Consider the following 142786-nt stretch of genomic DNA (forward strand, 5'->3'; position numbering starts at 1 on the left):
AGTCAGGGAGGTATCTTCTATTGATAACTACTTTTCAAAGAGAACTATCTCCTTCCTATGGCCCGTGACTTATTTCCTCTTACATTGCCTGCTCAAATCACAGGCTTTACAGTCAGCTCTTCTTCCTTTCCACTGACAGAGTGGAATACAGTGACCAACGAGAGCCGAAAAGGTTTTTCATAACGAATCAATCAAATCAAAGTAATCCGTTTGGTATAGGTTCCTTAGGTTGTCGGAGTATAACATATCTTGAATTCAACAGCCCACGCTGCTTTTCATGATTCCCCTTTGGAGTAAAGACAGTTAAGAATGCACGACTAAGAACGGAAGCTAGGCAAACTTATGCCAGGACTTGAGATACTGTGTCAGTCTCTGCCATGCTGCTTGGTTTGTTTAATGCCACCATTTTTCTGTACATGTAGCAAAATGTACAGAAGTTCAAAACATGGAAACCAAGAGGCAGTTCTACAGGTGACAATCAAGAGTGAAAACCATATCTTAAAATGATTACATACTTTACACAAATTAAAGTAGTCGCTAAGAACATATAACTGTCACTTCATAATGATGTAGTCATTTCATAAGGCAAACTTCTAAGATGGGAACATAAACAGAATGCACCCTAACTAGAACAAATCCAATCACACAAAATTTGTCATGTACACATTCCTATTTTTTTCTTTTTTAAGTACATTAGGAGAGTACAGGAGAAAAGGACAAAAAAAAACCCCACAAAACCTAGGTATCCCGGGAATGTGCACAGGAAAAGGCATAATGACTTTACTTATCAGATTCATGGTTTCTGATTTAAAAAAAAAAAATGGTACAACCAGGCCTGGTGGCAGACACCTTTAATCCCAGCACTTGGGAGGCAGAGGCAGGTAAATCTCAGTGAGTATGAGGAAAGCCTCGTCTACAAAGCAAATTCCAGGACAGTCATGGCCATTACACAAACCCTGTCTTTTTTTGGGGAGAGGGGGGGTTTTGAGACAGGGTTTTTCTGTAGCTTTGGATCCTGTCCTGGAACTAGCTCTTGTAGCCCAGGTTGGTCTCAAATTCACAGAAATGTAACTCTGTAGACCACGTTTATCTCAAACTCATAGAGATCCACCTGCCTCTGCCTCCTAAGTGCTGGGATCATAGGTGTGTGCCACCATGACAAACTTAAACACTTTCTTTTTTCTTTCCCTTTTTCTTTTTTCTTTTTGTTTTGTTTTCCTTCTTTTTTTTCTCTCTCTCTTTCTTTCTTTCTTTTTTTTTTTTTTTGAGACAGGATCTCGTGTAATCTCATCTGAGCTTGAACTCTTTATGTAGGCCACCTCTGCCTCTGAGTACTGGAATTACAGGCCTGGTGTATGCGGTACTATGACAAACATTCCATTACCTGAGCTACTTCTGAAGCCTCTCAAAAACATCTTTGTATCAAAGTCTTTCTGTGGACAAATCAAAATTGCAGGGGTAAAATAGGGAAACGTGGCAATACAAGTCATAGTCCCTTACCGATTGATGAGGAAGAGGCCGACAGAGCAACAGAAAAATGCACCAAGAACACAGAGAAACATGCAAAAAGAAGCAACAGCTAGATCAACAGGGGCAAGATGTTCAGTTTGACTAATAATTTAAGAAGGAAATTTGTGCAGGCAAGATTATTGAGCAGACGAAAGCTCTGGCTGCCGCACCTGCTGACTTGTGCATTGGAGGAAAGGGAGAACTGATTTGCACCTGTTGTCTTATGACCCCCGCATGTGCACTATAGCACGCATACATGTGTATACACACACACACACACACACACACACCGAAATAAATTTCATCAGTTTTTAAAGATATATTTCTTTATTTTATGTGTATGTGTAACACAATTAATAAAAACACAGAGACAGAAACTGTGGTTTAACCTGAAGGTCAGAAAAACAAAACAGCCAGCCACTGGCTCTTATCTCTATCTCAGTCTAAAATGGTGATCCTGCCTCCAAGGAATCTCAGGGTGAGAGTGTGTGTGAGAGCTGTCTCCTCATGTCTTATATTCCTCTCTAGTGCTGAGATTAAAGGCGTGCATCACTACTGACCAATTTCTTTGTCAAACTAGTGTGGCTACTGGGATTAAAGGTGTGTGTCACCACTGCCTGGTACGTAAGGCTAACCATTGGGGTTGTTTTACTCTCTGATCTTCAGGCAAACTTTATTTATTAAAATACAAATGAAGTATCACTACATGTATGTGTGTGTGCCAGAGTGTGCGTATGTGCACCATGTGTGTACAGGTGCCCTGAAATGCCAGAAGAGGGCATCTGATTCCCTGGAGCTTTACTCTCAGTTGTTGTGAGCTACGGTGGGTGCTGGAAACTGAACCCAGGTTTTCTGCAAGAGCCATAAATCTTTATAAAAACTGAAATTCCCAGCCTGGAGTGATATCTCAACAGTAGCACACTTGTCCAAATGCAATAGCCTATGGATTTGATACCCAGCATTACAGACACTAAAATGATACCCATTTTGTCACATCAGATCAGCCTAACAGTTATTTAAGGTAATGTATATTTTTACCCAGCATGATATGGAGTGTTGATTCACATACTTCCTTCTTGCACGTAATCCATTCCCATCAGCAGCCCTTCACCAGGAAGCCACTGCCAGATTAGGACATAGGAAAGAGTGGGTGAGGTTGACTGGACAAAGGACAAATAGCTTACTGAAGGGAGACAAACACCATTGCATGGCAGTTTGAGAGACCAAGTTTCTCATAGCATGCTTCTCCTCCGCAAACCCAGAGAGAAGTCATCGGCTTAAACCGCAGCAGCACCACACCTGCAAAATGAGGCAGCTTGTTTCGAATCCTCGCCAACCAGGGTCCAGAAGGAGAAGACCCCACTTGGTACAAGCCAGTTGCGAGGTGCGAGAGAAGGAAGCTGAGCGTGGAATCTGTACTGTTGGGGAATTTATTTTCAGGTCTGTTACTTTTGTTTATACTGCATTTGATTAACTGATGCTTTGATTCTTTGCCTGTCCCAGCCTAAAACACCTGATGGTCCTAATAAAGAGATGAACGGAGGTGATGGCGCACGCCTCCAATCCCAGCTCTCTGGAGGCAGAGACAGGTGAATCTCTGTGAGTTCGAGGTCAGCCTGGTCTACAAGTGCTAGTTCTAGGACAGGCTCCAAAGCTACAGAGAAACCCTGTCTCGAACACACACACACACACACACACACACACACACACACACACACGGCCAATAGCGAAGCAGGATCAAGGATAGGCGGGGCTAGCAGGCAGAGAGTATAAATACAAGGAAAAATTTGGGGGGGGGGAGAAAACTAGGAGCAAGAGAACAAGGAGAGGAGGACATGGGGTTGGCGGGGGCAGCCACTCAGCTGCCCAGCCAGTCATGTAAGAAGGAAAGAAGGTATACAGAAATAGAGAAATATAAAACCCAGAGGCAAAAAGTAGTTGGAATAATATAAGAAAAGCTTGGCAAGAAACAAGCCAAGCTAAGGCTGAGCATTCATAAGTAATAATAAGCCTCCATGCATGTGATTTATTTGGGAGTTGGGTGGAGGGCCCCCTGAAAAACAAACAAAAGAGTAAAATATCCTACAACCTTGTTGGTGCCCAACGAGGGTCTCAAAAAAATCCATCTAGAGCCTGAGAAAACTGAAAAAAAAAAGCAACATCTTTAAGAGGGTGCCTGCTGGCAGGTCCCCTCCCAGACCAATCACTGATCAGGCCCTTCCAGATCAATCACTGATCAAAGAAATGCCCCCACAGACTTGCCTATAGACGCTGATGAAGGCATCTTCACAATTAAAGGTCACTCTTCCCAAATGGCTCTACTTTGTCTCAAGTTGTCTAGAAACAAAACAACAAATAAAAACAAAACGAAACCCACTACACAGGCTTGTACAGCGTGTGCTTCATCTGCTGACACAATTTGCTGGCCCCAATGCTAACATCTTTTGAATATTATATATTCACACTAAGCATTTAAGAATGCCAAGTTAAACTGGGCTGTGGTGGCTCACACCTTTAACTCCAGCACTCAGGAGGCAGAGGTAGGTGGATCTCTGTGAGTTCGAGCCCAGCCTGGTCTACAGAGTGAGTTCTAGGACAGCCTGGGCTACACAGAGAAGCCCTATCTCAAAAAAAAAAACAAAACAAAAAAAATGTCATGTTAAGCCTGGAATGGTGGTCCATGCCTTGAATACCTGCGCTGGGAAGGAAAAAGTAGGTGGTAGATGTTATTGAACTCAAGGCCAGCGTGTTCTACATAACTTCCAGGACAGCCAGGGCTACATAGACCCTGCCTCAAAAACAAACAAATGAAACTGTATCTCCTTATCCTTATTAGAACCTTAAACTAAAAATAAGATTTGTTTTAGCCAGGTGTTGGTGGTTCATACCTTTAATCCCAGCACTTGGGAGGCAGAGGCAGGCTAATCTCTGTAAGTTTGAGTCCAGTCTGGTCTAGAGAGCTAGTTCCAGGACAGGCTCCAAAGCTACAGAGAAACCCTGTCTCAAAAAAATGGAAAACAACAAAAAACAAACCCCCAAAAAACCCAGTTTTTTTAATGTGTGTGTGTGTGTGTGTGTGATATGATGTGTGTTTGTACGCATGTGGGCACCTGTAGGATCCAAGAGCTTGGATTATGGAATGGTATGGGTGCTGAGAAGATCGGTGAACACTAGTAACTGCTAAGCCATCTCTCCAGACCCCAAACATATTTTACAGAGGAAGAACCATCAAACTGCATTATTTTTTTTTATAAAAGTCAAGTTTATTTAGAAAAGTTTATGCAGAGTAAAATTCTCTTTTGAAGTGCTTTGTCCCTGAATCTTGCCCAGAATATGCAACTGTGTGAGTCCCACCACGATCAAGATATAGGACAAGTTCCATTCTTCCAGTCCCCTGTGTGTCTGTGTGCTCAATCCCTTATTCTTCCCTGAAGCCCCTAGCAACTACTGACCTGATTTCTGTTCTTATAATTTTGATTTTTCAAGAATCTTGTGTATACTTGGTGTTGTGGCACATTCCTGTAATCTTAGTAGTTTGGAAGGTAAAGATAGAACGAGAAAGAGTTTGAGACTAATCTGGGCTACATAGTGAGCTTAAGGGCAGCCTAGGCTACATAGGGAGACTGTCATAAAACAAAATAAAATGAGAAAATCATAGAAATAAATCATTAAGACCTGGCTTCTTTTGTTTAACACGAAAATTTAAGATTTGCGTAGGCTGGATGTGTGTGTATGGGGGGATGTCTGGGAAGCTTAGTTGTTAGAGTGCTCGTATAGTATGCACAAAGGTCGGGGTTCCATCCCCAGTAACCCATAAGCCATTTGATGGATACATCTATAATCCCAGAATTTGAGAGGTGGAGGCAGAAATACCAGAATTTCAAAGTCGTCCTCAGCAACATAGCTGTTCAAAGTCAGCTTAGGTACATGAGACTGGGGGCATGGGGGGCAGGTGAAATGGCTCAGTAGATAAAGGTACTTGGTGTCAAGCCTGAAGATCAGGGTTTGAGTCCCAGAACCCAGATGAAGGGTGGAAATAACTCTCCTGCAAGTTGTCCTCTGACCTCCACAGCCACACTGTAGTACCTGACACCATCCCTGCTCTACAAAACAACTCGTTAAATAATAAACAAAAGAGTCATTTGGGGAAGTCAGGCATAGTGGCCTATACCTATAATTCCAGCACTCGGGAGGCTGAGGCAGGAAAGGTAACATGATTTCAAGGTTGCCCAGACTCAAAAAGCCAAAGAAAACCTTAAAGTGATGACACACACCTGTACTCCAAGCACTGAGGCAGCAGCAGATGCAGGAAGATCAGGAGTTCAAAGTCATCCTTAGCTACACAGTAAGCTCAAACTCAGCCTAGATCACATGAGACTCTGTCTCAAAACTTCAAGCGGAGGAGGTTTATCCGTGACCGGATGTGGTTACTGTGTACTAGAACACACTTATAGTACACAAGGCCCCGGGCTTATCCCTAGCACCACATACACATATATAACAAGATTCCCTCAGTGTGATGTGGCAGTCATTTGCTTTTCCTCATTGGGATGTATATGGCTGGATCACATGTGTTTATCCATTTACCAACTGACAGATATTTGATATATTTACAATGTTCGGCAATTATGAGTGAAGTTAGCATTAATGATGCATCAAATTCTTTCTACAAAAGGTTTAAGCAGGAAAGAGGACAGAAAGATAGGGTGGGGTAACTAAAACTAAGGATGTATGAAAAAGCCTATGGTAAGCTAATTAAAAACTATAATTTTTTCCCTGAAATTTCTTTTTTTTCTAATAATTTCTTATTACTTTGTAAATAATACCATTCAAAATTTCCACTTCTTCCCCTCTTCCCACTTCCCTCCTGCTGCCCCCTTCTCCCTTCCCCTCCAGTCCTAAGAGAGGGCAGGGTACCCCGCCCTGTGGGAAGTTCAAGGCCCTCCCCCTCCATCCAGGCTTAGGAAGGTGTGCATCCAAATACTATAGTTTGTTTTTTTTTTTAACAGGAGTTCAAATAGATGTATCTTTTCTGGGTGGACAATGCTGCCCCAAAGAGACTTTGATTGTTAATCTATCTTTTTTTTTTCTTTTTTTTTTTTTTTGGTTTTTTTCGAGACAGGGTTTCTCTGTGTAGCTTTGGAGCCTGTCCTGGAACTAGCTCTGTAGACCAGGCTGGTCTTGAACTCACAGAGATCCACCTGCCTCTGCCTCCCGAGTGCTGGGATTAAAGGCGTGCGCCACCATCGCCCGGCTTGATTGTTAATCTAAAACCACGTAGGATACCTCTCTACAAGTTGGTCTGGGAGGCTCCAGAGTCCCCCCAAGACAACAAGAGCTATTGTCATTGCCCTGGGTTGTCTACTAGAAATAAACTATAAACCCCTATTGCTGAAGACACACTATAATTTTGGTTGCATAGAGTAGAGAAGTCAAGTTGGAATTGGCCTGAAAACCCTTTCTCTCCTGGCCAGCTTTCCTAGTGCCAGAGTGTGCTATGCAGGCTGCTGGGGGAAGACATCCTTGGCTACATAACAGGTTTGAGACCAGCCCAGGCTATCTCACATCTTGTTTCTAAAACCAGAAAAATGGTCAACAAAAGTGATTTGATAGGTAAAGGCACTTGGTACACAGCCTGAAGACCTGAACTGGATCTCCACATGAGGTTGGAAAGAAAGTGTTGTTGGAAGTTGCTTGTTTGTTCCTAGCTGCTCAGCCTTGAAATAACCACACAGAAACTGTATTAATTAAATCACTACTTGGCCTATTAGCTCCCGCTTCTTATGGGATAGCTCTTACATCTTAATTTAACCCATTTCCATTATTTTATATTTACGACAAGGCTCGTGGCCGGCCGGCAAAGTTCTAGTTGGCAGCTCGCATCTTTCCCCTCTGGCGGCTACATGGTGTCTTGCAACTCTGCCTTCTTTTTCCCAGCATTCAGTTTAGTTTTCCCTGCCTAGCTCTGTTCTGCCCTGCTATAGGCTCAAAGCAGTTTCTTTATTCATTAACCAATAAAAGCAACACATATAAAGAAGGACTTCCCACACCATGAAAGAACCAACTTTATAAAGGTTATCCTCTAATCTCTCCAAGTATGTGGTGGAACTATGTTCCCCCAGACACCACATCATTCACATTAAAAAGAAGAAATAAAACATTTGCAGATCCAAGAAAAAAAGATGTTGCCGGGCATGGTGGTGCATAACTTTAATCCCAGCACTTGGGAAGTAGAGGCAGGTGGATCTTTGTGAGTTCAAGCCCAGCCTGGTCTACAAAGCAAGTTCCAGGACAGTCAAGGCTCTTACACAGAAAAACCCTGTCTCAAAAAACACACATGCACACAAATTTATGTATATGAATGTTGCCTGAGTGTAGCCATTGGAGGCCAGAAGATGGAATCGGTTACCCTGAACTTGGAGTTACAGTTTGTGGGTCACCATGTGAGTTCTGGGAACCAGACCTCATATAGAGAACCTAGGTTCAACACATTATTGATCTTCAGTAAATACTGATCTACCTTCTCAAAGATCCAAGGATCCAAGTTATCTCTTTGCCTCCCCTTCCTCCTTCTTCTTTTCTTCTTACGAAAGGATCTCACTGTGAAACCCTGACTGTTTTGGAACTCACTCTTCGTATCAGGTTGGCCTCAAATATCACCATGACCAGCATAAGAGTAAATCTTTTTTTTATGTCAAGAAGTGGAGAAAAAACAAGTACCAATATCCATTATATATTGTTGTTTTACTGCACTTGGAAAACTGAAAAAACCAACAAACAAAAAAAACTTGGTATCCAAGAGCATGGATATTTGGACCTCCCTCAGAAGTCCCCACTTTGCTCCATGAGCAAGTCATGGTCTTACAAAATTTATTCTATAAAAATATGATGCAAAACCTTCCATTTAATATATTTCCCAACTTCAATGAGAAAAAAAATCTTATTAAATATTCCATATATGTATCCCAGGCTGGCCTTAAACTTGTGGTAATTCTTCTGTTTCAGCTTCCTGAGTATTAGGATTACAGATATATACCACCGCATCCAAACCTTTTTTCTCCCATTTATTTGGCTTATATATATGGGTGCTCTGCCTGCATGTGTGTCTGCGCTCTCTACCGTGTTTGTGCTTGGTATCCGAGGAGGCCAGAAGTGGTTGTCAGATCCTTTGGAACCTGAGCTACAGATGGTTGTCAGTCTCCACGTGGGTGCTGGGAATCAAGTGCAGTCAGTGCTCTTAACCTCTGAACCCTCTCTCCAGACCAGCTTGTTTGTTTGTTTGTTAATACAGTAAAACATAAGAAGTTGGTAAGATGGCTCAGCAGATAAAGGTTCTTGCCACCAAACTTAACAACCTGAATTCAACCCCTGGGGACCCCACATGATAGAAGGAATGTTGCTAGCGTTCACATTTCAGACTGTTTTACCTCTGAATAAAAAAATCCCTATCCGCTGCCAAGTACTTATTTTATTAATTACACATTATCCATAAAATTAGCTTTCTGACAAGTTTCTATGAACTGTTCCGAAGCTGTCCACGAGAAGGCCTGACTTGCTGACAGCAGAATCAGTGCTGTGGCTTCACGCTCCTCCCTTCCCCAGAGTCTGTTTCTCTGCCATGTTCCTGCCTCTGCCGTTAGCTGGTGTGCAGAATAAATGATCTGCAGCTCTGGGTGAGACAATGGGGCTGATTCATGGCTTGAGAAAACAGGGAATTGTCCCTAAGCAAACACTGGCCCTACTTTCTGCTGGGGACACGGCAACATTAAGCTGAAAGCGTCTTGTTTGGATTCTTCCAACCACTGGGTAAGCATCTAAATGAGAGAGGCAAGCAAGATGGGCCTCCCAGCGTTCCCTGGGGAGCTTAAAACAATCCTAAGATACCCCGACAAAGCTTATGGTCTGTGTAAGTAAGCAGGGGGAGGTCATTCAAACAGCTGTAAATTTCATTAAGAAGCCTCATTTTAAGGTCCCAGAACAGGCATTCCGTTTTATGCCAGGATTATCTCCGGCTTTTATATTTGCATCCACTCTGGCTGGCTTAGCTTGTGTGTATGGGTTAAGCTTTGGTGCTTTGGTTGGGCTTCCACAAGAATGCACCTTTAGAATAGACCGGTCTCCCCACCCCCACACTTCACCTTCTGCCTGGGGGTCTCGAATTGTTCTAGCCCTGCTAGGCGAAACCAACCTATACTTAACTTCCTTGCTGCGTTATGTTGTAGATGATGTGTATAGAAAGCCCGTGTGCCTGAACAGAAAGGAGGTATGGTTTTGCCCTGTGTGAAAGAGTGGTTTGAGGCCTGAGCGCTCACACCCTCCACAGTCCTCCAGTGGAAAGAAATGTGTCATTATTTCTTCCATATTCCTGGTGCTTGAAAGTGTTTTTAATCTACAATAGAATCCTTCCTCCCTCCTGCTCCATTTTCCCCTCGCTCTTCCTCCCCCACCACCTTTTTTGTGGTACTGTGGATTGAACCTAGGCTCTCACATACACTAGGCAAGTATTCCAACACTGAGCTATCTCCCAAGCCAGGTCTGTTCTAACTCAGGATATTTTTCTTTATTGAAGTCTATTAAAGTCTTTTTTTGTTACTGAGAAGGATAACCATATAATAGTTTCTTTGTTTCTTTGTAGTTCAGTTAGTGTGATGAAATTAGATCAATACATTTTTACTTGTTGAGCAATCCCAGCATTCCTACACGAAATCATTCTTCATTATAACATTACTAATTATTAGATTTAGTATACTAATATGTTACTTAGCACATTTGTAATAATAAAAAGCCACATAGCTTAAGGTCAAGGGTGTAGCTCCATGGTAGAGTGCTTGACTAGCATATAGAAGATCCTGTGTTCAATTCTCAGACTCACTTCTTTCTCTCTCTCTCTCTCTCTCTATCTATATATATATATATATAGATAGAGAGAGAGAGAGAGAGAGAGAGAGATAGATATATAGATAGATAGATACACACACATATTATCTTAATCATTTTAAATTGTACAGCTCACTAATGTCTTTTTTATTATGTTTTTCTATTTATTTTATTTTAAGTGTGTATATTGTGTGTGTATGTATGTGTGTGTGTGTGCACATAAGTACAGATACCTACAGAGGCCAGATGAGGCCATCAGATCCTCTGGAACTGGGATTACAGGTGGACTGTGAGCAGCCTGGTGTGGATGCTGGGAACTGAACTCTGGTCCACGAAGATAGCAAGTGTTCTTAACCTCTGAGCTATGTTTAAAATATGTGTGCATACACTTTTTATTACACTGTTGTTAATTTATGTTGTGTACCTCTGTGTGTGTTGTGTGTGTGCTCCATATGCCATGACTCCAGTGAGGAGGTCAGATGACAACTTTCCAAAGTTGGTCCCCTCTTCCACATATGGGTTTCGGGTCATCTGTAGCCATTGGTAACAAGTGTCTTCATGTCTCCAGCCTCAGTTTAGCAATTGTTTTATATTCTCATTGCTGTATACTAGTTCTCCAAAACTTTTTCATTTTTCTTGCTTCTTTTTCTTTCTTTTTTGTTTTTTCAAGACAGGGTTTCTCTGTGTAGCTTTGGAGCCTGTCCTGGCACTCACTCTGTAAACCAGGCTGGCTTCAAACTCACAGAGATCTACCTGCCTCTGCCTCCCAAGTGCTGGGATTAAAAGCATGCGCCACTGCCCAGCAGTTTTTCATCTTTCAAAATCTAAAATCTATACTCAGTAAAACAACGCCCCTACCATCCCTAGTATGACTATTTGATTTTCTGATTCTGTGAGTTAATTAAATCATTTAATTACTGTAAATATTATCTTTGATATATTATCATTACATCACTATATTATCTGGCCTGGAGCTCACTGTGTAGACCAGGTTAATCTCAGATTTACAGAGATCCTTCTGCTTCTACTTCCCAGGTGCTGGTATCAAAGGCACGCACCATCTGGTCTTAGACTACTTTGTCCCCCTCCATAAGCTCTCCTGTATCCCAGGCTAGCCTCATATCCATAGGTAACTGAGGATGACTTTGAAACTCTGATCCCTGTCACCACTTCCCAAATGTGATTACAGGTGTGCATCACCACACCTGGATTATTCAGTGCCAGAGATCAAACTCAGGGCTTCTTGCATGTTAACCAAGGACTTCTCTGATGGGGTACATTGTCAGTCTTCCCCTACCTTTTGTTTATTTATTTATCTGTTTATTTATTTATTGTTGCTTGTGTGTATATATGTACTTCCTGTAACTGGAGTTTTGGGTGGTTGTGAGTCATTCTGTGGATGCTAGGGATCAAACCTGGGTTCTCTGCAAGAGCAGCAAAGCACTTAATCACTGAGTCATCTTTCTAGTTCCCACCGTTTGTTTGTTTTGTCTCCTTGGAGGCCAGGGCCAGTGGCAAATACCTGTAATCCCAGCACTCAGGAGGCAGAGGCAGAAGATGGTTGCAAGTTCAAGAGTGTGATCAAGGCTACAAATATGACCCTTTCTCAAAACAAAATCTCTCCCCTTAAATGTTAAATATTAAGATGAGAAAGAATAAATAAATAAGACCTATTCCATGCTGGGCATGAGCTACACGCCTGAAATGCTAGCACTTAGGAGATGGAGTCAGGAAGATTGGGAGTTTATGGCCAGCTTTATCAACAAGTGGAGACTGAGGTCAGCCTGGACTGCATTAGAAACATTTGCCATGGCTGAGAGTGGTGCCATGCCTCTAATTCCAGTACTCAGGAAGCTGAGGCAGGAGGATTGAAAGTTTAAAGCCAGAAGCTCAGCAATTAAGACTGGGAAAAAAGCAAGGACACTTATTTCTCCCATCTCTTCTTTCCAGCACTGTCCTGGAATCCCAGGCCACGAGGCAGGCAAGGCAGAGAAAAGGAAGCACATCAATCGGAATGGAAAAGAAAGCACTGATATTTGTGAGTATGGCTGTGTATAGAAAACACGAGCATCTGTTCCCTTTCCCAGAGTCCTTTAGGAACTAATAACTGACTTAGGCAAGGCCACAAAATGTAAGGGCCATCTCACTGGGTAAGGATACTAGCTGCAAAGGCTGATAGCCTGAGCTTGCCCCCCAGAACCCCAGCTCTTGAAAACTGTCCTCTGACCTTCACATGTGCCCTGTCCTAGTGCACCACACACAGACACACACAAAATAAAACAGTGCAAACAATTTTCAATTTTGTGGGGGGTGGATCAAGACAGGGTTTCTCTGTGTAGCCCTGGCTGGCCTGGAACAACTCAGAGATCTGTCTGCCTCTGCCTCCCGAGTGCTGGGGCTTTATAAAGGCATGTGCCACCACACCCGACTGTAAACAATTTTTTAAATATAGGGCAATATACACAAACCAGTTATATTAACAGTAAACTATTAGAGAATCCTTATAACAGTAACAAAACCTGCCATATCAAGGCATGAGTCCAGTGAGAGTTGTATAGGGTCTTCTAACTTAAAATTGAGAGAAATGAGAAGGCTGTTTTTTTTGTTGCTGTTTATTTGTTTTGTTTTGTTTTTTCTTTCTTGAGACAGGGTCTCACAGCTTGTGGGAGTCCATTCTCTTCTTTCACTATGTGGGTCCTGGGATAGAACTCAAGTCATCAGACTTGGTAACAAGCACCTTGACCCTCTGACCCATTTAAGATTTTAATTTTAAGATCACGTGGTACAAGAAAAATCACAGTTTTATACAGGTTACAGGCTTGTATCCACATTTTGTTTGTTCTTAAATATAACCACAAAGTCTTTCCCCCAAAAAGTTAGATGGTGGTTGGAGAAGACACCTGTCAGCACAGACATGTACATACACATAAATATATACTTACATATGCACACACATTGACCTGACCTCTGGCCTCCACACACACAAACACATGAATACATGCTTACATATGCACATACACAAACACACAAAACAAAAAGAAAAAAAGAAGATCTCAATTGAAGAGAAAAAAAAGAAAAAAAAAAGAGAGAGCCAGGCACAGAGATGCCTGTAAACCCAGCACCCTGGACGTGCAAACAGGAAGATCAGGAGTTCAGATTCATTTTCCACTACAAAGTGAGTTTGGGGCCAGCTTGTGCTACGTAAGACTCTGCTTCCCACACCCCCAAAATAAAAGCCTAGGGAGATGGCTCAGTACTTACTATGCATCTAACTCAGTTCATGAGGAACCGAGTTTGATTCGGTTAGCATCATGTTGGTGGCACAGGCTTGTAATCCCTACCTCAAAAAAACCAGCAAAACAAAACCACAAAAACTAACAGTGACCGATTTAAAAAGAAGAGAAAGAAGAAGCAGTGGAAGTTTTCGGGAAAGTTTTCAAATAACTATTTCCCAAAGTGCTAGTCATAGCCAGACAGCATCTGGAAAACTATCGGCTCTAGAGCTGGGGGTGTTGGTCAGTGGTCTTGGAAATGCAAAGTAACGGATCCCATTCCTGTTAGAGAGAAAAGAAGCAGGCAGGCGGGGGATGTAGTTCAAAGACAGAGCATTTGACTAGGATGCACAAAGCCCTAGGATTCAATTCCTAGAATCTCAAAGAAAGAGGAGGTGCTGGGGACGGGAGGAGGAAAAAAGTGAACCTGGTGTGAGATGTAAGTACTGTCAAGAATGTGGTGTAGTGAGCTTCCCTCTGCTGCAGTGTGTGGCGGAGTGGATTGGATGGCAGTCTGGGCCCAAACCACTACTTCACACACCACGAGAACTCTACTCCCCTGCCCCGCCTTTCTCTTTTATACATATGAGCATTTTGTACGAATTTTGTGGAAAAAAAAGTATGAGGTTTTTTTTTTTTTTTTTTAAACAAGACAAGGTTTCTCTGAGTGGCCCTCACTGTTCTGGATCTCACTTTGTAGAGCAGAGTAGACTTGAACTCACAGAGATCTGCTTGCCTCTACCTCCCAAGTGCTGGAATTAAAGGCATGCACCACCATGACTGACTTACAATTGGAGTATATATATCTTTGATATAACAGTGTTTGTGGTTTTTTAAATTTAATTTATTTTTTATCTTGGCAGTGGTGGTACACGTCTTTAATTACAGGACTTCAATGTCAGTACTTGGGATGCAGAGGCAGGCAGATCTCTGTGAGTTTGAGGCCAGTCTGGTCTGTAGAGTGAGTTTCAGGACCGCCAGGGTTATACAGAGAAATACTGTCTTGAAAAACAAAAAATAAATAAACAAATTTATTTTGTCAGGCGGTGGTGCTGCACACCTTTAATTCCAGCACTTGGGAGGCTGATGCAGGTGAATCTCTGTGAGTTTGAGGCCAGCCTGGTCTACAGAGTTCCAGGACAACCAAGGCTACCCAGAGAAGTCCTGTCTCAAAAACTCAAAGGAAAAAAAAAATTTTTTTTTTTGCAAGTATGTATGTGGGGAACCTGTGAAGGCTTTACAACAGGCAGGGAAACAATCTGGGAAGAGACAAGAAGAAAATTCAGTTCAGCCTGGTTCTTTGGTACTGGTGCTGGGCAAGGACTTCTACAGTCTGACCTCAGCTAATTTATTTTTGCCATGTTTAAACATCACACAATCGTGGAAGAAAGTCTTCCCATAATACTTAACTCAGTCCTGTGTGTACATCAAAGCTCAAAACATATTTACACTGGAGCTCTTAACAAGTGCAGGTGGCTGCATCTGTACGATGGGTTCTCGTTGACTAGGGAACAATGCTCAAAATAACCTTCCTAATGCTGTGACCCTTACAAATAGCATTGTAAACATCTGCTAGGCAGGATAGCTGGTACTCCACCTCGAGACCCCACAGGCTGAGAAAGGCTGTTCTAGGGAGAATGGCTGAGGTAACATAATCCCCGTGGGTGTCAGGATTTGGCCTGGCCTTAAGATAACATAGAAATCATTTAAGCTGTTGTAAAGTACAAATGGCATCTCTCACAAGGATGCGTTTTATGGTCTGGAAGTACTGTTCAATTTTTAGAGGGAAAGGGTCTGGGATAGGTAAAACATAAATTCTGGAAAATACGAGCACAGAGCCTGGCTCACCGGACAACAATGGATCACCAGGTTGTAAACTATATCCATAACCAAGCATTTCAGGAGGAGGACAGGTTAAATATCTGTTTCCTCTGCAAGATGCCTGCAAGCATAACGTTCCTGGCTTCTCCAGTGCTTATCTGCACACACAAGCACTTGTTCCCCTCTACACATCTCTATCTGTGTGCCACGCGTGTGCCCGATGCGGGTGGAAGCCAGAAGAGACATCATAGCCTGGAGTTCCAGGTAGTTGTGAGCTGTCATGTGGGACCTCGGAATAGAACCTAGGTCCTCTAGAAGAGTAGCCTGTGTTCTTAACCGCTGAGCCTTCTTTCTAGCTCCCAACTTAGTGGATTTTGAGACTACCGTTTTGGAGAGCTGGAATCTAGGCTTTCCTTTTTTTGTATGGTTAATACAGGGAGGACTAACAGTAGAGACTGACATTTCCCTAGAGGGGAAAATGAACAGAGTGTTGAAGAGAGCAAGGAGAGTTCTCTCCAAAAGATGATGGTCATGAGATTTACATGCAAAGAAAAACTAACAACAGCCTTGTAGTGTATGTGGCAGACTCAACTGTCAAATTGTTCAAAATCTTACAGACTATCTTTTCAATCTTCTGGCTCATGCATTTTCTTCCTGCTTCCCTCTACCAAACTTCAACTATTTTCTTTCTTTTCCCCTCTAAGCTGCACTGGTAACATTTTTCTTCCCCTAATTTGATTCCCACAGTTATAGTTACTATATGTATATGTGTGTGTGTGCATATATATATATGTATATGTGTGTGTATGCACTATATATATATATATATATATATATATATATATAAATACATTTCTGAGCCTGTGCTCTCTATCTGGATAGATTTCTTCTCTTCCAAACCTGTATTGTTTCTATGCCATATGTGACTCTTAGAAGTTTAAAATGTGCTTAGTGCCAACTGAGATGGGCAATAAAGTAAAACATGTGTCAGCTTTCCAAAAATGATACCAAAGAAAATTAAAAATTAATCTCAAGCCAAATGCAGTGGTTGGGAGGCTGAATGAGCCAGGAGGAACTGGGATTTAAATTAGGGCCTTGCACATGGTAGGCAAGTGCTGTATCATTGAGCTATGTAGTCACTGAAACTCAAAACAAAGCAATGCAGAAGCCAACAGAGGAACTCCCGTATTTTTTGAAACAGGGACTTACTATGCAGCCTAAACTGACCTTGACTTTATGATCCTCCTATCTCAGCCACCCGAGGCTTGAGACTACAGGCATACAACAACCACTCTTTGGTTTTGCTGGGATTGCAGGCTTGTCCAATCAGACCTGGTTTGCTTTTTCAACTTGTGTGCCACAAAATATACAAGTAATATGGTTCTTATTATTTTACTATTGGAAAATAGTATGAATTTAGTAAAAGGTTTTGACTCCTGCTCATTAAAAAGGCACAGTGTTTCTAATTGTGTGTAAATGTGTGTGTGCACATGAGTGGTGGGGACTGAATCCTTGGCCTCATAATCCTAGGAAAACACTGAAGTTGAAGTACATTTCCAACTTTGCATTTAGATGTGTAAAATATTTATTATTATTGTGTGTATGTGAGTATCGGGGGCAGTTCCTGGTGTGCACATGGAGGTCAGAGGGCAACTTTATAGAGTTGTTTCTCTTGTTCCATCTTTACATGTGTTCTGGAGCTTGGACTCAGAGGCAAGTGCCTTTACTCATGCACAATCTAACGCTGCAAGTCAAAATCCAAGTGTTGCTGGGCGGTGGTGGCTCGTGCCTTTGCCACCACCAGCACTTGGGGAAAGGCATGGACAGGCTGATCCCTGAGGTTGAGGGCAGCCTGGTCTACAGAGCCCTAGACAGCTAGGGCTACACAGAGAAACCCTATCTTGAAAAAAAGAAAAAAACCTAAACAAAACAAAACAAAAACCCACCCCCTGACACCTTCAAAAAAAACCCAAAACAAAAAACAAAACCAAATGTTTTGTCAGTAAGGTACTGACTTAGGTGAATGTTTAGGGCAAAGGCAAGTGTGTGTGTGTACCTATACATATGTATGTGTGTGTGTATTCATACATATACATATATATCTGTATATATATGTGTGTGTGTATACACACTTTTTTTTGAGACAGGGTCTCACTTTGTAGCTCTGGCTGGCCTGGAACTTGCTTTGAAGACCAAGATGGTCTGGAACTCACAGTAATCCACCTGCCTCTGACACCTGAGTGCTGGGATTAAAGTTGTGAGCCACCACTGTCAGTCAGGCAAGTATATTTAGTATTCAAGTTATTCTTAGATCAATTTCTATTAGTTGAGTTACTCTTTTCAATATTTCTTTCTCTTCTTCTTCTTCTTCTTCTTCTTCTTCTTCTTCTTCTTCTTCTTCTTCTTCTTCTTCTTCTTCCTCCTCTTCCTCCTCTTCCTCCTCTTCCTCCTCCTCCTCCTCCTCCTCCTCCTCCTCCTCCTCCTTCTTCTTCTCTCTCTCTCTCTCTCTCTCTCTCTCTCTCTCTCTCTCTCTCTCTCTCTATCTCTATCTATCTCTCTCTCTCTCTCTCTCTCAAGACAGGATTTCTTTGTAGCTTTGGAACCTGTCCTGGAACTAGCTGTTGTAGACCAGGCTGGCCTTGAACTCACAGAGATCCGCCTGCCTCTGCCTTCTGAGGACTGGGATTAAAGGCTTGCATCACCACTGCCTGGCTTAATTTTTTTTCTATTTTTGCTTCAGTGGCTTCTTTTTCTCATTAGGATTTTTTGTTTTGCATGCCTTTTTTCTTCTTTTGTCTTTTTTCTTGGTTTCGAGACAAGGTCTCAAATCTCCAACTCTGGCTGAAGCTGAGGATGAACTTCTGATCCTCCTGTCTCCACCTTTTTTTTTTCTTTTTTCTTTTTGGGTTTTTGAGACAGGGTTTCTCTGATAGTTCTGGCTGTCCTGGAACTCACTCTTTAGTCTAGGCTGGCCTTGAACTCACAGAGATCTGCCTGCCTCTACCTCCCAAGTCCTGGAATTAAAGGTGTGCACCACCACTTCCTGGTTGTTTCTACCTCTTTAATAATGGATTAGAGCCCTGTGTCCCCAAGTTTGATTTATGTGGTGCTGGGAGATTGAACATCTGCACATTCTAGGCCAACACTCTTGGTTCCTCCCCCCCAAAAAAACAGGGTTTCCTTTTTTTGTGTGTAGCTTTGGCTATTCTGGAACTCGCTCTGTAGACTAGGCTGACATCAAACTCACAGAGATCCCCCTGCCTCTGCCTCTCTAGTGCTGAATTAAAGGCGTGTACCAGCACCAGCAGGCATACTTTCTTTCAATCAATCTTTCTCTAATAAAAATTTTTATTTATCTACCAGGGTAATTTGTTTTATGTCTTTTTAAAAATTTTTCCCCTGTAAATGTTCTTTTGTGGTCATTATTTTGACCATATGCAATTTTCCTGTGTCAAAATTAGCAGATCAAAAATTCATCCAAAGCTGGGGGATGGAGGAGCATGCCTTTAATGACAGCACTTGAGAGGCAGAGGCATGCGGATCTCTGTGAGTTCGAGGCCAGCCTGGTTTACAAAGTGAGTTCCAGGACAGACAGGACTGTTGTTACACAGAAAAACCCTGTCTCAACCCCGCCACCACCAATAAATTCATTTAAGACAGACTTGGGACACAGTTGGGTCTACAAGATGTGACATCTATCATGTTCAACTATACTAAATTTTGCTTTGTTTTGGTATGTTTGTTTGTTTGTTTCCTTGTTTTTTCTTTTTAAATTTTTTGAGATGGCTTTTCTGTGTAACCCTGGCTGTCCTGGAATACACTTTGTAGACCAGGCTGGTCTTGAGCACACAAAGATCCACCTGCCTCTGCCTCCTGCGTGCTGGGATTGTAGGTGTGTGCCACCATGCCCAGTTAAACTATATTAATTTTTAAATATATCCATGAAATAAGATAGTCTGCAGTTCTCAGCTATTCCAGGTAGTTCTATTATTCAGGACTGCTTAACTGTACTGCTTGTCCCATTTCTCCTTGACTTTTGCTCACTCCATGCCTTTAGTGGGGCAAAGAACAAAGGGCAATTCAAATTTTCCTTAAGGAATTATTATTAATCTTTTAGAGGATGAAGACATTGTATACACCACAAAATTAAGGACAAGAACTCATAAGAATAGTTAAAAGTATGTAGGAAAGACATTTAAAAAGGAAAAATAAATTTAGCTTAATGATAAATTCCAGTGTGGTTTGTTTTCTTCCTTCCTTCCTTTTTTTGTTTGTTTTTGTTTTTTCGAGACAGGGTTTCTTTGTAGCTTTGGAGCCTGTCCTGGAACTAGCTCTTGTAGACCAGGCTGACCTTGAACTCCCAGAGATCTGTCTGCCTCTGCCTCTGCCTCTGCCTCTGCCTCTGCTGGGATTAAAGGCACGGGCCACCACCGCCCAGCTTCCAGGGTGGTTTTAGTCTTCAACGTAAAGACAAACTGTAATATACTGACTGTGTTTAAGGAAGGAAGCTTTGAGCTTTCTTGGTTATACTCTCTTCAAACTCCAGTGGAGATCATGAAGGGGGTCACCAGGATCTCAGAACAATAGCAATTTAAAAGTTTGGATGTGGGCAGGCAGAAATGTGCCCCTCTGTCCTGCATGATAAAGCTTTGAAGTTGACTAAAAAAAAGGGGGGGCATTATTTTTAAGAGATAACAGGTATGATGGCAAATATCTTTAATCCTAGGGAGTCTGAGGTAGGAGGATCATGTGAGTTCTGGACTAGCTTTGGGCTACCTAGTGAGATCTTACCCTAGATAAATGAACAAATAGATATTTTGCTTTTGACTTAAAATGACATACTAAACGGGGTGGTAGCGCACCCCTTTAACTCCAGCACTCAGGAGGCAGAGGCAGGTGGATCTCTGTGAGTTCAAGACCAGTCTGGTCTACAAGAGTTAGTTCCAGGACAGGTTCCAAAGCAACACAGAGAAACCCTGTCTCAGAAAAAAAATGGCATACTAAATTATTAGTATGTGAACTAATAGGATATATAATATGTAAAATAATGTGGAGAGAAAATGTGTCCAAGTACAGATAACACAAAATCTGCCATGACTTTGTAATTGTCAAACCTGATACATGAAGTTTCGCTACTTAAATGTCTAGCATTATATATATTTGGAATTTGTGACAAATAGAAGGTGAAATAATACTATTATAAACATAATTTTAAAAAAACTATGGTTCTTAGAGACAGAGTTTTTCTGTGTAGTCCTGGCTGCCCTGGAACTTGCTATGTGGACCAGGCTGGCCTCGAGCTCAGGGACCCATTTGGCTATGCCTTCTGAGTGCTGGGATTAAAGGTGTGGGTGCCAACACTGTCTGGCTGGTTATTTTCTATGTATGAGTTTTCTGCCTGCATGCATGTCTATGCACTATGCATGTATCTTTGGTGTCTATGCACTGGATCCCCTGGAACTGTAATTAAAGGTTTGGGAGACACCACAAGCAGGTACTTCCAACTGCTGAGCCAACTCTACAGCCCTCAACATGTTTTTTAAAAAAATCTTAAAAGCAAAGGGCAGGATCAAAATGTGCATATCCTTTATTTTATTTGTTTCATGTTTGAAGACAGGGTCTCATGAAACCCAGGCTGCCCTTTAACTCACTGTATAGCTGAGGCTGACCTGGACCTCAGGATTCCTCTGCTTCTGCCTCTTGAGGGCTTTGGTGATGGGTAAGGGCTACCAGGTGCTGGGGATTGGCCTTAGGGCATCCAGCAATCTTGATAAGCATTTTACAACTGAAATACCCGCAGCTCCTCCTTAGCCATTTTCAAAAACCTATTTTAGTTATTTTAAAATATGGAATGCTTGCCGGTTGTGGTGGCGCACGCCGGTAGGATATGCTGAAGGAGGCAGAGGCAGAAGGATCACGAGTTCGAGGCCAGCCTGGGCTACACATTAAAAAAAAAATGGAATGCTTCATGAACTTCTGTATCATCATTGCATAGGAGCTTGTTAATTGTTAATTTTCTCTATGTTTTTGATTTTAGTATATGTGCTGCCAAAATGAGTACTAAAATTTTCAAGTCACAAAGACATTTTTAAGTTCTCCAAGTAAGAGTTAATCCTTATCCACTAGGTACACGCTAACAGGTATAAAAAAAGAAATTTTGCACTATGTTTGGCCTGTGCAGTGACATCCTAATGAACGCCATACAGCCTTTTGTATTGTTTATATTAGTACTTTAAATTTTCTTTCTGTGCATAGGTCATTGTGGGCTTAGTATGCCAAGAGTGCATGTGCAGGTCATAGGACAACTTGTAGAATTCAGCAGTTTTCTCCTTTCACCAATGGATCTGGGGATGGAACTTGGGTTGTCAGGTGGTCCCATCAAATGCTTTTACCTACTGACCCATCTCCCCTGCCCAAAATTCATTTTTCTATTTATTCTAAAGGTTTTGGATTATAAATATTCCTTCTCCATACGCCTTATGCAACTAAGCTGAGAGTCTGACTCTTAATTCCCTTCAGTTTGTTTTTCTGTCCTCCCAATGTTCATGACACATGAGGATGTCATGACGCTGAGAACGACTGGTCTAGTTGGGTCCACCCATATTGACATATCTTGTGGAACTGCAAGCACAAGGTTAATGAGGGAGAATCCCCTAGTCAGTCCCTGTCACTTGGGTTAGAGTTCTCTTCTCGATGGACTCTAACTTACACAACTTACACACCCTTCTTTTCACTTGCTGATTTCTTTCTCTAGGATTTCCACACACAAGATTGGACATTTTTTATAAATTAAAGTAAAGGGTTTGGGGCTGGAGAGATGATGGCTCAGAGGTTAAGAGCACTGACTGCTCTTCCTGAGGTCCTGAGTTCAATTCCCAGCAACCACATGGTGGCTCACAACCATCTGCAATGAGATCTGGTACCCTCTTTTCGCCAGCAAACATACAGTCAGAACACTGTATACATAATAAATAAATAAATCTTTAAGAAAAATAAAAGGTTTGTTTTGTTGTTTTACTTAAGTGACTTTTCTTTTGTGTGTTTATGTTCACATGTGGAAGTTTGCTTGCACATATGTGTGGAGGGTGACATCTCACCTGATTTTTAGCAGGGTGCTGGGCATCAAACTCAGGTCCTCATGTTTGAGCAGTAAGCACCTTACGTACTGAGCAATCTCTCCCTAGCTCCTCAGAACAAATTTTTAACATTCTTGCTCTTTGTAAACAGACTTTTGTTCTGGTCATATAGAAGACATTTTGTTCTCTCCCCAGTAGCAATATTTTTGGAATGTTTCTTTCAATAAGCTTATTTGCAGAATTGTTTAAAGTAACACTAATTTTCCTGCAGCAATTGAAACAAATGTTTCCATTTTAAAAATGTCTGCTGGAAAAAAAAAGATTTGTAATTCAGATGAATGGAGAGTTTGTTAGATTGTACCAAGGAAAACACATGTTATTTTTTTTCCCCCCAAGAAACACTATTCAAAATATCCACTAGTAAATGCTTCCTGGGTAGACACAGGTTCTGTATAAGTCCTCATGAATTATGATTGATGGCACAGATGTCCTAATTCTCCGTTTTCAGTAGACAAGTGTTTATTAAAATGGATATACAGTGTTAGCAACTAACTGAAAAAACCCACAGAACTGTAACACAATTGCTTCATGTCAAGTTAAGCACCTAACAGTTTTCTGTTCAGAAAAATTATAAAGCAGGGAGAAAAGTTTTGTATCTTCCCCAAAGAAGATTTATTGCTTTTTGAAGGATAGCTATAAAAATAAAGTCTGGTTTTAATTTAGTATATAATTATGCAGTACAAGTCTTATATCTTTCTAAATATAAAAATTTGTGGTCTCAAGGTCTATAGGAGTTGGGTTACCTATTAGTAGTAAATTGGTGGGTTTTTAAAAATAATTTAAGTTTCTTTCATGTACATTGGCATGAATGTGTCAGATCCCCTGGAACTGGAGTTACAGGCAGTTATCAGCTGCCATGTGGGTGCTGGGAATTGAACCTGGGTCCTCTGGAAGTGATGGAGGAGGGTCATCTGTCTATGTGTTACTTTCATTGGTTAATAAAGAAACTGCCTTGGCCCTTTGATGGGACAGAAAATTAGGTAGGCGGAGTAAACAGAACAGAATGCTGAGAAGAAGGCAATGAGGCAGTCGCCATGAATCTTCAACCAGAGATGGACGGACGTAGGCTAGAATCTTTCCCGGTAAGCCACCACCTCATGGTGCTACACAGATTAATAGAAAAGGGTTAAAGCAAGATGTGAGAATTAGCCAATAAGAGGCTGAAACTAATGGGCCAGGCAGTGTTTAAATGAATACAGTTTCCGTGTAATTATTTTGGGTAAAGCTAGCTGTGTGTTAGCCGGGCAGCGGGAAGTGGCCCGTAGCTCCTTCTACATGGAAGAGTAGTCTGTGCTTTTAACCACTGAGCCATCTCTCCAGCCCCTTAAGTTGGTTTTTTTATAAATGTGTGTCCAAGCTATTTTGCTGTCTTTTAGAGCATTCATTTAAAAAAAGAAAAAAAAACCTGATTCACTCAGCTGATTAAATATTAAGCACAATATCAGACAATATTAAATATTTTAAAAGATAAGAATGAAAGCTGGGTAGATTCTTAGAATAAGGGATGCTCTAATTTATTGAATTCTTATTGGCTGGTTTTGGATGTAAGTAAAAGCAGCAAGCCTCCATGCCTCCTTCTGTCCATATTTCTGATTAGAGAATCCTAAAACTGAAATCTTAGACATGATCTTTTTTTTTTGTTTGTTTGTTTTGAGACAGGGTTTCTCTGTAGTTTTGGAGCCTGTCCTGGAACTAGCTCTGTAGACCAGGTTGGCCTCGAAATCACAGAGATCCTCCTGCCTCTGCCTCCCAAGTGCTGGGATTAAAGGCATACACCACCACTTCCCGGCCTAGATCTTCTAACAATTATTTGATTTAGTTTCTTGTGTTGATGAAGGGAAAACCCCAATCTCAGACCATTGGCTCATTTTTTTTCAAGCACCTGTAGAGATAAAGCAACCCATCCCAATACAAAGAGACGGGCTTTGGTACAGGAAAACAATGGTTACTTGAGTTACCTTTAAGACCTCACCATGGAAGGATGCATTAACAGGTGCTATATCTGATTCTCATAAAAGCCTTTGTATAAGTAAGCCTATTCAAGTATTCTTTTCTTTCTCTCTCAGCAAGTACCCCACTACTGAGTGTCTTCTGTCTTTTAAAAATGATAAATTTAAAAACTTTTGAGTAGCCCATCTAGCCCTTGAACTTGTAATGTTCATTCCACATTCATTCCTGGCTGAAATTACAGGCCTGTGCCACCATCCAAGGTTCACTTGCTTGGCATTTATTTTATGAGACAGGGCTTCTTTATGTAGCTTTGTCTGACCTGGAAGTCATTGTATAGATCAGGCTGGTCTTGAACTGGAAGAGACTCTTCTGCCTCTGCCTCTAGAGTACTGAGGGCAAAAGTGGGTGTCACCAAGTGGGGCTTATGAATTCTTTTATAAGGGTGATGCTGGCCTCACATTTATGGCAGGCCTCCTGCCTCTCTCTCCTCATTGTTAGGATTACAAATGTGAGCCACCATAGGCCATTTATTACTATTATCATTATTTTAAACAACGTTTCCGAGGCTGGCTGAGAACTTCTGAGCTCTTCCGATTCTCCTGCTTCCCAAGAAGCTTGGGCAATGTGTCACTTTGTTTGGCCACTAGGCTGATTTTACACTGATACTGAGGCCAAAAAGAGAAATGGTAATTTAGTCAAGGTCACATTTCTAGCCAGCCAGGATTCCTACCGAGAGGTTACTCTGCATCTTCCCAAGCACAATGTACAGTATTTACCTTCATAAAAGGAAGTCATAAAATCAGTTAAGCCTGAGTCTGTATTTGGGGAGAAAACACAAGTGACTAATGAAATAATCTCATTTAATACTCCTTATAAAGATAATATTCTATATTGAATTATTCAGAGCCCCAAACCTACCCTTTCAAAAATCAAGTGTCTCTTTGTGGAATAAATTGACAACAAATCCCCCAGAGTTGTTATCAATATTTCAATTCATAATTTAATAAAACACAGACATGCCTTGTAGGGATAAGGTTCCAGGTCTTTCTGTGGACGTCAGTTTCCAGAATCTCTGATGTGTTCATATGACTAAGGAAAAGAACAGCTGAATCACATCTACGGGCGATTCCTTCCCAAAAAAAAAAAATCAGAAAAGAAGACAAGACAGTACATCTGTCTTTTAACCTCAATAGCTCTTCGTCCCAAGTCCACCAACCTACTCCCGTCCTTTCTGGGGGAATGGGGAATAATCCAACAGAGTCTATATGCAGAAAGGGAGCAGCCTGGCTTGGCACGCGTCAGCAAGGGCCGAGATGCTTGTGCACCAGGGACCCGCGGAACGCCAGGACAGAGCGGTGAGGGCCGAAGCAGAGCCAGAGTTCATGACGGGCCCCAACAGTCAGACAAGAGTCTAGGGCAAAAGAGGCTCTTCCCAAGGGTACAGCGGGCAGACGCGCGAGAAAACCCGCGCCCAAGGCGCACCTCGGCCACCGGCCCGGGTACCAGCGACCAGCCCACCCTGCGGAAGGGAGCGCGGCCCAGGCTCGGCCCAGCCCGCGCATGCGCCCCAAGCACCTCCGCGCCCCTCCCTCTTCCTGGCGGGTCTGGGGCGGCGGCAGCGCGGTGACGTCAGGGCGTTGGGGCAGCTCCTGTGACAGACGGAGCTGGAGCGGCGGGGCGGCGGCGGAGTCCGGCGGCCGAGATAGCGAGCGAGGGAGCCAAAGAGCAGCGACCCGAGGGTCCAGGGAGCGAGGAGGAGCCGGAGGGGAGTGCTCGGGCGCGAGCGAGAAGACGCGCGAGCGCCGGGCTAGGGCTCGAGCCCCGGAACGGCTGAGGAGCCCGCCCGCGGCCCTCCCCTCCCCCTCCCCGGGACCGGGCCCAGCGCGCCATCCTCCCCCTCCCTCCCTCCCTCCCTCCTTCCTCCCTTCCCTCTCCCTCCCCCTCCCCCGCCGGTGGATGGGAGTGAAGGACGGAAGAGGCCCTGCGGAGGCGGCGGTGCAGCGCTCCGGTAAGGCGGCGACGCTCTGCGCCCTCCCCTCTGTCTCCTCCACCGCGCTCGGGCGGCTGCGGGCCGGGCCGGCGGCCTGACGATGTGGCTGCGCCGGTCCCCTCCCTCCCATTCTCCCCTCCCCCTGCCGCCGCTGCCTCCTCCTTCTTCTTCTCCTCTCCTCGCTCTCAAAATGGCGGCCGCGACGGCCGTTGAGTGAGAGGCACCGAGGAGGGGGGCCTGGCCGCGGAGGGCGCTGCCCTGGCTCTGGTCCTCGGGCCCGGGCTGCGGGCTACCCGGGCCGCCGCGGCTTCACCCGAGACCTCTCGGGCTGCATCGCCCTCTTGCCGCCGTGACTTAGCAAGAAAAGTATTCTTGGGTGGGAAGGGCGTGGGGAGCAGGTCGCTCTCTGATCTTGGGGAAAGGGCCCAGCCCTCCCGGGCCGCGGAAGCGAGCCCCGCAGTCCCCACCCCTCCCCCGTCTGGCGGCTCGCCGTCGGGGCTCCGGTAACCACTTCCAGGCGTCCAGTTCCCCACCTGTCCTTAGCTTGGGGGTCGACCTAAGGAGGATGGCCCGCCTAGCCCCTGGGCCCCCCGGTGCGGTGGTGGTTCGGCCTCTACACTCAGTAAAGATCTGCAGCCTCCACCCTCCAAATCGAGCAGGATTTTCCTTTTTGCCACTGGCTTCTTGCACGGGAGTTGCCTTTTGAGGTTGCTAACACTGAGCAGCTCCGAGGCCTTCTGCCATTCCCTTCATCCCGTGTCTCCACTCCATTAGGAAACGCTGTGATTATTTATTTACCCTCTCTAGCCTCTCAGGTGAGAAAATGTTTCTTGAGATGGTGGGCTTCTTTTTACTCCCTCCACAAACAGCGAGGAGGAGAGATTTTCACTGCCTTGAGAGAAAGCAAGGTGCCTGGCTTTATTTGTTATTCTGCCTTTTCTTTCTTTCTTTTTTTTCCCAGTGACTTAGCAAGAAACTCCTTGGGAGGAGGGCAGGAAATTTTCCGTTGAGGTTGGATTTGAATCTAATTCCTATCAGTCTTTCGGTTAAGAAATTGGGCTTGAAGAAGACTACCGAATTTGTGGTCTCATTCTCAATGGCCGATGTCATGCCAAGGGTCCTCCCATCCCCCTTTCCTTAAGAGGCAGTTGGGAGAAAATAAAGATACTACTGTTTTTTCCGACCTTTAGTTTTAAGCACACACTCCTTAAGATTCACAACCTTTAAAAGAGACAAAACAGCAGAAAGGTCATTTTAGCAATTCTCTTTTATTGGGGAGGTGGGTTGTTTTGTGTGAATTTCTTTTCTGGGGATGGGATCGTGGAGAGACCTTGTTTGGGCCTTCTTACCAGGTAATATTGTCTTCCCACTTCGTTTTTTCATGGCACTGTTTTCTTAGTACCCCCTCTGTGTCCCCCCCCCCCCCCAGAGCTTGATTGCTGCAGGATTCAATCCCTTTAATCAAGAATATTTTTAGTTGGACACAGCAGTAATAATATGTTGAATATACATTAAAAGCTTTAACTTTAAAAATTGGTTTGGTTTTAAGGTTTTAACTAGCTTTATTTCTAATGGATATGTTTCCAGAAATAGTTTTCTGCAAAATAATTGGCAGTTACAAATTGCGGTTTTATTAAAACATAATATGTATTTAGGGTAATTTATTTTTTCATAGTCTATTTAAAAGATCATTGTTTGGTTTCAGAGGGAAGAATTCCCTACAATAAATTTTAAAGCTGGTATATATGATTTTAAAAGTCAGAGAAGGGAACCAGCTTTTCACAGAATATTTCTTCCTATGTTGGTTTTGATGGAGCACACCCTGTTTTGATACATCCTCTCACCACTTTAAAAATGGGTTAATATTTGTGGATGCTGTGAACAGCCATTGAGCCAGGAGGACTGGGTGGAGTAAGGGAGCGACAGCAGAAGCTGTGAAATGCTTGCTTGCCCTTTCATCGTATTTTCTTCATCCTTATGATTTGTAAGGTTATTTGATACTCATTGTAGCTATAACAAAGACATTTCTCTGTTGTAGATCTTAAAAAAACTCAGGTTTTTGACCCCCCCCCCCAAAAAAAAGGTCATTGAATAATTGGAATAAAAGCAGCATCCCTGCTCTACAACAAGTACTTATTGTGTGTGTGTATAAAAAACATCTACATATATGTCCTGGTTAATGTTTTTAATTTTTCTAACCAAATGAGTGTTAAATTAACTAATGCCTAGACTGTTTGGCAATAAAAGAATGGTATACTGCAAAAAAATCTAGTTAAGAATACTTGTTTTTAGTTTTTTTAATTTCTTAATAAGCATCAAAGATGAGAAAATAATGGTTGTTTTGTATCAAGAGCTCTTTATATAGACCTTTCTCTTGTGTTGCCTCTTGCATAGGACTTTATGTGATAAAAGAGCATAGCTCATTTTAGTGTCTTGTGTTTAAATTTGACAAATATAATTTTGATGAACCTTATGTTTGTAACTTTGGATATATTTTTACAATTTTGTTATTTTTAGTTAAAAAGTAGAAAGGCTGTTATTGCAGTGGATGAGTCCATGGGATGTTTCACTAGATTGTGTCTGACATATCCCTAGCCCCACTATTTCCAGTTAATGGTGAATCCCCACCCAACTCCTGCCCAGGAGCTTACAGATAATTTGTTGGAAGAGTACAATGTATGTATGCTTATGTTTCTGGTATGTGTCAGAATCTTGCTTAGTTTGAAGAAATGAGTTTTAAAAATTAATCGCAATCCTATACTTAAAAAACTTAAATGAAGTTGGGATGAATTTCTTTTTCGTTCATTCATTCATTCATTCATTCATTCATTCATTCATTCATTCATGTGTATTTGTGTGCACCAACTTACTGGGATCACGTCTTTTCTACCACTGTGTAGGTCCTGTGGATGGAATGCAAGTTAGATTAGGTGGCAAACATCTTTATCCACTGAGTCATCTTATTGTCTTTTAAGATGGGGTCTTGTCAAAGTCGAGGCCGAGGCAGGCCTTGAATTTGCTGTGAAGCTAGTCCTGTCCTTGAATTCTCATATAGTTATCTTCCACCTCTGCGAATGGTAGGGTTACAGGACACTGTTTACATAGCCTTAACTGGCTTAATACTCTGTCCCTGTTTATCCTTATTGGTCTTCTAACTGCGTCTTTCTGCCTTAGAAGCATTCTGGATGCTGTAAAACAGGTGTATGTGTCACCATACTGTTTTTAGTAGCAATTGGTTGTTTTTGTTTTTTGGTTTTTTGGTTTTTCTGGATAGGTTTCTCTATAGCCTTGAATCCTGTCCTGGAACTCGCTGTAGACCAGGCTGGCCTCAAACTTACCCTGCTTCTGCCTCCCAAGTGCTGGGATTAAAGGTGTGTGCCACCACTGCCTGGTTTTAGTATCTATTTTTAAGTTCTTTTATATATAACTTTCTGGATAAAATATCTCTAGCATGAAAAGGATTTGTTTCTGGTAATAGAAAGTCAGTATCTCATAACTATTGGTTTTCTAGTTCAGAACATCCTTGTTGTATTTAGGAAAAGGAAAGTAGCCAGGCAGTGGAGGCCTGCACCTTTAATTCCAGCACTTGGGAGGCAGAGGCAGGGTGATCTTTTGGAGTTCGAGGCCAGCCTAGATTATAAAGCAAGTTCCAGTACAGCAGAGCTACACAGAGAAACCCTCTTTCAGAAAACCAGGGGAAAAAAAGAAGGAAAGGAAAGTAGGGTTGGTGAGTTGGTTTATGGTTTATCACTTGCTGCTAAAGCTTGACAGTGTGAACATGGTAGACAGAACCCAGTATCCACATGGTAGACAGAACCATCTCCCACAATTTCTCCTCTGATTGGTGCATGTACATAATAAAAAAGGAAAATCAATGTTGTTGTCTTGGATTATATACAAAACTATTTGAGTATCTAGGTGTTGATGTTTGTAAATAACTTTATGCCTGTATTTTAAGTTTCTAGGAGAAAAGAGACCTTTCTGTTTACATCTGGTTCATATTGTCCACAATTATTATCTGAGTGAGCTATAGATATTGTAGACCATGTCATTATTAAGGTAGAACTTTTTTCAGATTTATTTTTTTATTTTTGGTTATGTGTGTGTAGGTAGTTGTGAGTATGTGCAAGTGAGTACAAGTACTTGAGATTTTGAGTCCCCTGAAGCTGGGGTTTAAGGTGGTTTTGATCTGTCCATGGGTGCTGGGACTACTTAAACTCTGGTCCTCTGTGAGAGTAGTAAGTACTCCGAACCCACTGATCGATCTCTCCAGCCTGTGTGTGTGTTTACATTTTTTTATATTTTGTGTGAGTTGTCTGTGGAGGTCTGAAAAGAGCTTTCAGGAGTTGGTTCTCTCCTTCCACTGTGAGTCCCAAATATCCAAACTCAGGTTGACAGGCTTGGTGGCAAGCACCTTCACCTTCTGAGCCATATTGCCAGTCCCTTGTGATAGAGCTACCTTAGGTCAAGGCCAGCCTGGTCTTTATAATGACTGTTAGGCCAGCCAGGGATATATACATAGTTAGACCTCCTGCCTCAACCCCCCCCCCCAAAGAACAAATAACAAAGAAATAAAAACATGCCCAAAGCAAAATATTTTACAAAGTGAAAATTCAATTCTAAAATTGTGTTACAGCCACCCCTACTTTTTTTTTCCCTTAAGAAATTGAGGTTAGCTGGCTTCAAATGAAGCTGGTTGTATGGCTTTATCTGTTTTGTGGTCCTAAAATGTGACTGGGGGTAGGGGTGTGGGGATTGGAACTCAGTCAAGGTTTTCCTATTGGATTTTCTCCACCACTAAGCTACTCCTGAAAAGAATTTTTACTTGTTTCTGACAGAAGTCTGTTCCCGGCATTTGGGAAGCAGAAGCAGGTAGATCTCTGAGTTTGAGGCTAGCCTGGTTTACAACGTGAGTTCCAGGACAGTCAGGGCTATTACACAACACATAAACCTTGTCTCAAAAAATAAGCAAAAAATAATAATAAAATTAAATTAAAACATAAATGAAGTTTCTGTCATGAAAATATTTTATGACCGATAACCTTTTTATGGTTTGTTTTGGTTTTTCGAGACAGGTTTTTCTCTGTAGCTTTGGAGCCTGTCCTGGAGCTCTTGTAGATCAGGCTGGCCTTCAACTCACAGAGATCCGCCTGTCTCTGCCTACCTAGTGCTGGGATTAAATGTACCTGGCCACATTACCTGTTTTTATATATTTTGGAAAGAAAGAATCATTTTGAAGTAGAAATTCTTTGCCACTGTTTGTATTGTGCAATATACCCATAACTTTTTTACTTGAAAAGTTTCTCTGTTTAAAATAAAACTAAAGATTTTTTTCCAATGAGAAACTGAAGAGAAAAGCAAATTTGCTTACATTTGAAAAATGCTTAGCTGTAGAATGATGAGTCCTAGGTGTTAAAAGCCGTTTTTGGAAATGTATCTTTCTTTTCTTTGTTTGGAGGTGGGATCTCCAAAAGCCCAGGCCTTGAACTCAAAATAACTGAGCCTGGCCTTTAACTTATCATCTTGTAACCTCTCAAGAGAAATGGGTATTTCTTGAAGAAAGATGCTATATCATAAAGTCTTTTTGGATTTTTCTAACAGTATTACTGGTTTGGTATGACAGTTGGCATAGTCATTTTTCTGTTGTTTTGTTTTTTGAGACAGGGTTTCTCTGTGTAGCTTTGGAGCCTGTCATGGAACTCGCTCTGTAGACCAGGCTGGCCTCAAATTCACAGAGATCTTCCTGTCCTTGTTGGAATTAAAGGTGTGCACCCCACTGCCTGGCTGCATAGTCAATTAAATAGAACTGTAGTTAACTTTTATTAATTTTTGTCATTGGCACAGGAGTTACAGATTTTAGTTGATGTTTGTGCTTTATGGCCCAGTCACCATACTACTTACTATTTTGGTTGCTTTTTTTTTTTCTTAAAAATTGATGGCTTTTGGTTAAAGCAGGATTAATTTGTCAAGGATCTTCTAAATAGTCTCTCAACTATTCTTATTTAGCTGTGTCATACGTTTGTCTAGTTTGTCACTATTGAATTTGGTGCCTGTTTCAACTTATTTTCTCATCTCTTTTGGGTACCTGGGTATTTTCAAGTATGAGAGAACTAAAATTTCGTGAGTTTTTTTCTCCTGAAGTCACTTAGGCGGTGCTAGTTTACATGGTCAAATATTTCCTTTTCATAGTGATTGACTTCTTTTCAAAAAATTTATAAAATAATTTGATTTTTGAATGTTTATACCATGAAGCAAAAATATTAAGGGCGAGCCGGGCGATGGTGGCGCACGCCTTTAATCCCAGCACTTGGGAGGCAGAGGCAGGCGGATCTCTGTGAGTTCGAGACCAGCCTGGGCTACAAGAGCTAGTTCCAGGACAGGCTCCAAAGCTACAGAGAAACCCTGTCTCGGAAAACCAAAAAAAAAAAAAAAAAAAAAAAAAATTAAGGGCGCATAATCAAACATACACAGCAGATGTCACCCATTTAAGAGGTGAACATTTTTACATTCTGAAATTCTCATGAACTCGTTTTAAAAATTACATTCATTTAGTTGTGGGTGTGGAAGCACATTCCACATTATGAGTTAGAAATCAGAGGACAACTTTTGCTATTTGGGTCCCAAAGGTTAAATTCGGGCCTCCAAACTTACCAGTAAGCAGCTTTATATCCTGAGCCATCCCCTCAGAATCAGAGTCAGTCAGTCTGTCTGTCTGTCTCTCTCTCATTTAAATACAGTCACGTTTTAGGGATATAATTTGAAGATTTCTTATTTTGACTGGTATTGAGCAAGTGCAGCCTAATGTTTTGCCTCTTTACTTATATTTAAAATAAACCTTGAGGGACTGGAGAGATGATGGTTCAGTGGTTAAGAAGAGCACTAGCTGCTCTTCCAGGGGTCCAGGATTCAATTCCCAGCACCCACATGGCAGCGCACAACTGTCTGTGTCTCCATTTCCAGAGGATCCGACACCTTCACACAGATATACATGCAAACAAAACACCAGTAAACTAATTTTTGAAAAGAAAAAAAAAGCGTTAAAGAAAACAAAGTTCGGGCTGGAGAGATGGCTCAGCGGTTAAGAGCATTGCCTGCTCTTCCAAAGGTCCTGAGTTCAATTCCCAGCAACCACATGGTGGCTCACAACCATCTGTAATGAGGCCTGCAGGAAGAATACTGTATACATAATAAACAAATAAATATTTTCAAAAAAAGAAAACAAAGTTCTAGAGACTGGAAAGTCAAGAAGTATTAAGGTGTCAAGGTTGGTGAGAGAACTCTTTACACTTTTGTTTTGCAAAGGCAGCATATAATGAGGTAGATCTAGTGCGTAAACTTGGGTCTCTCTTTTCTTTAACCCATCCCCAACCTTTTTATCTTAATTTTGAAAATGGTTACTGTAGCATTTATTACCTATATTGTTTAATTTGGTATTTGTTAATTTTGTTCCTGCTTTGGATATTTTGCATGCATTAGGCTTGCAATGCCTAATGCTTTAAAAATATTATTTTAGCGAGGTGGTGTTTGCATGTGCCTTAAATTCAGCACTGGGGAGGCAGAGGCAGGCGGATCTCATTTGAGTTAAGAGGCCAGCTTGGTTTACAGAGCAAATTCTAGAATAGCCAGGGCTACCCAGAGAAACTCTAAACCAAAACAGAACAAAAACCCAGGGCTTTATGGAGTCTCTGAGGATATGCTTTTATCACTGAGCTGCACTCCCCAGGCCAAATAATTTTAACTTTTGAAAACATTATAAAAAGTTTTATGTTTGAAGCCAACAAACTGGCTCAATTATTAAAAACACTGTGAAAGCCTGATAACCTGAGTTGGATTCCCAGAACCCACTGTGAGGATAGAATCATTCCACATAGTCCTTTTCTGACCTTTGCCACTGCACCAAGGTATATGGGCCCATGTGCATACATCATTCTTGCAGGCAGGCACACAATAATAAAAAATGTTTTATGATTTGTACATTGTGGATAGTTGAAATTTATGACAAGATGGCTATGGCTTTTTTGTTTTGTTTCGATTCGATGCTGGATATTGAATCTGGAGCCTTAGGCATAGCATGCTAGGCAAAGTGTTTTATTACTGAGCAGTATCTCTAGCCTAGTTTTTTTTTTAATTCTCTTTATTTTTTGGAAGAAAGGCCTTACTATATGTTCCTAGCTGGTCTTGAACTCATCAAGAGTGGCCTGCCTCAGTCTCATAGTGCTAGAATTAAAAATGTGTGTCACCATGCCTGAGCCTGATAATGTTTTCTATACATAAGGTCAATGTTTCTCAGCCCGGCCCTTTTTCTCTTCTCTTCTGGTTTTTTTTTTTTTTTTTGGTTTTGTTTTTTTGTTTTTAGGATATAGGGATTTTTTTGTTTTGTTTTGTTTTTAGGATATAGGGACTCAGTGTGTAGTCCTGGCTGGCCCGGAACTCACTATGTAGGAAGCAATGGGCCTTGAATTCAAAGATATCCACTTGCCTTTGCCTTCCAAGTCCTGGTACTCAAGGTGCATGTTACCATGTCTGGTCCACATCCATCATGCATACACACAAAATAAACAAAAAGCAAGTAAGTAGGTAAATAAATGCAAAAGGGGGGCTGGGGATATGTGCAGCTCATCATTGGCTCACTTGCCTAACATGTGTAAGTTCCTACGTTCAAATCCCCTAATAACAGTCTCATTTTTACCCTCTGCTTTTTGAGATAGGGTCTTGCTATCACTTGAAGCCCTGCCTTAGTCTCCTGATTGCTGGGGTTACGGGCTCAAGTACCACCCTGTCTGGTAGCAGTTGCTAATTTTTTAAAAATTAAAATATGGGGTCTCATGTAGCCCAGACTGACCTGAAACTAGTGGAGGATGACCCTGGACCCTACTGCTGAGTGGGTGATGCTTTTGTTTGTTTTGGTTTTTCCCCTTCCAGTGTTGATATTCAATTCAGTGCTTCTCACAGATAAGGCAAGCTGTCTATTATTGGGCCATCCACTCATCCTCTGCTGAGTCATTAAAGGATAGCTTCTGTTTATGCATTTTTTTCTTATTTTTATTTTATCAAAAGCTGGTGCCAGCCATAGGAATGCCAGCACTAGACTGGACTACCTAGCAAGACCCTATCTCAAAAAGCAAAGGGTAAAAACGAGACTGTTATTAGGGGATTTGAACCTAGGAACTTACACATATTAGGCAAGTGAACCAATGATGAGCTGCACATATCCCCAGCCCCCTTTTTGCATTTATTTACCTACTTACTTGCTTTTTGTTTATTTTGCGTGTATGCATGATTATCATGGTGGCCATGTGGAGGTCAGGAGACCAGGTATTGGAGACTGTTCTCTCCTACACTGTGATTTAAAGGGGTCAGACTCAAGTTCTCAGGCTTGGTGGTGTTTTATCCTTTGAGAGTTTCTTTAGCCTCCAGCCGCCTTTTTGTTTCTAGATAGAATCTCACTACCGAAACTGGCCTTGAATTCTCTGTATAGCCCAATCTGTCTTTCAGTTTAGGATTCTCCTGCTTCTTGAGTGGATGAGGTGGCAGACATGGTTGTCACCAGGCTAGACTGATTAGCTTAATTCTGAAAGGTACAGAGAAGCTATATATTTAGTGTTAGAAAAATATTAAGCATGGACTTGGTGCCTGATATAAATCAGAGGGTCTTACCTGCTAGGCAGCTGTTCGACCACAGGTCTTTTCTTCATTTTCTCGTTCTCCTTCTCTTGTCTTCTCTTTCTTTATTGCCCCCTCTTTACTCCCTTTATTAGGTTGATTCGATTCTTTTCTTTGTTTTGATTTTTCGAGACAGGGTTTCTCTGTGTAGCCTTGACTGTCCTACAACTCAAACTCACTCTGTAGACCAGGCTGACCTTGAATTCAGAAATCTGGTTGCTCTGCCTCTGGAGTGTTGATATTAAAGGTGTGTACCACCAGTTGTTGGGTCCCTTGTAGCATTCTTGTATTTTTTTACTTTTTTCAAATTGATTTTATGTGTATGAATGTTTTGTCTGCATATGTGTACTCACAGAAGGCAGAAGAGAGTGTTGGATTCCAGGAAATAGGGAAATTGGAAGAGATTGTTGGATTCCCTGAAACAGGGAAATTACAGGTGGTTATGAGCCACCATATGAGTGCTAGGAATCAAACCCAGGTTCTCTGTAAGAAGGAGTGTTTTTAATTGCTGAACCATCCTCTCCAGCCCAAGATTTTTTTTTAAATAAGAGAATTACATTACTATACAGTTTAACCATACACAATCATCAATATAATTCCCTTTTTTTTCAATTTCCCTCATTTATTTATTACGTATACAGTGTTTTGACTGCATGTGTACCTGCAGGCCAGAAGCGGGCGCCAGGTCTCATTGTACATGGTTGTGAGCCACCATGTGGTTGCTGGGAATTGAACTCAGGGCCTCTGGAAGATCAGCTAGTGCTCTTAACCTCTGAGCCATCTTTCCAGTCCCACTAATATAATTACTATAGGTTTGTTTCCTTTTTTTTAATATCAGGATCTTGCTGTTTTATTGTGGGCAGGTGTTAAGGCAGGTTTTCACTAGATTTTCACTAGGTTTTCTCTTCTTGGCCTGGAGCTCAGGGAGATCGATCTTGTAATGTGGTCTAGTCTTAGCCTGCAACTCCTGCTCTAAAGCTAGAATTAAAGTATATACCATTATAGATGGCCCCAAATAAGATTTAGTACTTCAGTTTTTTAAAAAAAGTATTTTGACTAATTAGAACCTGAACATTTGTTTTTATACCATGTGTGTGTAGGAGTCCTCAGAAGTCAAAAGAGGTAGACTTCCTTAGAACTGGAGTTACAGGTAATTGTGAATTACCATGTGAGCACCGGAGCCCAGTCTGGGGTCCTGTTCAAGAGTTTGTTTTTTTGTATTTTTTTTTCGAGACAGGGTTTCTCCGTAGCTTTTTGGTTCCTGTTCTGGAACTAGCTCTTTTAGACCAGGCTGGCCTCGAACTCACAGAGATCCGCCTGCCTCTGCCTCCCGAGTGCTGGGATTAAAGGCGTGCGCCACCACCGCCTGGCGGTCCTGTTCAAGAGTAACAAGTTGTTTTGACTTGGAGTCCTAAACTGGAACTCTTACTTCAAGGTGGCCTTGAACTCAGAGATTCTCCTGTCTCTGGAATCAGGCGGTGTACGTCACAATACTCCGCCCTTTTAGATTCTTCCTCCACCATCTCTCCCAACCCAAGGGTTTAGTTTCTTTTTGTAGCTTTGGCATTTTTTTAGATTCTTAGTAAATGATTAAATAGGAAATTTAGTGTTTACATATATTTGGGTTTTTTTTTTTTTTGAATTTTTCGAGACAGGGTTTCTCTGTGGCTTTGGAGCCTGTCCTGGAACTAGCTCTGTAGACCAGGTTGGTCTCGAACTCACAGAGATCCGCCTGCCTCTGCCTCCCGAGTGCTGGGATTAAAGGTGTGCGCCACCACCGCCCAGCTACATGTTTTTATATCTGCATCTTGTTAGAAACTTTGTGTATGATATGTTTGTTAGGCTAATTGCAGCACCCCTTGGATTATATTTGAAAGATGAATTTTGAGATTCTCCTTTCATTTTGAAATGTCTCTTTAAGAAATAGCAATTGGGCTGGGTGGTGGTGGTGCACGCCTTTAATTCCAGTACTTGGGAGGCAGAGGCAGGCGATCTCTGTGAGTTTGAGTAAAAGAATACAAACATCACCATGAGGTCTGGAAGTAACAAGAATATACATCAGCTTCCTAAGGCTAAACTACAGGAGACGTGGCTGGCAAAAATAAAAAGGATAGGGCTTGAGAGAGGATAATAGTGGAGTGTGGAAATGACAATGACATACACTTAAATGAAATCATCAAATATATTTTCTTAAAAGGTAGAAAGCTGGGCAGTGGTGGCACACACCTTTAATCCCAGTGCTCAGGAGGCAGAGGCAGGTGGATTTCTGTAAGTTTGATGCCAGCCTGGTCTACAGAGCGAGTTCCAGGACAACCACAGCTAAACAAAGAGGCCCTGTCTCAAAAACAAAACAACAAATAAAAAAGGAAGAAAGCAATTGAGGAAGATACATCAGCCTCTGGCCTACATGTTCACACATGCATTAGCACCAGTTTTTGCACACTAAAACATGTACACAAACACACACAGGATCATAAAAAGAAAAATGACTTTTCAAAAAGTAAAGAATACCATTTAATACTAAACTAACATCTATTCAGCACCAAATTTTGCCATGAAGACTTTTTACATTCCCATATCCATAGCTAATGAAAGACAATAAAAAGTAGAGCTTGGGCCGAGTGGTGGTGGATCCCAGCATTTGGGAGGTAGAGGCAGGAGGATCTCTGTGAGTTTGAGGCCAGCCTGGTCTATAAGAGCTAGTTCCAGGTAGGCTCCTAAGTTACAGAGAAACTTTGTCTCAAAAAACCAGTAAACAAGCATATAAGGTAGAGCTTGGTGTGGTGGTACACCTCTGTAATCCCAGCACTTGGGAGTCAGAGGCAGGCAGATGTTTCAAAACTAGCATGAGTTACATAGTAAATTCCAGAATTTCCAAGACTATGTTGAGACCCTGTCTTTAAAAACAAAAAGGGGTGGGGGGGATAAGTTTAGCAAAAAGGTGACTTGAGAACAGGTTATGATGTTACAACATATTCCTAGCCCTCAGTGAAGGTGGGTTTGAGTTTGAATCTAATTTTTCAGGCCTGTCCTGCCTTAAGAAAATAAAATTAATTAATTAAAAAAAAAAGGCTGGGGGGCTGGAGAGATGGTTCAGCGGTTAAGAGCATTGCCTGCTCTTCCAAAGGTCCTGAGTTCAATTCCCAGCAACCACATGGTTGCTCACAACCATCTGTAATGAGGTCTGGTGCCCTCTTCTGGCCTTCAGGCACACACACAGAAAGAATATTGCATACATAATACATAAATAAATATTTAAAAAAAAAAGGCTGGAGAGATACTTGTTAGGACCACTGGCTATTTATCCAGAGGACCAGCAACCCACTACTTCTCAAACTCCAGTTCCAGAAATCCAACATCCTCTCTTGGCCCCCTCTAGTACCAGGCACAAACATGATACACAGATAAAAATACAAGCAAAACATTTACATACCCAAAATAAAATTTTAAAAGAAAATGAAAATTGGATGCTGTTTAGGAAAATTTAGCAGATTTACCATCTTATACAATTCCTCTTACTCTGTGTATTGTTTCTCAATTCTACTTCCTCACTCAAGCTACAGACTATCTGTATTTTTTTCTCTTTCTTCTGAACTAAGATTTGCAATTCTACTTCCTGATCCTTTCTCCAGTCAACAGTCTTCATTGTCACTATTTCAAGCAGTAATTCTTTCCTGAAAAAATGTGACCTCCACACTGCAATCGATCATCTTTGTTGCCACCCATATAAACTGTAATACACAGCTAATCAGAATGCTAACCATTGCTTGAACTTGTTTAATGACTTCCAGTTTGCCTACTAGCTATACAGAACATTTAAGTTATATCAATTTGGCTTGTGTAATTTTCCAGCCTATCCACAATCTCCTCTCCCAAACTTTACCAGCATACATTACATGTAAGGAGTTTACTATATGTTGCTGTTCCACTATCTAATGATCTTATCCACTGTCTGCTCTAAGCTCCAATTGCTTATTCTTTTGTTGCTGTTGTTTTGTTTGTTTTTTCGAGACAGGGTTTTTCTGTGTAGCTTTGTCTGTCCTGGAACTAGGCTGGCCTCAAACTCAAGAGATCCTCCTGTTTCTGCTTTCTGAGTCCTGGGATTAAAGGCATGGACCACCACCGCCAGCTTCAGTTACTTATTCTTCTACCCCTACCTCCACCTCCATGACAGTTTCCCTGTGTAACAGCCCTAGTGGTCCTGGAACTAGCTTTTACTTCTTCTGAACTTTTTTTTGTTTGTTTTTCAAAACTGAATTTCTCAAGTTTTTCTTTATAGCTTTGGAGCCTGTCCTAGAACTCACTCTGTAGACCAGGCTGTCCTCGATCTCACAGAGATCGCCTGCCTCTGCCTCTTGAATGCTGCTGGGTCTAAAGGCATGCACTACTACCTCCCGGCCCTCAGAATCATTTAAGCCTGAATAGCAGATTGTCCTTTTCCAGGCAGCCTTTCCAATGTTATCTGAAAGAAACTTTTTCTTTGAATTCATGATGCCTTTTTTTTTTAAATAGCTTGTATAAAATGTTTCACCTCATGTATCAGATGAGTCAGTGCATTTTAATAGCCCGGGGATGACACCTAGCACATAGTAAGTACTTAGTAACTATTCATTGTTATTAGAGTAGCAATAACGAAAACATTTTTAAATTAAGTGAAGAATAATTTACCTGTTTTTTTCTACTATCTTGTGATGTTCAAACTGATTTTTTTCTCTGTGCTTGGACAGTCTCTTGTGTTGCTTTTGCAGGTAAAAATGAAATTCCTGTCATTGCCCCACTTCACTCTTTCTAAGCCATGTGAGGGAAATCCGGGGTTAGATCAGATCCCCTGTATGTAATTCTTTTCATTAAACCTTGTCGTGAGTGTTCAAGTCATTTGGGTCATACTAACCTTAAAGAGATGAGCAAAATAGCCATTAGGAAGTTTGATTATTTACTCAGTCTCAGTTTATGAATGACCAAGATGATTTATTTTGCTTCCAGTGGTGAGAAATTGGGGACTCACATGAGGCACATATTCTACCACTGAGCTTTTACCTTTTGGCCCCCAAATGATATTTAAACCATGACTGCTTGACTCCAAAATTCTATGCAGCAAGATATCAGAACTGGTCAGAAATGGTGGTGCCTTCTGGGCAGTGGTGGCACCCTGTCTTGAAACACCTCCCCTCCCCCCTCATAGGACTAACTCAGTCTGACTCTAACAGGACCTATGCACAGCCAAAATTTTTACTGCTTTGGAATGCAATTAATAATAATAATCATTATTATTATTATTATTGAGGTAGGGTGTCTACATAGCCCTGGCTGTCCTGGAATTCACTATGCAGACCAGTAGACCAGGCTGGCATCTAATTTAGAGATCTGCCTGCCTCTGCCTTCTGAGTGCCGGGGTTAAAAGTGTGTGCTACCTCACCCAACTAAATTTTATGTTTTTAAATTGTGTGTTTGAATTTGTACATATGAATGCAGTTGCCACAGAAGCCAATCCTCTGGAACTGAAGACAGTTGTCTGTGAGCCATACAATGTGCAAATGTGCATGTTAGGAGCCAGTTTTGGGTCTCTGCAGTATCTCTATAGCACCATTTTGTTTTTTATTGTATGTTAAATAATAAAAAGTACTTACAGTAATATAACAAAATGCTTTACTCTCGAAGCTTTAAAAAAATAACTGTGGGGTGGGGAAGCATGCCTTTGTTCCAGCACTCGTGAGGTGGAGGCAGGTGGATCCCTTTGAGTTCAGGGACAATTAGGGCTGTTACACAGAGAAATCCTGTCTCAAAATGAATGAATGAATGGATGGATGGATGGATGGATGGATGATGGATGGAAAGAAAAAAAGAAAAGAAATGGTATTGAGATTACAGTTTATATCCCTTTTGTGCCTTTTGTGCATGCCATGTTTCTTTCCAGGGGTATTCCTCTCACTTGTATATATTCCTTTTTTGTTTGTTTGAGACAGAATCTCACTATGTAGACCAGGCTGGCCTCTGCCTCCTGAGTGCTAGGATTAAAGACATGTGCTACCCCACCTGGCTGTATATGCCTTTAGAAAACAAAAACAAAACAGAGTGTGTGCATTCGTGCATTTGGAGTTGTTTCTTCCTTCCGCCCTGTGGGTCTTGGAATTAGAGCTCAGATTGTCAAGATTGGTGATGAGTGTCTTTTACCTGCTTGCTGAGCCATCTCACTGGCTCGGTTTTTATACATGTATACATGTGCCTATCAATAAACAATGTGAGTGATACTGCGTAGATTTTTAGGCTTTCTGTGAATCTTGTACCATATATTTTCCAACTTAGTATTTTCATCTAGTAAAGTGTTTTCTAGGTAGATTTCAGAAATAAGACTTAAACTGTTTCTAACATGCACTATTAGAGTACTGCTGTGAATGTGTATAAATATTTGCAGATGAGATAGTTTGTTTGGCATGCAGTTCATCTTAAATTAATTAGTAATTTTTTTCTTAACAATTTCCATGATTTGTATTTAATAAAGAATAACATTTTGGGCATCAATTTTAGATCACATATTCCTGAACTCCCTCCACCCCCTACCCCATTTTCTTGACCATAGAAACAACCTGAGTTTATCCAGTTACTTAACCAACCAGAGGTTGCCTGCTGGTCACTTTCAGGTCAGAGTAAGTTTGTAAATATGTCTCTCTTGGCCTTGTATAGCTAAGCAATATTTAAACTATATTTAAAATTACATACTTTGCATTATCTTTTTTCAGATCATCATGGAAAATTAGACAAAGCTTCAGCAACTTTACATTTTTACCATGTAAGCAAAGCTGGGCTTAGAGGTGCAGCCTTAGAGAGCCTTTAATCTCAGGCTAAGAAAGGATAGGATATCTAGGTTCAGGGCCTACACAATAAGACTGTTTCAATAATAATAATAAAATGAAGGAAAGTTTACAACTTTGCATTTTACCACTTGTATTATCTATAAACAATAATTTGTGGGGGGCTGGAGAGATGGCTCAGTGGTTAAGAGCATTGCCTGCTCTTCCAAAGGTCCTGAGTTCAATTCCCGGCAACCACATGGTGGCTCACAACCATCTGGAATGAGGTCTGGTGCCCTCTTCTGGCCTGCAGACATACACACAGACAGAATATTGTATACATAATAATTAAATAAATATTTTTTAAAAAAAAAAAAACAATAATTTGTGATTCATAACTTTTTTTGTCCAGATAATTTAGGACCACTCTACAATGTGGTTGAATTAGATTAAAAAGACACAGAACTGTTTGTAAATCATGGAGTTCTGTGCAAATGCCAGGTATTTATTGTTCTAAACATTCAGGTTCTAGAAAGGTGTTCTGCTTTTGTTAATGGTTTTTGGAGGCGGGTTTTTTTTTCCTTTTTTCTTTTTGTTTTGTTTTTTTTTTTAATGTAGCCTTTGCTGTCCTGAAACTAGCTCTATAGACCAGGCTGGCCTCAAACTCTAGAGATTCAACTGCCTCTGCCTCCCAAGTGCTGTGATCAAAGGTGTGTGCCACCACTGTCCGGTCTGGCCTGGAATTTGATGCTAGCTAGAGGCTGTCCTCGAACTTGCAGAGTGCAGAGGTCCACTTCTGCCTCCCTAGTGCTGAGATTGACTAAATATGTGTGCCATCCTGCTAATACAGAGCATATGCTTCCAGAGTATTCAGTATAGTTATTAGCAGAAAGACTCAGAAAAACTGTATACTGCTGAAAAGAGATTGCTTTGACAGAATTATCTCAGCCTCCAAGTGCTGAGGATTGTAGGTATGCTCTGGTGTTACGGGTTTTACTAATGCCCGTATCAAATGCTGTTTTGCCTTTTCCCAAAGCATGATTCACCTTTATTTAGAAGTAAATTTTGTTTTCTTTACGAGAACTACTTATTTTGTCACTGTTAGCCTCTGGAATTTAGAGTACAGATCACTCAGCTTTTTGTAGCTTTTTGCAGTCCTTAGCCATTCTAGTAATACTGTATTCCCTAACTACTCAAAAATTTGGACTTGGATATTTTTTCATATTATTTTTTCTTTTCCAAAACCTGCTTGAAAGAATTGTCAACCAGTTCTATCTTCTTTTAAAATCTTTTAGTTTATAATGCTGCTTGGTCATTTAGAACAGTTCTGATCGTGTTTTTATTCCCTCCTTCCCATTCCTACCCTCCCAGCTTTTAACTGGATTTGTCTTCCTTTAGTTGATTGCATCTTATTAATCTTCATTACAATATAGAGTCTAGCAAGATAGGTAATGAATAAATACGTTTAGCTTACACCTTCACTTATTTTGTTTCTTAAGGGCAGAGAGTGTCCTTAACATTATTACCTAGTTCTTTTTTTTATTTTTTATTCTTTTTATGCATGTGTATGTGTGCATACATGCCATATAGCTCATGTGTGTTGGTCAGAGAACAATTTTCAGGAGTTGGTTTTCCTCTTCCACTTTGTGGGATGCATGGAGTGCAGATCATTAGGCTTGATGGTAAGCACCTTACTTGAAAGCCATCTTGCCAGCCTGATTTCTAAGTTGTTTGTACAAGTGGAGACAAACATTAGTTTAGGGGGTAATAAATGAGTTTAGGGGGTAATAAATGAGAAACCAGTTGGGGAACTTTGCTTTTATAAAAATTGCTGAGGAGTTGCCCTTTAATAGAAGTGGGATCTGCAAATAGTGAACTGTTAGGGGAAAAAAGGCCATCTTCCTCTAAGTGCACTTTGGCTATGAGACTCAAATCATTCCCATTGCTTCCGTCCTAGTCCAAGGCCTGTCATCACTGACTTCCAGACCCTTTTCTTGCTTTAATATGGTTTATTATTTCCTAAACAGTCATCATGATGCATCAGTTTGAAAACATTCTTCTCTAGCTAGAGAACTGCACTGATTTATGTGTATATGTGTTTGTGTAAATGTATGCCAGTTGTGTGCCGGTGCTCATCTGTGGAGGGCAAAAGAGGCCTTCAGATTTCCTGAGCTAGAATCACAGGCATGAGTGATGGGAACCAAGCTGGAATCCCCTGAAAGAACAAGATGAAATCTTTTTTTAAAAAATATTTTTATTTATTATGTATACAATATTCTGTCTGTGTGTATGCCTGCAGGCCAGAAGAGGGTACCAGACCTCATTGCAGGTGTTTGTGAGCCACCATGTGGTTGCTGGGAATTGAACTCAGGACCTTTGGACAAGCAGGCAATGCTTTTAACCTCTGAGCCATCTCTCCAACCCCTTCTGTGAATGGCTTTTCCATCCATCCATTCATTCATTCATTCATCCATCCATCCATTCATTCATTCATTTGTTATTTTTCAAAACAAGGTTTCTCTGAGTAGCCCTGGAACTTGATCTGTAGACGAGGCTGACCTGAAAGAGATCCACCTGCTTCTGCCTCCGGAGTGCTAGGATTAAAGGTGTTCCCTACCACTGCTTGGCACATGAATGTTTTATTAAATATTACTACAGTTTTTTTCTCTTCTGCTTTTTATCCCTCCCTCCCTCCTTCCCTCCCTCCCCCTCTCTCTTTATTTATTTTGGTTTTTCGAGACAGGGTTTCTCTGTAGTTTTTTTTTTTTTTTTTTTTTTGGTTTTTCGAGAAAGGGTTTCTCTGTGGTTTTGGAGCCTGTCCTGGAACTAGCTCTTGTAGACCAGGCTGGTCTCGAACTCACAGAGATCCGCCTGCCTCTGCCTCCCGAGTGCTGGGATTAAAGACATGTGCCACCACAGCCCGGCTCTCTTCTATTTTAAAGCAGAGGATTTTGTTAGTTTTGACTTTTTTTTTTTGAGACAAGGTTTCTCTGTTAAGCTTTGGAGCCTGAACTGGAACTCACTCTGTAGACCAGGCTGTCCTCAAACTCACAGAGATCTGCCTGCTTTGCTCCCGAGTGCTGGGATTAAAGGTGTGTGCCACCACTACCCTGCTGATTTTTTTTTTTTTTTTTTTGGCAAGGTTTCATATATCCCAGGCTGGCCTCAAATTTTTTTTTTTTTAATGAATAGTGATTTGATTTTGCGGGGAAGGTGTTTTCAAGACAGGGTTTCTCTGTGTAACAGCCAGACTGTCCTGGAACTAGCTCTTGTAGACTAGGCTGGCTTCAAACTCACAGAGATCATATGCCTCTTCCTCCCGAGTGCTGAGAGTAAAGGTGTGCGCCCCACCGCCCGTCTATGAATAGTGATTTAATATCACTGCTGTGTGTGACTAAGATGAGAACTTATACTTTTTGTTTTCCTCCCAAGACAGGGATTTTTCTCTCTGTAGTCCTGACTTTGTGTAGCCAGCCCTCTCTTTGTAGACCAGACTGGTCCTGAAGTCACAGAGATCTACCTGCTTGCCTCCTGAGTGCTGGGATTAAAGGTGTGCCTCACCAACCTAGGCTGATCCTTACGTTTTTAAAATATTAAATAATTGAAAGCTTTTAATAAATTGTCAGCATTTTAACTTAGAACTTACAATTCTCTGATGCCTGCTCTTAACAAGCAATAACAAAGATAGCTTAGGTTGGTGCAATACTAGATAAAAATTACCAAATAATAATAGGCTTAAGGCATCACTCATTAAAAATGTGTATTCTTTCAGCAGACTTGACAATTTCTTTTTAATTTCTCTCTTTCTCTCTCTGTATGTGTGTGTGCGTGTTTGTTTTAGCTCAAGTGTAGGTCAGAGGGCAGTCTTGAAGGCCAATCTTTATCATGTGGGTCCGAAGGATTGAACCTAGACTGTCAGGTTTGGAGGCAAGCATTCCCACTCAGCAAACAATTTCATTGGCTCCCTTGTTTCTGAATTATTTGTTTGGTTTTGTTGAGACTGAGTCTTCTCTCTGTAGCCCACCTGTCCTGGAAAACTCTGTAGACAAGGCCACAAACTCAGAGATCTGCCTACTTTTACCTGCCAGGATTAAAGGCACACCATATCTGACTGGTTAGGGTTATTACATGCCTTCTTTCCTGATATGTTCTTGAGCCCTATTTTCCTAATACTGTTTGGTAAGTTTTACCTGATTTGTAGCATATTGAAAAATGAAGTGGGCATGATGGCTCAAGTCTTTAGTTCCACTATATTTGGAAGGCTGAGGGGTAGGCAGATCTTTTGTGAGTTTGAGGCCAGCTTAATCTACAATGAGTTTCAGGACAGTCAGAACTACTTAGTTTGAGGGGAGTGGAGTTAGGAAGGAGAAAAAGAGAAAAAGAAAATCTGTTTTGGTTAAGTGTTTATTTAAAAATATTTTTTAAAATAATTCATTTACTTTTTTATTGTGCGCTAGTTAGTGTTTTGCCCACATGTATGTCTGTGTATAAGGGTATTGGATCCCCTGGAGCTGGAGTTACATAGACAGTTGTGAGCTTCCATGTGGGTTCTGGAAATTGAATCTGGGTCCTCTGGAAGAACAGCCAGTGTTCTTAACATTTAAGCCATCTCTCTCTAGCCTTGGTTTTTAAACTTTTTATGTGAAGATCACAAAGCCATTTCTGAGTTGTACCTTGTTTTATATTCAAAACTTTGTTAGGTTCATTTTAGAACAGAAATCTATAATTTATATCTAAATATGTTCTTCAGATTTTTTTGGTATTTTCTTGTTTGGAAAAGGGGACTCATGTATCTTAGATAGGCCTTGAACTTAACTGTTAGGTACATACAGATGACCTTAATGTCCTCTTCTACCCATCTAATGTTGGAATTACAGGTTTGTACCACTTTATGCCATGTTGGGATAGAACTTTCCTGGGGTTTCATGCCTTCAGGAAAGCACTCTACCAACTGTACTACATCTGTCCCAAGTCTGTGTGAAGGTAATTGGATGAAATGGCAGGCTTAGGAATATACCCGTACATGTATTGGTAGTAAATAGTAATGTGTTCTTTGTTTTGGAGTTATATTCTAAAGCTTGATCATTTGTAAGGTAAAGTATTTTTTGTTGCACCCAAATCTCATTCCCTTTCTTTCCTTTCCCTCTACACTTCCTGATATATTTATTAGAACTTAATGTGTGGGTAAGAACTTAATATGTGTGTTTGCGCGCACTAAGTAAGTCATCTGTCACTGAGCTACATCCCCAGCCCCAACTTCTACTTTCTAAAGACTTTATATGGGAAATATATGACTATAAACAAAACTAAGAGAATAATGTAATGAATTTTGTAATTCAGCTGTCTGATCATTATTCAGATTTCTCCAAGTGTTTGCTCATATCTTTATTTTATAGTTTCTTTGGATCTAGATCTAAACATGGTTCATAAATTAAAGCCAGCGAATGTCACTTACTTGGTTTCTTTGTTTTTTCAAGACAGAATTTCTCTGTAACAGTCCTGGCTATCCTGAAACTAGCTTTGTAGATCAGGCTGGCCTTGAACTCAACAGAGACAGTCCTGTATCTGCCTCCCAACTGCTGGGATTAAAGGTGTGCTCTAACATGACCCAGTTAATTTAATTTATATTTGAAATGGCTTTGAATGTATAGTTGAGCCAGGATTTGACTTGAGCTCGTGGTAATATTTTTTGTCTTAACTGCATGAATCCTGTTGGATTCACCATCCACAGGTTTCTTTTCTGTCTTTTTTCTTTCATTGTCTAAGGCTTTTCACATCTTAGATTTTGCAGCTTTTGTTCTTATGTGTCCTCTGCCCTCATCTTACTGCAAATTGATAATTGGAATCAGAGGCTTAATCAGATTGATTATTGCAGTATTCTTTCACTTACACTAATATAAAACATTTACATAGGTATAATTGTACATCCTGTCTTTTTTTTAAATCAGCATTTAAATATCTGATCTGGCAGAGAAAACAAATGCTTATATTTATCTGTAAAAGTTTTGTTTTATGGTATCATCTCTACTCCAGCTCTTTGCCCATTTAAACATTGTTTTCTAGCCAGGCATGGTAATTCATTCTTGTAATCCAGTACCTGGTAGATGGAGGCAGGAGGATTCCCTTGAATTCCAGGCTAGCCTGGGCTGTAACATAATACCTACTGTTTCAAAAAAAAAATTAATAATTGATATCGTTTCTGGTATGTTTCTCATCAAGGTTATTAATGAACTGCATTCTGAATGCACAGTTTATCCTTTCATATTTGATAACTTTGGGTGCTATAAATTACCTCTCCTCAAAAGTACTTCTTTGATTTCTGTGATATACCTTTACTGACTTAATTGCTTTTTCTCAGCCTTAGTTGCAGTCAATCTGCCTTCCACAAAACCCCATGCTTTTTTGTATATTCACACATACAGACACTCGATACTCACTTATATACTCAGTCAGTTAAATAGATGCACTCTGTACTCACAATTGTCTCATATACAGACACTCCATTCTTATTGTCACTCAGCCTACACATGCTATACTTACCCTCTTCTTTCCCCTTCTGGCTATTGAATCTGTAACCTTGTGCAAGCTAGGTTTAACTCTAGATCTAATCTTATTTTTTAATTAAATTGATTGATTGAGGACTTATGCATACTCAGATTTGGAGATAAGAAAACTTGCAGAGGGCTGGAGAGATGGCTCAGCAGTTAAGAGCGCTGTCTGTTCTCCCAAAGGTCCTGAGTTCAATTCCCAACAACCATATGGTGGCTCACAACCATCTATAATGAGATCTGGTGCCCTCTTCTGGCCTGCAGACATGTGCAGGCAAAACACTATACATAATAAATAAATTAATCTTTTTTTTTTAAAGAAAACTTGCAGAAATTGATTCTTTCCACCTCTTGGCTCCCAGGGGTTTAGGTTGTTAGGCATGCCAGCAAAGTAACCACTGAGCTGTTTATCTCATTGTTGTATATTTTGTTTAGGCCCATTCACTGTTCTGTAATTTTTTTGAAAAACATATATGTGATTCCTCTTGACCCTAGGCTGTAAAGACCTGAGCTGGTTTTACGCTCCATCCTCTGTATGAGGATTGCTGAGTGTGAGGCCAGTCAGGGCTACATGGTGAATTCCTGACTTGTAAAATAATAGTAATAATAGTAATAATTTACTTTTAAGCAGAGTTGGAGTTTTCTAGAGTAGTTATATATTAATGATTGAAGTTAAATAGGTAAATATGTTAAACTCGAAAACAATGCTATGTTGCTGGTATGGTGGTGCATGTCACAAAGCTAGCACTAGAAAACAGGATGATTACAAAAAGTCTTAACCAATAAGGGCTACTTAATTAGACCCTATCTCAAAATCGGCAACAAAGGTACAATTTTACATCATTTTAGCTGGGTTTGGGGGTACATACCTGGGTCAGAAATTATAACACACTTGTAGAGTCAAAAGGATGCCTGCCTGGTCTACATCGTAGTTTATTGTTGTTTGAGATAGGAATTTATTTTTGCATTGACTGATTTTTTTTCTTCTTTAAACTATAGGTTGACTATCATCTAACATGCATGTTAATATAATTACATGATGTTCTATAATAATTTAGAAATAATACAAATTTTAAATGAGGGAAATAATTTTATTTTTTCCTTTTTCTCTTTTTAGGTGGAATGAACGTTACTTGTTGACTATTTCCTGGTTGCTGATTCGATTCACTTGATAAAGAATCATTTTCCTCTCTGTGGCTGCCACTTAGTGGCATATTTAATTTAAATCCAGGGATCACAAAACTTTCGATTTTTCTGGAGGGACATACCACTATATCAAATAAGTTTGATATTGCAGCCAAAATGGTGCTGTCCCAGAGACAACGAGATGAACTGTAAGTTTCTCAGTTTTCTGCTCTTTAGAAACCTCTTAGAAGCCAGGCGGTGGTGGCGCACTCCTTTAATCCCAGCTCCAAAGCCACAGAGAAACCCTGTCTCGAAAAACCAAAAAAAAAAAAAAAAAGAAAAAGAAACCTCTTAGAAGAATAAACTATCATGATTAATGGTACATGGTGTAGAGGCAAGGTCATCCTCTGCTCCTTTGGAAGTTCAGGGCCAGCCTTGGGCTAGCTGACACCTTGTCACAAAGGGGAGGGATGGAGGAAAGGAGACAGGGTTGGGAAGAAAATATTAAAATGTAGTCTTGGAGTCTAAGTGTCTTTATCAATGTGTGCTATATTAGTGTTGATAGTTTGTCTTGGCTTCAAAATTGGACCTCATAGCATGGAATTAATTCTTTGTCATGTTTTTTGAGTTTAAAGCAAGATGAATATTAGTTGGTAAGTTTCATCTTTTTTTTTTTAAAGTATCGTAGACATATTCAATAGGAAAATAGTGCTACTGCAGGTAGATCTTATAATTTACAAAAAAAAAGGTTGGGGACTGAAGAGGTGGCTCAGTGGTTAAAAGCACTGGCTGTTTTTTTTTTTTTTAAAGATTTATTTATATACTATGTATACAGTGTTCTGTCTGCATGTATGCCTGCGGGCCAGAAGAGGGCACCAGATCTCATCACAGATGGTTGTGGGCCACCAGGTGGTTGCTGGAAATAGAACTCAGGACCTCTGGAAGAACAGTCAGTGCTCTTAAACCTCTGAGCCATCTCTCCAGCCCCAGCACTGTCTGTAACTCCACCTCCAGGGGATCTGAAACTTTCACCCAGACATACATTTAGGCAAAACACCAGTGCACATAAAGTAAGACTAAGTCATTAAAAGAAGTTAATTATGCCAGGCATGTTGGTGTAGGTCTGTAATCCAGTATCTAAGAGGTAGAGACATGTGGGTCTTTGAATTTGAGACCTAACATGGTCTACATAGTGAGTTCCAGGGCAGCCAGTACTACACAGTGAGACAGTCTTAAAAAACAAAAGAAAATTTATTAGTTTCTCTCACTGAATGACCTTGCTGATTTGACAAGACTGGCCGGCTGGAATCCCCAGCACTGGGCTTATAAACAGGTCCCACCAAATCCGGCTCTTTAAGTGTAGGGGATCTGAACTCAGGCCTCATAGTTGAATGGCAAACAATTTACCTACTGAGATATCTCCCTAGCTTCGCTAATTTTTGTTTTACCTAGGATTCATGTTATAGAAATGAACTCCTAGTTATTGTTCATTATCTCATGGTTAATTTAGTATTTAATTTTATGAGGTATCTACTGCATATAAGTAGATGCATTAATGAGGGCATAAAATTCCATATTTTGTGATAATCTACAGCATTTCAATTTTTGTAGTTGAATACCAAGGAGATAATTTAGTTTTGTGTTCTAGATTTATTTTAGGATTCCTATGACTTTTTTTGTTTGTTTTCTGAGAGGGAGGCTGATACTGTAGCTTACCCTGGTTTGGGGCTTTCTGGGTTGAACCAGGCTGGCCTCAAAGGTACTATGATCCTCTTGCTGTAACCTCCTGAGAGCTGAGTTTATAGTCATGGTACTGTGCCCTGACTTCTTTGGATTTTTAGAATCTTTTCTTTGGAAGACTTAATTTCCAGTGCACCAACACTTCCATTTTTTCCTTTTTAAATTTATTTATTTATTTCAAGGTAGGGTTTCTCTTTGTAACAGCTCTGGCTGTCTTGGAATTCACTCTGTATACCAGGCTGGCCTGAGACCTATAGAGATTTGACTGCCTATGCCTCCTGAGTGTTAGAATTAAAGGGTGCACCACCACCATGTGTCCCCTCGCCTCTTCTTGATAAGCTCTTGATTATTGGAAGAGGGAGTATCATTTTCTTCAATGATAGAGCCACTGGGAGATTGTAGGCAGACTTTTCTTTCCCACCCTCCAGTTCCCAAATAACTGACACAGAGACTTAATATTAATTGTAAATTCTTGGTTGATAGCTCAGACTTCTTACTAGCTAACTCTTACGTTTTAAATTAACCCATATTTTTTTAAGGATTCATTATGTATGCAATGTTCTGCCTGTATGTGTCCCTGCAGGCCAGAAGTTGGCACCAGATTTTATTACAGGTGGTTGTGAGCCACCATGTGGTTGCTGGGAATTGAACTCAGGACCTCTGGAAGAATGATCAGTGCTTTTAACCACTGAGCCATCTCTCCAACCCCCTTAACCCATATTTCTTATCTACCCTCTGCTATGTGGCTGGACCGAGTTTCTTTTAACACAGCATGTTTCTTTTGCATCTGCTTGTGACTCCTGAGACTGCCCTTCTTCCCAGCATTTTCTCTGCCCTGAAAATCTGAAAATCCTGCATTGTTCTTGGCCAATCAGCTTTTCGTTAACAGTGAGAACACATCTTCACAGTGTACAGAAGGATTATTGCACAGCATATCTCCCTTTTTTCTCTAAATAGAAAAGGAAGCTTTAACTTTAACATAGTAAGTTTATATACAACAAAAATATCTAGTCCATTGTATTTGGCAGATTTAGAGAAAATATTCTATTATTTATCTTATCATTGTGAGTTCAAAAGTTTTATACCTAATTAAGTTTTATCATAGCTAAGGAAAACTTTAATTGTTCAGTCTTTAACTCCTTTGAAGACTCCAGAAGGATGAAATTTTACCTGAAGACAGGGGGAACTGACTGCCTGGACAGTCACTCAAAGTTCCTGTAATGTTGGGGCATCCAACTTTGGCTTGCAGACCTAGTATATCTGACAGACATTTCTGAAAAGCAAGGAATTTTGAAGGACTGTCCTACCTTGGGTTGGCAAAGTTTGGCAGATGCCCTTTTTACATCCTGTTAGTCCAGTTTGGACAGTACACTGTCAGCAATTGAGAGGCAAGGGCAGTTTCTTTGCCGAGATTACTAACTTTTGCCATAAATAAAGCAAGCTCTGTACGGAGGTTCTTTAATGCCCATCATCTTCTTTTGAAATACATTATGGGTGGTGTCAGGAGCAGATATATCTCACTGTTATTGAAAAGCTTTAGGTTATTAAACATATAAAATGCCATATTCTGTTTGTCATTGAAGTGTTTGAAGACTGTCTACCTGTCTATATCTGTTTAACCTTGACAACATACCTAGTGTTGCTATAAATTTGACTAAACTACTAGCTACTAACTGTTTTGCTTTTGTTTGGATTTTTTGTTCTTGTTTTTGTTTTTTTGAGACAGGGTTTCTCTGTAGGTTTGGAGCCTATCCTGGAACTAGCTATTGTAGGTCTTGAGGCATGCTTGGCCACTCCCAACTTTTTACATCCTTGTTGAACTCAGGTCCTTATACTTGCATTATAAGCTCTTTACCAATTGGACTATCCTCCAGCCTCTTTGTTTTCTTTGTTTTTTTGGGTTGTTTGTTTGTTTAAGGTAGTTCAGAAACATTCTTGTATCCACTTCCAGGCGGCTTGGAACTTGAAATCCTCTTTCTTGCCTCACCCTCCTAAGCGCTGAGATTTATGGATGTGTGCCTCCTTTAAGTGATAGGGGTTGAACCCAGAGCATTTGTGCATATTAAACACATATTCTACCACCGATCTATATTCTCTTATGTTCTAACATTTTCATTATTTGTATGATTGTTTTGAGGACAGTTTTAAATATTAGTGATTATAGGTAATTCCTGTCTTCAATGGCTGTTTTTAGTACTAGATTTTACTGAAACTAGTAAACAAAAACCACTTTACTGAAAGTTGTGATTGTGTCAAACATACTGATTTTTATGATTTAAATTTAAACCTTTGTTTTGTTGGAGTAGAGTCTCTTGGGAGGCCAGCTTCCTATAACTCAAAAGAGTGCTGGGATCATACTAAAGTCATACCAGGTTTTAGTAATTGTTGATAAAAGAATTAAGTAACTATATATTAGTTAACTTGTTGCTGTGACAAAATTCCTGTTAAAAACAGTATAAGGAAGGATTTAACTCACAATCTGAGGCATAATGCATCTGGGAAGGTGGGATAGTGAGTCACATTGTATCTGCAGCCACAGAGCAGAGAGGTGTGAATGGCAGCTGCTGCTTAGTCAAAGACACTAGCACATGAGATGTGGCCACCTACATTTATAGTAGTTCTTTGCTGTTTGTTTAAACCTTTCCAAAAACAAAAATACACCCAAAAGGTGTGCTTCTGTGGTGATTCTAAATTCTTTTCAGTTGATGGTGAAAATTGACCATCATATTAGGTGATGATAATTGAGATATAAGAATAGAACATGTTTTTGATTGACTATTTAAAAGAATTTCAAGATGACATATACTTAGTGAATGTTACTGCAGTTAGGAGGTGGAAGCTGGATTCAGTGTCAGAATCTTTAAAGTCCCTGATATAGGCAGAAGTTTCTGTCTCTTCCACCAGTTCCCAAATAGCTGATACAGGCTTAATATTATAAATGCTTGGCCAATAGCTGAGGCTTATTACTAACTAGCTCTTACGACTTAAATTAACCCATTTCTATTAATATATGTATTGCCACATGGCTTATGGCTTTACTTGACTCCAGCATGTGTTGCTCTCTCTGTTTCCTGGTGACTCCTCTGGTTCTGTCCTTCTTCATCCCAGCATCCTTAGTTTGGTTGTCTCACCTATACTTCCTGCCTAACTACTGTCGGGGTCCAGTGCTAGCCCGGACCATAAATTATTTCTCTCTGGACCATACCTCAACATAAACTATCTTTCTCTGGACCGGCGTGGACGCGCGAGAATAAAGACACAACTCACATGGCTTTATCGGGAGGGAGATTCTCCATGGTCCCTCATGATATCCTGAGTTCACATGCTGAACAATTCCTCTTGCTTTATTCTTCAAAAAGCCTTATATATAAAAACATAAACTGAGGAGTAAATACATTAGCATTCTGTCTCTTAGGTAACCAGGTGAATGGCTTTTAGTCACGTCCACATCTACCTATCTGCTCTCTATGCTAGCTAGCACGAAGGCTTGAATCGGCATCTCTATCAGGTATCCTCCAAATTACAAAAAAAGGAGCAAAACATCTTGACCTTTTGTTAGGTTAGCGACAGCCTGTCTGGAAAGTTACTTGACTGCTCCGGATACTAGCCATGGCCCAAGAACTTGGCTGTCACACCATGTAGAAATATGGGCCTACAAACTACGAGGCAATAAGCTTTTTATTAGACCAATCACAGTGACATATATTCACATAGTGGAAAGGAATATTGCACTGCTCCCAGGTCTCTGGTAAATGTAACTGTTTGTTCCATAGTGAAGGTGAAGGTTCATTTGCCCTTCATAGTAACCTCTCTGTGACTTGTATTCACCTTAACATTCAATAGTAGTTGAATTATGAACTGCTTTTTTGAATTAAATATTGTATGACATGAAGGAATGACCTTATAACCCTTTTATCATAATTCTTAGGACCTATTACGTTGGACTAGAATATAATAAACAGTCCAGAAACTTGCCACACCTGTGCTTCCCCTTCTCTAAGACTCAGCGGAAAGCTGTAACATATTTAAGAAAATATTTAATTAGAGTGATGGCTCAGTGACTCAGTGCCTGTTGCACCACAGTGTTGAAAGTTCAGATCCCCCTGAACTGATAGAGAATCAACTACCAAAAGTTGTCTTTTGATTTTCACCCACCTGATCTGACCCCCACCATGTCCTCACCCCACATAGACAGATGATAGTAAAAAATAAAATGAAATAAGTTTTTTCATCTTCTCTGTTAATACATGTATGGAAATTGTCTTTGAGTCAAATAGTTTAGTCTCAGCATAATAACCCTAGCTCTTGTTGAGACAGTACCATGTTTTGGGCTACACTAAGCTTCATAGTGAGATCCTACTTCAAAGGAAAAAAAACACCGGCTTATTTCATTGATTGCATTTTAATTTGTCTTCATGTTGTCTCTCAAGGTTATGGAATTTCATCAAGTGGTTCCAGGCCAGCTAGGACTATGTGGTTTAACCTTATCTTTAAAAAAAAAGAGGCATAGGATTTAGGTAGATTATCTCTAGAAGAACATATAAAATACAGCAGTGGTTGCCTGTGATGAAATATTGGAGATCAATGGCAGATATGAATCTCTTGGGGAGGGCTGGGGATATAGTGTGCGTGAATCCTTGGATTTGATTTCCAGTGCCTTGAATTTGGCCAGGTGACTGAGTCAAAAATTCAGGGTCGTCCCACTTAGGTAGTTCTTGGCCAGCCTGGTATACACAAAACCCAGTTTTTTGTTTGTTTGTTTTTGATTTTTTTTGGTTGGTTTTTTTGTTTTGTTTTTTAAAAGATTTATTTATTATGTATAGTGTTTTGTCTGCTTGTATGCCTGCAGGCCAGAAGAGGGCACCAGATCTCATGAGAGATGGTTGTGAGGCATCATGTGGTTGCTGGGAATTTGAACTCAGGACTTCTGGAAAGAGCAGGCAGTGCTCTTCTTAACCGCTGAGCCATCTCTCCAGCTCCCACAAAATCCTGTTTTATAAAAATAGGGAGGACTAGGCATAGTTGCACAAGTCTTTAATTCAGCCCGCAGAGACAGGCATACATTCCTCTGTGAATTCAAGCCAAGACAAAGACCCATTTTCTTTTTTGGTTTTTTGAGACAGGGTTTCTCTGTGTAGCTTTGGTGCCTGTCCTGGAACTAGCTCTTGTAGACAAGGCTGACCTTGAACTCACAGAGATCTGCTTGCCTCTCCTGAGTGCACCATCACCACCTGGCTTTAAGACCCAATTTCAAAAGAAAAGAATACATAAAACAAAATGGGGTACAGGATGTAATGATACTATTACTATATGTGTATATTTAATTTTTGCTTAAGCCCATGGTAGTGGCTTGGGAAGGGGGTACTTTTGTAGACCAGGCTGACTTCAGACTCACAGAGATCCACCTGCTTCTGCCTCCTGAGTGCTGGGATTAAAGGCTTGCACCACCCAGCTGGTATTAACTTTTTAATTATATGTGTTAGTTTAAAGTCTTAAAGAAGAATTCTAAATTAACCTTTTCTCTGATTTTTGTGACTAAAGGCTCAGAATAATTGAGAAATGCTGAAGTAGGAGAGCAGGGATGCTTGCCTATATTCTGTCAGGACAATGAAAGAGAAGCATAAAAAGACATCATTTTAAGCCATTTCAGCTTTGAATTATAATTCTATATTAGTCTCACTCTAAGACAGTAGACTGTAGCTTGTGAAGTTTTAGTCTATTGCAATGGTTTAGAATTATTTCTAATACTACAACACTTTGGTGGGGGGGGGTTGTGCCTGAGATGTATGTTTATAAAGTATGCATGAGTGTCTACTGGAAACAGAAAGACTTTGCATGTCCTCTTACTCTGTTTGAACAGCAAAGTCTTGTTCTGAACCTGGAGCTGTAATACTTTGGTTAGTTAGGAAGCCAGCAAGCCCTAGAGAGCCTCCTGCCTCCACCCACCTTAGTGCTAGGTCCATAGACTTCCCCAGAACATTCATCCTCATACATGAGTTCTGGGGACATAAACTACAATCTCATGCTTGCACAGCAAAGCACTTGTAACCACTGAGCCATCTCTCCATATCCTTAACTATACTTTTATCAAAACATTCTAAACCAGGCATGGTGGCACATGCCTTTAATTCTAGTACTTGATAGGCAGAGACAGGTGTATCTCTGAGTATGAGGACAGCCTGGTCTACAAAGCAAGGTCAGGATAGCCAGAGATACACAGAGAAACTGAGTTCTAATCTCCAGTGCTTGAGCTTTGTATATCAAATATTAGGAGAAGGTGAATGTGAACAGTAGCAAAACTGAGGGTTACTTTTGCCAACTGATAGCTAGGTATAGAAATATATCTTTAGCTGTGGAATGTCCACAATTTATAAGCTAAGCAGTAAGTTAGAAACTTATTAAATGTCAAGGTCTGGGAATGTAGCTCAGAGGTACTTACCTAGTATACACAGTGTCCTGAGTTCAGTCCCTAGCATCTGGGGGGTGGGGGGCGAAAACAGAAATGTCCAAAAATAATACAGATTAATTGTGACCGTGGCTAATGATTCAGAACCTTTGGAGGTGATCCATTTTTCCCCCAGAAAGATGTGTATAATTTAGAAGGAAGTATTCTTTTTAATAGATTTTTTAATAGCCAGGTAGTCGTGGCACAAGCCTTTAATCCCAGTACTTGAGAGAGGCAGGGGCAGGTGGATCTCTGTGAGTTTGAGGCTGGCCTGGTCTACATAATGAAGACAGCCAAGGCTATCAGGGAAACCCTGTCTCAAGAAACAAACAAACAACAACAAAAACCCCAAGATTTTATAAGTGTATTTCCTCAAATAGAAGCGAAGTGTTTTTAGGACTCATTTGAATTTATTTTCTTTCAGAAATCGAGCTATAGCAGATTATCTTCGTTCAAATGGCTATGAAGAGGCATATTCTGTTTTTAAAAAGGAAGCTGAATTAGATATGGTATGCTTGACCTTTTGAACAGTCTTCTAATTATTCATAGTATAGTTAATGGGTGTGTTTTATTTAAGTTTGCAGTAGTTAGGGCAATTCAGCTATTCAACTCTTGCCACTTTTTTCTTAAGATCTACTTAGCATTGAACTTAATTTTCTTACTTTTTTGTATGATAAGATATTTAATGTTTAGACTTAGATGTCATGGTTAAGCCTTTTTTTTTTTTTAAAGATCTTGTTTTTTCTCCTAGAATGAAGAATTAGATAAAAAGTATGCTGGTCTTTTGGAAAAAAAATGGACATCTGTTATTAGATTACAAAAAAAGGTAACTAAATCTTCTTTAGTTTGTTGTGGTCAGTGTGCTATTACAAATTTTCTGAAAACATTACCATGAATTATTAATCTTTTGATACTTATATCTGAGTATCATACATTCCCTTTGCTTCATGAAAACTTTCATTTTAAGGTCATACAGCCTATAGTAATGCGTTGGTTGAATCTGCATTGTCCTGACTGAGAAATTGAATGAGAAATCATTTGTGCCCTGGAAAAAGAGTACTAAATGTGGTCATGTGGTCTCACATGTACCATTTTTACCTGTTTTGTTTTGTTTTGTTGCCTGAAAGATAAGTAACATACTATTCCATTTCTAAAATATATATTCTTCACATTAAAAGTTAGAATAATACAAGCCCAGCTATATTAAAGTCATTGACAAGTTATCAGTGCCTAGTTCAGTAAATGTTAGCTTTTGTTGTGAGTATTACTATCTTTTTTAAAAAATATTTATTTATTATGTATGCAATATTCTGTGTGTATGCCTGCAGGCCAGAAGAGGGCACCAGACCCCATTACAGATCATTGTGAGCCACCATGTGGTTGCTGGGAATTGAACTCAGGACCTTATGAATAGCAGGCAATGCTCTTAACCTCTGAGCCATCTCTTCAGCCCCTGAGTATTACTATCTTTAAACATAAATAATAAACTGGTGTAGGGGAAAAAACACTAAAAATGATAGGTGTAAAGGGAGCAAGGCAAATACATTGATCTACTCTGTTAATAAATATAAATAAAAACTGTCTTTGAATGAAATGGCATAGTAACCCCAGCGCTTAGGAGCTGAGAAAGGAAAATTATAAGTTCTGGGTTACCTTAAGCTTCCTAGTGAGAAACTACCTAAAAGCAAATAAAACTCAAATATGTTATAGATTGCATTTTTATTTAACTTCATGTTCCCTCACCAAGGTTATGGAATTAGAATCAAAACTAAATGAAGCAAAAGAAGAATTTACGTCGGGTGGTCCTCTTGGTCAGAAACGAGACCCAAAAGAATGGATTCCCCGTCCACCCGAGAAATATGCGTTGAGTGGTCATAGGAGTCCAGTCACTCGAGTTATTTTCCATCCTGTGTTCAGTGTTATGGTCTCTGCTTCAGAAGATGCTACAATTAAGGCAAGTTCTTTTTGTTTGTTCCTTTATGGGTTTTTTATTTTGTTTTGAGAAACAGTTTTGGCTATCACACTGGCCTTGAACTCACAGATAGCCTCCAGCCTCGAGGTTGCAGCCTTGGGTCACCACACCCAGGTAAGGGAAATTCTGTGGGTTTCTGTTTATTTTTGTTTTTTGAGACGGGGTTTATCTGTGAGTCGTTTTGGTGCCTGTCTTGGAACTAGCTCTTACCAACCAGGCTGGCCTTGAACTCACAGAGGTCTACAGGTCTCCGCCTCCCAGTGCTGGGATTAAAGGCCGACTTGAGGTAAATTGGGAGAAAGAAAAGCTTTAGGGAACTCACCAAGGCCAGCTGGACTGGGTCTGAAAAAGCATGGGATAAAACCGGACTCGCTGAACGTAGCAGACAGTGAGGACTGCTGAGAAGTCAAGAACAATGGCACTGGGTTTTGATCCTACTGCACGTACTGGCTTTGTGGGAGCCTAGGCTGTTTGGATGCTCACCTTACTAGACCTGGAAGGAGGTGGGAGGTCCTTGGACTCCCCACAGGGCAGGGAACCTGGTCTGCTCTTCAGAGAGGGGGAGTTGATTGGGGGAGGGGGAGGGATATGGGAGGCGGTGGCAGGGAAGAGACAGAAATCATAAATAAATAAATAAATAAATAAACAAAAAAGAAAAAAGATTTCACACAGGGAGCTCTCACTTTATCTCTGTGGTGCTGGGGAAATGACTCAGTGGTTAAAGGCACTGCCTGCTCTTCCAGAGGTCCTGAGTTCAATTCCCAGCAACCACATGATTGCTCATAACCATCTGTAATGAGATTTGTTGTCTTCTGGACTGTAGGCATACATGGATACAGAATATTGTGTACATAGTAGAGAAATAAATCTTCAAAAAAAAGAAACAGATGTGATAATAAAATCACTAAGTCCTCCTTTTATTTGCTTTTCATAAGTTTTATTACCTGGGGTAACTACAGTCTAAAATATCAGTATAGTAGGATATTTTGTGAGAGAGAGCACATTTACATATTACACTGTATTATTATGATTATTTTTCAACTGGTTATTGATATTAAAATGTTACTTATAGCCAGGCAGTGGTGGTGCATGCCTTTAATCCCAGCACTTGGGAGGCAGAGGCAGGTGGATCTCAGTTAGTTTGATGCCAGCCTGATCTACAGGAGTTCCAGGACAGGGTCCAAAGCTACACAGAGAAACCCTGTCTTGAAAAACAAACCGAAACAAAAACTTTGTAATATAAATTCATAAGTACATCTTTATAGTAAAAATATAGTATATATATATTGATGCTACCTGTAGTTTTGGGGTTCACCTGTAGTCTTCGAAATGTGTCACTCATGAATAAGGGGAGACTGCTGTAATATAGTCATAGTCTCTGTGCTTTAAAAAAGAAAAGTCAGAAGGAAAAACCACATCATTGGTAGTAGTTTTTTTTTTTGAATATTTATATTTATAGCGAGTTTCAGGATTGACTTCAAAGCTACTGAGAAACCCTGTCTGGAAGAACCAAAAGAAAAGAAAAAAATGAGTTCCAGAACAGCCAGCACTTAAAAAAACAGACAGATTTTTTTAAAAAATCTTTAAAATTTAAAAACTGAGGCTGGCCGGTGGTAGTGCACACACCTTTAATTCCAGTTCTTGGGAGGCAGAGGTGGGTGGAAATTTGTGAGTTTGAGGCAACCCTGGTTTACAGGGCTACACAGAAAAACTCTATTGAAAAACAAAACAAAATTGATTTCAATCAAACTACAATTTGACCACCAGAACAAAGATGTAGTATGTTATTGAGTGACACCTCTTTGTAATATTGATTATTGGTAACTCAGTTTCTGTTTTAGAAAAAAATGTCATTTCAGAATGAGACTTTTCCACATGAAATGTTTTTGTTAATCATTAACATTTGATTGAGCAGTAGTTTGTGTAGTTTATAAATTTTTCCTTAGTTCCTTAAATATCTACATTCTACTGCTCTAGTTGAATTGAGAACTTAAATCAGTTCACTGTTCTACATACAAATGCCTATCATTGTCCCAACATATCTTTTCTGTAATTGAATTCCCTTACTTATTTCTACTGCTTACTCTCAGACTAGTGTGCTTTGACTCTCTGTACCTTCTCATTAGCATAATTAGGTGGTGGATTCCTAACAGATGTGACACTGAAGGTCTACTTGGATAATTGGCGCTCAATTTCTCTATTGAGAAAGGCCAGTTTGTACTTGAAGATTTGATATTTCCAACAGATTATTATTTGTTATTTGTTAATTAGCCAGTAAGGTGCCAGACTAAGTTGCTGGGTGTAAATATAAAATGAGGACGTGATGGGTTGGTGTTGACCATTTTTCTCTTCACTTGACAGGTGTGGGACTATGAGACTGGAGATTTTGAACGAACTCTCAAGGGGCACACAGACTCTGTACAGGACATTTCCTTTGACCACAGTGGCAAGCTTCTGGCTTCCTGTTCTGCAGACATGACAATTAAACTATGGGATTTTCAGGGCTTTGAATGCATTAAAACCATGCATGGTAAGGAGTAGAGGATGGTGCTTTAATTTTTGGCAGGGCACTTGAAAAAAGAAATAATTTGCTACCTGTGTATAGGTACCCTGCACTTAACTCCTAGTTGTTTGCACTGATGGGCAAGTTTAATGAATAAACTTTGATAATAGAGATTTTCTTGTTAGGAGGGCTTAAGTTTTATGTGAAATCCTAATTTGTATTTATAAGTATATTTGGATAAAAACTACAAGTCAGATTAGTCCAACAGAAAAGGACAGTTAGGACAGTTAATTTACTGAGGTTGTTGGTTTTTTTGTTTTTTGAGAGAACAGCCAATTTGGAAGCTGGAAGCCAAAGCTGTGGTACCTTTTTAAGTGTTCATACGTTATTTCATCTCAAAATATCTGTGTCATAGAATAATAAAGATGAAGTGAGTCATACTTAAATTGTCTGAATATATAGGAGATACTAACCTTTATCATTTTGGAGTTTTAGGGACAGAGTCTCACATTGTAGCCTTGGCTGGCCTGAACTCAAATATCTGTCTGTATCTATCTACCTCAAGTACTGGCTCTGTGTTATACTCCCCACCCCCAGGCAGGGTTTCTCTGTGTTACCCAGGCTATTCCAGGTTGCCTTGAAGTCAGAGATCTACCTGCGTCTGCCTCCCTTGTCCTGGGATTAAAGACGCCTGCCTTGACTCTGTTTTCTTTAAAGAACATGGTTGTTTAGATATATGTAAGAACATATTATTAGTGACTTAAGAACAAGCCAGGTGTATTGGTGCCTATACATAGTTCCAGTAGACCAGAGGTCAAGGTGGGAGGACCACTAGCTTAAGGCTGGCCTTCATTACAAAACCCCAGCTGAGCTGCACGGTACACTACTAGTCTCAAGAAAGCCAAACAAAAGAAAAAGATAAGCTGGTGTTACTTAGTACACAGGCTTATTACATGGAGTGTATGATTGAAGTTTGTGGGTTTTTTTTCACTCAGTTAAATGTATTTCATAAATTCTACTGAAGGAGCCTTGGCAGATTCTTTTGTAAATACGTTATCTAAAATTATGTAAGTTGGCAGTATCTTACTGCTATCAAAAGAGTTTGCTTGCAGAAAGCCCTTAGTGTGATCCTGATTGCTAGTAAAACTGTATAATTTCATTACTCAAGAAGTAGAACCAGAAGGATCAAAAGTTCAAGGTTTTCTTGGCTACATAGCAAATTTGAGGTCAACATGGCATACATGAGATCCTGTTTCTAAAAAAAGAGTTTTGCTAGGCATGGTGGCACCTTTGATCCCAGATTTAAAGACTGAGGAGAATTGGGCTGAATTAAAGAAAAGAAAAAAACAGGAAAGTTTCTTGAAAAATATATGCCTTGAGCTTTTTCCAGAAAGTGTAGCTAATTTGGAATGTGAACAGTGTTTTATGAACTATTTCCCATATTGAACATCAGTGTCAAAGATAAATTTCTTTTTTTTTTTTTAAAGATTTATTTATTTATTATGTATACAGTGTTCTGTCTATCTGTATGCTTGCAGGCCAGAAGAGGGCACCAGATCTCATTACAGATGGTTGTGAGCCACCATGTGGTTGCCGGGAATTGAACTCAGGACCTCTGGAAGAGCAGTCAGTGCTCTTAACCTCTGAGCCATCTCTCCAGCCCCCTAAAAATAAATTTCAACCACTATTTAAATAAAAGGCCAAATCTTGCTTTTCCTATTCTCTTTTTTTCCCCTTATAATCCTGTCTAATTTACATAAAGCTCAGTGTAAAAGTGCTTTCTGTAGTTTTTTAAAATAACTTAGTAAAATCCCATGGTTAACTGTTAAATACTTTGCTGTATTATGTGTTTTAGGCCATGACCACAATGTCTCTTCAGTAGCCATCATGCCTAATGGAGATCATATAGTGTCTGCCTCAAGGGATAAAAGTATAAAAATGTGGGAAGTGCAAACTGGGTAAGTAGATTTAGTTAGAAAGCACTAGCCAAAAGATTCTAAAAATAAAACAGTATTATTTTGAAAGTGCTTAGTAATTTCATCTTTACCCAGGAATAATCACTGTGACATACATATATAGTTGAAGGTTGGAAATGCAGCATAGTTGTAGAGCACTTGCTTAACATGCACAAGGCCCTAGCTTTCATCCCCAGCACCAAATTAACAATTTATTCAGAGTTATACATCTGCATCTCAAAAAATAACTTCCTGTCTACAAGAAACACGTGTGCACTGTAAAAATGATTCTTAAAAGCCAGTCTATGAAGTGTCAGTTTCCTATTTTTTTTCGTTTTTTGGTTGTTTTGTTTTTAATGTTTTTTTCCCCAAAGTGATCTCTGGGTCTAAATTAGAATTTAAATAAGATTTATGCTGATATACCTTTGTATATATCTTAGACTTGAAGTTTTTAGTTTTAAAAACTTTTGTTCCTTCTATATAGTTTACCTAAATTCTGTATTTTGTCAATTTGTGGTATTTCATGTCAGCCTATTTTAGCTAGTGTTTGTTGTTTGACTTCTGGCTGGTGCCCATTATTTATTAACCAATATTTTACATTTATTTTGTTGACAAGCTATAATTTCTCTATCTAATGCTATTTTCTTTATCCTGATTTGTAACTAATTTTGTATCACTTCTGAAAAGTTTCCTAATTACTATTTAGTCACAATGTATATTATTACTTACATTAATAGCTACTGTGTGAAGACATTTACAGGACACAGAGAATGGGTACGTATGGTGCGGCCAAATCAAGATGGCACTCTGATAGCCAGCTGTTCCAATGACCAGACTGTGCGTGTATGGGTTGTAGCAACAAAGGAATGCAAGGCAGAGCTCCGAGAACATGAACATGTGGTAGAATGCATTTCCTGGGCTCCAGAAAGTTCATATTCTTCCATCTCTGAAGCAACAGGATCTGAGGTACTGTCTGATTTACATGTCTTTGTATGGTTTTCTTACTGTGCCATAGGACAGAGCCTTGGGTAACTTTTCTGATTCTCAGTCTGAGGTTTGTTAATGTGCCTAAGACTGTAGCCTAGAATTCTGAATTTTGAGTATTTGCTCTTTCCAGTTGTCTTTATATTTTTAAAGCAATTATTATTGAGCCAGTAAGTTTGCTCAGTAGGTAAAGGCGCTGGCCACCAAGCTTGGTGACCTGAGTTTTATCCCTGGAACTCACATTGTAGGAGGTGGGGTGGTTCCCTCAAGTTGTCCTCTGACCTCTATCTGCATGCCATGGCATGAATTGTGTATATACACAAATAGACATAAAAATCTCACTATTGATTTAATTATAGACATTGGAGATCATCTACCAAAGATTGATTATTTAAAGCCAGTTATGGTGGCCCTATAACCTCAGCACTTTGGGCCAAAGGCAAAGATCCTGTCACAAAAACAGAACAAAGGAAAACAGAAATATACACTCACAGACCCAGAAAAAAAAATGGGAGAAAAATTGAAAAGCAACCAAACATAAACTATATATTTTTTTTGTTTGTTTTTCAAGACGGGGTTTCTCTGTGTAACTGTCCTGGAACAAGCTAAGTAGACCCCAGGATGGCCTTGAACTCACTTGTACCTGCCTGCCTCTGCCTTCTGAGTACTGGGATTAAAGGCGTGTGCCATCAGCCTGTGTCTTAATAATGCTGTCCTAAATGATTTGCGGGGGGGGGGGGGGGGGTTGGTTTTTGGATTTTTGAGACAGAGGGTTTCTCTGTGTAGCTTTGGAGCCTGCCCTGGAACTAGCTCTGTAGACAGACCAGGCTGACCTCGAACTCACAAAGATCTGCCTGCTTCTGCTTCCCAAGTGCTGGGATTAAAGGCATGCCTCACCACCGCCCGCTGAATTTTTTTTTTTTAGTGTTTTTTTTTTTTTTCCCAGGCAGGGTTTTACTATTTAGTCTTGGCTATCCTAGAACTCATTTTGTAGGCCAGACTGGCTTTGGATTCACAAACATTTGAGTATTGGGATCAAAGGGGTGCACCACCACATCCGGCTCTAAATTAACTTTATATTTGTAATTTCTTCATTTGGACAATTACAAATTCTAAATAAAATTCTTTATACTGCCCTCTGGTGGATACATGCAATATATAATAAATTCGATGTTAACTATCTGTGTGTCTGTATGTGTGTGTGTCTGATTAAAAATCCTTTTTGAGCATAGACTTGATACCAAGCCTAAAACTTAGGGCCTTCTTCATGCTAGGTAAGTACTCTGTCACTTAGCTAAATATACCTAATCATGATTGCAGAAGTCTTAAACAGTACATTTAATCATGGTTAGTTTTTCTTTGTAGGCTAGGTGTAGTGTCAGAACAGTTGTGTATTTAAATAGATGCGAACAGCCTTTATGTAACATTTGGAATAAATATAATATAATAGAAGTTGTTCAAGTCCTTATTGTTTTCATGGGAAAAATAATTTTTATATTTTCTGTAGACTAAAAAAAGTGGCAAGCCTGGACCCTTCTTGCTATCTGGTTCCAGAGACAAAACTATTAAGATGTGGGACGTCAGTACTGGCATGTGCCTTATGACTCTTGTAAGTTTGCATAATCTTAATACTTCTTTGACATCTTCATTGTGCTGCTTTTAACTTTGTGGATTAGATACGCTGTGCTTTCCTACAAAATCTCCATTCTGGGACTTTAACTCCTGTATAGATTTATAAACCTCCTTAAAGTTTTGTAATTGTACTGGTAGAGTGATGTTCTACAAGATGCAGTATTAAATAAATCTATGAAACCAGTCAGTACTGGAAGGGGGAGGGTCTTAGCACACTATAATATCTACTCTGTAGGAGAAAGATGTTCTTACAGACTTGTTTACTTTTTCAAGATATTTGCATCTACTCCATTTGTTCTAATTCTTTAGTTGTCATTTCTTTGTTGACATTTGTTAATTGGTTTATTTTCCTGTTGTGAAATTAATCTAACTTAATGAGTTAAAGGTACTCAAATCGTTGTAACAACATTGGAGATTCCGTATATGAAGGGGTAGGTATTGGACATTCTGGTTTGGCTAAGGAACTCCAAGTGGAACTGTGGATATTGCTAACCTAGTAGCAAATCTTATAATATATAATTCATAGTTCTAGAAAGTATTAACCAGCCAGGCGATGGTGGCGCACGCCTTTAATCCCAGCACTCGGGAGGCAGAGGCAGGCTGATCTCTGTGAGTTCGAGACCAGCCTGGTCTACAGAGCTAGTTCCAGGGAAGGCTCCAAAGGTACAGAGAAACCTTGTCTCAAAAAAACAAAAAGAAAGAAAGAAAGAAAAGAAAAAAGAAAAGAAAGTATTAACCGGGGGCCTGGAGAGGTGGATCAGAGGTTAAGAGCACTGACTGTTCTTCCAGAGGTCTTGAGTTCAATTCCCAGCAACCACATGGTGGCTCACAACCATCTGTAATGTGATCTGGTGCCCTCTTCTGGCCTACAGGAATACATGAAGCCCAAATGTTGTATACATAATAAACAAACCTTTAAAAAAAAAAGTACTAACCAGATCTTTCTGTAGAGTATGACTGACACACATAATATAAAGAATTAAAGAATTGATGAGAAGGAAAGATGGGAAAGGAGCAGGGCAGGACCAACCAAAACTAATTAAGTGTAAATACTGGAAAAGAAAATCTACTAATACAAGCAAATGGTGACCACCTTTGAACCCAGCACTTTGAGGCAGAAAGATCTCTAAGTTTGAGACCAGCCTGGTTTATAGATTGAGTTCCAGAACAACTAGGGTTACATAGAGAAACCCTGTCTTGAAAGACAGAGATAAAAGAAATTTACAGCACTCAAGAGGCAGAGGCAAGAGATCTCTGTAAATTTGAGGTGAGCCTGTTCTATGTAGAATTGCTGCTTACCTGGGGCTACTACATAGTCCAGACCCATCTCAAAAAAACGTAACTGTATTATGTTCTAGGTTCATTTGTACCATGTTAGAAAAGTAAGCTAGTCAGTGGGATTAAAGTGGTGGGATTAGCATGTGCCAGTTCCTGAGTAGGCTAAAAACATTGGAACCTCCTGAAGCAGGAGTTTTATACCCAATTGTGTGCTGCCTGTCATAGGTGTTGTGAACCAAACTCCGGTCCTCTAAAAGTAGCAGTGCATGTGTTTAGTCATCTCTTCAGCTCCTCTACATGCTCTTCGGGGGGGGGGGGGGGCTGGGGGGGGGAATTCAAGACAGGTTTCTCTGTGAAGCCTTGGCTTTGTCAGAACTTACCTCTCTGCCTCCGAGTACAGGATTAAAGAAAGATGTGAGCCACCACTGCCTGACTTCTTGACATGTTCTTAATTGTTCAGTTATCTCTTTGGCTCCTCAGTTTTTAATTAATTAATTATGTTTGCTGTGTGATGTTTTACTTTTTTGGCCTTTTGGGGTCTACCATCCAGCTCCCAAATAAACACACACGGAAGCTTATTCTTAGTTATGAATGCCTGGCTTATTCTTAGTTATGAATGTTTCTATCCAGCTTTTCTTATGTTATCCTGACTACCTCTGGACTTTTATCTTTTTCTGTTTCTGTATACCTTCTTTCTCTGTGGCTTGCTGTGTAGCTGGGTGGCTGGCCCCTGATGTTCTCCTCATTCTCCTTCTATTTATATTCTCTACCTGCTAGCCCTGCCTGTCCTTGATCCTGCCTCACTATTGGCCATTCATCTCTTTATTAGTACCATCAGGTGTTTTAGACAGGCACAGTAACACAGCTTCACAGTTAACCAAATGCAGTGTAAACAAGTCACACACCTAAAAAATATTATTCCTAACATATTTTAGTTTATCGAAAATAGAATCTAGGTTTTGTTTTTCGAGACAGGGTTTCTCTATGTAACAGCTCTGGCTATCCTGGAATTCACTTTGTAGACCAGTCTGACCTCATACTTGATAGTGTCTAGTTTTAATCTTAGCGTTGGGGAGGCAGAGACAGGCAGCTCTCTGATTCGAGTACAGCCAGGACTACACATAGAAACCCTATCTCAAAAAACCCCAAAAAATAAAAAAAATTAAAAGTATTATGTCCCAAATGATACTTAAATAAGTCAAATACCTTTTGTCTTTAAGGTGGGTCATGATAATTGGGTACGTGGAGTTCTGTTCCATTCTGGGGGGAAGTTTATTTTGAGTTGTGCTGATGACAAGACTCTCCGTGTATGGGATTACAAGAACAAGCGATGCATGAAGACCCTCAATGCGCATGAACACTTTGTTACCTCCTTGGGTATGTACACATTTTGAGGTTTCTGAGCATTTGAATTTTGGAGTGACAGATGTAACAGTTTATATAACCTTGTGAACTTTTCCAGGTAAGGAATGATCAAGTTCTTTGAGGGTAAAATAGAAAGGGAATATTTTAACCTTGTGGGTCCCAGCCAGTGGCTTTAACGTTTCCTTTCTAGAATTAAGCTTATAGTAAAAATACTGTTTTCTCTGTTGTACATTGGTTTTAGAAACTAGACTTGTGAAAATGGTATTTGGTGATCATACCAAATTTTGATTGGTAACTTTTTATTTCCTATTAGTTTGTGAATTCATCAGAAGAAGTGCTGTGGATGTTACTCAGTGGTATAACACTTAGCATATCTTGACTGAGACACCATTTCAGTCACCAGTACTGCAGAAGAAGAAGAGCAAAGGAAATCTTTTTTGGGGGGAGAGGGGGATTTTCGAGACAGGGTTTCTCGGTAGCTTTTGGTTCCTGTCCTGGAACTAGCTCTTCGAGACCAGGCTAGCCTCGAACTCACAGAGATCCGCCTGCCTCTGCCTCCTGAGTGCTGGGATTAAAGGCGTGCGCCACCACCGCCTGGCCAAAAGAAATCTTAAATAGTAGCCTGGGATACATAGCAAGACCCTGTTTTAAGAAAAAACAAATAGGACTGGCAAGATAGAGATAGGTAGAGCAGGTAGAGAAGCTTTGGGGCAGGCACAAAAACCTGTTTGATCCCCATATCCCAGACAATGACAGGATAGAACTGAGAGTTGTCCTCTGACCTCTGTACTTGAGCCTACACACACACACACACACACACACACACTGAATAAATACTTAAAATTAGGCATTGTGACACATGTGGGCAGCAGAGATAGGATGATCATGTTCCAAATAGGATATATGGCAAGACCCTGTTTTTGAAGAAAAAAAACCTATAGGACTTTCCTGTGACGAGTAAATACCGTCATGTACTAGAAACCTAGGGAATTGTATATAAGTGTCATGTCCTTGGTATCATTTGGAATTCATGAGAATGAATTCATTATGTTATAGTATACTAGAGTATGATGGACCTTATGGTGATCACAATAAGGCCCTTGGTAAATTAGGCAGGAGAATCAGTTGTTAACATAAAGCATTAGTACTAAGCCTGGAGCACAGTATTCAGTAAGTGGGTATGCTAAGTGTGTCCCTGTTCATATTTCTAAGCACCATTTGAGGTGGTACTTGTGATATTGAGTTGAGTTTCAACTTTTCTGGGTTGGTTTTTTTGTTTGTTTGTTTTTTAGAATATTTTTATTTATTATGTATACAGTATTCTATCTGCATGCCAGAAGAGAGAACTATTATTGATGATCGAATTATTGATGGTTTTAAGCTACCTTATGGTTGCTGGAAATTGAGCAGCCAGTATTCTTAATCTCTGAGCCACCTCTCCAGCCCCAAGTTTCAACTTTCCTAACCCAACTGATAAGCTCAGTAATTTCTAGGAGTATAGTGTGTGTATAAAGGAAGTCATGTGGAGGCATATGCTCATAGAATTTCAGTGCATGGAAGCTGAACTGGAAGAAATCAAGTTCAAGGCCTGCCTGGGCTGTATAAAATACTCTTGTTTCAAAAAATGAGAAAAAAAACTCTTATCTGGCTTAGTATGGTTTGAAAGCACGCCTTTTCTTTTCTCTTTCAGATTTCCACAAGACGGCACCCTATGTGGTTACTGGCAGTGTAGATCAAACAGTAAAGGTGTGGGAGTGCCGTTGATTGAGTCTCATTTGGTTCTTCCTCCCTTTTTTTCCTCTGGATGCACTCTGATGATACCATGGTTACCCCATTTGAGCTCTGTTTAAATAAATATTGTCCTTTCATGTAAATTATTCTGGATGTAGATTGAGCTTATTAAATGTTACACACAAAGTATTCATGCATGGTGAATCCAAATTGTATACTGTAAATTACATATGTTGTCTAGAAGTACCATAGGGTTTAAAAACCTGGGCTGGCATTGGTCACACCAGGCCTACAAGGGCAGAAGTTGAATAAATTGAACTAGGGCACTAAACTGAATAGTTGACAGTGTCGTTTTATGTTGGATTATTAATTATTGTTTTTCTTCCTGCTATCTGTTGGTGCCTGACTTGATGGCCTCATTTTGGGAAAAGTTGTGGTTATTAGGGCTTTTTCTGAAATGTGTATCTATGTAACATCACTTAAGTGTGCTTAATAAATCTTTAAGGGTGTTAGATAAATAAGACTACAATTCAGAATCTTTTGCTCCATCTGTGTAATTAATGGGGATTACACATTTGAAGTTTTTGTCATGACCCCTTTGCCAAATCAATAGGATATGTTTGTTTTGGCAGCCTATCAAGCAAAGGCTAGTGGTATATTTATGTAAGAAAATGATCGTAACTCTCAAGAAAAATCTCAGCAGCTAATAATAGTGAATCCTTTTTTCATTTGGGTCTTACTGCTTTGTAAACAGGTCAGGAGAACACTGTCCTACTCTAAGCTTCTCTCCATACTAGACATACTTCGAGTTGTATTCTCCATACTGTTGGACTGTATAGTCATGTGACTCCCCAGTAGAATTTGATCTTCCCATTGAGTGTCATGGTACAGATAAATCACTGTGTTTATGATGTTTTTAGGGATGTGCAATGTGCATTTCAGAATGACAAATGCTGACAAAGTTGCGTGCCCATTTAAAGGAGCAAGAAAAACAGCAGTTTCCAACATGAACCTGAACTGCTTCACTTAAAGTTATATAAAGTGACAGGGTTTAATGAAGCGTGCATAAAAATAAACTGGGTTTTTTCATCTTTGTTTATATGTAAATGTTTAAGTATATGGACCTATCTGTAAGTGGATATGTCTATATATGTATATCACACATACAACCTCCATGTTGTTGGGTCTTGAATTTTTGAAGAAGTGCTAAATCATACGAGTAGAGTAAATCTTGCTGTGGATTACCAACCACAGCCATGCTTTTGATGCTTCTGGCTCTGAGGGGCTTTTCCAGGCTAAAAGAAAGCCACCTCCTTTATTCTCCACTCTAATTCACCGTTTTATACATCCCTGATATGTTGTATATTTTGATCCAAAGTTACTACAGTAGGGTTAAGAGCATTTTGCCCATGACTTTTGGAACACTATTCCATTATCAGTTGTTAATAAAGAATTCCATTGCCTAGTTAACCAACTTTTTCTTCTAAGAAAATCAGTTTCAAAAGTTAACAGAAACAATGAAATAACAGTGACAATTTAACAATGATAATTTTTATTCATTTTTGTAATATATGATTTTTTTAAATGTCCCTTTAAGTATTTAAAGGAAATTTGATTCCTGAAAGGACAAAAGATGAGAGTTAATGTACTGTAGATATACGCAGAGGTTAGATCACTAGGAGCAGCTTAATGTCTAGCATGTGTCCTTGTTCATCCACTTGTTTGCTCTTAATACTCCTCAGACATGTCTCTAGAAAGGAAAAGTGTTTTGAGAATTAAATGGCTATTTTTGAGGACAAAAACTCAATCTTGATTCCGCAAACACTGTAGGTTCGTTTTAAGGGCAACATTGCCTCACACCCCTGCTTACATTGAAGTCTTTTTTCCCTTAGCTGTTCCGACTGGATTTTTCTCCAAAAGCTATGGAAAATATCTTTGTTCTCATTTGCTGCTATTTCTTGTCCTATTTCAAGAATATAAATACATAGAAATGGTGCATCTTAACATTTGTTTGTGTTTAAATGTCTTGTCTTTTAATTCAGTTTTAGCATGTAGCAACATGAATTGTTTAAGGGTAAGCCACAACATCTAGACATCATTTATAGAAACAGTAAAGAATGGTACCAATGTAGAGGAGCAAAGCTGCTGTTCTGGGTTTCTTCCCCTGCAGCGGTGACTCACTGACAAGGGAGGAGGGAGTGCTCTGTAACAAAGCTGTCCTTACTTGGGAGATCACCACAGCCTGCTGCTTAGCTGAGTTATTAGATATCCTCCACTTAAGCAGCAGCGAACAATGAATCTCAGGGATGGTCCACAGCTGGATCCAAACATAAGGAGCCCTGTTTGAGTAATGAAGGGGGTGGGGGGAGGGGGCAACATCCACATCTGGCGTCAGATTTGTAAAGGTTTCTTGCACTGTTGTTTGACACTGCCCTGTTGATGCCCTTACTTTTATGTTACTGTTTTCTCTGCTGTCTACCCCTGTGCCTTGCCTGGGATAAGGACAATGATAAAATTACTGGTTTGGGTTATAAGTAGAGGACTTTATGAATTAGTTAGCGGTTCACTGCTGCTTTGTTACTTTTTCAGTCAGGTTGGCCACTTACTAAGAAACAAAAAGCCGGTAGAATTGTGTCCTAGGATGATTGTTGACTGTGTGTGTAAACAGACATTCCAGTGCCACCTATAGCACAGCGTGCCCAAAAGTCCCAACTGCATGGAGAGTGCAAGCTGCAGAAGTTTGTGTAGACATGGCCTGGAGAATAGTTGCTTTTGACTTGGCATCTTGCACTTTAGGAAACCAAGACCGTCCTGTCTGCATGTGGTGTGACCAATGCTGTGCCTAGAGCATTACCCACAATTGCTAGTGTTAGCAATCCGTCCTGGGTCATGGCGCACTGTAGTCCTTTGGAAGCTTTGACTATAGGCTCACCAAGCCCAGTATCCTGTTTGCCTCTTTCTGTTTCCATGTGAATTTCCAGATAATACCACTCACTAAAAAGTTTATTTTTTGTTTTTTTTTAATTTAAAGAAAAACTATTTAAAAATAAGGACATTTTGTTTGTTGGCAGTGGTGGCTTGATAATTCTTAAGCAACTGAAATTGAAATAGAAGGAAAAGGCACTTAAAATGGTTACTCCTGCTGTCCAGCTGTATATAAATAAAGTCAATGTGTTGGTTAATCTAGATGGTGCAAAGAATGTCCTGGTAGACAAGCAACATGGGCAAAATTGGAAGAAAGGTTTTGGGTTTTTCCAGTGGGCTGGGTGGGGTGGGCTGGGGACGCTGGACTCACAAGTCACGACTGGAACTGGCCTTTTTATCCTTCCACTGTATCATGTAAGTAGCTGCTTTCTCGCCTGCCTATCCTTCAGGCTCCCCAAAGCTCACTCTGAAGATGTTAGAAATAAACACAAACTCTATAAGGTAGAAGTTGATCCTGACACTGACATGAAGGCAAGCGCTGATTTCATATGAACGTTGCGGAGGTGGTAATCGGAGGAAACAGTTCCCCAGATTGTAAGAGTTCACTGAAGATATCGACACAATTTTAAAAATCAGTAAAGGAATGTATATAATATTGCTCTTGTGTTTTACAGTAAGATTTGTTGCTCTCAGACTGTGTAAAACAAAATTTATTCATGTTTTCTGCATATTAAAAATCTTATTGTACCAATTGGTAAACTATTAAATGCCTATAAAACTAGATGTGCTGGGGTTTTTTATCTAGCATCTCTTTCGTTGGAGTTGTAACTATCCTTAATGTTTTAAGTTTATGAAATTCCCAAAATACATCTTCATGCTCATAACTGCTCTAGATGCCCTGACTCTTCCTGATAGTGCATATCCTTGGTTATCTTCAGCCTTTTAAGTACAACAGCACCACCTCCTGTTGGAAAGAGCCTTCCCAGCAAGAGAAGCTGAGCAAGAATGTATTTGCCAGCTTTTCTGCTTGACTGGTAAGAGCCTAACATTGGATTTGACCTCTTTCCTTCTGATTAGAGTTCTAAATTTTATATCATATGCTATTGTGGTGACTTTGAAAGCACACATTGGCCTCTTGCCAATTTTCTCTGCTCTCAAGGCAGGGAAAATAGCTTTGTGTCCACAATGCCACATCATCCTTCTTGGTTAGTCTGGTGTAAACTGAAATGTGTGGGCATGAATTAACTGCTCATAGCAGTTCTGTTCCTGAGCCAGCGCATCATCCCCAGGGAATTCATTAGACATGCAAATTCTAGCAACCCCCCCCCCCCAAGACCTACTGAGAGCCAGTACTGACCAGCCTATTGAAGGTGTCCTCCAGATTAGCCTGAGACTTAAGTATGAAAACAACTTTTTATTTATTATGTACACAGTGTTCAGCCTCCATGTATGCCTGCAGGCCAGAAGAGGGCACCAGATCTCATTATAGATGGCTGTGAACCACCATGTGGGTTGCTGGGAATTGAACTCAGGACCTCTGGAAGAGCAGTCAGTGCTCTTAGCCTCTGAGCCATCTCTCCAGCCCCTGAAAACAACTTCTGAATCAAAGCTTAGAACAAATGTCTCTCCATCCAGGGTCCCACAGCTAGGTTTTGAGTTCTGACACACACACACACACACACACACACACACACACACACACCCTGCACAAATTTCCCTGCTCTTGTGCTATGCAGAGATTGTATCAGGATGCCACATCCTAGTTTCTGCCTGTTGTCATTTCTATGTGGTCACTTAGACCTCTCAATGAACATTAGCCACAGAATGAAAATAGCTGTTTGAATTTGAGGGGTGGGGGCTGAGATAGGATTTCTTTGTATAGCTTTGTCTGTCTTTTAGCTCTGTAGATCAGGCTGCATTCAGAGATTCACTGGCCTGTCTCAGAACACTGGAATTAAAAGGGACACCACCACCATTAAAAATTTTTAATACTTGTCACCCTTAAAATTTCTTTTTAATATTTATTTATTATGTATACAATATTTTGTCTGTGTCTATGCCTGCAGGCCAGAAGAGGGCACCAGACCCCATTACAGATGGTTGTGAGCCACCACGTGGTTGCTGGGAATTGAACTCAGGACCTTTGGTAGAGCAGGCAATGCTCTTAACCGCTGAGCCATCTCTCCATCCCATCACCCTTAAATTTCTAAATTAACTTATTAGTGTGCACTTGTACTACAGAGTGTGAAGGTCAGATCATTTGGAATGGATTCTTCCACCAAACTGATTTTTGGCACTTTCTACTGAACCATCTCACTGGCAAGATGATGCCTTTTTAAAGGCAGGGTCTCTCTATGTAAGCCTGAAACTCAAGGCATCCACCTCTACTTTTTGTGCTGGGACTAAGAGCATGCACCACCACACCTGGCTGCTTTAACTTTTTGAGAGGGTAGGAGGTAGTTTTGAAATGGTCTTTGCCTACCTCTGGCTATCCTGGAATTCCAGTGATAGCTCTGCCTCAACATGCACTACCACAACCCCAGCTTCCTGATGGTGTCAGTGGAGTACTTCACTGTTTTGAGGTAGATCCAGGTGCAGAGCTGCTCTGGCTCACTTTAAAATACTTTATTCTCGCTGGGTGGTGGTGGCTCACACCTTTAATCCCAGTACTCGGGAGGCAGAGGCAGGCAGACCTCGGTGAGTTGGAGGCCAGCCTGGTTGGCTGTCCTGTGCCAGGACAGGCTCCAAAACTACAGAGAAACCCTCTCTTCAAAAACAAAGTTTATTCTCAGCTATAGGATACACAGGAATTCCTGAGGTTATCTTGGAGGCTTCAACAATAGCTCCTTATTACTTGAGTTGTCAAAAGATCTTACTGGCCGGTGAAATGGCTAAGCAGGTTAAAGTGCTTACTGTCCAAGCCTGACCTGAATTCTGTCCCAAGTCATCCTCTGAGTTCACATATGCATTGTCTGTACTCAAATTATCTACACATAATTTAAGATTTTATTTTTTTAATCTTATTTTTTTTCGAGACAGGATTTCTCTGACAGTCCTGGAACTAGCTCTTGTAGATCACGCTGGCCTTGAACTCACAGATCTACTTATCTCTGCCAAGTGCTGGGAATGATGCCATGCACTGCCACCGCCTGGCCTTTTTAAGCCAGGAAGTGATGGAGCAACTTTAATTCCAGACCCAGGAGGCCAAGACAGGCCAGACTCTACATAGAGTGTGTTCCAGGACACAGAGAAACTGTCTCGGAAAAAAACAAAAATCTCTGATCGATCTCTCCCTCCTCCCAATACTTTACAAAAAGTGCTTAACACTAATATGCTTGAGGGAACAACCAAGAAAAATGGGCTTCCATGGTTGACTAGTATGAACTCCTCTACAGCAGTCTCAACTTTGTGTGATGTTCCTTTCCAGAAGTGATGTGCCCAATGTGTTCAGAACAAAGGGAACCAGGCACTTGGGAGGATGATCAGATCGCAAGGGTCATACTCAGCTTTAAAGTGATTTCAAGGCCAGCCTGGGCTATAAAAGACCTGTCTCAAGTGATCAAATACAACCATTATAAAAGGCACTAGGGAACATGCACACTAGACTCAAATGACCACATCATTAGTGGGTACTTACGGATGTTACTTAGTATGGAGATCAGGGACATCTTTCTGACTGGCTTAAGAAAGAAGGACCACAAATTAAGACTGAGATTTTTCAGAAAGTCTAAGAGATCAAAGACATCAAAATTAGACTCAAGGATTTTGTAATTTCTGATCATCATTAAGCAGGAAAATGTTCAAGCCATTGTGTCCTCAGGTCTGTCTAGTTGGCCGCCTCTTCCCTCCACTGGCTTTAATTGCAAAAGCAGCACTCCTGTTCTCCAAACCCTGAGTGTTGCTCAGTCTACTGGCTGCAAGGGAAAGGAATGAGGCACAATTAGATGTCCAGAGGACCACCAAGTCCTAGGAACCCAAAGCCTGTACCAATATATCTCCTTTTTTCTTGTGTAGGGACCAGCTAAATTGGAGTTCCACTTTCCACTCAGTGACTTGATAAACATAACCTTGAATTTGACCCAATATATAATTATCTCAATAGCATTTCTGACAGCCTCACTGAGACATAGGAGCCTGGCTCACAGAGCACACAGGGTGAGCCTGGGGCAGCCGGTTTCAAAAACTCACTTTATTCCAATGTGAAATGAAGACGTGATGGTTTAAAAACAAGAAAAGGATCTTGATAGCTGTGGGATGCCTTGCTGGCTCATGCCCATTCCCTTTTAAACAAGGTCCCTGGACAGATACTATCCATCAGCAGCTCCAGCAAAACCCGAAGCAGGGGCTCTGCCTAGAACAGCTCCCTCAGGCTCAAAGGGTGGTCATCTCCTTCAGGGACAGCAGACAAATGGAAGCAACACAGGCGAACAGGGAGAGAGCAGCCAGGTAGGAGGAGCCTCGTCACCCCTGAGCCTTTGTAGAAGTGCTTATATGGCAAAGACCAAGTAAGGAGCTTGGCTCCACAAAGGGGACAATCACTCCTGTGCATGTCACTTTCCCTGGGATCCATGATTCAGCTCTGGCCCCTCACCCAACTACCCTCCACTGTGCGTTAGGCAGCTCAGGTTAAAATGGGGAGAAAGATACATTCACACTATTGGCCCCCAAGGTTATGCCCACCTGGGGTACAGGGAGCAGGGAGGCAAGTCAAAGCCTGTGGCAATGCCTCCTCCTGCTTGGCCAAGGCCAGGCACATGGATGTGTGGGGGTCTACCACTTCAGGCCCCTTCCCCTCACCCTGAGGCTACAGGTAGGCCAGGCCCAATCACAGTAAAGCCACTGCAGGTCTTACCTTGCACCCTACTAGGGATCTGGCTCCCTGCTCCCAGGACACAGGAAAGCCCCCATCTTTTTTGGCTTAAACCTGGACTTTTTAAAGCCAGGCTGGGCCCAGGGGTGTGGTGGCAACAAAAGCAGCAGCCATAATGTCAAACATACAAATGACCTGAGAAATTGCATCTGCACGTCATCCACTCAGAACCGACTGGGCTATGTACATCAGGAAGGCCGGAGCAAGACATCCACAGGCATGAACACACACACACCTGCTTGAGGGCAGGAGGCTGGGGGGCACTTGCCCCCATGCTGGAGCTGATGCCTACACACTCATTCTCGTGTCTTCAATCAGGTCTCTGCATCGAATATTCACTGAACCAGTGCAAAACATCCTTTAGGAGCAGGTAGGCCAGGCCAGGGCCCCAGGCAGATACTGGGGGTGGGGTAGGGATAAAAAGTGGAGGACTAGCTTCCGCTCCTAATCTGCAGGGCATGCTCCCTGCTCCTGGAATCTGTCTGAATCACTGGGAAATTGGGCTGCTGATTGTCCGTGTTTCTCTCCTTTTTTATCCCTGTAAGCTCAAAGAAGGATCCTCCTTGGCAGTCTGAGGGGAGGCCATGTCCTCCAGGGTCCTCGCTGGCTCAGGATCAGTGGCCACAGTATCCCTGTTTCTGCTGGCCTCTTGGAGCTGGTGCCGCCGTGCTACCTCTGCCTTCAGGTTTTCCAGGTCTTTTTGGCTGAGTATTAGGAGGCAAAGGTAGAGTTAGAGTAGCCTGGGCCCTCTGCCACCCTGCAGCTTCCACCAGTGACACTTGGGACTTTATTGAGCTCTTTGCTTCAGCTAGTGGGGGAGATATGTGTGGATGTCCCTCCCAGAGGTGGAGTGCTCTCTGTTCTTTACAAAGCATCTGGTAAGGGTATGACATCCCTACCCATAAGTTCACTCTGCCCTTAACGTCTGGCTTCTACAGCAGATCACATGCAGAAAACAGCCAGGGTGCTCCTATTGTTGGCTATCCCACCAACTTCATCTCCCACAGCCAGGAGCGAGGGACTCTCAAAGCAGTTTTCAAGAGCCTCAGGGAGTCTTCAAAAGGCTAGCTGACAGGGCAAGGCCCTTCACTGAAAAAGCAGGTGGCTAGTATTCTAGCTACCCTTTATGTACTAGAGGTGAAAGATCACCAAGATAATGGAAAAGAAAGTGCCAGGTACAGTGACAGCCTGGGATCTCTCAGTACTTGGGAAACAGCAACAGGTCATTCTCGGCTACATAGCAAGTTTGAGGTAAGCCTGGGCTACCTAAAACCCAGTCTAAAACAACACAAAACAAATTTGAGCACGATATGTTAAAAACTAAAACCCAGGTAGCGGTACACAATTCAACTATGACCCTAACATTTGAAGATTGTGTGTGTGCCTGAGGCCAGCTCACTCTAATACTAGCACTTAGAAGCAGGGGGCAGGGGGCGGGGCGCAGGGGGAGACTGTCACAGTATGAGGTTGGCTTGGGCAACATAGTCTGGGCTAGCACTAAAGACTAGCCTAAGCTAGCCTTCTCACAACAGGAAAATCAAACAAAATAGAATGCTACAGCTATGTATTTCCTGTATTACAAAGTGTCTGGGAGGAATCACAAAAACTGCTGATCATACATGTGCTTTTAAAGTCTGAGCTTAATGTAACTTAAACAGAACCCAAGCCAGGCAATGGTGGAGCACGCCTTTAATCCCAGCTCTCAGGAGACAGAGGCAATTCAAAGCCAGCCTGGTCTAGAAAGCGAGTTCCAAGACCAAGACAGCCAGGGCTACCCAGAGAAACCCTGTCTTGGGGGAAGGGGGGTACCTAAGGCTGATTGCAGATGGTCGGGAATGGTGAGGAGCTCACCTGAGAGGAATGAAGAGAATGCCGTTGATGACATTGAGCTGCTCCAGGACACTGGCCATGCTGGGAGCTATGAACTGAGGGTGACAGGGAAGGCAGGTTAGAGCATCATGGTAGGAGGCCAGGGAACTGGACCCACCCACTCAGGCCAGGTCCATACCTTGAGGGGTGGGATATTAGCACTGGAGCCATTGCGGTAGATCTCGTTCATGGTGCGTTGCAAGGCTACAGCCTGCTGGGTCAGGCACTTGAGGTACTCAGAGCTCTCCCTGGTCTTCTCGTGGTCCTCACCTAGCTACAGAGGAAGAGGGCCAAAGCAAAGGGGGATCAGGACTGCACGTCACAGGTGCAACCTTAACAGCCCCTGCTGAAGCCCACCTGCGTCTTGTAGATGGTGTAACCTTCCTTCTCATGCTGGAGGGCTGACCGGAACTCAGCTTTACTCTCATAGACCCGGGCAACAAGGTGGTGGCTGAAAGGAGCAGAATATATGGGGCAAGGGAGGGACAAGAAGTGGAGACCCCCTGGGGACTAGATCCCCCCTGCTGGAGCTCCTGAGGAACCACTCAAGGTCAGGGCACGGGGCATAGGTAGAGAGCTTCGGAGAACCTTTCTCAAAGGCAGAAGAAATAGCTAGGTCCCTTCCCCATGCCACCAAGAGTTTGCTGCGGGTCTCAGCTAGCACTGCCTCACCTGAGAGCCACCTTAAGGGCCTTGGGCCCATGGTACTTGGTAGTGACAGCCAGTGCATTCTCTAGGAAGCGCAGGGATAGGTCATACTCCATTACACCATGCAGCACTAGCCCAATGTTGTTCTGGGGGATAAGGAAGGAGCCGAGTCAGTCCCCCCACCACCCCTGCATAAAGTCTAGTGTCCACCTATGGACACCTGTTCACTCAATCCCCCTCTCCAACACTCACGTCCAACAACGCCATCTCGGGGTGGTCCTCCCCGAACACAAGCAGCATGAGGTAGCGGGCCCGGTACAGAAGGCTTAGGGCTGTGGACAGCTGGCTGCTGGCAAAGCAGTACAGGGCCAGGTGCATCTGTGGGTGGAGCCATGGGTTAGCGTGGCCCCAGGCACTCCCACACAAACACACACCAATCCCAAGGTGGCTACTCACGTATTCCTGGATGGTGTTGGGGTGCTCAATGCCCATCACCCGCTCACTCATCAGCACTGCCTTCTGTTGGTTGCTGAGTGCCTGGAGAGGGGACATCAATCTCAGGTGCGCACTGCCCCATACAGCACTGTCTACCCTACAGCATGTACACAGGTGGCAGGAGGTCCACCCCGCTGCTCTGACTGTGGACATCTTCAAAGCCTTGAACCATTTCAAATTGATTTTTCTGTGTCTTCTTCCCTAACAAAATCTATGCAAATACAAACAGACACAAACTGCACTGAAATACATTAACTTCTGAATTTCTTAGGACAGCCTTTGATTGAAAGGAGGCCTAGTGACCCCCAAAACAGGCTCTCAAAGCCTAGGGGCCAATGAAACAGCTGGAATACAACCACAGAACATTGAAGAAAACAAAAGAAATGATCTGTTGCTCTTCTCACGGTCACTCAAAGGCCGGGTATGTGCCACAGCTCTTACTCACAGGCTCTCAGGATCTACCCTTGTCACTGTCCACCTTAGCAGAGGCAACTACTGAGTTCTCCCAAGACAATGAGTATATGGTGAACTGACTCACAGAACGAGAACTTTGGGGCTCTGTAGATGCCACTTACTCCCTACCTGAAAGCCCAAGAAAGAGCATTCTCCTCTCCCTGTGATGATGGAGGCCCTAGGCCGTTCATGGAGCCCCCAACCAATACTATGTCAGTCAAGAGATGCCCAGCTTACACACCTCAGCATAGTCACCCATGATGTAGTGGAGGCGGGCCAGGAGACGCAAGCAGGCGCAGATCTCCACATGCATGGCTCCATACACGTTATTGAACAGGTTCAGGGCCTCGTTGATGAGCTCACAGCCTTCCTTCAGGAAGCCTATGAGGCAGCCCAGGTGGCAAGGTCAGGGCTGGGCAAGAGACACTCCCATCTCCCCCAGCCCACAGTGCCACGCACCCTGCTGTACTTTGGCCTGTCCACTCTGGAAGAAGTGGAAGGCATCTGAGGCTTTGGGGTTGACATGCTTGACCACAGGAAAGATGTTGAGGACATCTTCCTCTGTGAAGGCAGGCTTGTGGCGGCTGTCAAAGCTGTACTCCTTCAGCAGAATCTGGGGAAAGGACCCAACACCCAAAGCCTCAGCCTTGGACACAGAAAGATAGCACCTCCCGGTCTACCAGCACGTGTCCAGAGACTACCATCCCAAGAAAGCTCCCTTCCCTGTGCCCGGTGGCCCAGGCTGAAAACGAGGGCCCACCTGAATCCCGGTTTTCAGTGAGATCTCTCGCAGCAGCGTTATCTTCTGCAGTCCGTAGGTCTCCACAGCCTGGTCCACAGAATCACTGGGGGTAGGAGCGGGGGCTGAGCAGCCCTGCACCCACCTTCTCTGTACAGCCGCTGAACCACAGAACCCCTAAGCTCTGCTCTCCACTGCTCAGCACTAACCCTCACAGCCCTGCTTCCCCATGCTGGTGCCAACTATGCCTGTTCACCTGCTGTCCTCACTCTACAGGCCCTAGATGCTGCCTGAATCCCAACCCCCAATCCCCTATGCCTGTGGTAACCCTTGTCCCCTGCGCCCGCACCACTCAAGGGTGAAGTCAAAGTAGTTCTTGGCTTCCTGGCAGATGTTCTTCCAGAGCTCTTGGGGGGTCATCACAGCCCAGGCAGTGTTGTCTGCAGCTCCTGGAGGCCGGTTTTTTCTCTTCTTGTTCCTTTTCTTGGAGAGCAGCTCATCAGCAGGGAGGTGGGCCACGGGGTTGGGGTAGGAGCTCAGGAAACAGTTCAGGAAGTGGCTGATGGCAGCTGAAAGGCCTGAGAGCTCCACTCCCTAAGCCAAGTTTTGACTAAAGTCAGGATGGCCCTAAGCCCCCACCCAGGGCTCTTCTCTAGGCCCCATGCCACCCAGGGAGGTCCCACCAACTTGGGGAAGAGTGGCAGCACCTGTAGATATGTCTTGAAGATATGCTTGGCAGAGCGTGTGATGAGTTCTCCAATACCGATTTTCTGAGGGGGTCAAAGAAGGAATTCTTGGGCGGGTTCCAGGCCTCCAGATGCATCAATAACCACCTCCCAGCCTAAGGCCCACTCACATAAATGTGGTCCAGCTGATCACGGGCCGGGCTCCGCAGCACCAGGTCCAGCACCTTGCCCAGGTAGCGCATGTTGATGCCACGCTGGCGCATCACCTCAGCCAGTGTGGCCCCGTCCATGGGCAATACAGCATGCTCTGTGCAATCTTTTACCTGTGGAGCTGTATAAGGTCAAGACCAGCCCCAACCCTCTGCCCCTCCCAATCTGGGCTTTCCCTATTACCCTCAAAGAAGGAAGAACTAAGCCCTGGCTTCCATGCAGGAAGAGAAAAGGAGACAAAGTGTGAAAAGGGTACAGGAACCCGTCCCTGCCTTCGACAAGAGCAAAGAGAACAGAAATAGGAAGCAGCCTAGTCCTTAAGGGCCCACAGGTGGCACAGGGACATCTAGTTATGTGGGGGAAGAGCCACAGCTTTACTCCGGTTATCCTGAGAGGCTTACACTATGAGACAAGAAAGTGAACCTGTCATTCAGGGGCCTAGACAGAAGAAAGCTAGTGGGACCAATTGGACAGGAAATCCTAGGCCTCTGGTATCTGAGGCTCCGAAGACCAGAATCCCAGCCTCAGCAGGACAGAGCCTATGGCCAATTGCTCCTGTGACTTCTTGGGCCCTGCCCTGCCAGCCCAGGAAGGGCTAAAGCAAAAGTTGTGTGAAGGTTCTGTGTGGTAGAGACCAAGGAGCATGAGGCACTAAGGTCTCAACAGCCCTTCTGGCAGTCCCCATCCTCCAACCCATCCCTCACCAAACCAGGGATCTGGCAGGAGAGCAAGAAGGCAGCTGCATCTTTCAATAGCTGCTTCTGGTCCCGAACTTCATCCTGGCAGGACTCAGGAAAGCGAACCCCTAGGGAGGGAGAACAGGAAGGCCAAGTAGGTAAACACCAGGACCAAGACAGAAGCCACCTGGAGGCAGCTTTCTGCTGCCGAGGCCCCACGCCTACCCCATGATGTTCTGCCCTTGCCTACAGGGTTCATTCACTGTTACTCCCCATACACATACACAAACACTTGCCTGGGGAGAAGATGTCAGGGTTGAAGCGAATGTCGAAGGCTGTGCTGCTGATGGAGCCAACAGCTTTGCAGGCATTGCGGATCACCTCTCGGCTTCGGGGGTCTACTGTGGAGATGTGTGAGGACAGGAGGTAGAGCTGTGCTACCACGAGTCTCCTGTCCCACAGTCCTCTCAGAGATCAGGAGCCACCCGTGGCTAAGCTGCAAGGACCAGCTTGGGCTGTCCCAAACAAGGATAGCAACCTCACCTGTGCCGTCAGAGGCGATAGTCTCTGCCAGCTCTTTCACCTTGGCGAGGCCACTCACACTGCTGCCCTCCTCCTCGCTTCCTGCCTCAGGTCCTATTGAGTCTTCAGACTCAGCTTCTGCTGAGGGAGGACCACCATTCTCCAGGGAGGTGGAGGTCTCAACCTTGCTGGCCTTTTGCTGCATCAACTGTAAGGCAGCCAGCTTCATGAAGAGAAGGTACCTAGAGAAAAGTAGAGCAGACACGATGAAGCAGGGAGCTGTATAGACAGTTCAGCAGTTAAGAGCAGTTGTTGCTCTTACAGAGGACCCAGGTTCAATTCCCAGTACTGACATGTTGGCTCACAACCATCCGTAACTCCAGTTCCAGAGAATCCAATGCCCTCGTGACCACTCTTGTGACCTCTACAGGAAATAGGCACACATGTGGTACACATACATACATGTAGGCAAAACATTCATACATACTACTATAGCAAATAACTCTACAATTTAAAAAAAGGCAGGCCCAGGCTCCAGACCTTTGGGGGCAAGAAAATGTTGGCACTAAGAACCCTGTAAGCAGTGTGCACGTGAGTACGTGCATGCCTACGCCAGGGTAGCAACCCTGCCAGACTGCTGGCAGGTTAGAGCAGAACCAAAATGTGATGAGCATCTGTAAGTCAGCACCAGGGAGGCTAAGCCAGGACTGTGAGTTCCAGGCCAGCTTCTGCTACACAGCAAGACCCTGCCTCAAACAAACAAAGCCCTCAAACTCTCCTCAGTGAGGATAGCTGGGGCATATGGAGGAGGGGAAAGGCTCCAGAACAGGCTCACAGGAATGAGCGCACAGGAATGCCAGTGACATCTGGAAAGAGCTCATCGTGGTGCTGACAGCAGACGGTGCGTTCACTGCCAGCTGCATCAACACCACTTCTAAGCTCCACTTCCCAGCCCTGCACCTGAGATTCTTCCTCCGAGTCCCTTTTTGTTTTGTTTTATTTTGCTTTTTAAGACAGGGTTTTGGGCTGGAGAGATGGCTCAGAGGTTAAGAGAATTGCCTGCTCTTCCAAATGTCCTGAGTTCAATTCCCAGCAACCACATCACATGGTGGCTCACAACCATCTGTAATGGGGTCTGGTGCCCTCTTCTGGCCTGCAGGCACACACACAGACAGAATATTGTATACATAATAAATAAATAAAGACAGGGTTTCTCTGTTTAACAGTCCTGTCACTTGCTTTGTAGGCCAGGTTGGCTTCGAAGTCAGAGATCTGCCTGCCTCTGCCTCCAAAGTGCTGGGGAGTTAAAGGGATGCACCAACAAACCTAGCTTTGTGTTCGTCTTTATATGGTGTTCATATGTGTACATGAAAGCCATAGGAGGACATCGGGTCCTGCCGAATTACTCTCCTCCCTATTCCATTGAGACAAGACAGGACCTCTCAATGAACTTGTACTTACCTAGCTGACAATCTCCTGTAACTATCCTGTGTGCACCCTCTCTCCACAGTGCTAGGATTTCAAACACGTGTTACCATACAACCTTGTATATTGATGGCTTGGGGGGATTTGAATGTAGGTCCCCACGTTTGCACAGCAAGCACCCACTGAGCATCTTCCCAGCCCTGCACTGGCATTTAAAACTCCAGATTTTTGAATGTTCCTTAAGAGTCCAGGACCACTTTGCTGAATGGCAGTTTAGCCACTTGCTAGTTTCCAACTGGCCCTGCATTTCTGCAGCTGAAGATCCGAGGCAGGCAAAGGCTGGGGTGTATAACCCAGTTCTAGGGAGCAGACCAGAGTCTCTCTCTTCCTCAGAACAGCCCACGAGCCTAGCTGTGCCAGTCACGCTGCCAGTGGAACCCAGGGTGGTGCAGCCACTTCTCACCTGTGCTCCACAAAGGCATCCACCAGCTCCTGGCGCAGACAGCACAGCTTGTGTCTATGGGCTCGGGGGAAGCCAGCACGAGTGCACTCCTCAGGCAGCTCCTCACCAGGCACAGGAAGGAAGTTAAGGTCCGGTGGGAAAGTCCGCAGCAGGTCAAGGATGTAGTGGCGCCCATCATTGCCAATGATGCCCTTACACTCCACTGAAGAGCAGAGCTCCACCTCCTCATCTCGGTCATTAAGCACTCGGTGACGCAGAATCTTGAGGGGCCTGCTGGTGCGCTCCAGCAGCTCCAGATAGCGTGGATGTGACACCACTGTTTTGCCAAAGTCAATGGAGCCATAGATGACACTCTGCTCCTGGTCCCTCTCCAGGATGCCAGGGATGATGGACTGAGCTGTGACACGGTAGCCCCGGTAATCTACTACCACTGTACCCAGCGTGTACAGCCCCTCCACATCCACAGCATTATAAGTACGCACACCATTCAGGTCATTGGTGGGAGCTACATAGGCTGCCACATCCCCACCAAAGTCTTTGTAGTGGTCCCGGACATCAAAGCCCAGGCTAAAGAAGATGTTGTTCCAGATGAACATCTGCATCTTGGTCTCCTCGCTGGGGTTGATGGCCATCACATTACCATCAATAACTGCCATAGCACCCCTTGTGGCTGCTGCTGTGAAATCGCTGTGTACCTGCGGAGGCCAAGGTTGGGAAGGTGAGACAGACCCCAGGTACAAGAACACCAAGGTACATCCTATCTTGGCCCAGGTTACCTGGATGGTGAAGGCAGCCAGGCTCTGGGAGTCAAGGCACCCTAGCCTCAGTTTCTTCATATTTAGAAAAGGGCAACAGTATCATTTCTTAAAACCCTTTTGAAACCAGGTGATGGTGGCGCACGCCTTTAATCCCAGCACTCGGGAGGCAGAGGCAGGCGATCTCTGGGAGTTCGAGGCCAGCCTGGTCTAGAAGAGCTAGTTCCAAGACAGGAACCAAAAAGCTACGGAGAAACCCTGTCTTGAAAATTAAAAAAAAACAAAAAACCCTTTTGAAACCTCAACACTTCTACTGGAAAAACACAATTCAGGAACAACAGTGAGTACGCAGGTACGGCCAGTGAGATGGCTCAGCAGGGAACAGTGCCTACCGCCAATCTGACTACCATTTCAATCCCTGGACCTGCAGCGGAAGGAGAGAACTGACTTCACACTTACATACACACACACCCTCCTACTAATAAAAATTCTAAGTGTTATACTAATGTGTTGCTGCCCACAGAAGGGCCCCAGCAGTATAGCGTGTGGTTCAATGAAAGCACCATGTTTCAGGGACGGACATGAAGATAGCTGGAACTTACCATACCCAAGGAAAGATAAGTCCTTCCCTTTCTATGGTCCCAAGAGTCTCAATGAAGCCAGAGAAAAGATCTGAGGAAGTCTCCTGAGGCTGAGACACCCTACAATGTTGCCAACAAAGCTGGGCCAGCCAAGCTTCCAGTTTCCCTTTACCTACAAGCCCAGGTAGGCTGGCAGCTGTGTTTCAATCAAAGGGGGAATGCAGTCACCTTGAATATGGCTCTTTCTCGAAGCAGCCGCTCAGGCAGGTTCTTGCGGGGCAGCTCCCTTGTTGTCTGCAACTCTTCATTCCAGTCCCGGGTCTGTGGAGGGGCCAGGGAGGCAGATGCAGGCTCAGTATGTGTCTTGCCTGATGTGACTATCCCCTTCTTCCACCTCCCAGCAGACAGGCCCACAGAGATTGGAGGGAGCCTCCTGGAGGTGCACAGAAGGAGCCTAGCACCAGGAGGGCTGGCTGGGAGGGCGGGGCCGGGTAGCACCTGTCCAGGAATGTGCTCCTCGTAGCCCAGCCTCGACGTATAGGCGTCCTCAGCACGCACACAGTCCATGGCATGCTCCGCCTGGGGAGCTGTCCAGCTGTATACCTGGAACGGAGTGGCAATCCTCTCGAACGGGTGGCGTTGGACCCTGCAGAAGTGGGGGAATGGGGGAATGGAGTATTCCTCCAAGCTTAGTGCCCAGTTGTGAGCTCCTCTTCTCTGAGGCCCCCGCTGTTCTGGCATTTCTTGCCCAGAAATGCCACCCTGAAGTCAGAAGCAAATGGGCACCTCTCACAGAGCTGCTGCCTCCGTAAAGCAGGGCCTCTTGGGCACTGGGGTTCTGTCAGGCAGGGGTGTTAGTGTATGTCCAGCCTGTGCCTAAAGGCAGGGCAGGGCGTGGTGGTACACAGGTGCTACCTTTTCTTCTGCAGCACAGCAAAGTTCTTTTTAAAGGTTGGGCTGATCTGGTTGAGCAGTTCTACTAGGGAATGGCTGAGGAAGCGGGGGCTGGCAGGCTTGGGGTTGAAGTGGTAGGCTGTGGACCTGCAAGGAAAAGGGTCACTGAGCAGGTACCCCAAGTATTTGTCCTTAAACCCAGAACAGGGGACATGCCATGGCACATGGGGGATCAGCAGACACTTACTGATTCAGGTAGAAGCCCCTTGTGGACGCAGTGATACTGACTTGCCGGTCCTCAGCAGTAATCACAAACAGGTACATGAGGTCCCCATGCATCTTGCGGTTCCCAGGAGGTGGGTTCCAGCCGCTCATGGTGAGCACTTTCAGACACTGCAAGGGCTATAGAAATGACCATGCATGAGGAGACAAGCTTCGGGATCCGCCAGAGTCTTCCTTCCTTCACGTTTCTGTCTTACCTTCCAGTCACGGTTCTGGGGCTGCAGGGGACACAGTGGCCGCTCCCGGCTCCCTGGCAGGATATACTCAGGCGGTGTGCAGTCAATGGGGTCCATCTCCAGGCCCTTCTTCCGCTTCCCACTGTCTGAGGGACCCAAGGTTGGTGGTTAGCCAAGAATTAACTATTTCTGTGACTCAGTGTGGCCCTGGCTCACTTTGACTCCCTGCGCCTTTTCCCAAACTCCCATGTAGAGATGACTTGCAGACCTTTGTCCCTCTGTTCAAGTCCTAGTCCCAATTTCCCCGCACCTCCTAAGTCACCATCAGTGAAGACACTCAGAAAGGACAAGGAGTTGCAGTCAACTCCATTGAAGGCATCAGATGGGTCCAAGCTCTTGAGGAGATCTCGAACATGGCGCACGTGGATGCGCGCCTCACGAACGGTGTAGGGCTCTGCCAGAACAAAGAGGCAGGGCATTACCAGAGCTCTCCCAGAACTGCCCGCCTTGCAAAGAGGACGTACGCAGAGTACCATCGTCGCAAGGGGAGAGAAAGAGGTGGTTGGTTGAAATTCTGAGACAAGGTCTCTCTATATATAGTTTATGCTATCCCACAGCTATGTAACCCAGACTACCCTTGAACTCAGTGCTAATGCTGCCTCAGCCTCCCAAGTACTGAGATCACAGGCAGAAAGTCACCATGCCCAGCTTTCTTTTCTTACTGTGCCAGAGTGGAATTAAGAATAGTCTAGCTCAAGAAACCCTGTCTCGAAAAACCAAAAAAAAAAAAAAAAAAAAAAGAAGAATAGTCTAGCTCAATCTGTAGCCCTGGGGTAGCTTAAAATTTGTTTTTGCAAGATGGGGGCAGAGTGACACAGCTTAAGACAGAGCCTCACATAGCTCTGGCTAGCCTAGACCTAACAGGTGATACTTGCCTGTCTCTAAGTGCCAGTATCAGACAAAGACTACCAGGCCTGCTCAAGTTGGGTTTTTTGTTTTTCAAAAGATGTGTTTTTAGAGCCAGACGGTGGTGGCACACGCCTTTAATCCTAGCACTCAAGAGTCAGAGACAGGAGGATCTTTATGAGTTTGAGAGCAGCCTGGTCTACAGAGGGAGTTCCAGAACAGTCAGAACTGTCATACCAAGAAACCCTACCTTGAAAAACCAGAAAGAAAGAAAGAAAGAAAGAAAGAAAGGAAGGAAGGAAGGAAGGAAGGAAGGAAGGAAGGAAGGAAGGAAGGAAGGAAGGAAGGAAGGGAGGTGTATTTTGATTCAAATGTAGTTGCATATGTATGTTCATGTGGTACTATATGCCACATGTGTGGGAGTGCCTGTGGCGGCCAGAAGAGGGCATTGAAACCCCTAGAACTAGATGTAAATGCTGAGAACTAAACCCAGGTCTTCTGGAAGAACAGGAACAATACTGAACCATACTTAACTGCTGAAACATACCCTCCAGCCATGAATTTTTAATTAGGCTCCCCATTTTTTTAATTTTATTGTCAGATAGCTATGGTGGCACCTAACTATATTTCCAACCATTGTGTGGGCAGGAGGATCAGGAGTTCAGCTATATATCAGGCTGAAAGCCAGACTGGGCTACACGACCCTGTCTGTCTCTCTCTCTCACACACACACAAATCCCAAAATTCCGCTAATGAACACATAAGCTGAGTTTCTGGTTTCCAAACACACATGCACCTGACTGTTAGCAGGATCCTTGCTTGCAAAAAATATCCTACCACCTACCTCTTGAAGTCCACACAGGCCCTGGAGAATCCATTAGAGCTTTTTGTTCAGATACCTCCAGTCCTGTGGAACTGTTGAAACTCCATAGCCCAAGACCCCCAGAGTCAATACTGCCCAATAGTGTGTGTTTTGTGACATTGTAATGGGTTTTCTGCAAGGACAAAAAGGGTCCTATGATCAAGTGCAGTCAGCTGAGGTATAGTCTTTCCTTTACTTATTTATTTTCCCTTTTGGTTTTTTGAGACAGGGTCTTGTTCTGTAGCCCATGTGCACTTCCAGTTCACAGCAATCCTCCTGCTTCAGCTGCCCAAGTCCTGGGATTAAGGCATGAGCACTGAGCCCTGCTTTCCACATCTGCTCTTCATAAGCAAGCAGTCCTGGGGATTCCCTGAGCTGCTACAGAAATTATTTTTTATTCTACAACCAAACCAGCCTCACCACATCAAAGCAAGGAAGAGGCTGACTCCTGAGAGCTAGGAAATCTCAGCTTCAGGAGGCAGAGGCAGATGTCTGTGAGTTCAAGGCCATTCTGGTCTACTCAGGGGAGTTCCAGGACAGCCAAAGCAACCAGAGAGAGACCTCACCTCAAAACAAGAACAAACAAAACAAAGAAGAGATATGATGAAACTCTGTAGGTCCCTAAAGAGGCAACACTCATCTTTTCACAATCTGATAAGCTCATTTCAATCCTAGGACTGGCTGGATTTTTAAAAATGGAGACTCTTGGTCTTAAACTGTCCACCAGGCAGTAGTAGAAAAGAAGGGGTGACATCTAAGCAGCACACTTAGGTGCCAGTCCCACCTCCATGTGCTCAAATGGAGCACAGAGACAGAGACACAGGTTAGGCTATCTGGCCTAAAGCTGGGCCCTCCTCTGACAGCTACCAGCTTAATCTTGACCAACCTTCCACAACTCGGAGCACTGAGCCCTCCTGCAGCCCCTCCACACTGCGCAGCTCTGAGAAGTGGTCCAGCATGTTGCCATCCAGGTGTAGTGAGAAGCAGGTACGATGACAAGTGTCCTCACGGTCCATGAGCACCTGGTGGATCTCCTGCACCATCTCCTGGGGGGACACCTGCCAAAGAGAAGGCCACTCTGGTTCTGTATGGCAGGGTGCATAAGCATCCCTCCTTGCTACGAGGCCAAAGTACCTCGGACTCTAGAATACATACCCCAAATACCCACTTTAACTTTTGGGGTTTTAAATTTTGAATTCTAAGCCCTATCCAAGAACACCATGTTCACCTGCATCTGTGTTTGTATACATGCTTATACACATATGATCTTACTAGACAGAACTTGGCCCCAGTGTCCCTCAACTACTTATAGATACCAAGAGCAATCTCTTAACTGGAGAACAGAAAAACAGGGGAAGCAACACTAAGGCAAATGGCTCTGGCCTTGCCAGTTGGGGCTGGTGGTTGCCTTCTAGCAATGGAGCAATGACTTGAACCTAGCCTCAACTATTGCGCTAGCCCAGACCCCGGGCAAAAGCCAGGACCAGCTTCCTGACCATAGGCCCAACACATGCAAAGACAAGGCTTTGCTTTCGGACATGCTCCTCTCCAGCAGCATACTAGAACTTGGTCCCCAGCATATCTTCCACCATCTTACCTGCAAGGAAAAGGGCTCGATGCCAGGGGCCAGGATCTTCACAGAAAAGCCTGTGTCCTGAATGACAATGACTTCCTGTCCAGTGGTCTCATCTCCAGGCTCACCTTCATCCATCCCATTTTCCCTGGGTGACTCAGCTGTCCCTTCTTCCTTCTTCAAGGTCTCTGAGCAGTCACCATTCAACAGCATAACTGAGGGGGGCTCTGAGGAAGGTGAAGCCGAGTTAGATGGGCCTATCTGGGCAGGTGGGGCTTTCTGCCTCACACACCCAGTTGCGTGTGCATCCCCATAGACCTACTAGAAACCCCCACTGGATATGTGCAGATACCACCATCTCCTTTACACATTCTGTGCCCTCCTTTTCCATCCACTGTTCCTCAGTCCCACCACTCAGGATTCCTCTCCACAATGCCACACATTACCCTCCTCTAGCAGTAAGGCCACTGCTCCTCTATCTAAGGAAACACCCTTATCTTCCTCCTCCAACTCCATTCTCTCTAGCCATCCTGAGCTATGGGTTGACTTCAGCCCCTCCTAACCTCATTTCTCATACTGATTCAAATACTCTCCATCTGTAAGCTCACATGGCTAGTCTAAAGTATCTCAACAGAGACAACTGCCATCAACATGTGACCTTCCCTTAGATGCCACCAAAGGATCATTTTGTTAGAATGAAATTCAGTCCGTTTCCCCCACTACCTAATCACCTACCCTAAACCTACAACCAACCCCTAGGTATTGACTCTGCGTCATGGCCTTGGTAGTTTCCCAACATCAATCAAGAGCACAGTTTGGAACCCTGATAAACCACTGATGACTTAAGTATGAGCCAGTCTAGCCGGGCGGTGGTGGCGCACGCCTTTAATCCCAGCACTCGGGAGGCAGAGGCAGGCAGATCTCTGTGAGTTCGAGACCAGCCTGGTCTACAGAGCTAGTTTCAGGACAGGCTCTAAAACCACAGAGAAACCCTGTCTCGAAAAACCAAAAAAAAAAAAAAAAAAAAAAAAGTATGAACCAGTCTAAGGCAACTGCCTAAAACTAAATTCAGCTCTGCCAGCTCCCTTCCCTCTCACCTCTGCACTCTTCTCCACACACACAAACACACATACCACCCAATCATAACTGTTGAGCTACTCTGAAGCTTCTGCGGGATCATTCTAGCACTCGTGACTGGTTCACTGATCCTTTTTTTTTGGTTTTTCAAGACAGGGTTTCTCTGTAGTTTTGGAGCCTCTCCGGGAACTCATTCCATAGACCAGGCTGGCCTCACACTTAGAGATCTGCCTGCCTCTGCCTTCTAAGTGTTGGGATTCTTTAATTCCACCATCAGGCTCTAAAAACGTATCTTTAAAAAAAACAGAGTTCTTAACCACTGAGCCATCTCTCCAGTCCCTTCCAACTCATTCTTATGTCCCGGGTGAATAAGCTCTCTTCCCCAGAACCTGCCCAAATGACCCTAACTGGTAGAAGCAGCAGCCCCAAGGCTGCTAGAATACACGCAATGCCTTCAGGAGTAGCCATTTATGTTACACTGTGGATAGCTGTTCACACCAGCAGCCCTCTGTTCCACCTTCTGTCTTACCCTGGCTCAATGAAAAGATATCAAATTAATTAGTGCTAGCCTACATTAGAGCACACTACTTGTGAATAGCACCCAACTTAACATGCTGTGGGGAGAGAGAAGCAAATGACAAAATGTCTCATTCTTCCCCACCAGGCACTAAGTAAAACAAAGAAAGGCCTCTTCACCCTTAGAAAGCCAAGGACCTTCTCAGAAATCCTCCAGCTAAACATAGGCCTGCCTGGATGTCTACTTGGCAAACAGAGACCTTGGCCCCAATATTGGTCTGTCACAGAGTGGCCCCCTTGGCTTGCAGCTCTGAGCAGGACTGTTCCAGACAGAACAGCTATGCTCTGGATGTCAGCACAGCCCATCCAGACCCCAGGATTGGCAACAGGGTACATGATCCCAAAGCTGTACAGTATCTGTCTATAAATCAAGGGCCTCAAGGAGGAAGGCAGACTCAAAACAGAGAGGCACACCAGAGGCCACGGAGAGAAGTCTCACCCCTTTCCTTTACCTTCAGGATTTTGGATACAGTACCTACTCCTTTAACCAAAACAGGGTGAGTGAAACCTAGAAAGTTTTAAAGTGAACCCGAGGTTTCACGCTGGGTCTCCAGTAATGCTGTCAGTACCACAACAAAGCACCTCCAACACAGGGCTGCCATCTAAGAATCAAAGGATACACAGAATGGCTCTTTCAGTGGCCCAGCAACCCCTGGCAGGGAGGCTTCAGCCCTTAGAAATGAATAACCCACCCAAAGTGGCTCTAAGGACAGAGCAGACAAGGACAGGACAGTGGTGGCTAGGTTGCTAAGACCAACAAGGAGGGGTGTGGAGAGGAGAAGCCTCTCCTTGCTGGGTCCCTGTAGATGACCTTCCAGGTTGGCAATCCCCTAGAATGGAGACAGAAGCTGCAAAGGCCCTCACTCAATAGAGACCCAGATTTTAGCTCTGAAGATACACAAGTAGGCAGTTAGGCCTGGACCTCAACAGACAACCTGTGCTCCTCCAATTGTTTGGAATGGAGAGGACAAAAGACGGCAGAAAAGGTAAGGTGACCCCAGCCCTATTTCCTAAGCCAGGGAGAGTCAGATTTAAGAGAATGCACCCCAGGACAGCTAGTCTTGGCCCTCTTCTTTCCTCCAAGGGGGCCTGAAGTCCTCTCCACCACAGGACTAATGCCAAGTGATCTCTCTGGTCATTAGGTTCACAAAGTCCCACAGCCCACCTGGTACAGTCAGCAGCTGCGTTCTTCTTGGCTCTGTAGTCTCGGGACTCCCATGCCAGCAAGGTAGCCAGCTACCCTGACCAGGCCCAGGCCTGGGGCTGACTCTGTCCCCTGTTCCAGCCTCTGCTTCTACCCTTGTGGTGATGCAGCTGGTCGGCTCAGGGCTGGAGCTCCAACTGGCTTCAGGTTTCAGTGGGGCCAGGCCTGCTGGGGCAGCCCCAGGAAGGGCACATTCCCTGGGCCTCTCATTCTGCTCAAGGTCGGCCAGAAGGACGGCTGTGGGCCAGGAGGCCCCAGAGGCTCCAGGACCCTGAGAAGAACTGCTCTCAGCATTCAGGCCCACCTCTCTACACACCTCAGAAAAGGGATTATTGCCAGTGAAGCCATTAGGAGAGCAAAGGAACCCGGCATTTGGGATACCTGGGCCCCTTAGGATAGAAGGCGTAGAGGACTGGCTGGCAGAAGCAGGGCTCAGCAAGGGGGTCCTCTCCTCAGCTCCACCCACAGAGGTAGTGGGCAGAACCGCTTCAGCCAGCTGCTGACAACAGCTGGCACAAATCTGGGCCCAGGCCATGAGATAGCCAGCCACCCCTTGTCCACCAGCTGCCGACACAGCACACCCTGCCTTCTTCCTCCTAGGTCAAGGGACTGGCTGAGGCTTCTGGCTCCTGCTGCCCCCTGCAGGTGACCTGGCAGCTGGCCCCTTCCTGAGAGTCACTGATTCTAGTGAAAGGGGGATGGGCCCTCAATCTCCCAGAGGACAACTGCACCCATGCCTCAGGACTCCACGCTGCACCAAGAAGCTGGCAGACTACCTCTTCCCTTCCCAGCAGTCTGTGCGCTGCCAGGAGAAAACCAAATGTCTCCCCCAGGGAAAACAGAGCTGCCAGCAGGAGGCTGAAGGCCATTGCACTGTGCAGAAGCAGCATGCCCAGCCTCGCCAGGGAGCCTTCACAGGGCCTCTGACTTGTTGCCAGGGCCCAGTTAGAACTGCTCTGGCATCCATACTAACCAGAATGGGCGTGGGAAGGGCAGTTAGGCTCCCACCGCAGGTCCCTACAATCCCTGGAATGGCTAAGCAAACCTTTGGCTTCTCTTTAACCCTAGCAGGTTCTAAGCCTCACACTATGACCTGGGGCAAGAGGGCTAGGTCCACTCCATTACTTCTAACCCCTCCGCAAACACATCCTAACCCTGGGAGGGGAACAGGCAGACTGGTAACGATGTCAAAAGATGTTAAGAGTGTCACCATTCTAGTTCCCACTGGGGCCAGTGTTCCCTCCAGGCCCTCTCCCCAGAAGTATGTTCAGATCACCATTCCAACTCACTCAAGGAAACTGAAGTGCCACAAGACTAATAAGTGAGCTGTCCAAGGTCACAGAAGCAAAAGGGGATGCAGCTAAGTCTAGGAAAAGGTAGGTGTGTCAGAAGCACAAACCCAGGTCTCTGGGCACCACTTTTAGAGTACAATCTATTGTCATGCTCCCCAAGGGACCAGGCTGAAGCAGTGCCTTGCTCCTGGAAGCTGTCGTAAGATGGTCCCAGGTCTCTACTCCCAGGGGCACCTCTGAGGACCTAAGATTCTGGGAAAGTAAAAAAAGGCAGTCCTCTGCAGAATGGGATCAGCGGCCAGAAGGGCACTTAGCACACATGCTAACTTATTCCAGACGGACAGATCAGGATGGCAAGAGTGTGTGCCCTCTCTGGGCCTGAAGTACAAAGACCCCACTGGCCAGAGATGGTCACAGACAGGACTTAAAAAGAATCTTAGCAACCACAAGCAGCCTGTGTGTACCTCCCCAGTCTAACAGAGTCTGCAGAGACCATGCCAGGGCCAGGCCACACCCTAGCTAAGGAATCAGCAGGTGAGGCTAGAGCAGGAAGTAGAACCCCAAAAGATACATCATCCCATTCTGGGGACCCAGGCCTTTAAGACAAGAGGATAGAGGCAGAAGACCCTGTTTGCCTCCTTCCTGTTTCCCCAGACCTTCAAGTTCAAGTGTGGTTCACTGTTTTCCCAGACACCACCCAAAAGAAGACCTTTAAGATCCTGCTGGAGGGCCAGGCAGTGGTGTTGCACATCTTTAATACCAGCACTTGAGAGGCAGAGACAGGCGGATCTCTGTGAGTTTGAGGCCAGCCTGGTCTACAGAGCAAGTTCCAGGACAGGTTACAAAGCTACAGAGAAAACCTGTCTCAAAAAACCAAACAAACAAACAAAAAAGATCCTTCTGGAGAGCTTATAACCCCTTAGTTCTCCCCCAGTCTGCCATTCCCCTTCAGTTTCCACGCCCAATACAGGGAGCCCTCCCCTGTGCAGAAGGAACTTGACACACCACTATGAACTTGAAAAACCTGCCTGTTCTCTTAACCCCTAAAAGCTACTTTATTCCTAAGACGGTAACTGACCCTTGCCTGTCTTGCTTGATCCCCTCCTCAAAGATACTGGAGAGCTTCCAGAAATAGGGGCTGAGGATCGAAGTCTGCAGTCTGATACCCACATAAAAGTCTGACCAGGGGAGCACAACGGGAGGGAGCTCTATTAATGTTCCTTCCCTTTGAACAGATCCAAGATGGCGTAAAGTGTGTCTCAGCCATCGAAACCAGCTTTTCTGGGGACACAGAAACCAAGAACCTACACACTAGGAAGCCCTGTACCCCAAGCTGAAGAGCTATGACCTGACCCCAATCCAGCTCCCCTCATCCTGAGTACATTAACTAAGAAAGGAACTTCATTATGGGTACTAAAAATCCTCCACCACTCCAGTTCCTAAGTTCCCTGAATCACACACATGATAAACCAGCACGCCTGTCTCAGTTCCCTCTAGGTCAGACTGGGGTAGGTTTGGCCTGCTGGTCATAAACTGGAAATCCAAATGCTCCCTCGACAATGAAATCACTATGACCTTGGCCAAGCTGCTTCATTCATATCTCTTCAGATCTCTTTGATGGTGGGGAAACCAGCCAGCCCTGACCTCCTCCTGTCCAGCTTGCCCATGGATTCAGAACCACATCAGTTGGTATGCTGATATTTTCAGCATTTCTTGTTCTGCCCAAGCCCTGGCCTTGTCTAGGCAAGGTAAACCCACTGTGATGGGAAAGAGTTTAGCAAGTGTTAGACCCATCCTTACTCCCAAGTCAGCCCCTTGTCTGCTCACTGAAGCCAGGAACAATGAGGATGATGAGCTGAGACAGGATCCCATGGTGGAGAGCTGTGGAGAAGAGAGAAAGTGGGTCCGCACTCCCACTGACAATACTGGCTGAAAAGGACGAGTCTGGCCATGAGAAGACGTGAGGAGGCCTAGGAAGGGGCTTCCAGCTTCAAAACTGGGGTCTGAGACTGCGTGAAAATAACAGAAAGGACGCAGGCAAAGTACAAGAGAAGTCGGCCCCACCCCTGGACAAGCCTCGGCCACTCCCAAAGCCATACCAACACAGCCCCCACGGGGGAGAGCTGGGAACTCCACTCCACACTAATGACCTTTGCCTTAAAAAAACAGCAGCTCTGGTCTGACCCACTTTTCGCAATAAGGCAGGTTAATGATCAAGTTCAGGCACAAACACCTCCCCTGCCAAAGAGTTAGGCTTTGCCCCCACACACAGGTAGGACCCCAGTACCCATATCAAGTGGCGGCCAATAACTGAAAGAATGGAGCCATAGCCGGACGACCTGAGAGTAAGCCCTTGTCTGTAAGAGTGTACGAAAGACACCCCCACAAAACACATAAACCCCAACTTGCGCTCTTCCCACAGTCCCAAGTTTGGGCAGCTCCAAACTGAACCTCACTCATTGGGCTGCAGCTCTGTCGCACAGGAACGTCCAGGACAAGAAGAACCAGAAAGAGACCGGGCCGCAAGTGTCAGCGTCCCCAGCCCCGAGGGCTCCCCAAGTAGGGGCGCGGAGGGGGGTGGGGCCGCCGATTCCAATCCGCCTGCGGCGGCGGCGCACCCTGAAACTAAACCGCGTGTGCGCGCACGTGTCCCCACAATCTTGCGCTCGTGTGTCTGCGGTGACTGCCCTTCCACGGACCCCACGTGCAAAGTCCGGGCCATAGCCGGGGGTGCCAGTGAAGGTGACCTTCAGCGCGGGGGCGGCCCAGTGCACCGCCCACACAGACGCGGAGGGGAGGCAGCTGTCCACGCCGAGTCCCGAGCCCTCCGGCCCGACTCGGCCGGGACCCCAGCCCAGCTGCCCCTGGCCCCGGCCCACTCACCGGCCGCGCTCGGTCGCCCCTTGCCGCCTGCCTGCGAGCCGTGCTCCCGGGCGCTGTCGGCCGGGGCGGCCGCCGGCAACTCGTCCGTCTTGATGACCATGGCGGGAGCGGGCGTCCGGCTCGCCTGTATGCGCCGCACTCCGCGCCACTAACCCAAGTGCCCTGCGCGCCGCTGCCGCTGCGGGAAGGACGGAGTCACCGGCCCACGTGGTGCGCGCCGTAGCCTTTGACCCCACCGCCGCTCCCCTGCCCCGCCCTCGCGCCCGGCCGGCCCACGGCGGCCGACGAGGGACAAAACACTTGGCGCTCCGGTGTTAGTCCACCGACGCAGCGACTTTTCCAAAGGCTTAAAGGCAACGAGTCCGGGCCCAAAGGAGAGAGGCCTCGGCCCCCTGGTGAGGCGGGGCTTCCGGGTGCCGTCTCCTTGGTTCGCCGCCTGCTGGGCGGGCGTCGTGACCTTGGGTGGAGACTCGCCCAGGACAGCCTTCGCTCACTGTTCCCCCTCCCCCAAGACCCGCTGTTTCCTATTGCGAGTCTGCCAAAAGTCCGCGCTGCGTGTGTCAGCTTTGTTATCGCGACCCTCGGTGCCCTCCTCACCTAATGGGCTCTTTCCTACTGAAGGGAAGGAACGAGAGTGTTTGAATTATTCAGGAAGATATACAGGGTGATCACCAGCGGCAGAGTGAGGGTTGCAAATGAGCATAAAGTGTCAGGAACAGACAACCAAAAGTTGTACTGACCACCACGGACTCATTCCCTATCCGTATAACACACACACACACACACACACACACACACACACACACACACACACACACACACACACACACACAGAATGTAAATGGTTTCTCACTTCCAGCTTCCCCCTCCACCTGACCCCCAACGCACAGTAGATGGGCTATCACTTCCAGGCCAATATCTTGGTTTACAGTGAAGGCCCGTGAAGGCCAAGGTCACAAAAGAGAACAACTTTAGGCCGGGATCAATCTAAATCTACAGTTCAGTCTTTACTATAGTTCCGACTTTTCTGTCCGCTTGTTTGGGTGGGAAATAAGAAGTGAGGTCAGAGTCGCTGAAGGGGTGCCTTGTGTGTACCTGGCTGAGGACTGAATTCAGGACCTCTAGCATCGTGAGGGTGTCTCTACTATTGAGAGACACCCCTAGTCCAAGAGGTGAAACTTGAGCCAGGTCTTGCCACACAGTTAAAGTTGTCCAGGCAGAGAGGGAGGTGGGGTAAACCTTGCATGCACAGATGATGTAAGGCTTTTTGTGAAGCGCTTAGGCACAGTCTTTACATATGCTAGGATCTAATAGAACCTGGGAATCCGAAATGAGAAGGGTCTACATACACCCTTGTATAAACTGCAAAGGAAAGTAGATTTAGGGATCCAATGTGATGGCACAGGCTGTAATCCCACCTCTTGATCGGTTGAGGCAGGAGGATCCAGAGTTTGAGACCATCTTGGGCTACATAGTAACACACTGTCAAAATAAAATAAGTCGGAAGTCCACTTTGCTCTAGAGTGCAGGTGCTGAAAACCGGTAGCCAGGTCAGGAAGGACAGCTCCAATCAAGAGGAAGAGAGGAGGGAAATGTCAGATGTAAGTGCCGGAAAGCTCCTTTTGGCTGTTATGTGAGGGCAAAGGGGAATTAAACAGGAGTAGGAAGAAGTGATTTCAGGCTGTTGCACAAGAAAGTTGGAAAAGCGAGCAAGGCGGTATTGCTACATGCACACAGAAGGCAGGCAGGGAACCAGACATAGCAGCTCACCTCTATAATCCCAGCACCCAGAAAGCAATGAGAGAAGTATAAAAAGTTTGAGCTTAGCCTACGCGACATTAAGACCCTGTCTCAAGAAAACACACAAGCATGCAAAAACAAAAGAAAGTCAAGCAAGAGCAAGGTTGTATATAAACGTGGCACTAAATTGGACTGGAAGTCAGTCCCTAGGAATCTTTTTACCTGTCTCTTTTGGTGAACTTGAATAAATCATTTCATTCTTATTCTGCTGGATCTCAGGTGTTCTGCTGTGTGTTTGTGTGCTCTTTTCCAAGTGGAGATCAGGCGTCTGCCTCGTTTCTCCAACTTAGCTTTTTAAAAAACTTCTATTACATTTTTATTTAGTATGTGTGGCCCTCACCTACCTTATTTTTTTGAGATAAGGTCTCTCTCCCTGAGCTTGGAGCTCAGCAGTTGGCTAGTCAGCTGGCTAACAAGTCCTGGGGATTCTCCAGTTTCTTTCTCCCCAGTGCTGGCATTCTAGGGGATCACCCCCTCTGCTGCTTTTTACTTTACTGACTGAGCCACCTCCCTGCCCTGTTTCTTTTTATTTTAAAGTTTTATTTTTATTTTTAATTATATATGTATGTATATATGCCCTGTGTGTGTGTGTTTCCTCATGCTCATGGAGGTACATGAGAGGATTGGGTCTCCTGAAGCTGGAGTTACAGTTGGTTATGAGCCACACACAGAGGTTATGGGCCTCTGAAAGAGCAGCAAGCACTCCATAGCAAACCATCTTTTTAGCTTACTCCCTAGTCCAGTCTTTTGTTTGTTTGTTTTTCTAGGGTTGTGGGTCAAAATAGGACTTATGCATTCTAGGTAAACACCCTACCTCTGAGTTACACTCCCAACCCAAAGGTGCTTTTTTTTTTTAATCAGATAAAAACACCCATCTGGGCTGGAGCGATGGCTCAGAGGTTAAGAGCACTGACTGCTCTTCCAGAGGTCCTGAGTTCAATTCCCAGCAACCACATGGTGGCTCACAACCATCTATAATGAGATCTGGTGCCCTCTTCTGGCATACAAGCTACATGGAAGGAATGTTATATACATAATAAATAAATAAATAAATAAATAAATAAATCTTTTTTTAAATCTTTTTGTTCTTTTTTTTTTTTTTTTTTTTTGGTTTTTCGAGACAGGGTTTCACTGTGGCTTTGGAGCCTGTCCTGGAACTAGCTCTGTAGACCAGGCTGGTCTCGAACTCACAGAGATCCGCCTGCCTCTGCCTCCCTAGTGCTGGGATTAAAGGCGTGCGCCACCATCGCCCGGCTTAAATCTTTTTTTTAAAAGATTTATTTATTATGTATACAACTTTCTGCCTCCACACGCCAGAGGAGGGCGCCAGATCTCCTTACAGATGGTTTGGAGCCACCATGTGGTTGCTGGGAATTGAACTCAGGACCTCTGGAAGAGCAGACAGTGCCCTTAACCACTGAGCTATCTCTCCAGCCCCCATAAATAAATCTTTTTTTTTTCAAGACAGGGTTTCTCTGTGGTTTTGGAGCCTGTCCTGGAACTAGCTCTTGTAGACCAGGCTGCTCTCGAACTCACAGAGATCCGCCTGCCTCTGCCTCACGAGTGCTGGGATTAAAGGCGTGCGCCACCACCGCCCGGCATAAATAAATCTTTAAAAAAATAAAAATAAATAAAAACACCCATCTATCTGACCTTATCTAACTGTTGGGAAACTGACACTGATTGGTTATCAATCAACACACTTTTTTTTTTTTCAACACACTTTTTTAAAGGTTTACTTATATAATGTGCACTGGTATTTTATCTATATATACTCTGTGTGAGGGCTTCAGCTCTCCTGGAACTGAAACTACAGACAGTTTTAAGCTGCCATGTGGGTGCTGGGGAATTGAACCCCAAAGAGCAGCCAGTGCTCTTAACCCCTGAGCCATCTCTCCAGCCCCCATCAACACACTTTGAAATGTGCATAATACTAATACTGGGGGCTGGACTGGGAGCTGGACTGGGAGCTGCAGAGATGGCTCAGGGGTTAAGAGCAGGTTGCTCTTCCAGAGGTCCCGGGTTCAATTCCCAGCACACACATGGCAGCTCACAACTGTCCATAACTCCTGTTCCAGAGGATCAGACATGTTCACACAGACATACATGCAGGCAAAATGCCAGTGTACAAAAAATACAAGTAAGTGAAATTTTAAAAAGCTAAAAAAAAAAAAGTACTAACACTCATGATTTACTCATTCTTCCAAACACAGACTGCAAGAGTTTAGGAATGCAAATTGTTGACCCAGAAAGCTCCAAGCAATGTCATGTGCAATGCTGCAGAAAGTGCCTCTGGGAGGAGGTTCTTTGTGTTGTTTGAGAAGAGGTCTTATTCTGTAGCTTAGGCTGGCTTGGAATTCACTGCATAACCAAAGTTGACCTTGAATTTGCAGCAATCCTCCTGCAGCCTTCAGAGTGCTAGAATTACCAAGAATGCACCCCCACACTTGGCTTTACTTAGAAATTTAAATAGATAATACATCCACATAGTTCAAACTACAAAAAGTAAAAAGAACAAGAGAACTAGAGATGCGGCTCAGCTGGTGAGTGCTTGCCTAGCACACACCAACCCCTGGCTTCTATGCTGAGCACCGAAGAAGAGTTAGCACAGTAGTACAAGTCTGTAATCCCAGCACTCATATTTGGGAGGCAGAGCCAGGAGGGTCAGAAATTCAGCTACATAGTGAGTTAGGGATCAGCTGGGGCTTCAAGAAACCTTGCCTCAAAAGAAAAAAAAAGCAGCACACACAAGTCAGGCATGGGGGGTGAACACCTGAAATCCCAGAAATCTTAGCAAGAGGCAAGAAGGAATACATGAATGTTGTATGTATGAATGCACATATACATATGCAAAGAATCAAGAAAAAAAATATGATCTTGTTGGCATCCATCCAAACAGCCCAAGTTACTAATTTTTTATGCCTTTCTAGAGATATAGCATAGAAAGTGTATATATATATACAATGTATATATATTTTTCTTGTTTTCCTATAGTCTATTCCCTTTTTTTAATTTTAAGGGTTTTATTTTTTAGTTTTATTACTCATTTACTTATTTATTTTATGTGTGGGTGTTTTGTGTAGGCTGGACTTATAGACGGTTGTAAACCACCATATGGGTACTGGAACAAGACACACAGTCCTCTGCAAGGCAGCCAGTGCAGTTAGACACCACGGCACACACCTTTGCTCCCATGAGACAGAATCGGATGGATCTCTGAGAGTTCCAGGCCAGCCAAGGCTACATACTGTGACCCTGTCTCAAAACAAAAGCAGCCAGTATTCTTAGCTGCTGAGCAATCTCTCCTGCACCTCAGCATTCCTAATTAGATGAACCTAAAGCCCTCAAATTGTTACATTTATTTATTCATCGTTGGGGGGGGCCCTAGTGGATGTGATGTCAGAAAACAAATTGTGGGAGTGTATTCTCTCTTTCTACTACATGGATCTGGAGGATCAAACTCAGGGCATCAGGCTTGGTGGCAAACACTTTACCCACTGAGCCAGTTTACCAGCCGCACCCTGATTTTTTTCTTTCTAGCAACATTCTGAAGATTGCTCCATATCAGTATGCAAAGAGATTTCTTGATCTACTTTATGCTGAGTAATAGCCCAATGTGTAGTTTTACCATAATCTTTTAACTAACCTCAGATGAGTAGTTGGCTTATCCTAGGACGTTGAAGAACTACACCCCCCCCCCATACAACTGTGGATAGAAGCACACGTTCATAACATCAAGAGTCACATCTCACCATATAGACAGTTTGAGGCCAGCCTGGACTTTACGAGACCCTGTCTCAAACTAATAACAATAACAGTAATAACTTTGCTACCAAAGGCATAAACTGAAACTGGCTTGGCCAAAGTGGCATGTCTAATTGTCTAATTCTTGAGTGAGGAAAACAGGTTTTTCTTAACCATTTTTTTTTTTTTTGGATTTTCGAGACAGGGTTTCTCCGTAGCTTTTGGTTCCTGTCCTGGAACTAGCTCTTCTAGACCAGGCTGGCCTCGAACTCACAGAGATCCGCCTGCCTCTGCCTCCCCAGTGCTGGGATTAAAGGCGTGCGCCACCACCGCCCAGCTTTTCTTAACCATTTTTTAAAATTTATTTATTTTATGCATATTTTACCTGCATGTATGTATTGTCGTTGTACCAGCACATGCAGGAGCCAGAGTAGGTCAGAATTGCTATCTGACCCTCTAAAACTGAAGTTACAGATGGCTGTGAGCCACCTTGTTAATGCTGGGAAACAAACCTGGGTCCCCTGCAAAAGCAACAAAAGATCTTGAGCTGTCTCTCCACTCTCAAACCAGAAGATTTCTGTTCTTGGAGACAGGATCTTGTGGTAGCCTCTGGGTGTCCCCAGCATACTCCCTGAGTTTGATGCAAATTAGGTGCTTAACATATGTGCTGGCCAAGTAGATGATCCAGGTATAGGGGGTGCTGAACAGTCCTTTTGAGGGCTCCACAAGACTCAGAGGGGGAAACTTTGCTGTTCTCTCAGAGTGCCACCTTTGATCTCTGCCACTGTTTATAATACCTGGCCTTCCTTACAGATATTTCCTCTGTGTACTGAGCGTTGTTGACCTTTGTCCAGAGCTTCTGATCATTTTCATAATGCCTGATTAAGGCCCACCAGCCTGAGCCCACATAGGCTGCCAACAGAAAGTCTCTTCTTACACCAAGTGTCCAGGTGTGGACATACCTTCAGATCCCAGCACTTGGGAAGTAGAGACAAGAGGGTCAGGAGTTCAGGATCTACCTCGGATACATAGTAAATTCAAAGCCAGCTTTGACCCCTTGAGACCCTGGCTCAGAGAAGGAGGAGGAGAAGCCCTCTGCCTAACCTTCTCCTGGCTAGTGTCTTGGACCTACTGGTCAGCAGCCTGCGATCCACCTCTTGTCTTTGGTGGCTCCCTTCCCCTGTTCCTCTCAATCACAATGCACAACTCCTTCTTTGAGTTGTCTTAGGGATGCCTGGCTCCTCAGTTTCCCTGTCTTTGGGGTCCCATGTGAACATGCTGTAGAAATTCAGAGGGAGGTCTATTGAAGATAAAGCCTGACCCCCATAATTAGTCTTTTCAAAGCCTCCCGCCTTCCTAAGTATTGCTAATATGGATACATCTACCCAGCTGCTCCTGTCCACGTCTCTCCTTCTATCCCAGTGACGTTCCCCGGGTGGCTGGAGTGGTGAGATTGGACCCCAAAGTCCCTGGCTGCAGAATAAGCCTCTTAATTCTGGGTCTGAACTTTGGGATCAAGAAGATGAGGAGCTGCCAGAAAAGAAGGGTGACAGCAGGTAGAAGCCCTAAGCCTCAGTTTCCCTACCTGCAAAACGAGAGGGTTACATTTTATTTGATGATATCTGAAGTTATCCGATGCTGACTTTTCACATCTCCACCTCAAATTGTGGCTCTGAACAGGGCTTGACCAAGTAGCCCCTGGCACCTGGCGGCGGCAGATGTCAACCCAAAAACCTCCTCTCCCCTTCCTTTCCTTTTTTCATCTTTTTTGTTCAACTCTAGACCCAAGAGTCTTGTGTAGATGTTTATCCAGGGTTGAGCCTTCTCTTCCTTCCAAGAGATGGGGCACCAGGAACAAACAGAGGCCTGGTCTATATGTTCTGGACATGCTGCAGATGCTTTTCCTGGGCCATCCCAGTCCTAGAGGCTGATGCAGAGAACTGAGCTCAAAAGAACAAGGAGAAGCTGAGCGTGATGGCGTCCACCCTTTTGTCCCCGGTGGTCAGGAGACTGAAGTGGGCGAATCACCAGAGCCTAAGAGTTTGGAAGCAGCCCAGGCAGCCTTTTAATTCCCAAATCCAGTTCCAGGGGATTCAGGACCCTCTTCCGACCTCTGTGGGCACCAGGCATGCAGGTGTTGCACATATGTACATATAGACAAAACACTCATATTTGAAAAATAATTAAAACTCAAAAACCCAATTAACTAATTAAAGCACCTGGGTAGTGGTGGTGCACATTTATAATCCCAGCATTTGTGAAGCAGAGGCAGAGGATTTGAGAGTTCCAGGCAGAGTTCCAGGAGAGCTTGGGCTTCACCATGAGACCCAGATTCAAGGCAAAAACAAAACAAAGCAAAACAAACAAACCCGACACCAAATAAACACTAATTAAAAATTAATAGTAATAAATTTGTTAAGTTAAAATGGTGTGGTACCATAGTTCAATAGTAGAGCACCTATGCCAGTTCCTAGACTCAATTCCAAATACCACAAAAGATAAAGAAGCTGGGCATTGGTGATGCACACCTTTATTTCCAGCACTTGAGCGGCAGAGACAGACAGATCCTGTTTGAGGCCAGTCTGGTTTACAAAGTAAGTTCTAGGACAACCAGGACTGTTTTACAGAGAAAGTCTGTCTCAGAAAAAAAAAAGAAAGAAAGAAAAAAGAGAGAGAGAGAGAGAGAGAGAGAGAGAGAGAGAGAGAGAAAGAAGAAGGAGGAGGAGGAGGAGGAGGAGGAGGAGGAGGAGGAGGAGGAGGAGGAGGAGGGGGAAAACCCACAAATCAATCTTGTTGACTTAAAAGCAAAGTGAGCTGGGTGTGGTGGCCACACCTTTAATCCCAGCACTGGGGACTGGCAGATCTTGGTAAATTCAAAGCCAGTCTGGTCTACTTAGTGAGTTCCAGGGTTTGTAATGAGATCTTGTCTCAAAAAAGGCAAATGTGGTTAATCCCAGCAGTCCAGGCAGAGGCAGGGGGTTCCAGACCAGCTGGAACTACATAGTGAGATTCTGTTTTATAACAAGGAAAAAGCAAATGTGGACAGGGAGGGGACTTACCATATAAGAGATTTTATAGATCACTTCATTATCAGGTTTCTCTTCATTCCACCTTTTTAAAAAAAATATTATTTTATCATGTGTGTGTATGCTGTGTTTTTGCAGAGGCCAGAAAAAGGTGTCAGATCCCCAGGACCTAGTGTGTAGCAGAGGGGTGTCAAACTCACTTTGTAGTAGAAGATGAGCTTGAACTTGTTACCATCTTAGTGCCTCCTGGGTACTAAGACTACAGGCATGGACCACCTTTCCCAGCTTACACAGCGCTTCGGCTCCAACTCCAGGCTTTGTGTATGCTAGGCAAGCAATGTACAGGCTGAGCCATATCCCCAACCATTTCCTCATTTGTCTGGACACCTTTCCCCTTGTGGTGGCAAACGACCCACCATGCCTCCAAGTTCACAGATTACCATAGCTGCCCAGGAGTTTGTCCTTGTCAACAGTACTACATGCTTCCCTGCTGCAGCCTTAGTACCTAAGACGGAATGTTGAATGTATGCTCAACAAGTCTAGTTGACTAATTGGCTTTGGAGTGACTCCTGGGCCCATCTTCAACCCAGTGAATATGACTCACCTTACTTGGGCCACATGATGGGATCAGTGGCCCCTCCCCCCAAGATGGGCTGGAGTGGCTTCAGTTATCAGGAGGGGAGGGTTGTACGTAGAAACAGTGCTCAGGATGCAGAGCTTGTTCTACTGTTCACAACATAGAGGTACAGTGAAAGCATGGTACCAGATGTACTGAACTCTTGAAGCCATGGTCATAGGATGACTCCCATTAGTGGAGGATGAGAATGGGCTTGTCTCTAGGACTCTGGGCTTCTTGCATTTCTATCAGATGGAGGACAGCATGGGTGGCCAAACAGATCAAAACCTTGGAATTCTTTCTAGACCAGAACAGGGAACAATTCTAGGCATGAGATCCTTCCAACCTGTTCCTCTCTAGGACTGGCAGACCTTAGCAAGGGGCCAGGTCACCTCAGCAAGCCCCGAAGAGCATATTTGTGTGTGTGTGTGTGTGTGTGTGTGTGTGTGTGTGTGTGGCAGCTGGTTCACTTTACTCACTGATTTCTAAGCTACTCTTTTTTTTAAAATATTTATTTATTTATTTATTATGTATACAATATTCTGTCTGTGTGTATGCCTGCAGGCCAGAAGAGGGCACCAGACCCCATTATAGATGGTTGTGAGGCACCATGTGGTTGCTGGGAATTGAACTCAGGACCTTTGGAAGAGCAGGCAATGCTCTTAACCTCTGAGCCATCTCTCCAGCCCCTCTAAGCTACTCTTTCCCTCACAACTGGAACTCCCCATTCTACATTTGCTGGAACAGAGGTGGGTAAGCAACAGAACTTTTAGCAATGCTTTCCAAACATTTTATTAAGAATAAGGCATATGATAGTCACCCCTAAAGCACAGGGCTCTATTTCTGTAGGTGAGTGAATACACTCTGAAAAGCATTGGATTAAAAAGCGCAGCCAACAGAGAATTTGGAGCAGGATCCGTCTGCCCTGCATGTCTCCCATCAAGGCTGGCACATCACTGTGAAAGGATGCTTAGGAGACCCTTGGCCCCCTAAGTGAGAAGATGGTCCATACCATCTTTCCATCCACATCCAGAAAACTCTATCCTGCTGCTTGTAGAGGGATGAGCGCCCCATTTTGGCCCAGAACTAGTCCCCCAAAAAACAGGTTGCCCTGGCAAGGACTCAGGGACAAGGGGTACAGAGCCTTGTACTGCATTGCTCACTCATTCCCGGATGGCGTCTTGAGCTTAGGACTCCAGCGTAGTTTTTCCTTCTGGGTCTGTTTATACTTACGTTGTGTAGGAGCCCTCTTCCCTATGAGTGTCTGCATGAGCCATCTCAGTCTCCCATTGTGGATATGTACAGCAAACAAATGAAACGGGTCTTTCCCTTCTTGGCCATCGGGTCATTCCTGGTATTTTCCCTTGACCAGGTAGATTGCTATGGCCAAGTCCCGGAAGGGAATGGGTGCAAGTTAAGGGCAAGGCCTGTCCCAAACTGGGAAGGCAGAGGGTGCCCTTGCCTGTAGATCACTGAAGGGGCCTTTCATCATTTCCAGAAGAGGGAGGGCTAAGGGTATCCCGTAAACACTGAAATTGCGCATCTGCCTAGGCCTCCTTATCACACCCTCACTACAGGAAGAGTTGCATTACTTCCTTCCCCCACCCCGAGACCTCAAATGGGAGTCAGATTTTTCATCTGGGAAATCTTCAAGCACCCCGGGTGCAAGTATCATTATCTCTGGCTTTTGGAAGAGGAACAGGATTTGGAAGGTGTTGGCAGGGTCACTTGAGGAAAGACAGGCAGGAAACTGTTGGATCCCTGGGGACGGGGTGTGATGGAGCCAATTGAATATCCTGGGTGCCCAGAAGGGAAAGCGAAGAGGGCTATTGCTATAGTTTAAAGGGGAGCTAATCGGGGTGCTATGGCTTTTAGTGGATGGGTGGATGGATGGACAAGAAAGGGCTCTCTCTAGAAAAATCAATAAAGTCACCCTGTTCACCCCAAAAGTATGGTCGTAGGAAATGTAGGTCTGTGTAGGCGCCCAGAGAAAGAGGCCTTTCCCCTCCCACTGTCCTTTGGACACCTCCAAGGGAGCATTGTGAGAACCTCATACAGGCAGGTTCCAAGTGGGGAGGGTGGCAGGATAGGGCAGTGAGTCACACAAAATTGAAAGGATTAACAAGTGGTACAGGTACAGGTATTGCCACTGGAGTGAAGGGTAGCGGTCAGGACCTAGTGGGAACTCCAGGATTCTACTTCTGTCATCCAGCTCCCAGGAGCTAGACAGCTCAGTCTTCGTTATCACTCAGTGGCCTCAGCTGTCTTTCAGGGAAGGGAGAGCTGGGAGGGGTCTGTGTACAGAATCAGGTTGGAATGTGCTCACTGCCTTCTGCTTCCTGTAAAATTCCTGCTTCCTCTTCAAGAAGAGGGCATAAGCCAAGAGTTCATTTTCTTCTTGGTGGCCATCACTAGTTTGTCAACTACAGAGACTGACTCTGCTCACCTTAAGACCTTGGGTGACACATACAATGTGGTGCCTTAGCCAGGGCCAGGACATGCTAGGGCCCAGTGACTGAGTGGGAGGGGCATCCTCGCTCAGCAGCCCCAGGGAAGACCTCACAGGCACTTAGGACTCAATGCAGGTCAGACAAGAGTGGTGGAGTGGGGGCTCTGGTACAGGGCCTATGGTGAGCTGGATTGAAGCTTCCTCCTGCCTTTGGTAGTGATGGGAACTGGGAAGAAGGGGAAGGTGCCAGCATTCTGGTCTCCTTGCAACTGCCCACTAAGAGGGAGAGCACAGGACCACCCCACCTTTTCAGGGGTGGGCACTGCTGAGGACTAGCCAGTCTCCTCTTTCCTCCCCAGCAAAATCAAATTTATATGCATAGCTGCCACTTCCAAGAAGCCAGGCCCTTCTTCCTGTTTCTGGATGCAGCCAGTCGCTTGGGAAAACGGACAAGATTATAGGATTAGCACCTATAACAGGACTGGGAAGTCTCTGAGGGGGCCTCAGGAACAGAAGGGCAAAAGACCCTCTGCCTTCACCAAAGTTTGAGCCCCAGCTTGTTATCTCCTGCCCCCTGCATGGCAGACCTGGGAAGAACCATTCAGTTCCTCTTCCACGACCCGCTTCAAGGGTTTATGCTTACTGTTTTCTGGAAGTCAACTGCCACCAGGAACCCCGCAGCTCTGAGAGAACGTGACTTCTAAAATAGATCCTAAAGTGTTCCGTGCTCACCTTCAAGGACTTATCAGTGGGGTGGGGTGGGGAGTAGCTACTTCCGAGTACACGAGCTAGCTCCTAAACTTGCCTCTCCCGAGCAAAAGGCTGGGCAGGGCTGGGGTGAAAAAGCAGGAAAGGGGAGCTTGCAGGCCTAGCGGTGCCAAGTGCCACCGTGTTCCTTCCTGTAGGCAGACACAGACTTCTCCCGCCCTGCAAGGGATTGTCAATTTTCCAGGGACCGACAAGACCCCGCCCCTCCCCCTCCCAGGGCCTGGGTGGGACCCAGATTAGGGTTAATACCACCAATCCGCCACAAAAAAAGGTGCTATCCTTTGGCGCTCCCTCTACAAAGGAGCTCCCTCTCCGGAGGGGGTAGCTCATCTCGGGGAAACACACAAGCGGGGGGCAGCTCTAGTGGGTGGCGGAGCTGGGGCGGTTCTGCCGGCTTGACTCCGCCCTATCCCTGATCCCGCCCAGCCGGGCCTGCCCTGGCGGTCGCCACTGCGCGCCCAGCGCCTACTCAGGATCCCCTAGGGCGCTGGGCGTGGCATCTGGGCTCTCAACGGGCCCCCGTTGCAGGCCGCCTTGGTTCGGGGACTCCCGGTGTGACACGGGGTGCGGGGCGTCTTGGTCCCGCAGCTCCTGGCGTGGGAGAGGGCGCGGGCCGCGGGGGCTGGGTCGTGGCGGCCTCCGCGGGTATAGAAAGAGAGCGGGGTCCGGCATGGGATCGGTGTCTTCCCAGGTCGCCCAGTCCCGGCCCGGCCCCTTGGCGGCCGCCTCGGGAGGGCGGCGGGCCCGTTGTGCGCGTCGGCGGGGCCGGGTTTCGGCGGCAGCGGCGCCGGGGCGCGGGGCCTGCAGTCTCTGGCGCGCGGCGTGCAGCTGGCAGGAGAGGTAGGCGGCCGCTTCGGTGTGCTTCTGCAGCTCGGTGCCCAGCACGGTGGCGCGGTGGCTGCGGCGCCGCAGCTCCTCCAGAAAGCGGCGCTCCTCCGAGCGCAGGCTGCAGCGCAGCGCAGACACCAGCGCCTCCCGCTGCGCCACCTCCCGCCGCAGCTCGGCGTTGGCCGCAGCTCGCGCCTCCAGCTGTGACTCTAGCGCGCGGCACTTGTTCTCCAGCTCCCGGGACGCCTCTTCTGTAGAGGAGGGACAATAAGGGGAAGGGAGCGATGATGCCCCCCCGAGGGAGTGAAACGTAATTCAGAGGGCTCAGCGCGCCCCTCCCCCTTCCGCTCTTCCGCCTCAAACTTCAGCCACAGGGACTTTAGCCCTGACCTACCCTCCGCGTCAAATTCTTCGGCTTAAGCGCAAAACCCTGATTGTTCATTTGTAAGCAATCGTTAATTTGTAAGCAATCTGTTGGGCTTTGAGTCTCCGCGCCCTGTGCTCTCAAGAAGCAGGCAGCGCAGTATAGTGAATAACCACAAACGTCAGGTTGCCAGTGTGACATGTGTCACAAAGACAAATTCTAATTAGAATCCTCTTATTCTAAGGGGGATGTGATGCCATCAGGGAAGGAGAGGCTTGAGAGCTAGGGTGAACAGCTCCTCCCGGCAAAGAAGGGTACTCCTGGAGGGGACCCAGCTTGGGTGTGCAAAAGCCCTGTGACAAGAAGACATGTTAAGAGCTGGGACTGAGAAGTACAGGTGGTGGTGGTGGGTGTCCTTTCCTTTACCGAACACATATCCTATTTTGTGAGTTCTTTTTGCTGACTGGTCTAGTTTTTGCCATTGCCTTCACCAAAGGAGTTAGCCATAGACACAAATCAGAACAATGCAAAGAGTTTTAACTCAAGCTGTTTCCCAGGCCCTATCAAAGACTGTTTAACTTGGAACCCCTGGAATTGGCCCTAGAAACGACACTGCTGAAATCTCCCCAGGTGATCATACAGAGTCAGGGCTGAGGGCCCCTCTTCTTGGACCTTACTAACCATCTACGCCTGGGACTTGGCACACAGAGGCAAAAGGGGATATGTTCTCATTTATTTATTTATGCATTTATTTATTTGAGACAGGCTTTCTCCGTAGCTTTTTTGTTTGTTTGTTTTTTGAGACAGGGTTTCTCCGTAGCTTTGGAGCCTATCCTGTAACTTGCTCTGTAGACCGGGCTGGCCTCGAACTCACAGAGTTCTGGGTTCTGGGATTAAAAGAGTGCCCCACCACCGCCCAGCAGGGATATGTTCCTTACAGCGCAGTGGCTTGAGCTCTGATGACCCCAAAAGCCCCCCCCCTTTTCTTTTAAAAATATTTATTTATTATGTATACAACATTCTGTCTGCATGTATGCTTGCTGGCCAGAAGAGGGCACCAGACCTCATTACAGATGGTTGTGAGCCACTATCTGGTTGCTGGGAATTGAACTCAGGACCTTTGGAAGAGCAGGCAATGCTCTTAACCGCCAAACCATCTCTCCAGCCCCCAAAAGCCCTTTCAATGGAAAGTTAGTAGTGGTTATAGAACTCCTTGTCTAGTATCAGGGACAAGTGTCCCGTCTCTTCAAGCACAGAGGCACCAAGAAGTGTCCATGATTGCCAAAGGAAGATGTGGACAATCAGCTCAAGTCTAAGTCCCCGTGTGTCCTAGCTGATCTTCAGCTGCATGCAGCGATCTACAGGACTTTAATGGTTTAGCTTAAAACTTTCCAGCCTTCTTTGCTCTCGTGAGTTTCTGATGTGACACACCAGTACGGCTGGGAGCCAACTTTCTCCTTTCCTTTCTTCATCCCCACTCCCGCCCCAACAATGGTCTCAGGGTGTAGCACTGGCTGGCCTGTGCCACCATGTCCAGGTTTCTCTGCGTAGCCCTAGCTGTCCTGGGACTCATTTTGTAGGCCAGGCTGGCCTTGAACTCACAGAGATCCGCCTGCCTCTGCCTCCTGAGTGCTGGGACTAAAGGCATGCGCCACCACCGCCTGTCCCTATTCTCAATTCTTCATTTATTATGTATACAGTATTCTGTATTGTGTGTATGCCAGCAGGCTAGAAGAGGGCACCAGACCTTATTACAGATGGTTGTGAGCCACCATGTGGTTGCTGGGAATTGAACTCAGGACCTTTGGAAGAGCAGGCAATGCTCTTAACCGCTGAGCCATCTCTCCAGCCTCCTTTTCTCAGTTCTTAAGAATTCTTTGGGCACTGGTTTAGTGTTTCATGGTTGTAGTATCAGCACTTGGGAGGTTAAGACTAGAGGATGGCCACAAACTTGAGGCTAACCTGGTCTACATAGTGAGTTCTAAGTCATTTGGGACTACAGAATGAGGCAGTATTCCAACACAAAACAGTCTCCATGGCACTACTGTGTACTCTAGACTGGCCTTGGGTCTGAAATCCCATGATGAAGTAACCTGCTGAAGACTGAGACACCCTGCCTCTCCAGTGGTACCACCAGAATCCCCTGGACCTGCCAGACACAGGGGGGTAACTGGACCAGCTGGCCCCAGGCCACCCAGCTGCTTCATCTTTCCTTGTTTGGGGACAGACTCTCTTACACAGCCCCAAAAGTATTGAAACTTGTTATGTAGACCAGGCTAGCCTAGAAATTACAGATTTATCTGCCTGCTTCTGCTTCCCAAGTGCTGGGATTAAAGATGTGTGCCACAATGCTCTGCCCAAATGAGGCTTTAAAAAAACAAACTTTAATTTTGGATTTTTATGGTGGCATTCATTTCATGTGTGTGTACCTGTGTTTGTGTGTGTATATACCACTGTTGCGGGGGCAGAGGTCTGTTGGGCATCTTCCTTTTTTGCTCTTGAAGGTAGAGGCAGAGGTTGAGGAGTTCAAGGCCAACCTCGACTACATAGAGAATTAGAGGCCAGCTACGTGAGGACTTAATGTCAAAAAATCAAAATCTGGTCCAGCAAGATGGCTCAGCAGGTAAAGGTGCTTGCTGTCAAACATGATGACCTGAATTTGATCCCTGGAACCCACACGGTAGAAGTAGAGAACTGACTGACTCCCCCAAAGTTTTCATGTGTGTGTCCCATTCCCATAATATATAAAACATTTAAAAGACAATTGGTGAAACTCAATCTTCCGGGCTTCATGCACCTCCCTCCCAGCAGAGCTCAGAGCTATTTCTCTTACCTTGCTGGTGAGACTGGACCTCTCGCATCTCCAGGTCATGGGTCAGTTCTGGGGAAGAGAGAATAGAGGGGTTTGTGTGTGCACAAGTAGGTGTGTGTGTCAGGAAGTCACAACTGAGTTAGTGGAAGGGCAGACCCGCAGACACAATCTCCACTCCTGCTACAGCTGCTTCGCATCCCAGCAAATGCAAGAGTCATGCTGAAGGCAGACAGCCTGGGCCCGGGGATTCCAAGCCCAGATATCTTTTTAGCAAAAGCTTTGTGCCTAGGCTTGGGTACAGAGACTACCTTTGTGGGCAGAAGAGACTGGCTTGTTTAGGGGATGAGGGGGTGTTTGCCTTTTCCTAAGGGGTCATATGGTTGTGGAGGACTCTTGTGACCTATGCAAGCTTAGTCGCTTGATGAATGCTGCAGTGCCCAGAGATACTTGGGGAGCAGCGGAAATGGACAGAAGCTATTTGCTAAGCTGAACACATATGACACTAATTTCATAGCCAGTATTGTACCTGTATTACTGCCGGGAGATCCCAACTGTTTCCTAAACACCATGTGACCACTATGCAAGAAGGGCTTAAGGAGGACAGCGCCACCTAGTGGTGGAAAATGTACCAGGCATTGGTTTGGTGTTGGAAGGGGAGGGACTTCGAAGCTAGGGAATGCCACCACCAAGGTCACTGGCGTAGGACAAAGTTCTTCCCGGGTGCTGGCGGCCCAGCTATCTCCGTACCTCTGCTTATTTTTCTTCAACTCAATTTTGGTGCTCCCAATGCCCCCCCCCCATCTCTCAGGGCATCTGTTATTTCAGCCCCACCTCCTGTCCCCTATCTCCTAGAGTTCGGACCAGGCAGGAGTGTACAACTCAATGACACAGAAAATGCTTAGCACTCCTGGTTCTGGGTGCTAATTCTCACAGCACTGGAGGCAGTGTGCTGGGCTGGGCAAAGGGCAGAAGGAAGCCGGGAGCACCTGCATATACCTTCAGGGATGAAGTGTAGAGTCCAAAGAAAGGAAGTGGCACCTCTCTGGGACGGCTGCCCATCATCTCCCAGACAGGCAGGCCTGTGGCCTAAGTCTGCTCCCCTTCTCCCCTCAAAACGCTTTTAGGGACCAGGGGCTTTGCTAGAAGTACCCTCTCTGGGGAAACCACTTGTTGCTGGGACACGGAAAGCTCTGGGTACCTTAGCTATGACCGGAGCCTGAACCTCTTCCCTGGGGCCACTCTTCCCTGGAGGCCTTTGAGGCCTCCATCCCTAGAACTCTTTGGAACCAACTCCTCCCTTCCTCCAAGGTCTATGAAATGGCCTAAGGGACCTTGGCTCTGCCACTAACTTCTCAAAGGCTGATTTCTTTCAACCATTAACCACAGGACTGAGATATGAGGAGACAGAATCCCAGCTGGGCTCCACACCCCCATCTTCCTCTTTGTTTGTGTGTGTGTGTTTTAGATAGGATCTCACTATGTATTCCTGGCTGTTCTGGAACTTGCTCTGTAGACCAGTCTGGCCCTGAACTCACAGAGATCCCTCTGCCTCTGCCTTCTATGTTCTAAAGTTAAAAGTGTGTGCCACCATGCCAGGCTTCCTTCACCTTTCTCGACCCATCTTCTGATGAGAATCCTTGCAGGTTATATAAACATTATATGAAATCAGCACATGGTAGGGTCCTGGACCAGTAAGGATACTTCTCTGAACCTTAGTTTTCTCATTTGGAAAATGGGCACAAAACAGCACCTCTCTTACAAGGGTCTGATGCCAGGATGCAATGGAAAAAAACAGAGGATTTAGCTTAGGGCTAGGTCAGCTCTTAAGGCTCAGGGGCGCTTGTCATTAGCCAGGCTATCCCATCAGCCCAGAATTTACTTCTACTTCTAAGACCCATGTTCTCCATTTTCATCTGGCTTTCCAGGCAGCCTGCCCTCGAATCCCCTTCAGGCTCCTCCCTCTTTTTCTCTGTTTTCTCTGCACCTCCCACTGGAAGGAGGTCTGAACTGGTCATCTCAGTCCCCAGAGTGGCGGTTCCAGACAAGACCAGAGTTATTTTTATCTCCTTAATCAATAACCAGGAGGCTCCAAGCCCAGGCTCACCTGAGAGCCAGAGAGGGCTAGAGGGTCCTCGAATCCTGCCCGTCATGTTGTCACGGGAACTATCCTGTGTCTAGAATGGAAAGACCCAGGTCTTCAGAATTAGGGAAAAACAAGAAGAAATGAGAGGATCTGCGGTAAGATTTTTGAGTCTCCTGTTTTCCTCTGATACTGTCCTTGTGATAAAAAAAAGTAGCCTCCGGGGCCATACAGTCACTGGGGAGATAGATGGCCAGGAGCCTAGCTTGGAATGGAGCAAATGGATCTGTGTCTAGACTGCTCACGTTCTGTTAACATGGAGAGCTGAGCGGTTCACTCAAGCCTCCTAGCTTTGGGCAAACAGAGAGGTAGAGAATGTTCAGAAAACCACACAGCTGCTGGTTTTAATCCTGGCTGTGACACTAGCATATGTTGTATGACTTTCTCTCTCTGGATCTTGGTTTATCGCTTTCACAATAAAGAAATTGGAGCCTGGTGATGGTGCACGCTTTTAATCCCAACATTAGGGAGACAGAAGCAGGTGGATTTCTGTGAGTTTGAGGTCAGCCTGGTCTACACATTGAGTTCCAAGACAGCCAGGGCTACACAGTAAGGAGGAGGAGAAGGAAATAAATAAATAGATTAGCAGGAAATTGGGTTCTCCCAACTGACACATCCCTCGAGCACAACAGCCTGCATTGAAGCTAAGTGTGGTGGCTTATATTTATAATCCCAGCACTTTTTTTTTTTTTTTTTGGTTTTTCGAGACAGGGTTTCTCTGTGGCTTTGGAGCCTGTCCTGGAACTAGCTCTGTAGACCAGGCTGGTCTCAAACTCACAGAGATCTGCCTGTCTCTGCCTCCCGCGTGCTGGGATTAAAGGCGTGTGCCACCATCGCGGCAATCCCAGCACTTTTGAGGCAGAAAGATTAGAAGTTCAAGACCATCCTAGGCTACTTAAGGAGTTCAAGGCCAGCCTGGGCTATGAGACTTTGTATCAACAAACACACATCAAGCCTACATTTGGAGATATGTGAGCACTTGGGTCACAGTCCTGCCTTTGAATGGCATGGGCACTTGAGGCTGTAGACCCAAGCACAGAAGCCAGCCCTGACATTTCCATCCACTCTTTTCCTGCCTCTTCTCTGTTCACAAATGTGATCAACTGTCAGGCCCTTTTCCTTCCGGCAGTTTCCCACTAGCTCTTTGCCTCTCCCAGAGCCTCCCATCAGCATCACCACACATATCTAGCCTCTCTCGGCCACAGTTCACCGTCTCTGCTGTGAGACCAGAAGTGCTGAAGGAGAAGCATCCAGCTGCTCCAAACTGTTCACTGGTTCTTGTTCTCTACTGCCCAAGGGGACAAGACAAATTCACAGCTCTCCCTGCATTTGTCAGGGTCTCCAGGATCTGCCTCCAGCTGGATTTCTCGGTTTCTTTTTTCTCTTTCTTTCTTTCTTTCTTTCTTTTCTTTCTTTCTTTCTTTCTCTTTCTTCTTCTTACTTCTCAGTCTCTCCTTCCTTCCTTCCTTCCTTCCTTCCTTCCTTCCTTCCTTCCTTCCTTCCTTCCTTCCCTCTCCCCCTCCCCTTCCCTCCCATCTTTTTCTGTTTTCTTTTTGAGACAGGGTTTCTCTGTGTAGCTCACTGCCCTGGAACTCACTCTGTAGACCAGGCTGACCTCGAACTCAGAGATCCAACTGCCTCTGCCTCCCAACTCGGATGCTGTGCGCCACCGGAGTCTGGCTTCTTATGGTCTCTTCTAAGCACAGTTTTATATGACTTCCTGGCCTTTGCCATGCTGGCCCATTTACCTGAATGTTTTTTTCACTTCCTTCCCATCACCTGCTGGTATGTCTGCATTGCATACAACTATCCGGGGAGATGGTGTGCTCCCTCTTAGGATGGAGGTGCTCACCTCCACCATCTTGCTCAGACGGACTGTCATCCTGAACTCTTCTTGGCCCTACTTCCCAATGTGTGTTTATTTTCATGTGTGTGATGCTGGGTATAGAACTCAGGGCCTTGTGCACATGGTGGGTAAGTGCCCCAACGCTGAGCTACACTCCAAGCCTTCTGCTCTGTCTCACCAGTCTGAGACAGTCAGTTTCCCACCTGAGCTCCTGAAGGATGACAGGTCCTCAAAGGACAGGAATCCCCTGGAACTGGTTCCTGGAAGCCTGACGCACTACCTCAGCAGGGTCCTCAGCCTTAAAATGTTTAGGTGTGGGGAAGTGAGGACAGGGTCTCATGTAGCCCAGGCTGGCCTAGAACTTACTAAACATCTGAGTCCTAACTTTACTTCCCCCATTACACAATACAGTCATGTCACCTTTGGCTCATCTCTAGAACCCGCTCCACTCAAGTCTTGGTTCTCATCCAGAAAGAGGCAGGACAGAATGTATTAGGCTCATAGGAACTCAAGGAGGGGCCTCCCACCAGAGAAACCGACGATGGTGACAGTGACCCCCCTCCTCACTCCAGCCCCCTGGGGTAAGTGCTAGCCTCACCTGAGCAGCGCTTTTGCAGCCTCAGGATCTCCAGGTGCAGGTCTCGAAGCAGGGCCATCTGCTCCTTTTTCAGGAAGCTGATGTGGCGTTGCACGCTCTGGATCTGATGCTCCAGGGACACGGTATCCATGGCAGCCCAGGCCTGGGCCTCACCTGGATGAAAGGCAAGATGAAACCATGTCTTCAGAGGCCATTTGCCTGCCCCACCTTCAGGTTCTGTCCTTCACGCTAGGTCCTCTTGACTCCAGGGAGAAGATTCCCACCCCAGCTTCCTCTACTAGCTTTCTTGAACACTGAGTGAGAATGTCCTCAGAGAGGTTGCTCTTCCCATTCAACAGGCTAAGAAGCAGAGCCCAGGGATGCCCTGGCTTCGTTTTCCTGCCTTTTCTTCTTCTCAGACAGGCAAATAAGTTGAGAAGTTGGCTAAGACAGGAAGATAACTTTGGGTCTAGCCTTCACTAATGTCTCACATGTGGCCACCTCTCTCTGAGGTCTTAGCTTTCCAATAGGTCAATAAGGAATCTGACAACTATGCTCAGAGCAGCATTATGACTAATAGCCAGAACCTGCAAACAACCTAGATGCCCCTCAACTGAAGAATGGATGGAGAAAATGTGGTACATTTGCACAATGGAGTATTACTCAGCTGTAAAAAAACAATTACATCATGAAATTTGCAGGCAAATGGATGGAACTAGAAAATAATCATCCTGAGTGAGGTAACCCAGACCCAGAAAGACAAACATGGTGTGTTCTCACTCATAAGTGGATATCAGATGTAACATAAAGGAAAACCAGGCTATAATCCATAGCCCCAGAGAGGTTAGGTAACAAGGAGCGCCCAAGAGAGACACATGGATTTCCCTTGGAAGGGGAAATAAGAGATCTCCTGGGTGGACTGGGGATGGGTGGGCATGGGAAATTAAGGGAGTGGATTGGGCAGGTTGAGGGAAGGATGGGGGGGCAGTATTGAAAGAGACGTCTTGATAGAGGGAGCCATTTCAGGGTTAGGAAGAAACCTGGTGCCAGGGAAACTCCCAGGAATCTGCAAGAATGACCCCAGCCAAGACTCCTAGCAATAGTGGAGAGGGGCCCTGAGCTGGCCATTTCCTGTAATCAGATTGGTGACTACCCTAACTGTCATCAGGGAGCCTTGGTCCAGCAACTGATGGAAACAAAGGAAGAGATCCACAGCTAAGCACTGGGCTGAGCTCCAGGAATCCTGTTGAAGAGAGGAAAGATTGTGTGCAAGCCAGAGGGGTCAAGGTCACCACAAGGGAACCCACAGAAACAACCTGGGGTCATAGCAGCTCACAGATTCTGGACCAACAGTCATGGAGCCTGCATGGGACCAACGTAGGCCCTCTACCTATGTGTGGCAGCTGTGTAGCTTGGTCTATTTGTGGAACTCCTAGCAGTGGGATCAGGACCTGTCCCTGAAGCTTGAGCTCAACTTTGGGAATCTATTCCCCACATTGGTTTGCCTCACCCAGCTGCAATACAAAAGGAGGAGCTTAGTCCTACCTCAACCTGATATGCCATGCTTTGTGGACACCCATGTGAGGCTTGCCCGTTCCTGAACAGAAACAGAGGAGGAGTGGATGTGGGGGCAGTGGGGAGGTGGGGGTAGGGAGGGAACAGGAGGAGAGGATGGAAGGGGAAACTGGTTGGGATGTAAAATAAATGAAAAAAATTTAATTAATAAAAAAGGTGATAAACCCTGAAATCTGGTCCAATTATGACTCCCACTTGTACCTCAGCCCTAGAGCTTCTTTGAATCACCGGGGAAAGAGAGTCCTGAGAGGTAGCACAGGCTAGCCTCTAACTCTCCACATTCCCATCTCTGACTTTGGAGCACTTCAGTTACAGATGTTGTGCCTGGCTCACAGGAGGGAGGGAGAGCTGAAGAGCTGCTTACTAATGTGTCTCTCTGGGCTGAAAACAGGAGGCAGAGTCACTCTGTAGAGAAGAATGGGAGCTAAGATCAGAAGACCCACACTGTGGATCCCATGGCGACAGAGAAGCACGCACCTGAATCCTACTCATGATGGCCAGATTCCTGGAAAAGCCAAGGTGGAGGCAAGCGCTCTGGGGTCCAGGACCTAGAACCCATGTCTTCTCTGCCAGCCACTCCCTAAGCTACTTAATTATTTTGGGTAATAGAGCTTACATTATGCTGCCCAGATAGCTGTGAACTCTTACGCCCAATGGTCCTCCTGCCTTCTGAGTAGCTGAGATTACAGGCATGGGGCATTATATTGACCCTCCCCCAAAGTTTTGCTTAGAAAATGCCCAGGTTACCAACACTGGAACAAGTAAGACCAGAACACCAGCATCCCTGAACTACTTTAGCGTAACTGCGACACCTGCTAGCCAGCATTGTCATTACACCTTAAACTCTCAGTAGCCACTTAAACCAGCCAACCAAACACTGGCTTCATCTGATGGTCAATCAACATTACTACACCTACAGCAATTTTCTGAGAATTTCAACATACATAAGTTATCTGATAATTTTTTTGCAATTTGTAAACCATTCATAAGGTAATAGTAGATAATATCACCATCCGGGAATTTAAAAACCTTTTTACCTCTACTATAGAGAGAATTCTAGAAGAGGTATATGATCTACCTGGGGTATACACATTCTTAGCCATTGCTGCTATTGGTTTGATACTTCAACTTATTATTATTTTTTTTTTTTTGGTTTTTCGAGACAGGGTTTCTCTGTAGCTTTGGAGCCTGTCCTGGAACTCCCTTTGTAGACCAGGCTGGCCTCGAACTCACAGATATCCACCTGCCTCTGCCTCCCGAGTGCTGGGATTACAGGCGTGCGCCACCACCGCCCGGCTGATACTTCATATTATATCTTTAAAGAAATGGTTTGATAACAGGGTCAAGAATGAGAAACTTTTAGAAATGATATAGACTTTACAGATTAGTAATGAGAAGTTGGTTGAAAAGATTCATACCATTGAAACTGATAACCATAATTTGACAGGCAAAATTCACTCCATGCCAATGGGTTATGAAATCTTACAGAGGGTACTGAGCAGTTATCTGAAAGGATTCATACTGTTGCAATTGCCAATCAAAATCTGTTAAAAAGTTATGGCAAGCCAGCAGATAGTACATCCCTCCTGGAAGACAATCTGTATGCCATCCAAACAATCTCTAAGGATGAGAATATGTCATTAATGGAAAAACTTAAAGACTTGGAATCATATGTACATGATGAAAACCACAGATTAATTGATTTGAGGAAATCATTAGAAATACAGGTCAAGAAATTCAGACTCTACAAAAGACAGTGATACACAGATTTGAAAGCACTGAAGAACTTGTCAGAACTGATAAACACAGAGATGAGGTACAATCAAAAGACAATAGTAAAGACTTAACATCACCAGTACCTCTCAGAGTCAGAGATGACTTACCAAGAGTTTTAGATACTTATTCTGTTACTATTTCTGAAAATCCAGCAAACAGTAAATATCAAATAGGATATACAGAATGGGCACCTATATGAATGAAGATCTAAAAGATATTAAGGAAGCAGTTGTTTCTTATGGCATGCATTCACCTTTTGTGAAGCAAATGCTTAAAAAACTGTGGTCAGTTTGTAATAGAATTAACTCTAACAACTGGATAGATTTGGTTAAGGGTGCTTAATTGCCTGGTCCACAATTACCATGGAGTACCTGGTTCAGAAAAGAGGCTAAGATTATTGAAAAATGGAGTAAAGCTAGAGGTAGGGAAATCTCCCTAGATTAAATTCTTAGAGAAGGAGAATAGACTACTATAGAAAGGCAAGCTGTAGGTGATGACCACACTCTAGATTTATGCCACACAGCAACTTTGAATGCTTGGGACAGAATTAGAGATGTAGGAAAGAAAATCGAGTCATTTACTAAAGTTATACAGGGCCCAAAGGAAGTCTTTGCAGGTTTCTTACAAAGATTGACTTCAGCAGTAAAAAGAATGATACCAAATTCAGAAGCTAAACAAATAATAATCGAATCCCTGGCTTTTGAAAGTGTCAATTCTCTATGTGAAAGGGTAATTAGTTTGTCAAAGGCAAGGTCAGCACCTATGGAGGACTGGATTCGAGACACAACTAATATTGAGTCTCATGAGCATGATGATGCCTGGATAGGAGAGGTGATCCAGAGATCTGAGGAATAATGGAAATGAAAAATGTTATAATGTGGAAAACAAGATCACCTTAAAAGGGATTGTAGACAGGGCATTCCTAGAAACAATGTTTTTTTCTAAGAATAATCCATCCAGAATGCTACTCCCTTCAGAATTATGTGGATGGTGTAGCAAAGGTAGGCATTGGACTAATGAATATAGGTCAATGAGAAATATTCTGGTAATCCTTTGCTGTTGGGAAACTCCATGAGGGGCCTCTCACAGGCCCCTATGCCAAATTTGGTTCAGTTATTTCCTGCCATCATAGAGGAAACTCTTTCCCAGAGCAATTAAAGAACCTAATGCCTATTGTAGAAGAGAGAACAAAAAATTCTGAAGAAACCATAAAGTGAGTATTTTGGTAAACTTTTCTTTCTTTTTTCTTCTTTTTTTGAGATAGGGTTTCTCAGTAGCTATGAAGCCAGTCCTGGAACTTGCTCTGTAGACCAGGCTGGCCTCGAACCCACAGAGACCCACTTGCCTCGGACTCCTGAGTGCTGGGATTAAAGGCATGTGACACTACCACCTGGCAGACAAACTTCTATAAATGAACAAAGACCAAAATTAAAAATACATAAATGTTCAGTTTTTAGGGATTGAAACTTTATCTCAGGTAAAGCAGAGTGTGGAGATGGGTCAAATGTATAGGACCAAAAGGATAGAGAGGAATATTAAAAGCATATGTGGCTGACATAGCAATGAATTTATGGGGATGTGATTTGTTACGACAATGTAATACTCAGATTAACATTCCCCCAATCTTAGAAACAAACCATAAATTAACGTATGTTTCTGGGAAAAATATTAGATGGTTTTATAAAGAACAGTCACTGACCATTCAGGTTGTATAAGAACAGGACACAACAGCTGCTGATATTTCAAAGGCACCAACAGCCCGACCTTTAAAATGGTTGACAGATGCAGGGTGGTGGTGGTGCGCGCCTTTAATTCCAGCACTCGGGAGGCAGAGGCAGGTGGATCTCTGTGAGTTTGAGGCCAGCCTGGTCTACAAGAGCTAGTTCCAGGACAGGCTCCAAAGCTACAGAGAAACTCTGTCTCGAAAAAAACAAAACAAAACAAACAAACAAAAAAACCCCAACAACAACAACAAAAAAATGGCTGACAGATAAACCTATATGGGTTAAGCAATGACCTTTAACAAAAGAGAAACTTCAGACTTTAGAACAGCTGGTACAGGAGCAACAAGATGCTCAGCATATTGAAGAGTCAACCAGCCCTTGGTAATCTTCTGTATTTGACTTCACAGTGCCTATTTATAATAATCCTCAGCCTGCTAAAAGATATCAATGGATTTAACATAGTGAATGTTAAATAGCCCCACTCTGTGCCAATATTTTGTAGATCAGTCATTGGAAATGATACGTAAGCAATTTCCTTAATCTATAGTTTACCATTACAGGATGACATTCTGCTATCTGATTCAAATGTACATACTTTAGAAAAATGTTTGAAGAAGAAAAATTTGCCTTGTTGGGGATTACAAATTGCACCTGAAAAAATACAAAGAGGAGATTCTATTAATTATTTAAGCTATAAAATAGGTTTCCGCCGGGCGGTGGTGGCGCACGCCTTTAATCCCAGCACTCGGGAGGCAGAGGCAGGCGAATCTTTGTGAGTTCGAGACCAGCCTGGTCTACAGAGCTAGTTCCAGGACAGGTTCCAAAGCCACAGAGAAACCTTGTCTTGAAAAACAAAAAAATAAATAAATAAAATAAAATAGGTTTCCAAAAAATTAGACCTCAAAGGTTGCAAATTAGGAGAGATCGGTTGCAGACTCTTAATGACTTCCAAAGATTGCTAGGAGACATTTCCCATCTCTGGCACATTATTGGGATAGGTTCTGATGACCTGATTAATTTAAACAAAACTTTAGGTGGTGACAAGGACTTAAATAGTCCCAGGGAATTATTTTCTGGAGCTGAGAAAAAAAACCTTGATTGAAGAGAAATTGCAGAAGGATCATATAGATCCAAATTTTAACTGCATTAGGGTCATATTACCCTCCAAACAATTCACTACATGAATTTTAATGTAGAGGAAAGACATTATCTTAGAATGGATTTTTTTAGCCAAATAAACTGAATAAAAAATTAAAAACTTACATGGAAAAGGTCTCTAAGTTAATTCTAAAAGGAAAACTGAGATTTTGTGAATTATCAGAAATAGACCCAGCAGAAATTATAGTACCTTTTTGTTGTTGTTGTTTTGTTTGAGACAGGTTTCCTCTGTATAATAGTCCTAGCTGTCCTGGAACTAACTCTTGTAGACCAGGCTGGTTTCCAACTCAACAGAGATCCACCTGCCTCTGCCTCCCGAGTGCTGGGATAAAGGACGTGTGCCACCACCGCCCAGCTCAGCATAGCACCATTTAATAATGATAAAATTGACAAATTATGGGAAGAAAGTGAACCCTGTGAAAAAGCTTGTAGTAATTTTTTGGGAGAGATTAACAACAACTATTCCCAAATCCAGATGATTTGACTTTTAAAGACAACTAATTGGATTGTTCCTTGCATTGTACTGGACACACCACTAACTGGAGACCCTACATTCTATACTGATGCAAATACATCTGGAAAGGCAGAAATTTTAAGTAAAGTGGAACAAGCCCTTATGGTTCTGTCCAGAAGTCAGAATTACATGCTATTCTCATGATATTAAGGTTTTTTTTTTCAAGACTGAGTTTTTCTGTAACTTTGGAGCCTGTCCTGAACTAGCTAGGTACAATATATAATCAGGAATAGACATCATCCCATATACATAACACATGTCTGATTCCAAATGGGCTTGCTAGGTCCTCTAGCACAAGATAATGCAGAAATCAATCAATTATTGATTTAAGAAGTGCTGAAGGCCTCAGAATTTTATAAAAAACATCATGTCAATAGCAAAGGTTTGAAAAAGGATCTTTCCATCACATGGCAACAAGCCAAGGAAATGATAAGCTTTCCTACTTGAATTATAAGATTCCTACTTGTTCTTTATACAACCAAACACCATGACCTGCAGGAAGTAACCCAAAGGGTACTCAAAGGAATGAAATCTGGCAGACGGATATGTTCCATTTTGTAGAATTTGGAAAATTAAAATATGCATACCACACCATTGATACTTATTTAGGTTTTCAATGGAAAACTGCTTTGCATTCAGAAAAGGCTGATTCAGTAATTACACATTTACTATAAGTTATGGCCATTATGGGTCTACCTGCACAAAATAAAAGCAGACAATGCTCCAGCATGTGTCTCTAAGAAAATGAAACAGTTTTTTGCCTATTATAAGTATATTACAGGTACACCACACAATCCTACAGGTCAGGCAGTTATAAGATCAAATTGAATTATAAAGGATATATGTTATATAAACAGAAAAGTATGATAAATACTTCCAGAAATTGATTGCATAATGCTTTATTAACTTTGAATTTTCTTAATGCTAATGAGAAAAGAAAAATAGCTGCAGAGAAACATTAGACAACAGAAAAAACTTCTGAATTAAATCAGCTGGTGTACTTCAAGGATGTGTTGACCTCACAACAGAAACCAGGAGATGAGCTATGTTGGGAAAGGGGTTTTGTTTCTGTTTCCACAGGAGAAGAAAAGCTACAGATACCATCAAAATTAATCAAGATTCTGTTTGAAAAGGAGAAACCTCTTGATATCGAGAAATGACAGCTCATTCATAGAGGTGACAATCGTACAAGTTGTAATGAATCCTCACAAGGGTTGGGACAAGGTTCTGTTCTCGTCTTTGCAGGAAAATAGAAAATACTCGTTTTCGAGAAGTCAAGAGACCTTGGACATTTAGACACCTAAAGAAGAAAAGATAGCTATCCAGAAAGACTCATCAAGCAAAGAAAAATCTTTGCAGGGTAAACTCTCACTACCTAAACATATATATCTTCTTACTTCTCAATATGATTGTAGTTATGACTCACTTAAAAATCAAAGCTGGCTTGGGAGTTGGACTGTGCCTCTCTCCTCTAAATGCAAGCATATTGTTAAAAGAAAAACTTGAAGTTTCTATCTCATATCTGCCACCTGGTGTGTGACAGAAAGAAAATAAAAATCTAGGGATTAAGGTATTCAAAACTCTGCTTTCAAAAATTCTCCCCATATCTATTTTTGTCTTTAGGGTACCTTTCTTTGAATATGTTTATCGAAATTCAGGGTTTCTCTGTGGTTTTGGAGCCTGTCGTGAAACTAGCTCTTGTAGACCAGGCTGGTCTCGAGCTCACAGAGATCTGCCTATCTCTGCCTCCCGAGTGCTGGGATTAAAGGCGTGCGCCACCACCGCCTGGCCTAAACTTTCTGGTTTTTTGTTTGTTTGTTTGAGGCAAGGTTTCTCTGTAGCTTTGGTGCTTGTCCTGGAACTAGCTCTTGTAGACCAGGTTGGCCTCGAACTCACAGAGATCTGCCTGCCTATACCTCCCGAGTGCTGGGATTAAAGGCGTGAGCCACCACCACCCAGTTTAAACTTTCTGTTTTGATATGAATAATTTTTAAGTTTTCTACAGTGAACAATAAATTTTCCTACAGTAATCTCTGAAGTCTCCAGGAAGAAGATGGACCCCACAACGATTCCACCAGGTTCACAGGATGCCATTCAGCTGATTGCAAAGAAGCGGATCGGCTTTGGACTACAAACTGCTCAGAACAATTTCGAGGTGACTAGCTGAGATGAGCCAGCCTAGTAGACTACTCTAGCCAGAACCTGAGACAAGTCCTGCACTTTCCGTTACCCATAGACTGAACAACAAACAATACAGCTACCTTTTCCAGGACTTGACAATTAACCTAAATTTTTCTTTTCAGGATCCCCTAAAGATACCATTGCCTCCAGATAGCAGGAAGTAAATTTAAGAATATGACATCCATATTCCCAAGAGGTGGGTTCGTAGTTTCGGTCATTTAATGGATTATAGATATTTGTCATTGTTTAGGGGGTGTTGGTTATAAGTTAGTATTGATAATGGTTAGAAAAAAAGCTAAACAAAGGAAATTAGATTCAAGATTCTTGTTTTGAAAAGAAAAAAGGGGAATATAGATATGATAGTAGATTATTGAATCTACTCTGAAAAGAATAAAGGGAGGATATAGATATTTAAGATAAAAAGGTAGATATACTTTTAAAAGGCAACTACTGGGGCTGGAGAGATGGCTCAGTAGTTAGAGCACCGGTTGCTCTTCCAGAGAACCCAGATTAAATTCCCAGCACCCAAATGGCAGTTTACAACTGCTTGTAACTCCAGGGATCTGACACCTTCACCCCAAGGCACATAAAAGTAAGTTAAATAAAAAAAAATCAACTTCTAGTTTGAAATGTTTTATATTAGATTGGACTTTTGTATATTTTTTTTTTACAAATTTTGTATACTGATACAAATTTGAGATTAATTTTGTTAAAACATAGTGTATGCATAATCTAATTTTGTTCAAGGCATCATACCTATACAGCTCATTTAACAAGGTAATGCAAATTTCTAATCTTTAAAATGTTATTATTACCAACTGTTTAGGATAATAAGAAAATGCAGGTTAGTAATTAGTCACCTATTAAAATCAAACTTGTAGTCACATTAGGTATGTTTTCAAGGTCAAACAAAGATATATTTTAGATAGATGGGTCATCTTCAAACACTTCAAAGGTCTACAGAATATGACATTTCAGATGTTTTAACAACATAGGCTCTTTTGTATGACAATGAGACATGTCTGCTCCTGGCAGCACCAATCTACTTTAGAGAAGATCATGAGTACCGAAGAAACTCCACATGGAGTTTACGTTCTTTCTGGCAAAAATAAACCACTGGGCAAGCAAATGCCCTTGACCCGAGTGCTGGCAGTATGCTGTTCTAATTGGCCAAGCAGGACACAAAAGAAAGTGACTGCCAAACATTATTAAGACAAGGAGGGTCAGCCCTTCAGAAATATGCTAGGCCTGAAGTCGGAAGATGGATGCCCTCCAGAATATCCTGGTTCACAGAAAAGTCTGTCAGATATGCTAGGCTGGTAGATTGAAGATGGATGTCCCATCATTGCAGAGGAATTTTGGGTGACTGTCCAGGAAGCCAGCTGTTTCTGTCATTTCTCACATTTTTTGGAAGTCGCTTGCTTGCACTTCCTGCTTACTCAGTTTATATTATTTCCTTCTTGGGTCTCTGAGGGGGTTGAAGACTAAATAGTTACAGTTTTCCTTGTTTACCTGATGTAGAAAACAAGCTATGATAGAAATTAAATTAGGTACAAGACTTTGAACTCACCAAGTTAAGATAGATATGGAGTATTTTCTCTAAATTTGTCAATTGCAAGTGGACTTGACATTGTTGATGTATTTATTACCTATATATATTGTATAGTCATTGCATCTATCATCTATCTATCTATCTATCTATCTATCTATCTATCTATCTATCTATCATCTATTTTTGGTTTTTCAAAACAGGGTTTCTCTGTAGCTTTGGAGCCTGTTCTGGAAACCAGCTCTTGTAGACCAGGCTGGTCTCAAACTCACAGAGATCTGCCTGCCTCTGCCTCCTGAGTGCTGGGATTAAAGGTGTGCGCCACTACCTCCTAGTCATTGCATTTATTGTATATAGTTATAGGCCTCTTTTTTATTTAGGACAAAAGGGGAAATACAGTGATGTTTCATTTGTATTTTAATAAATAAGGCTTGCCTGAAGATTAGAGAGCAAAAATGCTGCACTGATCAGCCATATAGACCAGGCAATGTTGGCACACACCTTTAATCCCAGTAGCCACACTAGTTTGCCACAGGCCCTGGGCAGCAGTGGTGCATGCCTTTTTAATTCCAGCACTAGAGAGGAATAAAAAAAATGGGAGGAGACAGGCTTCAGTCTCAGTTTCATTCTGAGGATTCCTGGAGGAGGGATCATCACTTTTGGACTTAGGTAGAGATAAGAGCCAGTGGCTGCTTTGTTTTTCTGGTCTTCAGGTTGAACCCCTATATCTGCCTCTGGGTTTTTATGAATTGTGCTACAGCCTGTTCTACAGAGCGAGTTCCATGACAGCCTCCAAAAGTTACACAGAGAAATCCTGTCTTGAAAGAAAAAAAAAGAAAGAAAGGACTGGAGAGATGGCTCAGGGTTAAAAGCACTGGTTGCTATTCCAGGGCAGTTGGAGTTGGTTCCCATCACCCATGAGGCAGCTCACAACCATTTGTAACTCCAGTCTCAGGGGATCTGATGCCCTCCTCTGGCTTCCAAGAGTACACAGTCATACAAGCAGGCAAAACACTCATGCATATAAAAAAATTCTTTTTGAGACAAAATTTCTCTGTGTAACAGTCCTGGATGTCCTAGAACTCACAAAGATATGCCTCCCAAGTGTTGGGATTAAAGGCGTGTGCTACTACCACCCAGCTATATAAAATAATTTTTTTTTTCAGTAGAGCCGGATGGGTTGCGGTACACACCTTTAATGTCAGTACTTGGGAGTCAGAGAAAGTAAATTTCTGTGAGTTCGAAGTTATCCTGGTCTACAAAGTGAGTTCCAAGAAAATCAGAGCTGTTGTTACACAGAGAAACCCTGTCTTGGAAACAAAACAAAACCCAACCAACCAACCAAACCAAAAAGATAAAAGAGGGGCTGGTGAGATGGCTCAGCGGTTAAGAGCATTGCCTGCTCTTCCAAAGGTCCTGAGTTCAATTCCCAGAAACCACATGGTGGCTCACACCCATCTGTAATGAGGTCTGGTGCCCTCTTCTGGCTTTCAGGTGTACATGCAGAAAGAATATTGTATACATAAAAATAAATAAATACTTTAAAAAAAAGATAAAAGATAAGTACACCTTTAATTACAGCACTTGGGAGGCAGAGACAGGTGAAGTTCTGTGAGTTCAAGGTCAGCCTGGTCTACAGGGTGAGTTCCAGGAGAGCTGCAAAGTTTTTCTTTTTCTATTCTGTTCATTTCCCTGTGAATAGGCTAAGTCTTACCTTGGTTTACCATCCATCCACCCACCCACCCATCCATCCATCCATCCATCCATCCATCCATCCATCCATCCATCCACTCATGTCTATTGCTGAAGCACAGGACACAGTGATAAATGTAATAAAGTCCCTGCAATCATGAAGAAGAGAACCAACCAACTGGACAAGCAAGTGAGATTGAGTGTGTTACTACAATCTGTGTAAAGAATGCTGGGATCCAGGCGCTGGGCTTGGCCCTGGCCCTGCACACACTAGGCAGACACTCTATCACAGAGCTGCAGCTCTAGCCCATAAGACCTTATTTACACTCGGGACCAAAGAAAGTTTGTTTAGGTAATTTTTAGGCTGAGTTTTTGTGACAGGCAAGATCCTACATGCCCCCAAGTTTCCCAGCCTCTTTGCGTTACGCGTTATCTTGTATTATCCTGGCCATCCTCTTGAGTGGGGCGGGACTATGCAGGTGATGGAGTTTTACTCATTGATTAACTTATAAAGGTGAGGGGTGCCAGGTGGCACTTACCTGTGGTCCCAGTGACTAGGGTGACTGAAGTAGATCACATGAGTCTCTGAATTCTAGGTGAGCCTGGACACAGAGGAAGAGCCCATCTCACAAACAGAGAGGCAGAGAGGGAAACGTGTGGGAAAATGTGGCTAACAGGGAAATAAATATGATCAAGGTTTACCATATGCAAGGAAAAAGATGTAATGAATTCACCATTTTGTATAATTAATATGTGCCTAAAGATGGAGGAGAAACCTCAACAGGACAAAACAACAAAAAATAAGATAAAAAGGTTTGCAGATGTGATTACAGTTCCCATTCAGCTGGCTCTGAATATATTAAAATTATGAATATGAATAGGACTGACCTATTAGATGAGCTGTTCAAATGAACTCAGAATGGAAAACCCGGTTAAAACCCACCAAACTCCTAGTAATTAAACACGAGTCAATAACGTTATTTATTCTTTAAAAAATAATTTTTTGTATTTATTCATTTTGTGTGTTCGTGCATATGCACATGGCATGGTATATGAGTGACGGTCAGGACAGCTGTGGGAGTTGGTTCTCCCCTACCTCTGGGTTCTGGGATGAAAATCATGCTGGCCACAAGTTATGCTTGGCCACAAATACCCTGGCCTGTTGAGTCATCTTGCCAGTCTAACCTCCTTCATTTCTTTGAATTAATTTATGAGGATTATCGTTATTATTGCTTTTTGAGGGTCTTGCTATGTATCCCTGACAGGACTGGAGCTCTATGTAGCTCTGACTGGCCACAAACTCATGATAACCCTCCTGTCTCAGCTTCCTGAGTGCTGGGATTACAGGAATGAGGTCCCATACCCTGATATAAAGATATATATTTTTTAGCAGTGCTGGAACACAAAATCTAGGTGTCACGCATGCTGGGCAAGTACTCTACCAACTAGGCTACATCCTCAGGCCCTATGACTTACAGTGTATGTCTGTGTGTTCATGTGTGCACTCGTGTACAGGTACATGCGTGCATCTGCTCACATGTGTTTGAGGGCCAAAGATCAACCTCTGGAATTGTTCCTTAGGCAACCTACACTTTTTTGAAGACCGGGTCTCTCAGTAGCCTGGGGCTCACTGATTGGGTGAGGCTGTCTGAGCCCCAGGGACCTGTGCTTCTACATCCCAGCACTGGGATTACATGTATGCGCTGGACACACTGGCTCTAGAGATTTGACTCGGGTCCTCAGGCTGAGCTATTTCCTCAGCTCTGAAATGAAGATGTTCAAAAAATAATTAATTAGGGGGCTGGAGAGATGGCTCAGTGGTTAAGAGCACTGACTGCTCTTCCAGAGGTCCTGAGTTCAATTCCCAGCAACCACGTGGTGGCTCACAACCACCTATAATGAGATCTGGTGCCCTCTTCTGGCCTACAGGCAGGATATTGCATAAATAAATAAATTAATTAAAAAAAATAATTAATTAGTCGGGCATGGTGACACAGGCCCAGCATTTGGCAGGCAGATCTCTGAGTTCAAGGTTAACCTGGTCTACAGAGTAAGTTTCAGGACAGTTAGGGCTACACAGAGAAACTCTATTTCAAAAAAATAACAACCAAACAAATTAATTCATTTATTTTTTGCTTCTCTCTTTTTTTCTTTTCGAGACAGGGTCTCTCTGTGTAACAGCTCTGGCTGTCCTGCAACTTGCTTCATAGACTGTAAACAGAGACTCAGGCAGATCTCTGAGTTTGAGGCCAGCCTAGTCTTCACAGCGAGCTCCAGGATAGGCTCCAAAGATACACAGAGAAAACCTGTCTTAGAAAAAAGTTAAGTTTTTTTCTTAGAATTTCATACATGAGTACTGTATTTACAGTATTCCCACCTCCCACTACAAACAAAAATACACTTAGTGAGACCATTAGGGTTGCTCTTTTTAAAAAAATAATTTATTTATTTTTACTTTATGTGCATTAGTGTTTTGCCTGCATGTATGTCTGAATGAGAGTGTCAGATCTTGGAGTTACAGACAGCTATGAGGTGTCATGTAGGTACTGGGTCTTGAACTGTGGTCCTCTGGAAGAATAGTCAGTGCTCTTAACCACTGAGCCATCTCTCCAGACCCAGTGTTGCTCTTATGTATTTAGGACTGATCACTTGGGATTGGATAACTTATCCGGGGCTCATCACTACATCACTAGAGAAGATCTTGGCAGCCATTGATTGTCTGCAACTCTTCGTCTAGGGGTAGGTCCTTGATTTAAAAAAAAAAATCACTCTGGCCGAGAGTGGTAGCATGTGCCTATAATCACTGCATTTAGGAGTATGAGGTAGGAGCATCTCGAGATGACTGCCAGCCTGGACTAAACAGCACAACTATCCCAAATCCATCACTTGGCATTATCTCCCCAGTCCAAATCACCAGCTTCCCTCTGGGGCCGCTGCGGTGCTCTAAGACCTGGCTTCTGGCTTCCGCCCTGTCTCATTATTTTTCACCTAGGAGCCAACCCCCCTTTAGCAAATATAAGTCTGTCATATCTCCCTATCCTTACCTCAGAACTCTCCAGTGCTTGCCATTACACACCAACCCCAAATTCTTTCTTTTTAAAAAAGATTTATTTTTACTTATGTGTATATGCATGTGTGCGTGCAGATGCCTGTGGAGTCCAGAAGAGGTTGTTGGATACCCTGCAGCTGGAGTTATAGGTGGTTGTGAACTCAGATATGGGTACTGGGAACTAAACGTGGTATGCGCTTTTAACGGCTGAGTCATCTCTCTGGCATCCTTGTTTTGTTTTTTCTAAGACAGGACTTCTCTGTGCAGCTCTGGTTGTCCTGGAAATCGAACTGTAGACCAGGTTGGCCTCGAACTCAGAGATCTGCCTGCCTCTGGAGTGCTGGGATTAAAGGTGTGTGCTACCACCACCCAGATATGTTTTTAAGATTGCACTAGTTTATTTATCATACACGCCACATCATGCATGTGGAGGTCAGAGGACAACTTGCAGGAGCTGATCCTGTCCTTCCACCATGAGGGTCCCAGGGATTGATCTCAGGTTCTCAGTGCCTGCACTTGCTGAGCCCTCTCCCTGGCCTGTTCTCCTTTTCTTGTTTTTGAGCCAGGATCTTGCGTTGTAGCCCAGGACAGCCTCAAATTTGTGATCCTCCTGTTTCTACCCATGCAGTGCTGGGATTATAGGTGTGCACCACCACACTGGGCAAAACCCCAGGTCCTAGCCAAACGCTGCACGACCTGTCTCTGGTTTTCTTTGCTCTCATCTCCTGTGCTCCCACTGTGGCCTCTTTGCTGCTCTAAGCATGCTAGTGCCTGGGGTTGTATGTGTGAACTGTCTGCTCTGCCACTGGTAACTTACCAGACTCCTCAAGGCCCATCCCTCCCTTGAATCATCCGTTCAAATGCTGCTTCCTTGGGGCCTTTCCATGATCGCCCCAAATAAACAGACTTTAGCCAGTCACTCTTTGCTCCCTTCCTCTGCCCTGTTCTTTCATGGACTTCCTGGCCCATGGGTGTACCGAGCATTTGTTTACTGTCTGTTTCCCTTGCCAGATTGTTAGCAACACAGAAGAGCAAGGACTCCTTTTGTTTTCCTCCAGTTCCCCAGTGCCTAGCACAGTCTGCAGCAAATAAAGAGTCCCTCGGTAAATATCTGCAGAACGCACAAGTGAGTGGATCTGGGGGAGTGCGGAGTCTGACGGCAGGGTGGATCTGCTAAGTCCAGACAGACACGATTAGGTCTGACACCCCAGGGGTCCTCGCAGAAGGAATAGCTGTCAGATGCACTACCTAACACTCTGGGGCCTAATGCAGGGGAACCAGATGAGTTGTAGGCCTGTGAAACTGGATGTACGGGGAGGAAGGGGCTTGTGTGGACCCCAAGGAGCACCCAAGCACACACGTCTCAGTGCCATTCTGGGCCTCACACAATGCTCTATTGTGGAACATCTGAGGCCCCAGGTGTGTTTCTCGTGTTCTCACATCTGTGTGGGTGCTGTGTGCAGATCTGAAGGATGAAGGCGTGTGGGCCTACCCTAGGAGGAAGAGAGAGATGTCTGTTCCCACTCCCTGCCATACAAAGGACTGTGAAGGGTGAAAGTCCTTCCCACACAGCCCCGGAGCCTGGACGCTGGCCACAGGAGAAATGGAGCCAACCAGCGGTTTCTGTTCTTTCCCGGATGGGCTCAACCGTTCGCTTCCAGCTAGGCAGGCTGCTCTTTCTTCTTAGGGCAGAAATTTGGGTCACAAATGCTTTTTGGCAAGTTTTCATTCTTAGACATTACTGTGCTGGATTGTTTGGGGAGGGGAGGAGGGGAAGTGGGACAGGGGAGCTAGGAGCAGCCAGAACTCTGTGTCGCTGAGGAATCACACGCACATCAGAAGGGCTGAGGCAGGCAAACGGCAGGTTGTCATGACACACATGCAGTCCTAGAACCACTGGGCACCAGAAGCTGCGTCCTAGATGCAGGCAACAGCAGCTGAAGGGCTGACACTGCCAGCCCTGCCTTCTTGCCTGCAGTCTCACATCTGCCTCTGCCTGGATTCTGCGCCTCAACACTTGGTATTTCTAGTTCTTTCCCATGTTAATTTTGTATCTTGATGGGAAAAAAAGTTCATTAACAACAAATCCCCAAGGGGCTGGAGAGATGGCTCAGTGGGCAAAGGGGTTTATGACTTCGGTTTGATGAAATGAGCACAAGACCTGGGGTCAGCATAGCAGGATGAGAGAATTCACTCCCACAAGTTGTTCACTGATGTCCACAAGCATGTCATCGCACGCACACACATGTACCCTGCGGACAAATTAAGTAAAGCAAAAACATAGTTTTTAAAAAAATCACCCAAGCAGGGCAGTGGTGGTTTAGGCCTTTAATCCCAGCACTTGGGAGGCAGAGGCAAGCGGATCTCTGTGAGTTCAAGGCCAGCCTGGTCTACAGAGCGAGTTTCAGGACAGGCTCCAAAGCTACACAGAGAAACCCTGTCTCGAGAAACAAACAAACAAACAAACAAACAAACCAACACAATCACCCAGAACTAAAAAAGGACCCGTGGCACGAGGTTCAATCCCAAACACTGCTGACACATGTCTCCTGGGTCTGAAAGGTACAAATCTCTCCCTTTTGAAAAGGCTGGTAGAAAAGGCCTCAGATTCTCACAGCCTCAACCATCAGCCAAGCAGCTGGCACAGGAATTTTCTGTCCTGGCACAATTCTGACTTTAGATTTTTGTTTTAAATTTTATTTATTTACTTGTGTATGTGGCAAGCTCACGCGTGTGGAGAGCTGAGGAACACGCAAGGGAGTCACTTCATGCAGTCTGCTGTGTGAATCCCAGGAGTGGAGCTCAGGACATAGGGCCCTCATCTGCTCAGCCATCTTCCTGTCCCTACCACTTCTGTCCCTGAGGCCTGGCCTCCTGACCCTGGTGAGTAACTTAGTCCCTGCTGGTCTCCACTTCCCGTCCCATCTGCCCACAACTGACACAGGCATCGGGAACAGTACTCGCTTCTCCTCAGTTCTTAACAGTTATTTGGGTTGAGCGTATCCTAGGAAGCACAGAATCATGGTACTCCGAACCCGAGACATCTCAGCCAATGGCTTCCACGTTTTGCTCTACAGAACTCTAGAATGCAGCATGGGGGGATGTGCAGATACCAGAGGGTAGGGCTGGTGGCTTTGCTCTTGTTTGTTTTCTTTTCTTGAGACAGCATCTTTCTGTGTAGACCAGGCTGGCCCCCAACTCACAGAGACCGACTTGTCTCTGCCTCCCAAGTACTGACATTAAAAGCATGTATGTGCCACCACACCTAGTGGGTTGGTAGCTTTGTTTTTAATAAACTTTTATTGAGAAAAAACATGTTATTGTCCACATGTGCACCCATGTCTGGTGTGTATATGTGTAGGCACAGGGGCCCTTATGCCACGGTGAATATGTAGAGGTCAAAGAACAACTTTTGGGGGTTGCTCTCTCCTTCCATTTTGGGATCTGGAACTAAACTGAGACAGTTATCTGAGTTTATATGCTGAGCCATTTCTCTAGAGCCCTTTACTGGCTTTTCTAGGGTAAACTTTTGTACAAGGAAAGGTGTCTGCTAACCAAAAGTTTGAAACTGGGGTTGGAGAGATGGTTCAGAGGTTAAGAGCACTGGCTGCTTTTCCAGAGGTCCTGAATTCAATTCCCAGCAACCACATGGTGGCTCACAACCATCTGTAATGAAATCTAGTTCCCTCTTCTGGCCTGCAGTGCAGGTGTACATGCAGGCAAAACACTGTGTACATAATAAATAAAATTTTAAAAATGTTTGAAATTTTTTTTATTAATAACTTTACTTTTACTATTATTGCTGTTGTTAAGATGTTCTCACTATGTAGCCCAGGCTGACCTCCAACTGATGGCAATTTTCCTGCCTCAGCATCCTTAATGCTGGGATTGCAGGCATATGCCACCATACTCAGGTGAATTCGCAGCTTTCCTAAGGTGTTTAAATTTCTCCTGTCCCCCACCTTTCAACCTGCTCTATGTTCCCCAGTTCTTTTCTTTCCCACCCTTCCTTCAGGCCAGGCTAGCAGCTTGGAGCCTCCTGTATGGATCACATGGAATTTTCAGTGTGCCCTGCTTCGTGTCTTGACTGATTGTCTTGTCCCAGTTTCAATTTTGTTCTTAGCGCTTCTTTTCTCTTTGGGGCTGAAAACATCTGCGGGGTCAACAGATATCTCTGTACCACTCTTAATGTTCTTTAAGAATGCATGGCTCCTTATTTCTAGGGAAAGGCTAAGCTTTATTTTGCCGTTGTTCGGATAGCCGAAGCAGAAATATGAGCTGGGAGAGGTGGAGAAATGAATGAGTAAATAAATGAACCCATATGTTGATGCTCTTTATTTTTCTTAGTCATTATTCCTCTTCGCCTCTGACTCAGAGGCCCAGGGCAAGAGGAAAGCAGATTCCTGACGGCACAGGCAACGACACTACCTTATAAGTCCCAGCACTGTTGCCAGCATTTCACACATTAACTTATCTTAAGCCTACACTTGCGGTCCTGTTCGTGCACCCACTCCAGAGATGAAGAAACTGGACTTCAGAGAGGTGAAGCTCTTTGTCTGACATAACAGCTGTAGTGTGTAGGCGCTCACTCTGGAGCATAGAGCCTCTCACAAGGCAACCACACTTTACATCTGCAGGCTAAGCTCCTTCGCTTGGATACTTCCTCTTGCTCTCCAGATAAACTCTCCTTGTAACCATGACCATCCCCTTGCTTTCTACATTCCACCCAGTTTCTGTCTCCCGAAATCTGATCTCTCCTTGTGTTCTGTAGTCTTCTTCCCGGCTGTTTGGGCTCTGGGAATCCCTTGTAAGAAAGCAACCACACAGCCAGTTGTAGGGCAGAGAGAATGAATTGAGTCTTACTGGGAATCACCAGGGCAAGTAAGTACACGTATTAAAAAATAATTACTCTGCCACCCCCACTAAGTCCTTGGCTCTCCTGAGGACGAGTCTGGAGCCAAGATTTGGCCTTTGACAAATGTCTGGGACTCTGTCTGCAAGGTGGAGGCTGGTGGTGGAGCCACATTCTCCAGGGACCTGTGATACTCCTCATTCCAGAGTCCCTCCTCCCAAACACCCCTCAACTCTGGCTCCCCCCCACCCCCGTTCCACTTAAGTGCCCACAACCCCAACCTCAGCATTGCTGAGGATTCAGGTACGTGGGAGTGGGGTGCCCGGGAAAAAAACTGGACCCCGACCTTTACTTGATGTTCTGCAGTTTGTGCCTCGAATGAATTTGACTCCCAGAGTCGGCTGGGGCGCGCGGGTGGG

At 43.9% G+C, this 142786-nt stretch overlaps 4 protein-coding genes across 8 annotated transcripts in view; 2 read left to right on the forward strand and 2 right to left on the reverse strand.

Annotated features, from left to right (window-relative positions):
* The first annotated feature begins 26182 nt into the window (after positions 1-26182).
* Pafah1b1 (platelet activating factor acetylhydrolase 1b regulatory subunit 1) lies at positions 26183-75990 on the forward strand. 2 transcript variants are annotated; one of them, XM_075991700.1, is made up of 11 exons: positions 26183-26573; positions 50672-50888; positions 59289-59373; positions 59616-59690; positions 60612-60818; positions 63198-63366; positions 65195-65297; positions 66032-66260; positions 67786-67887; positions 70409-70565; positions 72244-75990. In XM_075991700.1, exons 2-11 carry the CDS (start codon positions 50857-50859, stop codon positions 72315-72317), a joined length of 1233 nt encoding a protein of 410 aa, XP_075847815.1. In that variant the 5' UTR covers positions 26183-26573; positions 50672-50856; the 3' UTR covers positions 72318-75990. The 2 variants fall into 2 exon arrangements, with proteins under 2 accessions (XP_075847815.1, XP_075847816.1); XM_075991701.1 differs by lacking the exon at positions 26183-26573 and adding an exon at positions 26731-27370.
* Positions 75991-79376: 3386 nt separating this feature from the next.
* On the reverse strand, positions 79377-101546 carry Cluh (CLUH binding protein of NUMT mRNA). 4 transcript variants are annotated; one of them, XM_075991698.1, is made up of 26 exons: positions 101328-101546; positions 94320-94522; positions 93609-93780; positions 91265-91408; positions 90976-91100; positions 90744-90898; positions 90518-90643; positions 90101-90248; positions 89831-89923; positions 88267-88961; positions 86400-86620; positions 86153-86257; positions 85884-85984; positions 85140-85292; positions 84991-85053; positions 84633-84877; positions 84305-84389; positions 84004-84157; positions 83786-83925; positions 83053-83133; positions 82849-82974; positions 82621-82742; positions 82306-82399; positions 82088-82222; positions 81931-82004; positions 79377-80783 (listed from the first exon to the last, which is right to left on the reverse strand). In XM_075991698.1, the coding sequence occupies exons 1-26, from the start codon at positions 101425-101427 to the stop codon at positions 80612-80614; spliced, it is 4032 nt and encodes a 1343-aa protein (XP_075847813.1). In that variant the 5' UTR covers positions 101428-101546; the 3' UTR covers positions 79377-80611. The 4 variants fall into 4 exon arrangements, with proteins under 4 accessions (XP_075847813.1, XP_075847814.1, XP_075847812.1 ...); XM_075991699.1 differs by having other exon boundaries at positions 86153-86254; positions 101328-101545; XM_075991697.1 differs by lacking the exon at positions 101328-101546 and adding an exon at positions 97114-97720 and having other exon boundaries at positions 86153-86254.
* A 9743-nt stretch (positions 101547-111289) lies between these two features.
* Positions 111290-142786, reverse strand: part of Ccdc92b (coiled-coil domain containing 92B) — a 31944-nt gene continuing 447 nt past the window's right edge. Inside the window, exons 2-4 of the mRNA XM_075991714.1 lie at positions 122319-122471; positions 117756-117803; positions 111290-114809 (exon numbers count right to left, since the gene is read on the reverse strand). Coding sequence (XP_075847829.1) covers positions 114196-114809; positions 117756-117803; positions 122319-122448 — 792 coding nt within the window. The 5' untranslated portion in view covers positions 122449-122471 and the 3' untranslated portion in view covers positions 111290-114195. The remainder of the gene's footprint in view (positions 114810-117755; positions 117804-122318; positions 122472-142786) is intronic.
* Rap1gap2 (RAP1 GTPase activating protein 2) overlaps positions 142732-142786 on the forward strand; it is a 233374-nt gene continuing 233319 nt past the window's right edge. The window contains exon 1 of the mRNA XM_075991704.1: positions 142732-142786. This exon is cut by the window's right edge and continues 91 nt beyond it. The gene's annotated coding sequence lies outside the window, so the exon portion shown is untranslated.

Source organism: Microtus pennsylvanicus, chromosome 11, assembly GCF_037038515.1.
Source record: "Microtus pennsylvanicus isolate mMicPen1 chromosome 11, mMicPen1.hap1, whole genome shotgun sequence".
Taxonomy (NCBI): domain Eukaryota; kingdom Metazoa; phylum Chordata; class Mammalia; order Rodentia; family Cricetidae; genus Microtus; species Microtus pennsylvanicus.

What these genes read in the sequence shown, in the direction of transcription:
- Cluh (XM_075991696.1), bottom strand. Translation starts at nt 97,687, where the DNA reads ATGGCCTGGGCCCAGATTTGTGCCAGCTGTTGTCAGCAGCTGGCTGAA. An exon ending in CCCTGACATCTTCTCCCCAG is followed by an intron (nt 85,985 to 86,152) that starts GCAAGTGTTTGT and finishes CTCCCTCCCTAG; the next exon opens with GGGTTCGCTTTCCTGAGTCC. An exon ending in ATCAGCTGGACCACATTTAT is followed by an intron (nt 85,054 to 85,139) that starts GTGAGTGGGCCT and finishes TGACCCCCTCAG; the next exon opens with AAAATCGGTATTGGAGAACT.
- Pafah1b1 (XM_075991700.1), top strand. Translation starts at nt 50,857, where the DNA reads ATGGTGCTGTCCCAGAGACAACGAGATGAACT. An exon ending in CAGAAGATGCTACAATTAAG is followed by an intron (nt 60,819 to 63,197) that starts GCAAGTTCTTTT and finishes TTCACTTGACAG; the next exon opens with GTGTGGGACTATGAGACTGG. An exon ending in ATGTGGGAAGTGCAAACTGG is followed by an intron (nt 65,298 to 66,031) that starts GTAAGTAGATTT and finishes TTACATTAATAG; the next exon opens with CTACTGTGTGAAGACATTTA.